At 38.8% G+C, this 102,976-nt stretch overlaps 3 protein-coding genes across 4 annotated transcripts; 2 read left to right on the forward strand and 1 right to left on the reverse strand.

Annotated features, from left to right (window-relative positions):
- The first annotated feature begins 9,669 nt into the window (after nt 1-9,669).
- PPM1J (protein phosphatase, Mg2+/Mn2+ dependent 1J) lies at nt 9,670-35,077 on the forward strand. The gene is made up of 10 exons (XM_034414292.3): nt 9,670-10,286; nt 17,670-17,793; nt 18,669-18,989; nt 21,492-21,604; nt 24,687-24,771; nt 27,290-27,408; nt 28,122-28,185; nt 29,138-29,245; nt 31,573-31,724; nt 33,188-35,077. Exons 1-10 carry the CDS (start codon nt 9,913-9,915, stop codon nt 33,333-33,335), a joined length of 1,608 nt encoding a protein of 535 aa, XP_034270183.2. The 5' UTR covers nt 9,670-9,912; the 3' UTR covers nt 33,336-35,077.
- Nucleotides 35,078-38,813: 3,736 nt separating this feature from the next.
- RHOC (ras homolog family member C) lies at nt 38,814-60,562 on the forward strand. Of its 2 annotated transcripts, none has more exons than XM_034414294.3 (5): nt 38,814-39,213; nt 52,679-52,836; nt 55,548-55,668; nt 57,719-57,849; nt 59,764-60,562. In XM_034414294.3, exons 2-5 carry the CDS (start codon nt 52,681-52,683, stop codon nt 59,935-59,937), a joined length of 582 nt encoding a protein of 193 aa, XP_034270185.1. In that variant the 5' UTR covers nt 38,814-39,213; nt 52,679-52,680; the 3' UTR covers nt 59,938-60,562. The 2 variants fall into 2 exon arrangements, with proteins under 2 accessions (XP_034270185.1, XP_034270186.1); XM_034414295.3 differs by having other exon boundaries at nt 38,914-39,218.
- A 1,353-nt stretch (nt 60,563-61,915) lies between these two features.
- Nucleotides 61,916-95,124, reverse strand: MOV10 (Mov10 RNA helicase). The gene is made up of 22 exons (XM_034414293.3): nt 94,756-95,124; nt 89,378-89,474; nt 88,181-88,311; nt 85,781-86,007; nt 85,213-85,456; nt 82,803-82,937; nt 80,073-80,235; nt 78,371-78,525; nt 77,183-77,359; nt 74,777-74,924; nt 74,399-74,560; nt 74,123-74,226; nt 72,670-72,767; nt 71,328-71,447; nt 70,333-70,435; nt 68,643-68,760; nt 68,347-68,541; nt 67,649-67,714; nt 66,623-66,748; nt 64,655-64,743; nt 63,612-63,727; nt 61,916-62,500 (listed from the first exon to the last, which is right to left on the reverse strand). Exons 1-22 carry the CDS (start codon nt 94,887-94,889, stop codon nt 62,436-62,438), a joined length of 2,973 nt encoding a protein of 990 aa, XP_034270184.1. The 5' UTR covers nt 94,890-95,124; the 3' UTR covers nt 61,916-62,435.
- Nucleotides 95,125-102,976: the final 7,852 nt, after the last annotated feature.

The following is a 102,976-nucleotide window of genomic DNA, read 5'->3' on the forward strand; positions in this document are numbered from 1 at the left end:
GGTCAAAAGTGCGAGGACCTGTCAGAAATCACTTTTTTCAGCCCTCTGGGTAGTCCTTCTGTGCTCATGGACTACTCAGAGGGCTGAAAAAGTTATTTTTGACTGGTCCTCGCACTTTTGACCAGTCCTCGAACTTACGACTGTCCTCACATTTTACGTTTTTGCCCTATCTTGTCACCATGGTGAAGAGAAGCAGTTGTGAAATGAGTGACACGGTTGTTAAGAATGCTACAATGGGCATGATGACCAGTCATAAGTGTGAAGACCGGTCAAAAGTGCGAGGACCTGTCAGAAATCACTTTTTTCAGCCCTCTGGGTAGTCCTTCTGTGCTCATGGACTACTCAGAGGGCTGAAAAAGTTATTTTTGACTGGTCCTCGCACTTTTGACCAGTCCTCGAATTTACGACTGTCCTCACATTTTACGTTTTTTGCCCTATCTTATCATCATGGTGAAGAGAAACAGTTGTGAAATAAGTGATATGGTTGTTAGGAATGCTGCACGGGCATAAATGTGAGGATGGTCAAAAGTGCGAGGATCTGTCAGAAATGACTTTTTTCAGCCCTCTGAGTAGTCCCTATACACATAAACATGGCCACCTGGTCACATGACCAGCTAGCCACACCCACCCAGTCACATGACCTCCAAGCCGTGCCCACAAAATAAGCCATGCCCACAGAACCGATAGTAAAAAATTTTAGAGCCCACCCCTGGTTGGGGGTCACCACAACATGAGGAACTGTATTAATGGGTCACGGCATTAGGAAGGTTGAGAACCACTGCTTTAATGGGAAACCTCAGCAGTGAAAGAAAACCAAAAAAGGAAGTTCCAGCAGTTAGTTCCAGTACTACTGAATGGCAGATCAAATCCTCTTTGCATATTAAATTCTGCAATATTTCTGGTCTTTCTGTCTTCTTTTTTAAGAGAGAAAAGCCCAAATGCTACAGCCCCATAATAATTTTGGTTGACCTTTTCCGCATCTTTTTGACCTCAGGTGTGTTGTGGTCCGCTGGCAGCCTGTGGACCTGGCAGCGAAGTCAGACAGTGAGGAGGCTGGGGAAGGCTTGGACAAGGGTTCTGTGTCAGAGGCAGAGATGGGGCCAGGACCATCTGAGAGTTATGCGCTGACTCCGAAGCCTCCAGAGTCTGACATCAGCGAGGCAGAGGAACAGGGGGAACCTGTTCCCAGTGCGCACATACACAGAGCTACCAGAAGGCAAGAACAGTTAAGACAAAAGGGGCAACTCAGGAGTAAGGCTTGGAGATGATTGACTCCTCCCATAAGACATAATGGTGAAGCAAAGGGACATGAACCTTTGCAGGAAGCAACTTTGTTCGTTCTGGTCGGTTTAAATTCTGAAGTTCCGTTTTGACTCTGTGCTCCATGTGGCCTTGCAAAGCTAATTGCCAATTAGGTCTTTGGCAGTGTGTCAATGGAGATAAAGGTAAGTGCTTATCAGCCTTATCCCGAAGGACTGTGGCAGAGTTCTGTTGGACTCTTTACAAACTGTTTGTGACTCATTACGGGCTGTGAATGAACATAATTCATAGCCATTGAAATAAAAAGAGGGTTTTGGGGACTAATCGTGTGCTTTTTATTGTCTCAGGAAGCCTAGGTCAGAACAAGGTGTACAAAACCTTTCAAGAATGCTCTCACTATGGTATTACTATATAGACAATTTTATTTTTAGTATCTTGCCTAAAGATTCCAAGCATGGAATCCATCTGGCTGCAAAACATACCACCAACCTTCTCCTATTACCCTGACTAACCATCTTCCTTTGGACATTTTGCAGATTTTCAAGCCAAGAAAGGTGTCGGTTCAGCTCATTCCGTTCTGGGAAAGTACAGCAAGGACGTACACAGTGCAAAATGCTGAAGGGTCAGAGCTTCCTGGGAAACAAAATGTATATCATCTTCCTTGTCTGCATTGCCAATGAACTGTCTTAATATGATCTATACAACCTTTGTATTCTGGATTGATTGAACAATACATTGGCCAGAGTGACTAAAGGGCAATAACTCAGATTGGTTGGCAAGGTTGAGAAAGAAAATGACATTCTTGTTATTATATTTTCTCTCCATTCCTTATTGTGATAAAATATTGTTTTATTGTGATCAAAATGAAGATATCATTATAAATGAGTACTTTTATTTATTTACTACAATAATTTTGAACTGACCTTATTCATTTATTATATCTTTGAACTGACTTTCAGAATAAACATCCTTCCCAAGTGGCTTAGGCACAAAGTAAATAATTGCATACATTTTTTGGAAAAAGTTTTTAGGTTCCATCCCCTAGGAATCTGGTGTAACAGCTCTGAGTAGGAGGGGAGGGTCCATCTGATTAGGCTTCATGTAAGGTCTACCTTGGCCTGACTGTCTCCCTTTCTCAAGAGCGTTTGCAGGGCATGTCAGAAATGTCAAGAGAGTGGCCAAGATGGTGTGATCGAAGTTCCCCATATGTTTTATGTGCAGTGACTTTTGGACTAAACCCAGTAGTCACCCCTGCCCCCTCCTGAGATTCGTACTTTAGGCCAGGTGGCCAATAATCTGCTCTGGAGGAGGTCAGAAGTGAGAAAGGAAAGATTCCACTTGAGATGGCTTCTGTAATTCCTTCCTTCCTTCCTTTCCTTCCCTTCCCTTCTGTCACCCTACCCACCCACCCACCCACCCACAATGACAGAATATTGCTTCAGATAGCAGATAGAGGGAGATAGCAGCAGGACAATGGAGGGAAAGCAGGAAAATGAGCCATGAAAACAAGAACGGTTCTGACTATGCATGGATTCTGATGCTGAAATGTTGCAGATAGGGCTGTTGGTTTTTCACGCAAGTCTTTATTTGGGGGGGGCTCTCGCATGCCATACATCTTCCCCTCCTCCCTTTTAGACATCTGATTGGTTGAAGAAAAAATAGTTGCTATTATTCTAAGGTTTTGTACATAGTCTAGGACAGCGTTTTTCATTATTTGCAGCTTGAAGATGTGTGGACTTCAACTCCCAGAATCCATGCTGGCTGAATTTAAAGTTGCCAAGGTTGAAAACCGCTGGAGTAGGAGGTGCAATGTTTTATCCCTTATTTTTGGCAGAAACTGTACTTTGAAGTGTTCCAAGGAAACATGCAGGAAATAAGGAAGTGTATATACAAACATGGGTGGATAGGTGTAGGTATCTCTGTGTGTGTTCTATAGAGTTAAGAGGGGGTTTTCCTTTCTCCCCTCCCTCATCATTCTACATTCATACATTTTCACATTCTGTCTCCCATCCTCACTCTAACTATTAGAAAGATTCATGTGATGGGTACCTTTCTCTATCTTCTCTCTCAGAGCTGGGTCTGTGCTAAGACCTGACATCAGCACGAAATGCACACACAGGCTTAGCTTTTTGAAAGCTGCAGTAGGAACAGCCTGATCTCTTGTATTAAGCCTCCTTAGTTGCCCAGGATAGAATTTTCCAAAATTGGTAGGAATTCTCATGTCAGTTAACTGAATTGCTAAGGAAATCCTCATGTTAGCTAACTGACAAGCTAAGGAAATTAAAGGGATTTGCCATTGCTGCTCTTACCAGCTGGCCAAGGACCCTTCTTTCTCCCAAGGCCCAAATGTCCTGTGAGGAAGATCAGCAGAACCAACTGTTTGGGGACTGGGCCATCTGGCCTCACTAGAGTAGGTCCTTTTCTGCGCAGTTGGACATTCCTGAATAGCCTTTTCCTCTTTCCAGCTTTTGAGTCTAAAGACAGAGATTGTTCCGTTATAAAGCATTCTGACAGACTTTCTGGCCAAAGAAAAACTCAACATTATTGTATGTAAACATGTTATTCCATGTGCTCTGACAATAATACTTACATTTTCTCTCTTCCTCCTTCTAAGGACCACATTTTATCCTTACAGTATTCTATTATAGAATTGTATTATCACTATTGCTATCTTTTCTTTTGTAAAATGGTATGCCCGGACAATACACTGTATTCAAAATACTTACTGTATATATAATTTTTTTAAAAAGTGACTTAAAAAGCAAGTTTTCTATTGAATAAATGTTAAGTATTTTTTTTTAGATCAAAGTATTTATTGAACAATGACGGTTTCAATTTTGAGCTGATTTATTAGTATTAAAATCTCTATTGCGTAATTGTTTTATATATGCATGGCGCTCCCATGTAACACCGCTCCTGCGCGAGCTGCACTGGCTCCCAGTGGTCTTCCGGGTGCGCTTCAAGGTGCTGGTTATCACCTTTAAAGCACTCCATGGCATCGGGCCTAGCTATCTTCGAGACCGCCTGCTGCTACCAACGACCTCCCATCGTCCCGTGCGCTCCCACAGAGAGGGCCTCCTCAGGGTGCCATCAGCCAATCAATGCAGGCTGGTGACCCCCAGGGGGAGGGCCTTCTCTGTGGAGGCACCTACCCTCTGGAATCAGTTGCCCCCAGAGATAAGGAGAATCCAAGACCTTAGCGCCTTCCGCCGTGCCCTTAAAACCCACTTTTTCCAGCAAGCCGGGCTGGCTTAAGAAGAAATTTTAAATGTTTTAATTGGTTTGTATTTTTAATTTTGGGCCAAATTTATATATATATTAATTGTTTTTAATATTTGTATTTCATGTTTTTTAATTCTGGCTGTACACCGCCCTGAGTCCTCAGGGAGAAGGGCGGTATATAAATTTTAAATAAATAAATAAATAAATAAATAAATAAATAAATAAATAAATAAATAAATAAATAAATAAATAAATAAATAAATATGCACATATAAAGTGTATGGGGGTGTTGATAAAGAAAAAATAAGCAAAAATAATTTAACAAAAAATTACAATTGCCTCTTTTAATGTAGTGCATTTCAAATATGAACAATTTCCATAATTTTCCAGCAGTCAGTAAGCCTATTAGCCTGATTATCAATTCTGTGAGTTGCTGTGGAGGAAGCGTCAGGAAGCCACAAGAAGGTAAGTCCTAAACAACCCAAGAAGATTGAGTTTATTTATTGGCCATCAAATTAATAATCTCCATTATAAGCCCATCCTCCTCCTGTTTTCATGGAGCAGGGCCGTCTGCAGCGCATGGTTGAAGAAGTCAAAAGAAGGTTCTATAATGATGTAGTCAAGCCTTTGCACTGTTGTGGCCAGCACTTTAAGTATTTTAACTATACTCTGCAGTTGCCCTTGACATGGAATTATTTGTATGAATAAAACCCTACAATTAAAAAAAAAAGTTTGATTTGCATACTGCTTCATTCCCACCCCTTCTTAGGCTTCTCTGCTCTTTCATGCAGCAAGAAGTTCCCACTGCGTGGGGTGTCCCTCAGGCAGGCAGTGGCCTTTGCTTGGCATCCATGCTCCTTTTGAACTGGGAACCTCCTTGTGCCCCTGAGCAAAAACTCGTTTGGCTCGTTTCTCGAGCCCAGCTGCCTTCATCTGTGAAACCCTTATGGCCTTACTCTTTCAGATCCCATCTCTGTGGCTATGAATCATTCCCTCCATCTGATGTTCAGGCTCTAAGTACTGCTCTTGCTTACTCCAGCTAAAATGTACCACACACAGAGAGGATAGAAAGATGTCAGCAGATCTGGAAGAAGTTCATGGTTGCAAAACTACAAGGGGCAAAAAAAGGCAGGGAAGGACTCCTTGGCACCAGAAACTGGTAACACGTGGAAGAGGCAGCAACAAAATGAAATAGCTAGAATCTTGACCGTCAGTATTTCACCCAGCAACTTTCTTTGTAGGTCCTTTCTATGCATGTTATACTTAATTCTTTCTCCTCTATCTCCTTGATACGTCTGCTCTAAAAAAAAACCCACAACCCACAGGAATTGCAGCTTACTTGGACTCTTCTTTATTCAGTTGAGTGTTCTGTGTCAATGAGTCAACTGAATGGGAAGATACCTTAGAGATCATCTAGTCCAACCTTCTGTGCAGTGCAGAATCCACTAAAGTGTTTCTGACTAATGATTATCCAGCCTCTGGTCTTTTCCACTTGTTAAGATGCAATATTATTCGGCCATCCTTGAGTTAGCACAAAACCAGACCCGCATAATTCTTCTCCCCATTAAGAATCTTTTCCCTCTCTCTCTCTCTGATTCTGTTGTGAACTTAGTCCTCCTAATTTGTGGCTATGAAGGTAATTCTGTGCAAGACGATGGGTTGTCTGCACTGTCTTTGCTGCAACTTCTTTCGGCATGACACCAGCCAGCAGGAAAAACATTCATGGCAAAAATGGGAGGGAGCCAACTTCAGAACTTCTCTGTACTTCCCTAAGTGGCTTCCTGCCCTTCTCACCCACCCCATCATCTAAGTTAAAAAACAGAAAAATCTCAATTTAGCAAGCATCCACTTAATGACTGCTTGTTATGTTGAGGATTTAATAGATTTCAAAGGCAACGGAACAACTTTATACTCACTCCTCAACTGCAAAATGACAAATTCATTGTTTCCAAAGTCTGTCTGGATAAATGATGTTATTTGCATGAATTTGTGACCTTTCCATAATGCAGTAAGTACAGTTGATATAAACAGCAATTTACATTATGCAAATGATGCAAACCGATGAAGTAAAAACTTCAATTATGACACTGCATAAATTATATAAAATATGGAAATTACATACATTTAAATTTAACCAACATTTGAATTTGACAATTCAACATTTGAATCAAGGTTTTTTCCCCCTGCCATTTGAAATAAAGAAGCATCTGGAAAGATACCAAGACAGAAAATGGCCCCAGAGGGAGAAGAGACAGATGCTGCCATGATTATGCAATTAGCTAGGCCCTGAAGTGAAACTGAATAGATACTTGACCTGGAAGAGAAAGGAAATGATTGGAACTAAGAAATAGAAACTAAGCCTATTTCAACATCCCTTGCTGTTTTCCAGACAATAACAAGAAGGAAAAGTAGGGTTTCTGCATCTCAAGATAGAGAGACACTTAAAGTAGATTAACCCAAATATATTCCTACTGTTTCCTCAGGTGAAATCGGGGAATTCTTATCTCCCTTTTTCTATTACGCTGGAAGACTAGAGAAGCTGAGATTGAAAAAAGAGAGGTAACAGGCACAAAGACACTTAGGAAAGTAATCGTTTATTGGCAGAAATAAGGCTGCAGTTAAGCCTGGCTTGTGACCAGAGAATAAGGAAAATACTTACACCTCCCAGCACCCCCATTACACACCTTGGATCACACAAAGTACTTATCCTCTGATTTTGTCTCTTGCATAAAGGTGGCAAAACACAGCAGATTATACACACTGTGAAGCTACTGTTGGGTCATATTGGGATAAGAGGAGAAATAATGCATCTTTATCAGTACAGAAGTTTAAACGTCTCTCACTCTTGGGCTAGGGATAAAATGTGGGAAACGTTGTAGGGCCAAAAAGGGGACTGATACTTTTAGGAATGGTTCTGTTAAGGTTACAAGCTAACAGGCAGGACTCCCTTGCCACTTTGGACTGTTGAGCACTTGTTTGGGTAAATAGTGTTGAACAAGATTTCCTGTTGAAGAAGCCTCTATAAAAATTGGTTGAGATCACTTAAACATACCTCTGAGCCTAATCCTTAAGTTTCCCAAGGACTCCTTCCTGATGCATGCAAGAAACGTTGGTGATTATCCTTGGTCTCAGAGAGACAACCCAGCTAACAAAGAAAAAGCCCATCTCCCAGCAAAGAACCATTCACATAAAAGCTAAAATTCAGATCCCTCGTACATGAATCCCCAGTACAGGTAATCAGTAACAGTAACAGAGTTGGAAGGGACCTTGGAGGTCATCTAGTCCAACCCCCTGGTCACGCAGGAGACCTATACTAGGGATTCGAACTGCCAAACTGCCGACCTTTCTGATCGACAAGCTCAGTGTCTTAGCCACTGAGCCACCTAATCAGGATATACTTGACCTACAACCATTTGTTCAGTGACCGAAGTCACAATGGCACTGAGAAAAATGACTTATGCCTGTTTTTCAGCAGCATCCACATGCTCATATGATTAAAATTCAGATCTTGACAACTGGCCCATATTTATGACAATTACATATCCTGGGCTCATGTGATCATCTTTTGTGACTTTCTTACAAGCAAAGTCAATGGGGAAGCCAGATTCACTTTACAACCATGTTATGAACTTAACAACTACAGTGTTCCACTTAACAACTATGGCAAGAAAGATTATAAAATGGGGCCAAATTTGCTTAACAATTGTCTTGCTTAGCAACAAAAATTTGGGGATCAATTGTGATTGTAAGTCGAGAATTACCTGTAGAAACCAAATATAAAACTATAGTGGAGTAATGTATTTAGGTCTGGAGCAGGCAATATGGTTGTTAAGAGCACTTGGTCGGCTGCCAAGCTTCCTGTCCACATTGATTTTGTTTGAATATAAAAATCATTGATATGGCAGGCTGCGAAATAAATACTAGCATCAGGCATCGTTTTTATGGGCAAAAGTGCCTATGAATTGAAGATCTATCAGGGGAGTTGAGATGTACATGGAATTCTGGCTATGAAATACTAAAACATTTGGGAAATGGGAACATTTGTTTGAGGATCTGGCTTGATATCTAAACACAGTACATGACAACGTCCATAAAACACGCTAAACTGAAAAGCTGGGTCCACATGGCCTGAATTCTTAACGTACATACATCTTCCCAGGATCGTGCAGCTCTTTAGGCAAATTGTTTACCTACTGTTTCTTTCACCACAGGATACAAATAGGTCTCTGAAAAGAGCACACAATAAATCTGGGGCATGTCCCAATTTTCTGAAATCCGAATGCCACTTGTTTGGGGGTTGAACATATCAGTAAGCCTTGATTAAATATTGCTCTTAATTGGTCCCTAACCTGCTTGGTAACTTAAGATTTGTATATGAAGACCAGATTTACAAAGTAAAAGCCTGAGGTCAGGTGATGGTAGTAAGTAGTGGTGGGGAATAGCCCCAAGTACATGATTAAGCTCTCCCCCACCACCCCTTTAAGCTTTTTAACTGTTTTTTTTTCTTACCTGAAGATGGAACAGTAAAAGCATTAAGATAACAGAAACATATTTGGAAAACAATGGGAGATTAAGAATGACAGTTTATTTCTAAAACTGCATAACTTTCTAAGGTGAACAAGGTGTGTTACAAAGCCAGAGCTGTAGGTACAATATGGTGAAAATCCTAAAGTGCAGGTGCTTCTGAGGATCCATGTTTTTCACCCTCAAGACACTTTAAGCTGTGTGGATTTTAACTCTCAGAAATCCTCAGCTAGCTTAAAGTGGCTGAGGTTGAGAACACTGGCTTAGAGCCCTAAGTACCTTAAATCCCAGTATATTTGGTATGGAGGGATGATCACAAAGCCTTCCAGTATATAGCTGAATTTAGCTGGCATCAAATAATTAAGCGAGATCAGACTGGCTGCTCCTAGGATGGGAGACCACCAAGAAATCAAGAGTTGTCAACTGGGAAGTAAACCAAGTAAATCATTGCCGCGCTTGTCAAGAACGATAGTGGGCTTGTCCGTAAAGACACGGGGAAGAAGATTGGAAGACAACCTGACCACAAGGCCTACGGGAAGCTTTCGAGGCACTCCTCGGCAACGGCAGGCGGGCACTCCCACCCCCGAGGCATAACACAGCGACTCCCCAAGGAAAGGAGCGCCTCTGCGGTCCCTACAGCCCTTCGGGAAGGGCTGTAGGGAAGAGAAACCTCCGGGGAGGTCGGGAGGAGGTTCCGAAGCCGCCTAAGGCTCGCGGTGCGTCGAAGAGGAGAGGACGCGGTTGGGAGGAGGCTCTCGGAGGTTCCCTGACGCGCCTGAGTTCAGCCTGAGCCCAGGAGGAGGAGAGGGAGGAGAAGGCGGGAGCAGAGCCCGCCAGCGCGCCTCCCTCTCTGGCCGCCTCGAGCCCGCGGCGCCCGGCGGCGGCTGCAGCAGCAAGAGTGGCAGCATGTTGGGCAGAGTTCGCTCGGCGATGGCGCAACTAGTCGGGGGTCTGGGAGGCGGAGGAAGCCCCCGCAGCCCGCAGCACGCCTCGCCCGCCGCCAGCGCCTCAGCCGCGTCGTCCCCGCCTGTTCTGTCCGAGGCTGCCGGGCCCAGCATTAGCAGCGCCGCCGCCGCCACTACCACTACCTCCTCCTCCTCCTCCTCAGCTACCACCACGAGCAGCTCCTGTCGTGAGGCGTCCCGCGGCAGCTTCTCGAGACCGGCTTTTCTGCAGCTCACGCCAGAGGAGCTCCTGCTGGCCGACGACCACACGGGCAGAGCCGTCCAGAGTCCCCGCGAGAGTCGCCGTCGCTTGCCCTGGAGCACCGGCTACGCCGAGTAGGCGAGAAAGAGCGGCCGGTGGAGGCGGCGGAGGGAGGGTCGGTGGGAGGGAGCCCTTTAGCGGGGGGGGGTAGTGGCGAAGAGTGGGGGGGAAGGAAGGACCCTTTCTTTCCAGAATGGAGGCGCAGGGGTGGGGGGCTTTGGGCCGGATGAATCTGCAAGGACTATCTTGAAAGCATGTGACCAAAAAAAAAAAAAACACGGTGCCTCCGAGCATGCACAGAGTGCACTTAACAGTTAGCAGCGAGACCGTCCCTTATGTTTTTTTCCAATTAGAGATAAGGAAATATGGGGTGGGGACGGGGAAAATAATCGAGCAGTCACGACCTGCTCCAGTTTGCCCGTTTCTGTCTGGGCGGCAGTCGTAGTCCTGTTAATCCGAAGACATTTATTTCCCCCCGCGTGACGCCCGAACTGAATGACCGAACCCTAGTCTAGGGGGATTCGGCGGAGGTTTTTAATTTTATCACCGACATCGAGGGAGAATTAAGCCTGTGTCTTCCCCTCTTACTTTAAAGAGAGAAGATTTCGCTTCCCTCTTGAAATAGGGCTGGGAAGAGGAAAGTAGCTGTGTGCGTGACGCGCTCGTTTTCCAGCCGCTGCTTCGGCCCCGTTGGGTCCCGATTCATTCACGCGGACCACTCCGGAGCTGCTACGAGATTTCGCTTTTAAACGGCTACTAAATCGTTGGTCTCCGAGGGCAAAGGCGGGTGTTAAACCGCGCCGTTAGGTGGATGAGCTCCTAAGGGTAGCCAGCCAATCGGATCTCCCCAAGCCTTCGCTCACCTTACGCAGCCTGAAGATGATGCGTGGGAATTTATATGGGAAAATAAGATGGAGAGTCCAAATCGTTGGTTTCTTTCCACTGCTCATTAAAGAAGAAGCGGCAGTTACTACACCTACGTGCTGTCTCTGTTGCATAATATATACATGTTAAGTTAGCCGTGTGTTGCCCAAATTTCAGGTTCGTTGGCAATACATGTATGCATAGCCATCAAGGAAGGATTGTACAATATACTGAGGAAAATGTAGTTGTGCTTGAAAATATTCCAACATGGCCAGTGAGCCTCTATCCACATTTGCTAGGAAGAAAGCTGGTGCTGTCAGATCTAGGCTGCAAAAACTCCAGACAGTCATTAGATACAGAAAATGCTAACAGGCTAGTTAGTATTTATCTGATAATGACACTTACAGAGTTAATGACCTTTACACCCTTAGAATATTCTTGCAGTTTTTAATCATTATCTTAGGTGGAAAATTAATATTGTAGACTACCCCAGAGCTTCAGCTATTGGGTGTTTTTCTTTTTTTAAAAAAAATCCTCTTAGACCCAAAAGTTGGGTTAAAATAACCCAGCTTTTACATTTTTCCTATAAAGCAGTGAGACAGCCAAAATGTAAACTTGGATTGCTTGAGTAGATGAGTGAGACCAACACAGCTGAGTTTTCTGAGAGTAACTGGTTTACAGTAACAGAGTTGGAAGGGACCTTGGAGGTCATCTAGTCCAACCCCCTGCTCATGCAGGAGACCTGTACTAGGGATTCGAACCACCAAACTGCCAACCTTTCTGATCAACAAGCTCATTGTCTTAGCCACTGAGCCATCTAGTCATAATTTCTTGTTTATGGATTGTTACGTTCTTTGAACCCACCAAAACTCAAATTGATTCTGTTGAGATATAAATGCAATAAATAAATAAACTTGGTTAATTGGGTTTAGTTGCATGCAAACAATGGCTTAGTGTGTTATGTATACTGTACATAGCTAAGGTTTTCTTTTACACTGTATTCTTATTTCAGAATACTCATGGAATATGTTAAGAGAAAAAAATATTTTCTTGCAACACTTCCCTATCTCTGTCCTCCTTACGTCAATGTATGTGAACAAAATTTAAGCACCCCCTAGGCCAGGGGTGTCAAGCCCGCGATGTCACATTGTCATGTGACGTATCGTGATTTTTTCCCCCTTTGCTAAAACACAGGTAGGCGTGGCCAGGGCGTGATGCATCCAGCCTGTGGGCTGCGAGTTTGACACCCCTGCCCTGCAATATTGTTGAATTAAAAAAAATAAACAGAGAAGGCATTTGCCTTCATTGTCACCTCCATCACAAATGTCTGCAGGATATGGTAAAAAAAAAAAGGCATATTGGCAACCATGACACGCAAAAATGGTGGAGTTTCCATCGTCCAGTTGCTGCCACCACTTTAACTTTTTTGCCCATGCCCTCTGGACACCCCTAACTTTCAATGTGGCCTTCCATCTGTTCTGGTGGTTCCTAGGCCTTGCAGTTGGGAGCTAAGCTACAAACATGCAGAGGATCCAAAAATAGCAAATTACTTTTTTAAAAATAGACATTAGAGGCAATTTGCATGCCTTGTGTGGGTGTCTGAAAATTTAATGTTTTATTGTGAGAAATAGTCCTATTTTTTATCAGCTAGTTTGTGGGCAAATGCTTCTTTTCTTGGCAGGGAAATTTGAGAAACTGTTATCTGGCTGGTAAAGATGCAAAAGTCTTGCCAGGAAAATGGTGAACATGTGCACTTTAATCAAGACTGCAAAATTCATATTGTGTTCTGTTAGAAATACTGAAATGGCCATAAACAAATGTTTTACTTTTTTTCATCTTTCTCCATTCATTTTACTTGCAAATGATAATTGGCATTTTATTTGCAGTTGATTTAATATCTCATTTTTCTTACGGATTCATGCTGTGTGCCCTGACTTTAGCTTGCCTGTGTTTAACAGGATAGGCTGTCTTAGTTTTAAAAAGGTTACTACCGGTAGGACTCAGCCCTAGATAATAATATCAGTTCTAAATATAATTTCCTTGACCTAGGTCCTAGGAGAATATCCTCTTATCTGTTTTTTCTGCTACTCCTGCAAGTTTTTTTTTGGTTAGCAGGTTGTCTCATTTCTTGTTTTTAACAGACTAATGAATAACAATAAACTGAAGTCTCTTTCTTTTTGAAGAATTTATTAATATAAACTGGGGCTATTGCTAAAATTGTAGAAGTTTTTTTACACAGTTTAATGCAGTAATTTATATAGAAAAAAAACCCGAGTCATTGGCCAGATTCATGCAACAAGGCATAGTATGTTTTGTTGAATTTTGGCAAAGAATGCTGCATAGAAGATGTTCAGGACCTGTTCCCATAACATGGAATACTGTAATGGGTTTAAGCAAAGCTGGCTGGGGAATTCTGGGAGTTGAAATCCACCAGGCTTAACTTTTCCAAAGTTGGAGACCCCTGCTTTAAAGTACAAAAGCAGATCCTGATTGAATCTTAGAAAAAGCTTTCTATGGGTAAGAATAATTGGATGGTGAAAACATGTGCCTAGAGAGATGATGGACTCTCCTTGGATATGTCTGGATTCCTGTAGTGAGCAGGCAGTTGGGCTAGATGAACTAGATCAGTATTTCTCAATTCAGCAACTTTAAAACTGGGGAATTCTGGGAGTTGAAGTACCTATATCTTAAATTTGTTGAAATTGAGAAACATTGACCTAAATCAGGTGTGTCAAACTTGCGATGACATGTTGTCATCATGTGACATATCACAATTTTTCCCCCTTCACTAAAAACTTGGGTGGAGATGGCCAGTGTGTGACACATCTGGCCCGCAGGCTGCAAGTTTGACACCCCTGACTTAAATGGTCATTTCCAACTCTGTAAGTCTTTGATTCCCAATCCAGTCACTGAGTTAAAAAGAATGTCTAGTTCTTCTTTTAGTGCCACCTCTTCTGGAGACTATCAATGCTATTTGTAGCTTCAGTTTTACCATCTGAAACAAGGATATATTTACTTGGCCAACTCACATGCAGAAATATTTCAACCAGGATATGGGTCGTCATGCAGTGCAGTACTACATTTCCTTTTCAGCTTTCCTTGCAGAATTCATTGAGCTGATATTTCTCGTTACTATCATCTGATCTCAGTAGAACATTTTCTTTTCTTGCTGGTATTCACACTTTCTCTATCTTTGCCTATGCTTTGGAGGATTGCCTGCTTCATTTGGTTGCACGGTAATTCTATAATCTTTAAATCCACATTTCAAAGGCTTCTCTTATCCTGTTTGTGATTTGGCTCCTACAAAAGTACTGGCAAAACATAACAGCATACAATCTGCCAACAAAGTTCCAATCTTAAATCCTGACAGCAAGCTAGTTACTTATTTTTCAACAAGCTACTCTCACCTGTTCAGCCTTGCTCTTTATTTCCATGCTATGATCCCATCTGTCACTCAAAAGACAGCCTAGGTATTTATAATATCTCACCCTCTCAAGTTGTTTTACTTGTATGGCAGCTTGTTGAGGGATCTTCTTCTTACTGATGACAATTATTTTTGTTTTGTTCCGTTTTGAATATAGTCTGTAAGATTTACTTGATGGAGTAAACTCTGTAAACCTTGTTCTCTATTTACTAAATAGAAAAATAATCTGAATAAAGCATGCTTAATAGTGGGCTATTAAAGTTTACATCTTCTTACCATTCTTCTAAATATTAATTGGAAATAGCTTCTGAATGCACATTGAAGTCCAAAGATGGCAATGCACACCCTTGTTGCATTCCACACAATCGTTGAAATTATTTTGTTTTTCCTTCTACCTTAACAGGTGCCATTTGCTTCCAATATAAATTCATCATAATGCATTCAGCTCAGTTATCCAATATACCTATTACCATGCTTCCCTTGATCAAATGCATTTTCATAATCAATCAATAATCAATACAGTTCCATAAATATCCACATTAATATTTCAACTACCTTCTGTGTATTAAAAAGACATTCCTGAATCCAAAGCACACCTATGCTTTCTATATTGCCAATATGTCCTGGTATTGCAATTTGAAATTAGACTAAACTCTGCTTCCAGGTGAATGTGTTTAAGTTTGACGATTACCACTAAATAGCAAAAATGACTAGTTGTAAATCTGCAGGATTAGGCATTTTAAGTATGGTCATTTAAAGACAAAACTAGTGGCATTTAAGAGAAAAGTTGGACTGTGAACAAGTTTAGGATAAGTCTCCACAGATTTGCAGTGGGAAAACATCATAATACAGTATCTATTGATCCCATCTTGTCCCAAGCAACTTTGCAATTGTTTCTCAACTGCTGAAATATATCTATCTATCTATCTTTCCTTCCTTCCTTCCTTCCTTTTCTTTCTTAATATAAAAATACACATGCAGAACTTTAGATCAGAAAGGGTATAAATTTCTTGCTGCAACAAAATGGGAAAAACTAGTAATAAAACTGAACATGGATTCAACATGAACCAAGAGCCTTGGTACTACAGTGGTTTAAAGCACCCTGTTATTAACACAGCTGCCTGCAATTTACTGCTGGTTCGAATCTCTCCAAGGCTCAAGGTTGACTCAGCCTTCCATCCTTTCTAAGGTAGGTTAAATGAGGACCCAGTTTGTGGGGGCAATAAGCTGACTTTGTATAAATATACAAAAGTATGAAGGCTATTGCTTAACGCACTGTAAGCCGCCCTGAGTCTCTGGAGAAGGGCGGCATATAAATCAAATTTAAAAAAAAACAAAAAACATTGTGATATTCTTTTGTTGTTGTTAGTTGCGAAGTTTGGACAACGTTCCTCCAGGCCTACTGCTTCAGTGACTCCATCCAGCCACCTCATTCTCTGTTGTCCCATTCTTCTTTTGCCCTCAATCTTTCCCAGCATTAGGCTCTTCTTCAGTGAGTCCTTCCTTCTCATTAGGTGGCCAAAGTATTTGAGTTTCATCTTCAGGATCTACCCTTCTAAAGAGCAGTCAGGGTTGATCTCCTCTAGGACTGACTGGTTTGATCACCTTGCAGTCCAAGGGACTCGCAGGAGTCTTCTCCAGCACCATAGTTCAAAGGCCTCAATTCTTTGGCACTCAGCCTTTTTTATGGTCCAACTTTCACAGCCATACATTGCAACTGGAAAAACCATTGCCTTGACTATACAGTACAAAATTGTCTCCCGTGCTGTTTACTTTACATATATGTATGTGAAAGAGAGAAAGACAACCTGAAGAGGGTTACTTTTGCCTTTTAATTACTGCAGATCAAAGCTGTCATGGAGTTTTGATACAGTTGCAGTAACTGGTATGTTACAGGTCAAAAGGAATGTGTGCGTGACATATGCATTTGTCTAAATGTATATGTAGAGTAGGGATGTGGGGAGGGCTCAAAAAAAAAATCAAGGTAATGATTCTTACCATGTAAAGTCTCACCTCCTTTTAATATGCCTGACAGATATAAAAGGAATGGGGCTTTGTACAATTGTAGCTGATGCCCCCTGCAACTGACTGTAACTTGTAATAGTTACATTTTACCTTCTTAGTTTCTTAATGCTTTTAAAAAATTCTTTGGAAGCATATTGAAGGTTTTCCTATCATCCCGTGGGGGTAGGGAGGAGTGAGGAAGTGCTTGTTTGGAAACTCCTGAGTTCTATACAACTGCCTCTGCAATACCATATACTATTTGTGCCTTGCAAACTGTACTGTTGCAAATTCCTACCCGGACAATGTTTCCTGTTTTATGTTTCTACAACTTCCTGCTGCCAAGCTGTGTTTTGCAATGATGTGAAGTTGCAAAGCTGAAGAAAAACAAAGATAAAAGAAACTAATGCGGGCGGAAAGTTTCAATTCATTTTGTCTGGCAGTTTTATGCTAGGAGATTTGCTGGCTCTGAGGTCCTCTATCAAGTTCTTTCATCAGAAATAATGGTTGCCTCTAAGGGCTTGAACAAAGCTTGAAACCAGGAGTCCTGCTTAGGTAACAAAGAAGGCAGTGTGAGGTTAATAAGCTTGATGAAATAGTTTTAGAGCATCATTTCTGATGGTCCTATGTTGGTCAATCAGGTACCAGAAACTATTCATTGACTAGAGGTAAAATGAACCCGTTCCTATCACCCATCTCCTCCCACTTATGACTGTAACCTTGTTGCTGGTATCCTTACGATTTATATTGACTGTTTCCTAATATGATTTGATTGCTTATTTGTACCCTATGGCTATCATTAAGTGTTGTACCTTATGATTCTTGATGAATGTATCTTTTCTTTTATGTATACTGAGAGCATATGCACCAAGACAAATTCCTTGTGTGTCCAATCACACTTCGCCAATAAAATTCTATTCTATTCTTCTGGTAGCTCAACAGGGCCAGTTTTTAGGTTGAAAAAAACCAAACAGACATTACAGCTATGCCAGGTCCTTTCTCAGATTGCTTCTGTTTTCTAAAAACAGCAGCAATGGAATCATTTGTCCCCATTTGTGGTCACTCTTTGTGCAGGATGAATCTGAGATAGAGGGAAGTTGGCCAATCAAATCAAACTCATATCCTTAAATCCACACTATGATGGTCTGTTTCTCTCTTTCCTGAACAGAGTGATAAATGCTGGCAAGAGCCAGCATAATGAGGATCAAGCTTGTTGTGAAGCCGTCTTTGTGGAAAAAAGAGACAGCCTAAGAAATAACCCAGGCCCCAAGGGAATCTCTGGAGAGTCAGAAGTGAGTGGTGAGCAACTGGAGCAACTGTGGAGCTTCTTCCACAGCTGGGTCTCAACCCGTAATGTAGTTTATTTAATTTTGGTTTACTGTGTAGCATGAACCCAATTGTTGTGATTTATAACTGATAGTTTTTGGCTTTGCAGTTAGAATGTAGTTCACCGACCCAGATTGGATCCTGCAGAATGTAGTTTATTATGGATTATCCAATAAATCAGGATTAAACAAGCCAAATCATTATGGCTTCATAAAGATTTTACCCAGCTAATAGTTTCAACCATAGTTAAACTATCCTTTACCACGTTATGTGAACTTATTCTGTCTTAGGAATTGGACTGTTTGATTCCCAATTGCTGGTTAATAGTAATGGTCACACAAAATAGTTGTTGCTTCACAGGTCTCACCTGAACTGGCAATAATTGTTTACTTGATAAAGGGGAGTTGTGAAGCAGTGGATTCCACAAACTTTCCCATTCACCATAGTCACAGGAATTATTACAGCTGGCATTTAAAATACCAGCTTTTTAAAAGCTCTTTAAAGCAGACATGCCTGTGGTCTCTGTAGACACAGGGTGAATAAGATACCTACTGCATTGCTCAGGAGCAAAAATTTCATCACCTTGCTACTTCATCACCTTTTCTGCCCTTTCTTCTCTCTTTGCAGTAAAATAAAGACCAGGAATTAGGACATCCTTGAACTGGTGGCAGTTTGGTTAAATTGATCGCTGGCTGAGAAGGTGCTGAATGTTGCTTCAGTCACAAACTGCAAAGCTTGCAGAATTTCACCATAGTGCTGCTTCATCAGTTTTACTTTTTTAAACTTGAGTTTCCTTTCTTTTGGCATTACTTCAGGATAATTCTTTCCAACCTCTCTGCAGGGCAGCAAAGGTCTGTACTTTTACTACTGGGGCTTGTTTGACGGACATGCTGGAAGTGGAGCTGCAATTATGGCATCCAAACTGCTTCATTTTCATATTCGTGACCAACTCCGAGACTTGGTGGATATCTTACAAGATTCCTCTCCTCCTCCAATTTGCCTGCATAAGGGACCCAGGACAGTTCTCACAGAACCAAACAAAGCTCCTCTGGCAGAAGACGCAGAGGTCCCAAACAATGCCTTGCCACGCTTCCACATGGAAAAGGTGGTTTCCCATGAAAGTTTAGTAGTGGGAGCCATTGAAAATGCATTCAAGCAAATGGTAAGTAAACAGAACCAAAATGGGCTGAGAATAGAACAGAATAACAGAGGTGGAAGGGACCTTGTAGGTCAGCTAGTCCACCCCCCCACCCAAGCAGGAGACCCTACACCATTTCTAGTACAGTAGTACAGAATTACCATGGGCTCCATCACGAGTCCAAAAGCTCGGAAGACTAAACCTCTGGTCGTTTAAACCCAGATTGGATCCTGGTACAGAATTACAAACAATTTCCTGGCTTGGCACAGACTTTCGAATACATGTAAACTGCTACTAGGCATGTGGTAATCTTAGTCTGAGGTAGCACTTCCTTGTAATTGATGCCTGATTCTATATCAGAAGTGGAGTGAAATGGATATGTTGCATTCAGGGATAAGAGAGCCAGGGTAAACAAACAAACAAAATCTGCTTGACCTTGCAAGCAGGCCTTGGGTATGTTATTTATGATGCAGTCTATCTCATAGATTTAAACAGGTGAAGGATACTCTAGATCTAATCCTCGGAATCAAATAAACTCAATTAAACTATTAACAGTTTTATATTAACACACACATAGCCCCCATAGCCACTGACATGGCATGTAAGTTGGAGATCAGGGATGCGTTCCAATCCTGCCTGGCTGTCTTCCACCCAGAATATGCATTCACTTCCTTTTGCAGTTAAGATGCTGACATGGTGACCCATGACTATTTTTGGCTGAATAGGTATTTGCTTACCTAGTTACAGATCCTGAGCAGAGCCTGTTCTGTTTTTCTGTAGCTCAGCTTGAGACCTTGTCTTTGATGCTGCTCAGGGGAATAAAACACACAGATAAAGACACATTGTCAACATATAGCATTCATATACTGTACCCATTTAGTTGTCATGGCTTCCCCGAAGAATCATGTAAACTATAATTTAGTACAGGTACTGAAAATGTTGTTGGTGATTCCCCATCTCGTCATAAAATTATATAGAGATATTTACCAGAGTAGGGTTTTTTTCTTTGTTTGTTTCCTCAGATACTTGAACTGTGCTTGCTAAGTAGCTTTCTTTTGATTAGTATGGTCTCCCTTCTTTCATGTATCACAGACCAGGTTAACTGGTAAGTCCTAACAGACAAAAGATTAAGTTAGCAATTAACTTAGACCTTTGACAAACAGACAGGGATAGTCACAGATTAACCACCATTCTAAAGGCACGAACCTGAAAAATACATTACAAATGATGGCAAAACATAGCCACCCATAATATGGGGTATTCCCTTTTTTAAAAAAAAAGTCATTGTACCTCTGTATGGATGGGGGTGGTGGGAAAGGAATATTGGAAATGTTGCTGCATGAACAGTTCTTATTTATAACTGTTTTTGCATATCATTTTATTTCCTGGAGGATTAATGGCTACTTAATTGCTCACTATACTACCCATTTGCCCAATTTTGGAAATAATATAATGCCATAATTGAAACTGTTTAATAAGCACAAAGCAGGGCTACTGAGTGTAATTAAGGACCTTTTTTATTTTTTTATTTATTTATTTCATCAAGCATGTAATAGGCAACAGATATAAGCATAAAGATAATTATGAATACATGAAATGGATACGTATAAAAAGGAACATTAGGACAGGGACGGTAGGCAAGCTGGAGTGCTTATGCACGCCCCTTACAGACCTCTTAGGAATGGGGTGAGGTCAACAGTAGACAATCTAAAGTTAAAGTTTTGGAGGTTTGGGGAAGAAACCACAGAGTCAGGTAGTGCATTCCAGGCATTAATAGTTGTTACTGAAGTCGTATTTTCTGCAATCAAGTTTAGCGCAGTTTACCACAAGTGTGTATCTATTGTGTGCTCGCGTATTGTTGTGGTTGAAGCTGAAGTAGTCATTGACAGATAGGACATTGTAGCAGATAATTTTATGTGCTACACTTAGGTCTGACTGAAGACGGTGAAGTTCTAAATTGTCTAATCCCAAAATTTGAAGTCTGGTGGCATAAGGTACTCTGTTGCAATCAGAGGAGTGGAGGATTCTTCTTGTGAAATATCTCTGGACTCGTTCGATTGTATTAATGTCCGATATGCAGTGTGGGTTCCAGATAAATGAGCTGTATTTGCTAATTGGTCTAGCAAAAGTTTTGTATGTCCTGGTTTGCAGTTCAATTTTACCTCTGCTCTAGCAAAGAGTGACCTTATTTGGGGTAAATGATTCAACATAAATCAAATCCTGGTATACCATAATGCAAATATAGCCTTTGTTTCAATGTCATTTCTCTATTTAAGATAGACTTTTGATGTATGAAACAAGAATTTGTCAATGCATAAAGTTGTAATTCTACAATTTGAAGGTAATGTCTGAATGACTATCTTGTTTCTGCAACTGTTGTTTAGATATCTATTTCTTTAGGACATTTCTACTTTATTAATACAGGAAGGTGAGGAAGATCTGTGATCACATTTAGTACGGTTCTGCCTTTATTTCTGATATGACAGATCATGTTTCACCTGTACTTTTGTTTTTCTGTCTTTTCAGGACAATCAAATTGAGCAAGAACGGGTAACCAGGCAGGCAACAGGAGGCTGCTGTGCCTTGACTGTGGTTTATCTTCTGGGGAAGTTTTATGTGGCCAACGCTGGTGATAGTAGGTAAGTGGGCTGGAGAATGTTTTGGTTCCCTGCGAAATTAGAACTGTCCAAAACATGTATTCGTTGGGGAAAAAATGACATTTCTTTACTGCCTGGTAGAATTTAATCAGAGTCCTTCTGCTCAAGGTCAATTATTTTTATAATTTGTAAAAAAAATTAACAACAGTTGAAATATTTGTCTTTCTTCTGTTCATTCACCATCCACACCAGTCCTTAAGAGAGTTAAGGATTAATGACAGGTATAATGAGAGCCAGTTTGGGGTAGTAGTTAAGACATCAGGCTAGAAACCAAGAAACTGAGTTCTCATCTTGCCTTAGACATGAAGCCAGCTTGGTGACTTTGGGCCAGTCCCTTCCTCTCAGCCTTAGGAAGGAGGCAAGGACTAATCCAAGAAGATATAGACAGATGTATGATGCTGTGTTCCTAGTGATGCTGTCTAGGATCAGAAGTTCAAATTTTGCTTTCAGGAAATAGTCTGACACTATGTGATGTTGCTATAATGCTATAAAAATAAACAGAACTAAGTCTGATCAATATGTGGATAAAAAACCATTAGGAATCCAATAGCTGCCTTGAATATTGTATCAAAAAAGTGAACTATGGATATAATAAATTAATAAAACTTGTGCTGGATAGAGGCAGTCATTGTCAATAGTAAAAAAAAAAGTTAGAGTTTCTCATAATCAAGGACTGTACTTATTGTCAACCAAAGAGTCAACTGACATGTTCAAAAAATAGTGTGTTGGTATCAGTCATGGAGCTCGCTTAAGATCTGAGTATGACACAGTTGTGTATCCCAAGTGAATTAGAGAGCAATTAATTTTAACTTATATTTTGTGATCTGAATATTAAGGTCGAAAAAATAAATATTGATAAATATAAATATGCTCTTGCAACATATCCTGAGGTAGAATTTAAATGCTGCAAGAGGGAAATTCGGTTTTGAATTGTGATTATTCATTTGGAGTTCCAAATTATATTAAAACTTATGCTTAGTTCCTTTCTAATAACCTGAGATAGGGGAGTCATGCCATTTCTCTTTCTATTGTTGAGACCCCTTTAAAAGTATGGGTGATTAAAGAGTAATAATTAAAGTTATTTTAGTCTTTATTGTAGATACTGCCTTGATTCAGTGCCTATTGTTTTAATTGTTTTTAGTGATTCAATCCTAAATCTAGGGTATCACCATGTTTAGGTACTCATCAAATAATTTAAGTTAAATAACTTTTACTGATTTAAAATGTTTAGAACTTGTCAGTAAAATAAATTTTATTGAATTATTAAAATGAAGCATTAATGCTAATTAGATTAAGGATTCTGGAATACTTTTGGAATTAATTAATAGATGCTCTGTTTCCTCATTGAGTCTTCTATTCTGCATCCAAATTCTTGGCTAGTCTGCTTTGGGATTCTGAATTGGAAATAACAATACCTTCTTCTGTGTGCCAAAATGATAACCTCCAGGTGTATTGTATGCATTACTATCTGAGGATGATGGGTGTTACAAGTAAAGTATCATTTGGTGTAGTGGATAACAAGATAGAGAAAAATACACTGGTATTATTTCTCATTGTGGTCTTTGAAATGAGGAGAGCTTGTATTAATAGGAAGCAGTACACATACTTTTGACAAGTTATTTTTTCAAGATTTCAGTGAGATCAACTTTTTTATCAAGTCAGAATAACCAAGTAGATCTTGTTTTAATTTTTGAATAAAATTGGGCTCTTAAAGGTCATAATCAAATATGGAAATATTTGGTAGTTTAAGATGAAGACTTCCAGCCCAAGAATCACAGTAAAATTCTGTAAAGGTATTGTGTAAAGCCATAATTATGGGTTTACTTGTTTTTGCTTAGTCATTATGTCTTGAAAGATAATTGCAGTTTGTAAAGAATGATTTTAGCTGAGCACAGGATTTAGCAATCGTTTTAGGTGCCACATTCCATATGTAATGTTGCCAAAAGATGAAAATAAATCCCCTGTGTGTGTGTGTGCGTGTGCTTGTGTGTGTGTGTATGAATAATCCATATTTTACATTATATTATGATCAGAATATCCAAGCACTTGGGTTTGGATCAGGTGACCCATTATTCTGGCCGTACTTTTCTTCTCACGATCCCCCTCCATCCTTTCAGCACCATTTTTGAACCCTAGTTTCTTAGACTGATTTTTCTCCTTTGCTTCCTTATCTGTCTGAACAAGGAACACCTTTTCTCTCAGAGCAGGTAACTAACATTGCTTAGTAATTTGGCTTAACTGCTACTGTAGAATATAAGGACATCTAAATATGTCTTTATGGCTGCTCCTTTTCATTATGCTGTGTCAGTGTTCTTTCTCTGGATGTTCTTGAGTCACACCTAGGATTTGGCATTAACCCAATAGGAATGTTAAGGGAAAAGGCTACCTAGCATTTCTTTGACCTTTTTAGTTTCTAAGCTATCGTATTATACCAATATGAGCCAGAGTCTATGTTATTAGATATATCTTCATGCTACGTGGGGAGAATAGTCTTTAATAACTATGTCTGAAGGTCCAATCCACCCACTTCCCCTTTTCCTTGCACAAGTGCACAACTACTGGAATGATATCTATATATCTCCACTTATTCATGAGCCTCATTGAAAGGACTTCAGCAAATCTTTCAACTTGCTTATACAGTAGAGTAATTTGGGGCATACAATAATAAATATTTTAATTATTTTGGGTCTTTAGGATATGGCAGGGAAACTTTTAAAATCTAGAAATAAAATAGAGTGAAGCCCTAGCAAACAATTTCATCCAGAAAAGGGGAAGGAAGGAAACTTTCATCAATAGATTTCTGGGCTTTCAGGTATAACATAACATTATCCCTCTTCCATCAACAAAAAACAGACAAGGAAACCTTAGAGCATCTGGAAATGTAGATCCCTGGCCATTATTTGCCCAGATTCCATATCCTTCCCAGAGGTTCTCTCTCTGTATGGCAATGATGGTGCTTACCTAACCCTGCCTCTCTTTGCCCTCTTGTGTATCTGCTGCTTGCACTTCCTCTGCCATCTCTCTCTCTTTCTCTCTAATGTCATCATTGCATGTTTCATTGCAGGGCCATTGTCATCCGTAATGGGGAAATCATTCCAATGTCCAGGGAGTTTACTCCAGAGACAGAGAGGCAAAGGCTACAGTTTTTAGTAAGGAAGAACTTTCTTTCTATCTGATATATATTTAATCTATCACACCGACAACAACAACCTTGCCAGGTATATCCTTGAGAAACCAATTCTGTACAAACAGGATCATCAGAGTTCATAGTGGTTAACTGAAATAAGGTTTGCAAGGCAAACTTACATTGAAAAACCAATAAATGCAAAACTCTTTTCTTTTGTTAATACATTTATGTTTTATGCAACGTTATCTAGCATGGCTGATCATCTTTGAAGCTTAGGGAATTTTCAGTTTCCATTTGGAATATGATGGTGGATTTATTGTAAATAGTAAAGAAAGACTCTGTACTATAAATTTGTGTCTAGTATTTATTTCCTTATTGAGCAGATGTTTAAAGACCACAGCTATGCATGCTGTTACAACCTTATAACATATAAGGGTTGTAATGTATAAGGTATTACAGGGGTGTCAAACAAGCAGCCTGTTGTATGACTTTGGGCCACTCTCTCAGCCCTAGGAAGGAGGCAGTTGTAAACCACTTCCAAAATGTTGCCTGACTTGTCCAGGCAGTCAAAGGGACTTAAATTTGGAAATCATATAATTCCAAATTTCCCCTTTGGCCAGAGAGCCTGGTGGAGTGAGTTCTTGCCTTTGTAGGGATAGTGATCTCCAAATTGCTTTAAACTCTGTTCAGTAAAAATAATGACATACTTCGCTTGTCTACATATAATTCATAAATACATTTAACGATGTAGAAAAGGAAAGCCCCAGATTTCAAGATTCAAGAACAATCTAGGGTTCCTCAAATATCTGTTCCCTCTACCTTGTCTACTGCAAACCTGTTCTCACTTTTAATAGCAGTGAAAAATGGAATGATGATGCATTGCATTTTAAAATCTTGTGACTATATTTTCAAGAGAAAAACAGCTTGGGGCTAGTCTGAAAGTGAGAAGTGATAGAGGGCAGAGGTATTAATTGTAAGAGAAGCAGCCCTGTCTTAGATATACACACACATTTCCTTTTCTCTCTAAGGAGCAGTTTTTAGGTTTTTTAAAAAGCTTGTCTGAATATAACAGGAATGGCCTTGTAGTTCAGTGAGATGGATTCATTCATGCAGAACATTATACATGTACTTCCTGGGATGAAAGATAATTTACAGTCAGACAAAAATCTATGAAGCGTGAACAGCCTTAAGGTGTTGCTGGCTCATGTTTTGAGCCTTCAATTCTATCTCTTTGGCAAAACACCAGACTGACTCTTATCTGCTGTTCTATTCAAATGGCTTCCAAGAGCCTTGGAAAAGAGAAAATAGTTTTGAGTAAGAGATCCCCTTCAGCTGACTGTGCAAAGATACTGAGCAGCAGGGAGCCCATCTTGCATTGTGCCCCAGGCTGAAGCAGTCCACTTACTGCCAAAATCCTTTTATAGCTTAAATCGTTTTGTTGTGCCAGGCTGACAGTCTATATTGCCTTATCAATGCCATCCAAGTTCTTGAAAAAGCAAAGCCTGTTGTAATTTTCAGTAAGGGTGTTTTTTGTAGCAGAAAACAAAAACCACATAGGTTCTGCCCTGCATTTCTTTTCCCCATGACTCACTCCTCAATTGCTACTCTTCTTAGAGTGTATAGGAAACATTTTTTAAAATATGGCGTAGCTCTCCCTTTGCATTTTTTTGGCCAGACTCATCAGGAGAGGTGGGGTAAAATTTGCCTCCTTAAAGGTTGTGTGTTTAGGATCCAATTGAGCCAATGTTTCTTAATCTTTCTCTTTTTTTGGCTCTGGGTTCCAGTCTTGCCTGACTATTGGATTTAATTACTTCTTTTAGGTTTTCCATTGCTAGCCTGGTAAATAATTGCCTTTTTGGTGATATTGACAGGAAAGGATGGAACCAGCTCTGAAGAGTAAGACCAACCTAGGAGATATCTAGAGCAAGAACAACTTCAAACCTATCTGAAATGCAAGAGTCTCCTTCATATAGGTAGCCAGTAGGTAGGAAGATGCCCATGTACAGATGCCCATGATAGAGACATTCCCATAATTGGAATTTGTATTAAAATGACAGTTGTCTGAGCAGAGAACAGAATCTGGACTACAGAACTGAAATCTTGTTGCTTTCTATGCCAAATATTTGTGTATCCCACTGTTTCTTATAAAATGAGTCTTATTAGTTTCAGCTTCTGTTTCTACTTTAGTCTGGATGTGGCCTGATGTCCCATTTGAGCATGAGACAGCTTCAATGCTTTAGCTTGTATTTAGCTGAAGAATGAATGCTTTGATCTTCCATTTTCATCTAGACATGGACATTATGTAGTAGTTCAGTACAAAGAGAAAAAAGATTGGGACCTTAAGTAAATTTTAACATCTCAGTATAAGACAGTTGAATTGGTCCCAGCTTTTACGATATGCTTGTTCCCTTCTGGGATTCTATTATTGAGTGCTGCTTTTATGAGGACTCTGTGGAATATGGAGCCAGCTTGGATTTCTGTAATTTTGATGGAAAAGATCCAAATATTCTCTCGACTGAGTTTTTTCTTTTCTCTCATAGGGTTATTTGAGGCCTGAATTACTGGGAAATGAGTTTACTTTCTTTGAGTTTCCCCGAAGAATCCAACAGAAGGAAGTGGGAAAGAAGATGTTATATAGGGACCAAAATATGAACGGCTGGTAATTCTCTTTTCATTTGAAATAAAACATGCAGATTCTCAATGTCAGTCACAAAAATAAGATAATTTGTTTCCATCATCCTTAGCCATTCAGATGTTCCAACCCACCCCTCTTGCAGTCCTTGATTTACAACCATAATTGAGCCTGGAATTATGACTCATAAATCATGACAGTCATTAAGCAGGTCACCATGTGATCATGCCTGATTTACAGCATTTTTTGCAGCAGCTGTTAATTGAGTGCTGCTGTCATTAAGTGAATGTTGCAGTCTTTAAACAAATCCATAATACCCAACAGGCAGTTTTTGCTGTAAGTAAATGCCAGTAACTAGCAAAAGCCACCAAAAAATCATGGTCATGTGGCCATGCACTCTGCAAAAGGTTTTCATGTGCCCAAAATAAAATTGTGACCATGGGGGGGCATTATGTGTGACTGCTAGAACTTTGATTGTAAGTGTAGCTCTGGGAAGACCGTCATAACTTTGAACAGTTGTTAAGCAAGGACTACCAGTATGTGTTTACATGGGCACATATTAGAGAAATTGCATAAATGAAATACTGCTGATCTCAACTTTTTTTCTAGCTATGAGTAGAAGAGATTCACCAGGACATTTTCTCCTTCAGCAATTGGTAGTTTAATAAATCTTAACATATCTAAGGTGATGGTAACCTTCGGCATGGCCTTATTTGGTATATGTTTCCTTTTCTAACTAGGGCATATAAAAGGATAGAAGAAGATGACCTGAAGTTTCCACTTATATATGGAGAGGGTAAAAAAGTAAGAGCTAAAACCAATATGGGAGTTTGTACAATGGAGAGCTATTTATTTTCAGTGAATAGAGACAACATTAAGATTAAACAAGCATGAGTCGGAGGGAGGTTTGGTTGAGGGATAATAGAATTGGAGCCAGGTTATGCAAATTTTTATCACGTAAATTAATGCCAGTTTTATGATACAGTTTTAGAGTCAACAGGTTTTTTTTTAATGGGCTTAATGTTTTGATACTAAATACCCTGTTTTCCTGAAAATAAGAACTAACTTGAAAATAAGCCCTAGCATGATTTTTCAGGATGCTTGTAATATAAACCCTACGGCAAAAATAACCCCCAATTAAGATTGTCAGCCAGATGGACACATTTAGTACCATATTCCCCCGAAAATAAGACCTAACTGGAAAATAACCCCTAATGTGTCTTTTGGAACAAAAATTAATATAAGACCCGATCTTATTTTCAGGAAAACACAGGTAAATGCATCTAGCATTTGGATTGTTCGCACTTTTTTATTAAAGAAAGAAAACAAAGGAAAATGAGCAACTTAAAAAAATAAAAATATGAAGAAAAATAAAAGTATGCATGTGAATACATATACAGTTTTGTCTTTAAGTAGTTAATATGAAACATTAAATATTCATTTCTAATATTGCTTTTCGAAATGACTTTTATACAGCTGAAAGTAGTTGCTTAAGAAAAACATTCTTAATAAAGTAAATATATGGTGACAAGAATTTGAAAATATTTCTTTTCCTATTGAGTTTCTTAATGCTTTTTGATGCTTTGATTTTTTTAGATAGAGCAACTTTTCAGACTTTTAAGTACTACTAATTCAGTGAAAGATATCTAGTCTTCCAATGTTTTGCACTAACAAAACTTGTTTCTAACAATATGGAATTGAATAAATGTCTTCGTATTGCATCAAGTGTCTATCGGCTACTTGTTCTTCTAATTAGGCTCGAATGATGGCAACCATTGGGGTAACTCGAGGTTTAGGAGACCATGATCTCAAAGTTTACAACTCCAACATCCACATTAAGCCTTTCTTATCTTGCATTCCAGAGGTGAGCACAACAAAACTAATGTTCTGGTCCTTGAGATATACAGGTAGTCCTCAATGTAAAACTGTTCATTTAGTGACAGTTTGAAGTTACAATGGCACTGAAAAAAAGAACTTATGACCATTTTTCAGACTTATGACCACTGTAGGATTTTCATGGTTACATGTTCAAAATTCAGATGCTTCGCAATTTACTCATATTTATGACAGGTGCAGTGTCCTGAGGCAATGTGTTCATCTTTTTATGACTTTCTGACAAGCCAAGTCAATGGGGAAGCCAGATTCACTTAACAACCATGTTACGAACTTAACAACTGCAGTGATCACTTAACAACTGTGGCAAGAAAGATTGTGAAATGGAGCAAAACTTACTTAACAAATGTTTTGCTTAGCAACAGAAATCATGGGCTCAATTGTGGTTGTAAGTTACAAAGTATCTGTATTTACATTGCATATATCTATCTACCGTATTTTTTGCACTATAAGACGCACCAGACCATATATCGCACATTAGCTTTAGAGGATGAAAACAAAAAAAAAAAAATCTACCTCTGTCTCATAGCATCTATCCGGTATTAATCTGGCTAGCGTCCTTGCAGCAAACAGCCTGGTCAGCTTCAGCACAAATCACAGCCCCAGCACATGGCTCATCAGGGCTCCGCTCCATTGCGCCCACCACTGGTCAACTGAGCTGAGCTGCTGCCACCGCTGGGGAACGCTGGAGCCTTCGCTGCCGAGCAGCTGATTGGCGGTTGGATCGGCCTCCTGGAATACTGCCAATCAACTGTTCTAGGTGGTATGGACCATCGCTATTAGCCACCTATTGGCAGTGGTGATCGGTGGCGATCCGCACCACCTAGAACAGCTGATCAGTGGTATTCCGGGAGGCCGATCCAACTGCCAATCAGCTGCTCAGCAGTGAAGCCTCCAGCGTTCCCCAACAGCAGCGAACTGCGGCAGCAGTGACAGGCGGCGGTGGTGACAGGAAAAGTGTGTCTTATAGTGCAAAAAATACTCCGTGTGTGTGTGTGTGTGTAGTTGTAGGTGGGCATGATTTGAAAACTATGGAACTCCACTAATGCAACTCTTCACACAAATATCACTTTCCACATTTGCATATTTCAGCCCCCAGACCTTCTCAAATACTGAGGGATAAAAAATTTGAAGCCTTAATGAGGAAGAAATTTAAATGCTCCATAAATAGATAATCTGATTGAAAACTTTGGTTGTCACTAAGTCTGGTGATACCATGACATGCTCTCTGTAGACTACGGTGTGATGGACAGATTTAAAAAGGTTGCCCCCTCCCCCGGCCTTAATGATAAGCTGTCCCTTTATTTGTTTTAAGGGTGGTATATTGGAATATTTGTGTTTTCTTTTTGTTACAAGGTACATTTCTTAGTTGTAAATTCAGGATTTCTTTTAATGGAAAGCAGTATAGAAATGTTGAAAATAAATATAGTGGTACCTCGGTACTCAACTGCTTTGAAACTCATTGAATTTGGTATCCGATGCATTTTAATGAGAAAATTTTGTCCTGTTACTCGTTTGTTTGGTACTTGACATGCAAGCTAGAATTTGTTGGTGTCAGTTGCCTTATGACTCACAACCCTTTCCAGCCAAAATAAAGGGTCACATGTGTGTCATATGGTACCTCTTCTCCTGAGCACATCCCCTTACAATCTTAGCTTCTGTGGTCATTTTGTATATTTTTGCACTGTTTTTCTCATCAGTACAGGTAAAGTGAAATTTTTATTTAATTTAATTTAAGTATTTATTAATTTTTAGATTTATTTCTCATGTACAGTAATAATATACAACCCTATCTTTTTACATATTGCCTTAAAAATGCACATTTTCTTTGGTTTGGAAACACATTAAATGTATTTACACTATTCCTTATGGAAAAATTTGTCATCATATTTGGTGTTCATCGCACCTCCTGGAATCAATTAACAGTGAGTACTGAGGTACCACTGTAAATACTTTTATAGGATATACATGACCTCTGGAAAGCCCTGGACATTTCCTTTTGGAGAAATTTACGAGAATCAATGTGTTCTATTAAGAATCTTCAAACAAAGATATATTTAAAATGTCTTTTTTCCCATTTTTATTAATTAGCCAATAAGACTGGACAAATCTGTTCCATTCTCTCCAATATTTACAAGAGCTTTCTGCCCATTCATGTTTTTGGCAAATTCAAACCTCTGGGAATTCCTGCCATTTTTAATCAGCAGATTTGTAATGAGAGTGATCCCTTAGATATCTTTTTTTTTTTGCAATGCAAATTCATAGCAACAAAATTGTATCTTTGTGTTTTATCCGCAGGTGCACATTTATGATCTCACACAGTATGAGCACTGCCCTGATGATGTGCTGGTGCTGGGCACTGATGGCCTCTGGGATGTCACTAGTGATCAAGAGGTGGCCACTGTGGTCATTGATGTATTGATGGGCTTTGAACCCAATGATCCTTGCAGGTGAATAGAGCTGAATTTCTTTTCTTTCAAGCGTTGGGGATGATACTATTCACTGGGTAGAATGGCCCTTTCTGAAACACTTAACTGTCAGTATTAGTTTGTACTTTTTGTTTTGCTTACTTGCCATGTTGAATTAAGTTTATGTAACTTGGACAAAATTACATTTTGTATATAAATGAAGCACTAACGGAAAGCTGGGAGGGAGAGAGGGCTTCTAAAGTCTGCAACATTCAACAGAGGAGAGAAGATGTTCCCTTTATACAAGTAGTCCTTGATTTATGATCAGCCACTTAGCAACAGTTTGAAGTTATGATGTACCCCACAAAAGCTACTTACAACCTGATTTTAAAGTTACAGTGGCCACACATGTACACACACACACACGCACACACACGGCAGTCATGTGGCTGTATTTAGGGTGTTTGGCAACTGGCTCACTTTTACACTCATTCATACACTCCATGCTCACATGACCACAATTTTCAATATTTTTTTGATGGTTTCTAGCATTTACTTCCAATTTCTGTTAAAAGATATCATTAGATAAAATGGATTCACTTAACAACCACATCATTCAATTAAAACTGCCACTCAAAAAATGTAAAATTGAGTCCAGGCATGTGGCAACCTGCTTAATGTCTACAATGACTTATGACTGTAATTCCAGGCTTAATTACATTAATAAATTAAGGATTACTTGTATTCAAAATTATACTTAGTTCTATTTTCAAGGTTAGTCACATGCTTGCTTAGGACCTCATGATATAATTGCACCTGTTTGGAAATGCATTTCTGAGATGAAAAATAGGCAGATTTTTCTCCCAGTCTTCCATTCATGATGGCAACATTTCCATCTGGACATTTATTTCCAGTTTTTCATATATAAACAGACTAATAAATGAGTAGTTCTTTTTCAAATATGGAACAGGAATATAGAATGGAAACACTTCTATTTATTTTTTTAATTATTTATTTCCTTATAAGCCTTTGGTTCTTTTTGTAAAAATACAGAGGCAATTCATTACAGAGGCAATTCACCGGTTGCTTTCAATAGCTCACATTTCTGCCAAGCCTATGCTATTCCTGGGGTTCCTTCTATTGTCACCTTGCCATGTCCTTTGCGGAAATGAATGAAGTACTGGTATTTTGTTTCATGATATTATAGAGATTTGGATTCGGGTGTCCCTGAATGAAGCCCAAATAGTTCAATCCATTTTACTGAAGAGTTTCTGACTATTTCGGTTACTTCTAACAGCTTTCTGGTTGAATCTACTTACCAGCATATATTAAAATTGCAAGAGGATAACTTTAAGCCATTCTTTTTTTCCCCTCCCTCTTCACAATCAAGTAATTAAAATAATGAGGTAGTTACAGTGCACCTATGAATACTTACTTCACAATAATATGTTAGATTTCTTGCTATTTTCATGTGAATAGTAATTATGGGCTTTATTCTCTTCCAGATATACCATGGCAGCCCAGGAATTGGTAATGAGATCCAGAGGAGTTCTGAAGGACCGTGGCTGGAGGCTGGCCAATGACAAACTGGGCTCTGGAGATGATATATCTGTTTTTGTTATCCCCCTGGGTGGTCCAGGAAACTATTCCTGAAGCCTGAGCCTCCGGGATAGAGAGTTCTTGATTCAAAACTATTAAAAAATGTAACTTAACTGAAGATTGTAGATTCCCTTGCTGTTGAAATATTTTGTTCCTCAAGTCTTCGGAAATGGATTAGAAAACCCAATCATAAAGACTGCAATTTGCATCCAGTTTTCTTCTTTTTCAAGCAAGCGAGAGACATGACACATAGCCAAAATCAAATCCTTTCATGAATTACTCCCATAAGGTCTTGAAGTGCTGTGGAAATCCTTAATTCTCAGGGCTGCGTGGACTCGGGGGTGTGATGCCAGAGAAAGAAAACTGACTGGGTTCCACTGGCATGGAAATGGTTTTCATACTGATTGTTAGTCCTGAAGTATCCTTGATCCGTTACAGTACTGAATCATTTGTAAATATTTCCTTTTTGTTTTCCCCGTGATTATAAAGGGACAACTCAAGATGCCAAGGGCCACCTCATTCTGATTCACAGTGGCAACTGTGCCTACTTGTCTAGAAAATACTGTCTTATTTGGCAATTAATCATATGTGAATTGCTAAAAAATAATCTCAAGTAAGCATTGTTGACTGGTTGCTAGTTATTTCTCGGATTTCTCCCGGGCAGGATGTGAAATTTTCCCCTCAGAAATTTGGATTTCAGGCTGAATACTACGTAAGCACTCATTTTAAAAGTATCACTTATGTGGGGATTTTTCTGCATCATATTAAATACTGTACATCGTTTAACAAAATTTGCTAATTTTATAGGAGTACCTCCTCTGAATGGCACAACTGATTTCTACTATAGAAAATATTGTTGAAGAAAATCTTATCTTGTATTGCTTCCTCCACAAAGTGGTGGAACATCTGGTGATCTAAGTCAACAACTGAGCCTTAAATAACAATATAGAGAAATCTTCTGCAGGTTAGGGGATTGCAAATAAGTATCTAAGGGCAACTACATCTATAGAAGTTAACATTATAGAAGAGATTTTATTTCTAGTCAACTGTGCCCTTTTATGAAAGATTCAAAAATTTCTGCATGAAAGCTCTACCTCTACAGCCCAGAGCCCCGAGTTCTTGGCTTAATGAATAAAACATATTCTGTACTGATTTAAAACTGTCTGGCAATGGTAGCTACAGTTTATAACCTGGTAACTATTTCTGTTCAAGGGACCTAGCAACTCACCATCTGCAATTTACTATATAGTTGTGAGCAGTTGAGTGATAAGACATAACAAAGGGGGGATTGAAGACTATCATATTTATTAAAAATGTTCATGGATCACCTCTAATTCATGACAGGTATATGCAATGACAAACTTGTGCACCTTTAGAAAATTCCTTTTTCCATTTACTGCAAAATAATAATAATAATAATAATAATAATAATAATAACAACAACAACAACAACAACAACAACAACAAGAACAACAACATGGCTATCTCTCCAGAAATGAGTGTTTTTTTCCTCTCCCTCTCTTTTCCTTAGCCTTTATCTTATTTCTTAAAAAAAATAAGTTATAGGCATTAAAGAAAATATTTCCACTTATTTATATTCTATGTTCTAAATATTTCATTTAGGCCATAATTTCTTCCATTTTTGCTAGGGAATAAAGTCCACAGAGTTATTTGGGTCTTCTAAGTAAACATTGACACTTCCCCATTATGTAAAGGCTGAACTTGAAAGCTTTGATTTATTTGTTAACAATGTGCGGTTTTAATGTCTGATGATAGATTAAAAGATAAGACTGAAAGGCTGTGAGTATTCATTGGCATAAAGTAAAAACTAGTCAAGAAATAATCTTACTCGAAAGCACTTCAGTATTGATTTCTCTTTTTCTTTTGACCTGCTGTGACTTTATGGTGATTGATGTGTATCATGTCACTTGTGAAAGATGAAATAAAGTGAATGCACCTCTTGGGAACCACAGGGACATAATCAGAAGATTAGATCATCTAGATTCCTCTTAAATACTTTGACTGAGTCATAGTTATGGCATAGTGAAGGCTACATCCAAATATACCCACACTGATAAGTGACTTCAAGTGTTAATTCTAAGACCATGTCAGAATTCACACTGGGAAGTCAAAGCTGTGCTTGCTGGCTGTATCCACAGCAGGAGTGAAATCCAGCAGGTTCTGACAGGTTCTGGAGAACTGGTAGCGGAAATTTTGAGTAGTTCGGAGAACCGGCAAATACCACCTCTGGCTGGTCCCAGAGTGGGGTGGGAATGGAGATTTTGCAATATCCTTCCCCCTGGAGTGGAGAGGGAATTGTGATTTTGCAGTATCCTACCCCTGCCATGCCCACCAAGCCACGCCCATGCCAAGCCACGCCCACAGAACCGGTAGTAAAAAAATTGGGATTTCACCACTGATCCACAGAGTACTGAGTCTATTGCAAGGGAGAATTTACATGCATTCAAGCAAATGTAAGGGAAGCTTTTATCACCTGCAAGTGAATAAAAAGTTCAATTCCAGCTCAGATTTGGCACTCAGTGGCTCAGTTTCACATGATCTGGTAATTTGTCGTTAATCCGTACTCTGTTTACCCGATTTGTGGGCTGCCATAGCAGTCTGGAACATAAACTGACCAGATGGACCATTTCATACCACATACTAGATAAAATGTGATTTTAGTTTTTAGTTCAGTGTGGGTCTCAAATTACACTGGGTGAATATACCTTCAAAAGTTGTAGCCCTCCTCCTCAACAATTTAAACCTCCCTAACTATTCTTTCGAACACATAATGATAGTTTGTATGTCACGTTAAAAAAACCCCAATTATTATATTATTATGATTAGGACAGAATTAGGAATACTGTAAGGACCACTTTACAATGAAAATAAAAGTTAAGTGAAAACCTGATTTAAAAGCAAAATATTTCACAATGTTTACAAGACTGCACTGAACAAATACAATGAGAGTTGGGTGACTACTCCTTGAATGAACAATCATGGGTTTGTTGTGAGTTGCCTGAAGAGTGTCTTTTCACTATATGCCTTGAAAGTGAGTCACAACTTCAGTGAATCCCAATTATACGAAGATGTAAAATATCTTAATCTTACACCTCAGCCTACTAGCAGTTACGGTTACTAAATATTAAGATTATAAAAAATTCATGCTCACTATCTTAAACATTTATATCTCCTCCTCTGCTTTTACTGAATTTCATTTTTTTATCTAGAAATTCCATTTAAAAAGATGAATACTCTTAGTTCACAAGAACAATCTTGTTATTTATAGCTGGGGAAAAAAAAAAAACTCTGGAAATTGGGAATGGCCAATAGAGGGCAGCAGTAGTACTTGGTTACATTGCTTTTGGCCTGTACAGGCTTCCCAAGATTAATTCTGTGAATTCTCTGGCACTTCAGCTTTGATAAGAAAGTTCTCCAGTTTATATGAAATTCTGCTACTCCCTCTTCAGAGCCATGTAGAAAGTTAGCACCCACCCCTCTCCTAGAAAAATGGAATATTCTAGGAAATATTAAAAAGGCAGAATATTGTATTTCCCTGGATGAGAAAAGGAGAAATGTGTTTTTAAAGACAAAGCAGCTGCCTGCTGCTCCTTGCCCCCCCCCCCCAGCTCCAGGGTAATGGGATTAAGACATGGCCCTCAGGACATGATAGGATTAGCCCTCTACCCATTTAACAGCAGCGCTCACTGCATTGTGAAATCACCTAGGAACATTACATCAGCCCACAGTTCAACCGGACTTATCTCAGACAAACTCTTAGGATTTGCACTACAGCAATTTGCCCCTACAGCAACCAATGGGATACCTGCCATTGCACAGGAACAGGAAGCTCTAAGGCTGGGCCCAAGACAGGATATATACATATACACACAGTATATGTATATACTGCTCAAAAAAATAAAGGGAACACAAGCAGAAGACATCCGAGATCTGAATGAATGAAATAGCCTTATTAAATACTTTGTTCGTTACATACAGTAGTTTTGTGTTCCCTTTAGTTGTTTGAGCAGTGTATAAACTACTGTATGTAACGAACAAAGTATTTAATAAGGCTATTTCATTCATTCAGATCTCGGATGTCTTCTGCTTGTGTTCCCTTTGTTTTTTTGAGCAGTATATTTATCTTCCATGTCATCAGCTACACAGGACTTAAAACCCATGTGGTCCTTTAATGTGTTCACCATTAAAACCATCCTTCCAAGCAGTCTCCATGTTTCCAGTGTCTTTCTTCCCACTTGGAACTGAACTCAGATAGACATTTCTTCCAACAGCCAGGGATTACTATAAAACTATTTTACAATTGCTGCATAACATTCTTCCAGCCTGTACAAGTTAGGAGTACTGTACTTTTTCTGTACAGGAAAAATTAATAAGGAAGAAAAGTGATTAATATAGGCTAATGAATCACAAACTAGCTAACTACTTATTTGCTGTTGTATTATATTAATGAAGTTAGTGGTTCAGTGTATTATACCACTCCAGAAAATGTGGTTAATAGACTACAGCTTTGTCAAGCAGAGCTTATTACTAGGCCACCTGTCACCATTGGGTTATTGTTTCAGTGATATTTCCTTCCATGATTCCTCAGTGCCTTCAAAAGTGACAGAGCTTGTAATGCCTTCATTGAAAAAGTTGATACCTTCAGAGAGGTATCTGCCTGGAAAACATCCCATGTTGAACTGTATAGCAGTCAAAGATTATCACAGGAAAGCTTTATGACACTGCATTTTATGTCATAAACTGCTTTAATATTTATGTCATAAAATGTTTTACAAAATTTGCAAATTTCAGTGGCACGAGAATCAAGGTTCCCAAATTTTGGACACGTTCTTTTAAATTAGCTCACTTGAGGTAACTTGTTCAAGATGTTTTGCCCTGTGCTGTACCCTTTTAAAGTTAGACTATAGCAGGGCTGTCAAAATGGCGGCCCATGGGCTGGATGCGTCACGGGCAGGCCACGCCCACCCCAGCTCCACAAAGGGGGAAAACGTCGCAAAACATATGACAGCAACATGACATGGTAAATTTGACACCCATGGACTACAGGAATCAGAATGTTCATAATATACAAGTAATCCTCAACTTACAACAGTTCATTTAGTGACCATTCAAAATTTCAACGGCACTAAAAAAAGTGACTTATGATCATTTTTCAATTATGACCACAGCATCCTGATGATCATGTGATCAAAATTCAGATGCTTGGCAACTGGTTCACATTTATGACCGTTGCTGTTTCCCGAGGTCATGTGATCCCTTTTGCGACCTTCTGCCAAACAAAGTCAACGGGAAAGCCAGATTCACTTAACAACCAGGTTACTAACTTATCAACTGCAGTGATTCACTGAACAGCTGTGGCCAGAAAGGTCGTAAAATGGGGCAAAACTCACTAAACAAATGTCTCCCTTAACCACAGTAATTTGGGGCTCAATTGTGGTTGTAAATCGAGGACTACCTGTATAGATAGATTAAAAACACTTGTAAGAAAAGTTCGGGGGCGCTTTTGTCTTCATCAAACTTCCCGGGTAACCGCGGCACGGCCACTCCCTCCTATCCAATGGGAACAAGTTGGAAGTAAGTACTTAAGAGGGAAAGCTTCCAGGCGGCTTTTGTCGGCGTGCGGGTATTATTCAGAGGTGCCTGGAAACGCCACTCAGCCTATGCTCAGCCCAAGGAGTTCCCCGCCTGGGATACGTCGCTGCCTTGGAGAAGCATGACACAAGCCGAGTCCGGCGACACGTCCCACGCCCCTTTCGCCCCCGAGCCTGACCCGAGCCTAGCTCCTCCTCCCAGGCGGGGCAGGAGGCGGCCGGAGCGGCTCTGACAATCCCAAGAAGTCAGCCTACTTCTGTGCTTCTCTTCCCCGAACCGAAGAGGCGAGGACCCGGAGCTGCCGGAGCCAGACTTCGTGGTAAGGTAGGGGCCCGCCCTGGGAAAGAGTAGAGCCCGGTAGATGCGGCTAAGGGCTGGAGCAGCTAGGAGCGCCCCTCGAGTAACTTGGCTTGTTGGCTAGGAAGGAGATGGAGGAGGAGGAGGTGGTGGCTTTGCGCCGAGGATTGCCTGGGCGCACCCGAGAGATTGGGCAGGGCCATCGTGGCTGTCCTGAGAAACGGGGTGGTTTCTCAGGAATAGGGGACGGTGTCAGAAGCCTCCCGATGACTTTCAAACTCCTCTTATGTAGTTGCTCTGGACTGCAGCAAAACTTGCCGAAATTCGCGCGGAATCGAACCACTATTGTTGCGTTAGCTTTTGCTGGGCTGCGTTCTCGCCCACGCGAGGAGATCGAAGAGTCTGCCTTAAAGACCTGGCAGAGAGAGAGAGAGAAAGAGACCCCCGCCCGGGTGACTAAGGATGGACTGCGTTTAAAGGCGCACCCTACCAAGTATTTAACCGTGTGGTAACTGGACAAAGAGCAAGAACTCTGTACTCCTCCGTTTCTGCTTTTGGAACAATGTATAGAACCGGTGTTTCCTAATGTCTGGTTATTTCAGGTATAATGCATAGCTCTTGGGTGTAGGCATCAAGTGAGATTGGAGGTTGTAAAAGAAAATTGTGTACAGTATAGAGCTAATGTTGGGAGATGTTTGTTAGTTAGTTCCCTGATTCAGGATGAAGAGGTGGCAGGAGCAATAAAAAAGAAGTTGTGTTTTTTCTGGGTGGGTAACAAGTATAGTTTGGAGTAGAGACTAACACACTGGAATTCTTAATCCCACCTTTGACATGAAATCAGCTGTGTGACCTTGAGCCAATTGCGCGCACACACTCCATCCTAGGAAAAAGGCAATGGCAAACCACTTCTGAAAAACCTTGCCAAGAAACTTTTCCAGGCAGCTGCCAAGAGTCAAAACATGACATGAAGGCACCCCCCCCCCAAAAGGAAGTGGTGGGACCCTTTTGCATTTAAAGATGATAAGATGGAGTGAATCTAATTGCATCTTTCCCAAAATACTGCTATTTTTTTTAATACCTCTTAGCCTTAGATGTTTTATACAAACTACACTACAATGTACAAGTCTGTTGGGAGAACGTTTGACATATTTAATTCAATTCAGAAAATACTCATATCTTTCTTACATTTCCTTCTGGCTTCCAGATGAAATTTGGAACAAGATGGGATGTGGGAGAGGGGTGGGAACTGAACCGGTTGGTAGGCTGTTTGTTGTTTTTTGGGGAGAGGAGCTGGTAAGTTACAAAGTACTGACTCATATCACCTCTTATATGTGACTTCTGAGAGAAACAAGCTGCTAAAGACTGGTGTAGTAGTAAAGACATCAGATTAAAAACTGGGAGGCTGTGATTTTTAGTTCCACCTTTGACACAAGCTGGGTGACCTTGGGCCAGTCAGTCTCATCCTAAGGAAGCAAGCAGTGGCAAACCAAACCTTGCCAAGAATACTGTGAGAGAAGTTCAGGGTGTCACCAGGAGTCAACACTGACTTGAAGGCACACAGGCACACCAGCACACCCAGGACCTTAAGGGCTTTAATTTGATTCTCTCAAAGGTGATGGTTGGCAGACTACAGTTGTTGCAGATTAAGCCGTAATGAAGCTTACTTGGTTTTGGGTGAATATCTTGTATAATCTTGCCATTTTTTTAAAATTTGATTTATATGCCGCCCTTCTCCGGAGACTCAGGGCGGCTTACAGTTCATACTTTTGTATATTTTATACAAAGTCAGCTTATTGCCCCCACAAACTGGGTCCTCAATTTACCTACCTTAGAAAGGATGGAAGGCTGAGTCAACCTTGAGCCTGGTGAGATTCGAACTTACTTTAATTGCAGACAGCTGGTGTTAAATTACAGTGCTTTAGTCTGCAGAGCTATCCAGGCCATTGTTTGTATATCTTGGTTTAGGACTTTTTATCATATGTATGTCCTACCACTGCAATTTATTTAAAGAATAGTTTAATTAGAACGAACTACTGCTTGGTATTATACCTCAGGCTTTGCTAAGAGATGTCTCTCCTTGACCTCTGAAAAGCTATTCCTATCCAAAGAGGCAGGAGATACAGGTATCTGTGAGCAACATGCTTGAAGGCATTTCCTTCATTGTCTAATTGGTACCTGTAGTCAGCTGAAGCCTAGTTGTTTTTAAAATTATATATATTGCCTTTCAGTTATATTCCAAGGCTGAAGTACAAATACTTTGGTCACCAAATGAGAAGAGAGGACTCATTGGAAAGATGTTGGAGAAGAGGTTGTCAGAGAATGAGATGGTTGTCATTGACATAGTGTCAATGACACTGTGCATGAGTTTGAGCAAATTCTGGAAGATAGTGGAGAACGGAGTGGAGAGAAGCTGGCATGCTATGGGATCGCGAAGAGTTGAACACAACTTAGCGACTAAACAATGTTCTAAGGACCATCCTCCATTTCACCAATTCAGATAATGGTAGGGTCTATTTCTAAGGAAGCAGAAAGAAGGATATGCATGGTAGCTGCACGTGATTGGCCTCTGCTCACTGAGGATGACTATACAATGGACATCCTCTTCTGTCCATGACGATTTGAAAGCCTAGGCCCGTGATGGCGAACCTATGGCACGGGTGCCACAGGTGGCATGTGGAGCCATATCGGTGGGCACGTGAGCTCAGCACTGGCACGCATGCGTGCGCCAGCCAGCTGATTTTTGGGCCTTCTGGGCCCACCAGAAGTCAGGAAACACACTGTTTCTGGCCTCCAGAGGGCTTCTGGGGGGGTGGGGAAGGCCGTTTTTGCCCTCCCCAGGCTCCTAGAAAGGCTCTGGTGCAAAAAACGGGCCCACTGTGCCATCATGTGCCAAAAACGGGGGGAGCATGGGGGGGCGCATAGAATTATGGATGTGGGCACACGTGTGTGTGACCCCACCACGCTTCCCCCGCTTTTGGCACGCGATGGCAAAAAGGTTAGCCATCACTGGCCTAGGCTTTAAATTTTTGGAAAATCCCTCCATGGATTTTGTTCCATAAGAGTAGGTAAGAATAGTATGAGGGCAGAGTAGCATGCTTATTCCTCCTTCTTTGTAAACTCAACCTGGGTGGGAAATATTCAGAGACGACTTTAGTTTATATCCACTTCTAATAACATGTTGAAATTGTTCTTTTCATCTTTTAATCTCTGGTTTCTCCTGCTTTGGACAAGAATGGGGATGTGATAAATCTTTGGGGAGGTGTTGCAAAAATATGCTGCCTCGGAGTAAGAAGAATGTGGATCTCTGACAGAAGTACTTCGTGTGGCAAGATAGTTACTCTTTCCAGCTATTCCTTGAAAAGGGATTCTTGAAAATCTATTCATAGCACTATCCACTGCTAGGGATAGTGACTTTCTGAGACATTTCTGTAAAGAAATTGTTTGTGCTTGTTTAGGTCAATTTCATCTAGTGGCAATCCTGGGGGGGAGGAGGAGGAGGAGGAGGGCTGGGGAGGAGGAGGCTGTGCTAATCACTTAGGAACAAGGAAGCATTCCAAAACCATGACTGCATTTTTTCTTTCTCTCTGGGCCTGGAATCAAGTTGCCAAGTCTTTTCAGTGCAGGCCAGGCCCCCTAAATTGTGATCAAGCATTTTTGTTTTTTTTTAAAAGGGCATTCACTTTGTTATACCGGTTCATTAAGATATTTGTGACTGGCAGATGTTTTTTTTCTATTGGCGAATGTCAGCATATCTATTGGTTAATAGATAAAAAAGGCAGCCTTACAAACTAGGGTAAAGGTTTTTTTTTTTAAGAAATGCTATTAAATAGGCTGTTGGTGGAAGAATATTTTCTATTAAGCTTTTATCCCGCTTTTAACAGACACATGACATTGGGAGGTTTCCGTGTTTCCGAGTTCCACATGAGACAGTGACAAGTATTTCAATAGTTTAAGAATGGCATTTTAACATTAGGTAAAATGTGCTTGTTAGAGAAAGCTTCAATATTTGTCTTGCTTTTTTTAAAAAAAATCTATTAGCACTAGTAATAACATTTAGAGTTATATAACACACGCCATAGGACTTTACAATGCTCTGGGTGGTTTACAATGACGAAGCATTATTTCCATATTGGCCCCAACAATCTGGATCTTCATTTTACCGATCTCGGAAGGATGGAAGGCAGAATCAACCTTGAGCCCTATCAGGATCAAACTCCAGGCTGTGGGCAGAGTTTGCCTGCAATACTACATTCTAACCCCTGCTCCACAGGACTCTTTCTCTTAAGTAGGAAGTCCAAATCACTTTTAGGGCTTAAATATATATGTTAATTTGATGTTTATATATCTTTAAATGGAATCAAATGTGGTTAGAAATAACAATACAAGTGCTTTTGTTGTGGTGATCATGATTCAATTGTTGCTTATTTGAATTTTATGGGCTTTAATAACATCCTTAAAACTGAAGTATATATAAAAATATCAGTCCTCCAAAACCACTGTTTTTGTCACACCTTACAGAGTATTATTTCCTAATCTTTTTTCTAGCTGGTTCAACAAGATGTGCTTACCACTGGTAACAACTGTATAATCACAGTCTGAGTTAAAAACTCAGATTTCATTGACATTAAAATACTTTGACAAAATTTAGTGTTCTATTCAAAGATTTCTTCAAAATTGAAACATTTTCCCTTAAATAAGTTCATTGCAGAACTGCAGTTCTGACATTCAGATCTACTTATGTGAAAGCAATTTGTAACATTTTGTTTTGCCGAAAGAAATAAATACTATCCCTGAAAAAGAAAATGATCCAACAGTATTTCTCAACCTTAGCAACTATAAAATGTGTGGACTTCAACTCCCAGAATTCCCCAGCCAGCAATCCACAGATCTTAAAGTTGCTAAGGTTGAAATAACTGAGTATAAAATCTGTGGAGTAAAAAGCTTATATGCCAACATTTTTATGACTTGGCTGTTATTCACTTAGCTCTGAAAGCTAAACATCTAAAAGAGATGTGTAAGTCATCTCACAGAGTTGTCCTTTGTTTTCTTATGACATTTAACAGCCTGCCGTTCTGGTCAGTACAATGAGGCAAACACAGAGAAAGCAGGATCCTGTCACCCTTTTCCATGTGCAAAAGCCAAATGTACCATATCTCTTGCCTCATTTAAAGATAGCAGGCTGGCTTGACCAGTACAGGGAAATTCAGGAGGTATCTTGAGTTGTGTCCTCATCATTTTGCCTATATATTGTTTCTTATTCTTTACAATCTGGCATGGCTGCCTTGGCCAATTTTGATGCTTATCTCAATCTTCATCTTGGATATGTGCAATGTTTCAGGGCTACTTTGATCCATCACAGTAGCATGAAACTGTTGTCATGGGTTCAAATTTTGGTCTACTGCTGCTTCCTGTCTGTTTACCCCTGTCATGATTGGTCTTCTCCCAGTTACATGCTGAAGAATGCTAGTGTTTACAAAGTGCACTTGGGTATATATTATTTTCCTTTACAGTTAGTTGAAGCCTGATTGTGATACAGTAAATCCTATAGCATCTTTAGGGTAGTAGAGTTATTCCTGTCTTATTCAATTTGAGCCCTGTCCCCCAAACAAACTGAAAGTTTTCAGACACAAATATATATTTTGAGGAGGCACAGCAACTTCACCTAGTCATATAAATGAGGTCAGTAGATGCCAGTTTTTTCTGCTTGCAAAAAGGACACAATTTGCAAAAGAACCAACTGCAGCACTGAAGGAGGCAGGGAACTCTATTTTGTTCAGGGCTGAGAAGTCAACATAGTAAAAAAAAAAAAAAAAGAGCAGCAGAATAGGCATAACATGAACTGGAACTGTGTTCTCTTTTCTCAAGAGGCAAAGTCTAAACAGGCCCCTTTGGAGGATTTGCGATGACATAATGCTGTAAGAGCAATCCCTGATGCTGACCCTGATCTCCAATCAAATATTGATATTGAATGACACATTTTTAATCTGATGGGACCAGATCAACTTGGGAGTTCTCATCAACACCCTTTATGACATACCAGTTTCAAGGAGGGTAATGGTACCTCCCACATGTCCAAAGGGCAGATTGCAGATTTTTTATTTGTTTTTTAAATGTTAACTATCTTGAGTGCTTAACTGAATGGCAACATGGAATATGATTAAAAATATAAGAGACAGGTCCTAGTTAATCCCAAATTATTTTTTGATGGAGCCAAGTTTAATATCTATTCTTCTGTGATTTGACAGGGTTTTTCTCAGTGTCACCTGGATTTCTTACATATTTTGTTTTTAAATGAACATGTTCTGCAGACTGAAAAAAATTGAAAATCCCCGCACTATAACATCTTTGCTTGAAGTTTCTGTTTCCAGTTACATGTGTATTGATCTCTAATGACATCTGATCTGGGTAATGTTGTGATTTTAGCAAAGTAAGCGACAAAACAAGTAAAGCACAGTTAATTGCAAAATGGCAGAACTATTCCAGAGTATACAAAAGATAAGTCTCTGTTGGCCAAGTTGAATGATTCAGCCTAAATCAGAAGGAAATAATACTTAAGCAGACAGTTCAACTTCTCTGTAGTAAGCCTCCCTTTCATCTTCTTTTTGGTCACCTTTATATGAATTATCAAATTTGTAGTCATTAAAGATTTTGTTGCTATTATACAAGAATTAGTTTTCTAAAATCCCTCAAACTTTAATACAGGAACATTCATACAACATTTTAGCAGATTTGTTAACGGTAGAGATTAGTACAAATCTCACTGAAAACAGAAAATGTGTTTTTGTGATTTTTTCTAAATTTGGTCCTACAGAGTTTTGCTTTGATTCATAGGCTAGATCACAGGGTTGGGTTCAACTCCACCATCTATTTACTGAATCTAAAAAAGAAAGAAAGAGGCTTTTGGATGGTTTTCTCTGGGTCTGATTTGCAAAGATGTCATCTTTGCAAATCAGACAATTACATGTCATCTTGTCATCTTCTTTACTTCCAGTCTCTGAGCAGGCATGTCTCCATTTCTGGATCTGGGTGCTGCTTCAAAAAATATGCTTTTCATCTTGTGCTTTATGCATAATCCTATTTGTGATTTTTCTCCTCCTCTTTCTTAAATGTCATATTAGAGGAGTGCAGAATATAAAGAGAACTAATGGATAGAAGATAACATTTCATTCCCAGTGATTAGTGGTCTTGATCAAGATTGTACTGCCCCTAGAAAAGATAGATGTGGCAGCTGGTCATTGTAGTCACCAAATCATATAGTTTAATGTCAGTGATGGGGCAGAGCAGAATATATTTCTATTATGGTATTTCTAGTATGTCATCAAAACACCTGTTTCATTTCTTCCTTCAACATATTTTGGTTCTGAGACTGCCTTGGAAGTTTTGTAAAGCTTCCCCCACCCAAAGATTTAATATTACCTTGTCACTCCCTAATCCATGCATGTATAGAAAAGTTCTGGATGACTCAGTTTGCCTCTTTTTTGTGAACATTGGTTGGTTCAGTTTACTAATTCAATAAAGTCAGTAAGTAGCTATTAACTATTCTGCATGAATGCCTCAGAGGAATTGTGCTCCTCTAAGTTATTGAATGATTGCTTACAAACCTTTGAATTAAGAGAGGCTCTGGACTGAGAATATTACCGTTTATTATAAATGAAAAAAACATGGCTGTTTGGGGTATATTAGAAATTTGATTATTGTGAGAATGTAATTAATGTTATCTAATAATTAATTTGATTACCCTTTTTTGTGACCTCGAAGCTTCCCTAACCATGGCAGCCAGAACTCAGTGACATAATGTCCAACCATTTTCAGTTGAAAGAACAAATGAGAAGTGTAGCTTAAGACCTAAAACACACATAGTCTTCAAAATAAATTTGAGGTTAGTATTTATTTGACTTGGTTTTTTGGTATTATCTTTTTATGACTTTTAATCTCCTATATTAAGATCCTCTGGATAATGTGTTGGCTAAAAATACTTAAATTAAGTAAATCAGGTTCATAAAAGGTTCCCATCACCTCCCACTATTGCAGCTCTTAGTCTGCCATAAGCTATTAGAACCTGTTGCTGGCTACAAAAAGATTGCCTACCTCTGTTGTACAACATGGGTGTCAAACTTGTGGCATCACGTTGCCATCATGTGACGTATCGCAACGTTTTCCCCCTTCGCAGAGTTGGGGTGGGTGTGGCCACCTTGTACAACATGTATGCATTATACAACATGTAAATATCAGCCAAAGGAATTAGTGAGGGAGAGCAACAGTTTCTCTCCCAATAGTTATAATGGTTAGTTTTTTCTGAAATTTTAACGAGGAAAAAGGGGCAAGTTATTCACCAAAAATCCTGTTAAATTAAATGCCCAAGTAATCATGATGTGAAGACTTACAACCCACCCTCTTCAAAACTTTTTCATTGGCTAACAGGGAGATACTATCCATAGTAGAATTACACATCATTTACCTACTTAAATCTTCTCCTCTGAAGCCATTGTTAGCTGTAAAGAAGGAAGAAAAGGCCTAATATGAGAGGAGAAAAAAATGTGTGTGCATAATTTAAATCTGGGAGGAAACCAGATAAAAATTAAATCTCCTCTTCTGTTGCCCACATCATTTTTAATGGATCAGTGATACAAACGTAATTGAATAAAACTGTTCTATTGGAAAATAGAAAATAAACTGGTATATTATTTATAAACCATTTAGGGAGATGAGCTGTGTAAAAATTCGATAAATAAGGGTGTGTGGATGGATGGATGGATGGATGGATGGATGGATGGATGGATGGATGGATGGATAGACGGACGGACAGACACAGTAGGTAGAGCACACAGAAGGCTAAATGTCTGAACTACATAGGTCAGTTGGTGTGCCTTGAGAGTCAAATAATTGGGGAATTTACGCAAAGTTGCATTCAACCCACAATCCCTTTTTTCTTCCATCTTGATTTTCAGACTGACTTTCAAAGGTCAAATGCTCTTACATTACCCTAGGATCTGCATTCATAAAATACCAACTTCATTCTTTTCTTAAAGTGATTATCTTATCTATCCAGCACTACAACATTACTCCTGAGGTATTAAATGCATGTTTAGGAAAGAGAAATAATGCAAGGATATTCTTTAAAAAATAAATAACGAGGAACAGTTTCCAAATACCAAGTCATGACATAAATCTATTTGGAGTTCAGAATGGCAGGGAAACAAAAATCTGAAATCACTATTTCATACCAGATTAAAACAGATGGAGCTTCCTTTAATAAAGCTGTGGGCAGATCTTCAGATGTTAACTGTGAACTGAATTATGTCATAAAGGCAGGGCTTCCTAGCCCAGAATCCTTAAAATATGATCAATTTCATTTCTAATTAGTCTAGCCAGCATGGCCAAGCCAGACAGGACTGACTTAAGGGAGCTGGCCTGATATATCTGAAGCCCCGTTGCCATTGTCTCTGAGAACTGGTGGCTTCTCAATATGGATATATAGTATTTTGCTTTTTTGGAATCTAGCCATTGGGAGTAGTTCTCTCTTCTGTTTAACAGTTTCAAGGTTCAACATAGTGCTGCAATTAAAGCATGAGATTACATGACGTAGGCTGGTGGTAATATCTTAGACAGGCTTTAAAAATGATCCTATATCTATTTTTCACCTACCTTAATAAAATGTTTGACTGGACATGATTACCAGTACTATTATACAGGTACGCACCATAAGTAATTTTTTCAAGGTAGTTTTTCATGATTCTCATACCTTACAAAGCCTAGCTGTAAATTGATAGACGCAGAAAGTTAAAGGCTGTTCTGCATAACTGTATCAAAAGCATGTTTCTATGATATTGAGATATATGAGTAAAATTTTCTTAAAACCTCTAATGCTGAGTGAAGTTGTGAAGACAGCCAAAAAATGAAAATTGATAGAAATGTCTAGATACCTGTGCACAGCAGCTATTTATAATGCTTCAGATATTTTTTTTTTAATAAGTCTTTTAAAAATGATCCCCTCAAATGTTCTAACCACAGCTGATTGTAAAACTATTCCCTTCTAGGAGCAAAATTAGGTGATTCCTTGAGAGCAAAATATAAATGAGCACATTTGCATAATTTGGAATATCCCAGTTTATGACAATTGTTTCTAGGTCTAATTTCAGTAGAAAAGGTAGTCCTCTATTTATGACTACAATAGGAACTGGAAAATTCATCATTAAGCGGTGAGGTCAATAGTGAGACATCATCTCATTTACTATGAGACATCGTAACTTCAAACAGTTGCTAAACAAATGGCTGTAAGTTGAGGATTTCCTGTATATGATTCATCTTAATACTTACTTTTGGGGTTCACTTAAGGGGAACTGATCGCTTTAATTAAGGCTACCATATCTGGGCTGCAAAAATAAATTACTAGATGGCAGCAAAACATTGATGCCCTTCCTCAGATACTGAAGAAAAGCTTGGTAGAACACCAAGCTTCTCTTAAAGCTCCCCTACTCATGTTCTCCAAGCAAGTCCTTACAAGTTACAAGATAATAGTATAGCAATAGCAATTAGACTTATATACCACTCCATAGTGCTTTACAGCAGGGCTCCCCAACTCTGGCCCATTCAGAACCGGGACACACCAGCAGTGGATGAGTGCGTGTGTAAAGAATAAATTGTTCAGCAACCAAAGGGAAGGCTTCCTCCTCTCCCATCCTACATGTGGATTTGGTGTGTACCATGATCTGTCTGAGTCTGGTTCATGTTTTCATGCATGATTACATTTATGTGGCTCAGCATTCTCCCTGCTATAATTCCTTATTGCTAATACCTTACCACCATACCTCTTCAGGAATAGGGACAGCTGATAGCTGTCAGCTTACACCATATTTCTTTTCTCTATCCCTAAATAGGGAGTCACTTCTCCAGAGTTCTGGTACCTATTGGCATCACAATTTTCACTAGATTATTCAACACTAATTTATGAATTTATTGGTAGGGGGATAGCAAGGAGAAACTAGGAATTGTGAGACAAATACATTGCTCTTAAGATTTAAGGGAAAAGGCTATTTTGAAAGGGTTGAAGGAGAAATAGCATGGAAATCTGGATAGGATGCTATATTATAAAGCTTAGAGTATCCAAAATATTCTAAAGACTAGGGTGAGATTAACTTTTCTAAAAAGCCATTCTGCTTTCACAGTCGAGCTACCTTAGGTCTTTGGTGATCATAGTCTTCATATAATAAGTGATAGAAAAATCACAGCCAAATGAAATCATGTAAATCTTTAATAAAAGTGACTAATATTATCAGCCCAAATCAATCAAGTGTGGATGAAGCGTCTTCATTGAAGGGTATGGACCATAATCTATCAGGTTAGTCCAGTGCAGTCTGGTATATAGATGTTTTCCAACTTCCCAGACTAGAATTGAGAGCTGGTCCTAAGACATCCAGCTGGCTTTCATGCCCAACTGAAATTTATAACTGGATCTATAATCTGGATCCTTCTGCTCCTAATACAGCAAATTAGCCTCTACACCACAGCAGTCCTTATTAATGTTATATGTTCTTTGATTTGTGCTTTATTGAAAAAAATATAAGAATCTTCTTTTTAAAAATTGTTGAACTTCTGAGTGTGCAGGCACCCACACCCACATTCTCTTTTTTTTAATCTCTGCCCAAAAATCACATTGTACCAGAAGATTCAGTTGCATATAAGGAGGGGTAGATCATCCACAGGCCAAATGTGGTTCCTGAAGTGGGCAGGACTAAAATGTCCAGCCTATATTTTGTGGAGGGGAGCAGGAAATGAAATTTAACAGGCAAAATGGACTATTTAAGGATCTCACTGGGTGACACTCTTATGTCGCAGGCTATTCCCATCATGGCCCTTGGAAAATGGTTTTAGAAATATGTCTTGCAAGTGGCCCATACTGCTGCATAACAAGAACCATAATTATTTTTCGATGACTGATTTGCACAGCAGCACCAGAACATGGGGATGGGATTTTTTTTTTTTAATTGTAGATAGTTATTTTACCTTAGGTCTAAAATAAAACCTTTTAAGTGTATTAAAAGTCTGCCTTAAATTTTTATTCTGGAAAAAAATATGTCTCCTGGCATGTGGAATACAGAAAAAATGATGGTTTAGAGTAAAGTCCCTAAAAGATTATATTGCAGTTTTTATTTCTCTGGATTTTTTCTCAAGTACAAATGCTTATTCATGATCGTCTTGCATCACTGTATTCCAGGTTCACTTCAAAGTTGCTAAAATAAACTGCTGGAGTGAAAGCAGTGTAAAGCTTGGATGTTGTAAGGCTTCTGTGGTTTTGTAGCTGATTCATAACATCTGTTTTAAAATGGAGCCCAATTACGTTCTTCAAGTTGTCCATGAGAAGGAAACTAAGCAAGAAGGTTTACAGAAATCATTATCAGGCTAAAGCACTGAGATATGATAATATGTTTAGGATATTTTTAAAACAAATCTCCTAGATTTATCCTAATTCTCAGCCAAATTTTCATCACTGTAAGACATACAACTGAATTTCTAATAAATTTTTTTTACAGAGGATTCCCAATAACCTCTAATAGTTGCGAGAATATATATTTGTGACTAGATAGATTCCAAGAAGAATGTAACACATAGTAAATTAACGTATTGTATTTCATATTGTCTTTTAAAAATATACCATAAATATTACTGTGGAATTTCTGAAATAGTTAGAAATGAAATAGTGGGTGAACATCTTTTTTGTTTCTCTCTCTCTCTCTTCTGTTGCTATTATTGCTGTGTCTTTATTTTCAGAATTACCAAACTGTTACTCTTCAGTTGAGCATACCTCTCATCGTTCTTAATGGCATCAATTTAGGGAAAACCTGTCTTAGGTTCCCTCATTATCCAAGGTGGTGGCATCTTAATCAAGTTGGTACCACCGTTGAATAGGGTGAATAGAATATTTGATGAATCTTTTGTCCTGCCAATGAAGCAGATGGTAGCATATGGCAAGAGGTAGAGACGATTTTCTAGCAGATTCCCTAGCTGCAATGTTGGGTCCCTCAGGACACCATGTTGTACATATGCACACCATATAGCACATTGCTGATTTCTTTCGAGATATACCAAGGCCCAAAAATTCTCACAGCAGGATATATTGGCAAGGAAACATTGTATTATTTTAGTACATTACTGGGTAGCGTGTGTAATATTTTGAATCTTCCAATCAGCGTATAGATATAAAACCATATCTATACGCTGATTGGAAGATTCAAAATATTACACACGCTACTAGAAGTATGGCTTCCATTCCTTTGTTTTAAATATTCAATTTCTGATTACATACTTGCTCCATAAGTCAATCCAAAGAAAGAACTTACACTTCTTTATTCAGGCTTGTCCTATCTGGTCCAGAATATATTTTGTTCACATGGAAGAGGAGTATGTTGTAGTATTACACTTATTTGTTGTAATATTCCAATATCCTAATGAACTAAACCTCAGACCTAGTTTTCTTTTTGTCTCTACAGCCATGGCAGCCATCAGGAAGAAGCTGGTGATTGTGGGAGATGGTGCTTGTGGGAAGACATGCCTATTGATTGTTTTTAGCAAGGACCAATTCCCAGAAGTCTATGTACCAACAGTCTTTGAAAACTACATTGCTGATATTGAAGTAGATGGGAAACAGGTAACTCATCATCTTTAATACTGTAGTAGAAACAGCTTCTAAGTCAGTGGTTCTCAACCTTCCTAATACCGCGACCCATTAATACAGTTCCTCATGTTGTGGTGACCCCCAACCAGGGGTGGGTTCTAAATTTTTTTACTATTGGTTCTGTGGGTGTGGCTTATTTTGTGGGCGTGGCTAGCTGGTCATGTGACCGGATGGCCATGGCTATGTGTATAGGGACTACTCAGAGGGCTGAAAAAAGTCATTTGTGATAGATCCTCGCACTTTTGACTGTTCCTCACACTTATGACCATCCTCACATTTATGCCCGTGCAGCATTCTTAACAACCATGTCACTCATTTCACAACTGCTTCTCTTCACCATGGTGATAAGATAGGACAAAAAATGTAAAATGTGAGGACAGTCGTAAATTTGAGGACTGGTCAAAAGTGCGAGGACCAGTCAAAAATAACTTTTTCAGCCCTCTGAGTAGTCCATGTGCACAAAAGGACTACCCAGAGGGCTGAAAAAAGTGATTTCTGACAGGTCCTCGCACTCTTGACCGGTCTTCGCACTTATGACTGGTCATCATGCCCATTGTACCATTCTTAACAACCGTATCACTCATTTCACAACTGCTTCTCTTCACCATGGTGACAAGATAGGGCAAAAACCTAAAATGTGAGGACAGTCGTAAGTTCGAGGACTGGTCAAAAGTGCGAGGACCAGTCAAAAATAACTTTTTCAGCCTTCTGAGTAGTAATTAACCTATGTTGAAGCTGAAAGGGGCTGTTTTTTTCTATTTTTGCAGGCACCGGTCTTCTCATTTGTTTTCTTTTAACACTGATCAGCTGTAGGGCGACCCTTTGAAGCCCCGCGGCAAGAATTTAAACGGTTTGTTTCCCTCTAGCCATCAGCTGGGACTCAGCAATAGATTGGGAGTGGGCGGGGTAAGCGACCAGTGACCGGCGACCAGCGATCCAACAGAAGCAGAGGGTGAGGGTGAGTGAAGACATGGGGGGGGGCGAGAGAGGGCTTTCGCGACCCCTGTGAAATGGCCATTTGACCCCCAAAGGGGTCACGACCCCCAGGTTGAGAACCGCTGTTCTAAGTAATATCTGTTTTCCTCTCTTAATGCCACTAGTTCAGGGGTTGGAAATCTTAAACACTCAAAGAGCGTTTGGACCCATTTCCCAAAGAAAAGAAAACACCGGGAGCCACAAAACCCTTCCTGTGCCTGACTATTTCCTGAGCAGCCACAAAACTAACATATGTAGTTGAATTAAACGTTCTGTTTTCTTCTGAAACTTAACTTTTCTTGGATTTATCCATGGTTGGCCTACCAGGGTCAAAAAGCTCAATAAATCGCATGCCAATGGGTGTCGCACATTGGCGGTTGTGACGCATATTTTGAGCGACAGGGAGCCGCAGCAGAGGGATGAAAGAGCCACATGCGGCTCCAGAGCCGCCGGTTGCTGACCCCCGCACTAGTTAATATTGTCATAGGGTTTTCCCCCCCCCTGTGCATCCAGTAGTATCTGATACTGATTCCCCTTAGAAATGTCAATGTCTGGTTGGTCAACCACCAATAATCAGGACTAAAATGTTTAAAACAATGTGGTGGAAGCTGTTTTTCAAACATTAGGCTCTATATTTGTAGATTAAATTACATGTATAACTCCTACGCAATAATTACGCTGAAATGATAATTCTGCATCAAAGAAGCCTACATTCCTTCTTTCTAGTTAAATATCGATCAACTTCTTTATGACCTTTATGTCCATGGGATTTTAACATCATGAATAGTACTGTCTTCTCTCTAGTTGCATATGTGCCTCAGGCTCCTTTACCACCAACCTCTGACACCAACAAAGACTTTCGGGGGAATTTGCTAACCTAATTGTAAACTGCTCAATGTCGTTTAGATAATGAGATGAGTTGTATATAAATTTGATTCAAAGATAACTTCCAGGATTCATTTGAAATATAATTAAACAGATAAGATAGACTAAGTAACTGTCCCAGATCCATGCCCTCATGCTCTGTTTATTTTGCTGAGTAGTTTTGAGCAATGTTTGCCTAGTTTCATAATTCACCAGCTGATGAAGGCCAATTTGATGAATATGTATTTGTTTTAAGGACTAGAGTTCAAAGAAGTAAATTAGGAGGGGTTTGATCTTCCGTCTCTACGCAACACTCCCCTTTTATGTAAAGAGTCAACCCCCCTCATCCTTATATTATAGATAAATATATAAACATTTAAAATGTACATAACTGTCCTATACTTCTGGTATGGTTGTGAGTCCAGTTGCCATCTTTCAGACGATTTCATATATCACATTTGCTCATCAAATTAGTATAAAAACTTTGAATTTCTGAAAAGTGGAAACTTCAATAAAACTCTTCTGGTGCTTCTTATAACATTCTGCCCTGAAGAGAAGTTCTTGTATTTATTTTTGATGGTGTTTATGAACTTGGTGTTGAATGCCCTTGAGAATGATGAAGAAAAACGGTTCTGCATAATGGCCATTGTTAAGTACAGGGTTTAATATCTTTAATTGCTTAATACTGGTAGATATTTTGCCAGGCTGCTTAAAATTGCCAAGGGGCAAAGTAATAAATGAGGAAAGCAAAACAGTCAGATTTTTTCCCTCTTCGGTATCTGTATTTAACCACAGAGTCACAATTATGTTGATTAAGGGACTGGATTTTTTTTCCCCATTTATAGGTGGAGCTGGCCCTCTGGGATACAGCTGGGCAAGAGGATTATGATAGGCTGCGGCCTCTCTCTTATCCTGATACAGATGTTATCCTCATGTGCTTCTCCATTGATAGTCCAGATAGTTTAGGTAAGGCTATAAAATAACAGTTGAAATTATAGGTCAGGAATGGTCAACATATTGTATGTCTTCCCATGAATTGGGAAAATTATAGGTCAGGAATGGTCAACATATTGTATGTCTTCCCCTATCTGAAGTAGTTACCATGCCATCTGAAACTGCTGCTTTGATCAATAAAGCAGGAGTCAAACAATTCTCTGCTGGACAGCCTTACTGCATAGTCAACAATATTGTACTTAGTGTCACAGTCAACAACATTATATGAAATAGTATAGGTTCTCCTGCCATTCTATTTCTATTTCTATTTCTATTTCTATTTCTATTTCTATTTCTATTTCTATTTCTATTTCTATTCTATTCTATTCTATTCTATTCTATTCTATTCTATTCTATTCTATTCTATTCCATTCCATTCCATTCCATTCCATTCCATTCCATTCCATTCCATTCCATTCCATTCCATTCCATTCCATTCCATTCCATTCCATTCCATTCTGTAATGTTTTTCAAATGTCCGAGTATTCTTCAAAGCCAAAATGGTGTCCTGGAAATAGTATTGTGTGTAGTATGTAATTGATGTCACTGAGTTGTAAAGGTAAATAAGGAAAGATTGTAAACATGTATTGCTTTGGAAAGTGCTAAAAAGTTATGATAAACTTCTATTGGAAGTGATGAAGCTTTGCAGAGTTCTTGCTAAGCGTATGAAGTTCAATAATCTCTTCTGAAATTTGGATGGGAAGAGTATTAATGCTTTTGACTTTGGGGTTGAAAAAAAGACTGTGGGGCAACCAATATTGGACAAATAGATCACTGAACGTATCAACAGAGTTTTTGCAAACAGCCAGGCTCAAATTATCCTACTTTAGACACATTGTGCAAAACCTAACTCTCTGGAAAAAGTTCTAATACTGGGAAGGAAAAAGGATGAGCAACCAGCAAGATGGATAGACTGAGATTTAATGGCAATGAGTACATTCAGAAAGACCAGGTTAGAGACAGATCTTCATGGAGAAGATCTATGTGATCACTAAGGGTGGACATCAAGACAACTTGTTGGCACATAGGTCAGTCAGGTGATCCATCAATTCATTTCCCATCACTGGTTGCTGCTTGTGGAATAGGCCTGCTTTTTCAGGTGAATGAGTTCATCACTTTAGAAAAAACACGTCAACTATTCTGTTCTGAAATCATATCAGATTTTTCTCAGACATATTTGGTTACTTTTATAATATTTCTTATCACAGAAATAACAAACAAAATCTTAACTCTAATTGTTTTTCAATCTTTGTGAGTGTCACAAGAATACCTTAACATGACAAAAAGCTGAATTTTAGGGGCAAATTTTAAGACTGCTGTAATAGCCTACACACATGGATACTGTCTAAGAGAATGCAGACTGGCAGAGGTTCAGGACGTCTCTTCAAAGTCTGTTCTAGACAAAGGAATCCTTTAGGGATCGAATCTATTTTGCTGGATGGAGAATGAATAGCTTCCTCCATTCAAGATTAGCCATTTTGGATGGTTACTTGGATATGTTTTCATTATGACACCATTAATAGTTTTTCAGTATATAAGGACAGAAAGGACTCAACAGTTGCCTTCAGGAGAAAGATGAGGGGAAATGAATGTTGGCAGTATTGCAGAGAGAGAAAATTCAAGGATGAAGGGATATGTACTTTTTTTCTGCACAGAAAGCCTTTGTGACATTTTAAGATTTTCTGTAGCTCTATGTATTTCATCTCTCTATGTTACTACAATTTCTGACTGTGGTTCTGGGGTTTAGATGGGAAACTTCCAACACACTTCTCAGTCACTTCTTCCCCTGTCTTTTACTGGTCTAAAGAGTACAAAGTTCCCTTACATCTGTAGTGGGGTGAGGTGGATGAAGCAGACTGACACTTGTTTACCAGCCAAGATTCTGGAAACAAGACTCTTATTGTATTCAGTCTCACCAAAATGGATCTTTTCCCTTATATTGATGTGGGGATTACACTTATGAATCTGTTCTACTGGGGATTTGCTCAGTGAGCGGGTTCTACCATCTCTTTGCTTCTTCCAGAGAACATACCAGAAAAATGGACACCTGAAGTGAAACATTTTTGCCCAAATGTGCCCATCATCCTTGTAGGAAACAAGAAGGATTTGCGGAATGATGAACACACACGCAGGGAGTTGGCAAAGATGAAACAGGTGACCAAATTAATGTTACCTCATCAATTCCACCCTCATTTGGGATTATGGCTGATTAAAGAAGCTGTTGATTTTGCATTTCCAATTCTAAACAGTTGAGCTTCCTTTGAAGAATGAAATTGAGTACAAATTGATGCTCCTCTTTAACCACCCCAGCGAAGTTTTTAATTTAGTTCTGTTTGCTTTCTCAGGACACTTAGGCAAGAAGCTGAATCTTTTAAAAAAAAAAGAGCTTGAAAATTGAATTAAGAAATATTTCTTTATTATTTGTACATCTCTGAATTACATTTTATAGTTTGCTTTAATTGGTTGCTTTTGATCATAACAACCCAATTAGCATGAAAAAACAGGATATAAATTAATAAATCCACAAGCTTTTCCAGTAGTCTCTTTACCTTTTTTCAACTCTAGCATTTTTTTCTCCAACAAGCATGGATGAGAAATTATTCTGGAAGCACTGGCAACTACTATTCCTATTCTACTCTGGGTGCAAAACATGCTATTAACTCAGTTTATATTTCCAAAGCGGCTTGGACTTGGCTCATGATGATCCGGTTATTTTTCAGCAATGTCTTTAGAAAGGGAATCAAAGGAAATTTGTCTTCTATATATGCCCAAATCCTCCCCACAGCGTCACAAAGACATTAATGTCAAGTGTACTTTTTTATTTGATGAGTGTTCCCTTCACCCCAATAGCCTGCGGCAGGTAAGAACCCAATTTAGTCCTGCACTAAGGATTTATGCCAGTGTTTCCTACACATCAGTGTTACATATTGGGCCTTTGTCAGAATGATGGCCTCAATCCCAAAGTTGCACAGCCCTATACCCGTTTTTTAAAAAATCAGCAGATGTCTCAGGGCTGTCTTGGGTTTACGCTTCTTCTGTCATACAAGCAAGGTGCACAATGATACTCTGAAAATATAAATTATTAAGTTATGTAATGTGTATGCTTCAGGTTGCATCTACAAAGGAGGGACACCTGGCAGGGTTCAGGATGGGACCCCTTTCTGTTATTGTGCCTGCCCTTTAGAACATCATCCCTCTAGAGATCCTATTGGCTCCAACTCTGTTGGCTTTTTGTAATGTCTTAAAGGCTTGATTTTATCATTGGGTCTGGAAGTCAGAAAGTGGGGCTGAGCCTATCTATACATTGGTTATGTTAATTGTGACTGATGAATCAATTTTTACTTCTGCTGCTGTTCAGTGGCTAGTTTCCTTGCTTTTATTTTTATAAAAGCAATATGGACAGTCATATTAAATTGAAATAAATAGATTACAGCTTGCCAAAAGTTTTTAACAACTTGCTGTGGTCATCAGAAATGCTTTCTGCTATATTGTCTGAGGCTAAGCAAAACAAACAATTAAGAGGAAGTACCATATTTTTCAGAATATAAGACGCACCTTAGTTTTTGGGAAGGAAAATAAGAAAAAAGCTGATTGGCAGGTGGATCTGCCTACTGGAATACCCCCAATCAGCTATTCCCAGAGGTGAATTTTAGCAACAAGTTCCTTGGTTGGGAGCTCTGTGCCTTGCTTTTTTTTTTTTTTTTTTTTTGCTTTTTTTCCTGCCTTTGAAACTTCTGAAATTCTGTTTCAGAAAAAACTTTCTTTTCTTGCATCTGAAAGCCTCTGAAACAGAGCTTCAGAAAAAACGCCTCTGAAGCTGTTTGGGGGCTTCTTTTCTGAAGCTTCGTTTCTGATGCTTTTTTCAGCCTCTGAAACCTCCGTTTGAGAAGCTGGGTGGGGCTACATTCAGAGTATAAAATGCACCCAGATTTTCACCGTCTTTTGTGGGGGGGAAAGCTGCGTCTTATACTCCAAAAAATAAGTACTGGAATTACCTTGGATTTTTCTATTATTATATCAGGCAGTGCTAAATAATAATCAAACTGTTTTGTCATCATTTTTACGAAGGAGCCTGTGAAGCCGGAAGATGGCAGAGACATGGCAAACAGAATCAATGCTTTTGGCTACCTTGAATGCTCCGCCAAGACAAAGGACGGAGTGCGGGAAGTGTTTGAAATGGCTACCCGGGCTGCCCTGCAAGTCAGAAAGAACAAAAGGCGCAAAGGTTGCCCGCTCTTGTAGAGAGTGTGTTGGCAAAAGTTGTGACTGTGCTGTCTGAAGGATGCACCTTTTCCACGGATTGCATGGAAGCAAGCATGGCGTCTCGATAGATGGAAGAGTACAAATTTAATGATAGTTGGCTAACTTCAGCCTCCATTCTTCTGCACAGAAAAGGCCACCCAGGGTACTCCACAGCAGTGGACTGTAGGTCTTTCCTTGGGCAGCGTGTCTATACCATAATTTTGTATGCTTGGGAAGTCAAGAGAAATCATTTGAATCCTTTTTGTAATGATTTGGGTATAGGGCTGACAGTTTATATGACTTAATTCTATACTTCTTGCTCTTTTATACTAATTCTATAATTTGGTGCTTGTATGGATTTTCACAGATTTATGTTTTCACAAATAACAGAAGGTAGACATTTGGAAATCTGCAACATATGAAGCTGGACTACAAGCTAATGTATTTGCCAGTCTCCCTCCATAACCTGAAAGGCAAGAGGCTATCAGAAGGTTCATACGAATGTCTGGGAGGAATCGGCCTCTATTGTGATTAGTGTTCTCTATTGCACTTCTGTCTGAGGGACATAGCCTTGTGTTTTGACAATACTATATTCTCAGTTCCTTATTAAATTAATTTGATTTTATGTGATTTGCCTTTTTTCTTTGTCCTTGAAGTCCTGCCAGCTGGATTAAGGTTGGGCAGAGTTGGCTTTCCCATCTGCTATAGAATAGCAAGTGGTGAAAAGGAAGGTCATTGTCGCTGTAAATACTGAGAAGAATAACCTTTGAATAACGTGTTTTGACTTTCAAGAAATGCACTGAAGGGACTAGATAGTGTTTTCATCTGGTGATCATCTGAACTGTATTTTTCACTAAGGTTAGATAAATGTGCATTTCCTTTTTTTGCTTTGGGGGGGGATTTTTAAACACCACAAAACAACAGAAAGAAAAATGTAATTGAAAGTGAACCTGAACAGAATGAAACATTCAGCATAAAGTTTACGGCTGGACATTCCATCTGGACCTTTTTAAACATAGATTCTAGGTTTTTTTCCCCAAAGTGGAATGAAGAAAATGAAGATGGAGTGTTCGTATTTCATTGAGTAAATGTAATGTCAATTTTAATAATCACTCCAAAAACCTCAGAAATTCCATGAGAATGAAATGCATCTGACCAGCCAATGGCTATAGCAACAGATTGGTGTGTCAAAAAGATATGCTTTTCTTAGGAACTGGTGTGTTTTAAACACCACAGCATCTGCCCAAGTAGTGGATATATTATGATGTCTTTGTAAGCACAGCTGCACCAGGAACAGAGTAAGACACCAGCATTCTTCATCTTCTGTTTACCTCATAAGATGGCAAAGAGCCAAACATTACTGTTGCAGTTGGCGCATGGTGCCAGCTGCTCCCTAATCATGCAGATCTCTGAGGATCTACTGAATAACCATCACCAGTGGTACAATGCACAGGACCATCTTTTAAACATACAGGAATATCAAATGACCTAATGTAATGGAGGATATTCTTGTTCCTTTGAGACAATATGACTGCAGACGATTAGTGCTTTTCTATTGACTAATCTAGGGGTAAAAATTATGTGCTTCTGAACTAAACCAAGTCTTGTGCTTAAATAATTCTCTACCTAGTGCTGTTCCCAAGGCTGAAAAAAAGTCGCATCACTGTATAACATAAGAATGAAAGAAATTGAGTCAGAAGTCAAGGCATCTTTCCAATGAAAAGTAAATTCCATCACTATCTAAGACGGGGGATCTCCAGACATGGCCTCCCAGAATTCTACTGGCTGAGGAATTCTGGGAGTTGAAGTCCGCAAGTCTTAAAAGTTGCCAAATTTGGAGACCCCCCCCTAAGAAGTCAGAAAGATTTATTTCTCAATCCCATCCAGAACCACATGGGGGGAGGTTAATCTAAATTCTTCACATCTGTGTAATGCCAGGCAGGGGGAGGAAACAGAAAATGTTATAACTGATACAGAATCATGATGCATATAATTAAATTTTAATGTTATAAATTTAATAAATTTCGTACAAAAACTGATTAGATAAAATCTTAAGTCTTGAAACTAACAAGGTTTTGGTAATTTTCTCCTTTCCCTCATCCTATCCTCTCCCCAAAAATCTTCATAATCTCTACTAATCTCTACAATATCTCTTGATACCGAAATGTAATCACTGTTTGAAATATCAAAAATATTTCAATTACTATTCCTCAGACCTACCCTACATGTGACCATATGCACTTGTTCTCAGCATTACAAATGTGCAGGCACTCATGAAAGAATACACGATTAATTTGGTCACGATTGGTAACCGCACATGAATTTCTACTTCATTATTAATTTTTTTAAGCAGAGTTTTGAGAACCCTGATATTTACTCCTGAGAAATAGCAGGTATGAAGATCAAATAAAATTTGGCTACTTGTCTGGTCCATCAATCCTGCAGAAATGTTCAAGAAGGCAGTGTTCACCAGGATCACATTTAAGACAGCACTAGTTTCAATGTTCATATCTCCATTGTGGCTCCACTTGCTGCTGGATGTAACTGTCTTGTAAGCCGTTATCTGCAGAGAAGATAACTAGGTGAAGAGGCAAGTAGGCAAATAGAAAGGAGAAGGAAATCTATTTGCTATCCCTGCATTAACCAAGCAGCCTTTCTGAACATTTAAAGGGGTACGCTTAACTCTTCTTCTCCAAGATGCATAAAGCTTCAGTGTAGAAAAGTTAAAGACTGCAAGTGAATTGGATTTTGGCTGGAAATCAATTTTCAGTCTATGTAATGCTTATAAAAAAACATCATCCCTTAAACCAGGGGTCTCCAACCATGGCAACTTTAAGACTTGTGGACTTCAACTCCCAGAGTTCCTCAGCCAGCTTTGCTGGGAACTCTGGGAGTTGAAGCCCACAAGTCAAGTTGCTAAGGTTGGAAACTCCTGCCTTAAACAATGACACTCCAATTCCCCATCCCTCTAAAACACTTGAGGCAAGTCACGAGAGTTTCCTCTTCCTGCCTGCTGAACATGGAATGCTGAGACCCAACGAAATCTAATCAAGTCACGCCAAACTATGAGTCATCAATGCTATCACCAGCCAACAGGGAAGTTGAAAAATCATCATTTAGCCAGTGTTCTGGCTTCCGAGCAAAGATAACTCTAGGGCTAACAAAAATATTCCCTCCCCTACACCACACAGTACGGGCACAACTGCCAACTCTAATCTCTAATTGGTCCCCATCCTCCCATTTTGCAAGCCAAAAAGTTGGTATGACGTTTCCAGAGTTCATTCTTCCTGAGATTAAAACCACAAAAATTCTTGCTTCAGGCATACTGGACACCTCAAAGGAGACTGATTATAATTATTGTACAATTGAGTAGCAACTGAGGAATTAGAACATTGACTTGTGATCTAATATTGTTGCAATCTGGCCTGTATTTAAGAGGACTGTTAAATGCTTATTTCATGGGCAGAATATTTCCTAATTCTTGCTTTTGGCTTCCTTCAATTTAAGGTTGTAAGGCTTAGCCCCATTTTTTCTTAATTTGTGAGCTGACTCTCCCTTCTCATCCCCCAAGTCCACTGCTCTGAAAATGAAAGAATTAAATTGGCTCTCTTCCAAACATTCAAAGAATGACTAACAATTAAAGGTTGCTTTCAACACTGCAGCCATTTCCTTACCTGCTGGCTGATCATTTATGTTGAGAGAAGATAGCTCTGCTGTTAGCAACTCATCCTCTACTCTACTGTGTTTATATCCTTTCCAAGCTTTGTTGACTCTGCAGTATTCAAGAAACCTGTGAACATAGTTGAATTATTAATGCAATTAAAGCAGATCAGAATTTGGAATGGGAAAACAGGATACGTTTGGAAATAAACAACTCACACTCTTGCGAACCACTTACAGAAGTGGCAGTCCCAAAGGTGCCCCCTCAGGAGGCAACTGGACTTTCCTGTTTTTTCTTTGAAGAATCTTTAAAAACAGGAAAGTCCAGTTGCCTCCTGAGGGGGACACCTTTGGGAAGGCCATGGCCTGGATGGCTGAGAGTCTCTGGAGACTTTTGGCTACACAATTTGGGATGAACACCCTTTCAACAGTGTGGGAGTAGGAATGGATTTCGCAGGGGGAGGGGAATTGCAGACTACAGGAACCAGGATAAACCTCCAAGTGCTTCAATGACCCTCTAAAAGGATGCAAATGACCAGCTGTCTGCAAGGAATATAAATCCTTCCATTCCCCACTATCCTGTCAGAGCTGAAGAAGCTTCTTGGATGAGAATCAAAATGTCTTCCAAGAAAAAATAAAGTCCAGGTGCCTCCTGAAAAAGCACCTTTGAGACAACCATGACCTGGATAACAGAATCTCTTCAGATTTACAGAAATGGCAGGGTCACTGAGGCAGTCACAAATCAATTAATGAGATTCCAAATTGCAAATAAGCCTCTCAATACAGGCTTTATGAGACTTCTCAAGCTGAAGACTGTAGGAATAGATAATACTGGGCTATGTAGCACCTTCATGTCAGAGAAGTATAAAATCTAGAATAAAGATCGATTCCTTCTTTTCATGTAGAACCAGATACTGTAACTTAGCCATGCTTTACCTGGAAATGTCAAAAGAATATCTAGTGCTGCTTATTCAGTTGTATCTCTGATTCACAGCAGAAGGAAAAATAATTTTACTAGCTGGGCAAAGACATTAGGATTAAGGAAGCCAACACTTACTCATTCCAGTATGGATCCTTGCTTAGTGTAATTGGGTTGCCTACAATGATCAAGAGTGCCTTAGCTCTTGTAAGGGACACATTCAGGCGCTGAAAATGAAAAGGAGGAGTGATAAAAAAAGAGAAAAAGTTAACAACTTAGATCACTGGTAAAGAATTCTACATACTCCCGACATTCAAGTATGAGATACAGATTTCATAATTGACACTTAAAGATGATAAAAAGCTTCCTTAACTTCCATCTCCTAACTGAATCTTCTGGATATTCTAAGAAATAGCCTTTATCTAACATAAAACTACTACAAACAGGGATTTCATTCCCAAATTGGTGGTTTGCTTTTTCTTGGTTCAGTGGTTAAGAAACTGAACTAAGAATGGAGAAAACAGAGTTTTAGTCCCACTTTTGGCACAAAGCAAACAGGGTGACTATACGCCAGTTTAACGACTGTTCAGCAACCAAATAGTGAAGTTACAGTAGTGCTGAACAAAGGGACTTATGTCCTAGTCACCATGCCTGGAATGTCTTGTCCCGTTACAGAGCTGAACAGTGCATATAAACTGATCCACCTACCTTTGTGTTTTCCTGCAGCTGCTGACTGGCACACCTAGCCAATGTGAGATATGTTTTTCCTACAGAGGACACTTCATGCCATTCTGCAAGTAAGGGCCATTTATGTCATTCAGCGTGCAGAATTTGGGGAAAAAGCCTTCTGAACTATCATGACAATGGTGCCCACTTGTAGAATGGTGCAAGGCGGCCTCTTTAGGAAGGGTGCCTGTTAGCAGCCACAGAAAAACACAAAGGTGTAACTGAAACAATTTACATGCACTGCTGGGTCTGGTGACCAGTCAAGGCACGCCAGGCATGGTGAGGTGTGGGGAAGGCCTGGGCCTCCCTATCTGCAGCAGGTTTCCACACACTGGTGAGCTCTGTAATCAACCAAGTTCTCCCAGATTTGGTATGATGGGGGAGGAGGCCATGGCATCCAGAGTTACAGTAGGAACCCACATGCCATGGGCCCTAGCTAGCTGAGGCCTTCCAGATCATGGCAGGTTTCTGTGCACAAGTGGGCCCTACAGCTTGTGCGAGGCCACCCTCACCCCTTAATGATCACAACCGGGAGAGTCAAAATTGTGATTGTTGAGTGAAGCAGTCAAGTGATATCTCACTTAATGACTGCTTTGCTCAATTACCAAAGATTCTGGTCCCAATTATGTTTGTAATTTGAAGTCTGTCCGCACTTCTAAAATGGTTGCTAAGAAAATTGCAGGGATTTACCCATATAGTTGCTGTGAATCAAGACAAAGAGAATAAAAAGTAGTCTTGAATTTAACTAAGGATCACCACCTGGTGGTACAGAAGAGTTAAGAAACTACTTACTTTGCAGAGCTTCAGGCTATATTAGCTTTTGTTCCAAAATGCTTTGATAAGATAAATCAAACTTTGCTCGTACCATAAAGGTGTTTAAAGAAAGTTGTAAAAATGTCAAGTGATGAAATTCCTGTGTAAAGGACACACAGTCCTGCTCTAAAAGAGCAATTAGATTTACAGTAGTCTTAGCAGTCTTATATAACTGGTTTTGGGGCATCAGAACAGAGTAGATCATGTTAATAATCCTTTCTGGGAATTCTTCCTATATTTCTAGGACAAACCAGGGCTACAGAAATATGATACGGAGATATGTACAGTATATACTAACCCATGGTTTATTTATCCAAGGTTTCTTAAATAACAGAAATGACTTGATTCACACAATGCTAAGTTATAAACAATAAATTTACTAGACAAGTTTGGGCATGTGCAAAACAGAAAATAAATTATATTTTGTTATAGCTTCTCTATCTAATGGCCCCCAAAAAGGAAGAGTCATTTGGGAGGATATGTTTCTGGGGTGTTTTGGTCCCATAAAAAAGCCAATCAGCCCCGGATGTGCTGAAGATTATAGCATGTCACAGATCGGTGTGATACCTTGGGATTATTGAGGAAACCAAGATTGAACTCTTCATCTATTCCGAAGTAATTGCTGCTGCTGCGTACTGTTGAAACGAGCACCACACGCCGCTCCTGACCCTGGAATTCCTCCACAGAGCCCACCTGAGGTGCAGAAACATAAAATAATTCTAGCTAGGATTTACGAGATATGGAAGTCCAGAGTGATAGATGGGCTTAGCAGGGGGCTTTTCCTTTTCATTACATCTGGGTTTCCCAAACTGTGAAGCATACAAGTAGCCTTTGTTGAATGACATGTCACTCAATGGTACTGAATGAGAGGGACTTACAATCAGTTCTAGATGTTCTAGCCATCAGGGCATCCCAACTTGCAGTCATAGGATCACAACTGGAGCACCTGGCAACTAGCTTGCAATTAGGATGTTACAGCATCCTGCAATTAGGTGACCACCATTTGTGATCTTCATTGCCAGCTGCCAACAAGCGAAGTCATACAGAAACTGGCAAGAGGTTGCAAATGGCAATCACCGGATGATGGGATGCTGTGACTGTGTGGGATTTGCTTAATGGCAGCAACTGGGATTGCCACAACTGCCATTGTTAAATTAGCACAGTCACCTAGCATCAGTCTAAAGAACAGTGTCACTTAGCGACTGAATTCCCAGTCCCAATTATCACAGTTAAGCGAGGACTACCCGTGAGGAAGTGCAGACAGGGAAGATGTGGAGAACCTTTTAGTACATTGTTACAATTAAATCCACCTTTCCCAAAGTTCCGCTGTATTTTCATTGTTCATGCGTGTTCACCCTGGTTTCTGAATGTTTAGCACGAGTATGTACCTTAAAATTACAGTAAAGGCTGGTATGATTGCTAGAGCTTAGTAACTGAAGGATTTTTTTTTTCAAAAGACATAAATCCAACTGAAGGTGTGCATGCTTTGGCATTGCAGCATATGAGATCCTACCTGGTCATACAAACGTACTGTAGGTTTGAGCTATAGGACAGAACAGTAAATAATCGAGGCTCCCTTGGTGCAGATCTCACCTTTAGATCCTTGATCCCCATCAGGGACTTTAATTCTATATTTATGGCCTTTCTTATCTTCTCTACCTAAGCAGAAAGAGAAATTAGTGTATCAGAAGTCCTTAGTTTGATTATTGGTCCTCAGCAGAGATGAAATCTTTGTAAAGCTGATTTTTTTTTTATTTAATACACACTGCAGAGGTGGAAGACTTGGCTTTTTTCCTTTATCTTAAGTATATACATGTTTATGCTTTCTTTTTCAGTGTCACAGTATATGCTGGGAACAAAGGAAGTATAAAAGAATTATTTTAACTTCCAGTCCATAAACATCTAAGCATTTTCCTGCAATGGTGAAATATTTAAAACTAGAGTGCGTTTTAATATCAAAAGTACAAAAATATCTAATGCATATTGTTATACGGCACTATATATTCAAAGCATACATATGGAGAACGCAAGGCATAATGTAGGATAGTTGCAAATTGTCAAAACAAATCCCATGTCTGGAATAACTCTCTGATGCATTTTTGATGTCACTGCTGTAAACTGTGGTTCATCGATGTTACAGATTGCATCCTCTTGAAAATTACAGGCATGGAAACAGTTGAGAAAACTTCTGGTTACATCAGACAGAGGACATTTTGACCACGTGAAGAAACTGTGGGTTTACCACTACTGAAAGAAAAGTGTCTAGTTTAGTCAGCTGAGGAAGGTCTCACCTGCTTTCTGTATGGGGAGATGACACCAATCTCTTTGGGAGGAATTTTGGTTTGTCCATTTTTGCCCTGATTTTCCAGAAGAAGTTTCTTGAGATAATCCATCAACACACTGATCTCAGCAGTATTAAAAAATGAAGGGCTCCTCTCTTCTTGCTGGTCTTCCCCACAGACCCCATGAAATATGATAGGAAATTTCTGGAAAAAAAAAAAGTAGGAAAAAAACCTACCTAAGTATTTCACAATACATGTATATGATTATGCATATGTGATCCTACTCAATGTATAAAGCTCCTCACCGACTTGGGCAGTTCACTCCAATTGCAGAAGGAATGAGTAATTAGGTGATCACCACATTCCATGAGTTTTTCATCATAGAATTTTTTATTGGGGAATTCGAGGATGGCTTTATGAGACCTGGAATTGAAGAGTGACGTTTTAGCATCTAAGCAAACTTGAATAGCTTACAAGAAAGAGAATGATGTTTTCTTATCTCCTAGCACAAGTTAGAACCTGAAAGCCCTAGTTGCCTGTTTTTGTGCTACTTCAGACTTTTTAGACTCCCTTGGTCAAGTCTATCAGAGATAACCCCCATCTACAAAACTCGAAAAGCAGCCCTTTCTTCATAAGCGTATCTGTGGAGAAGATTGAGCAAAGAACATGATGGAAGTTTGTACATGGAATGCACAGTGGCTTTCCATACGTATTATAAATAGAATAACAGAGTTGGAAGGGACCTTGCAAGTTTTCAAGTCCAACCCCCTGCTTAGGCAGGAAACCCTATACCACGTTTCCCCGAAAATAAGACCCTGTCTTATATTTTTTTGGACCCTGAAATAAGCGCTTGGCCTTATTGCCATGCGCTCAAAAACCCGATTGAGCTTATTATCAGGGGATGTCTTATTTTGGGGGAAACAGGGTACCATTTCAGACAGATAGTTATCCAATCTCCTCTTAAAAACTTCCAGGGCTGGAGCATCCACAACTTCTGGAGGAAAGTTGTTCCACTGATTAATTGTTCTGTCAGGAAATAATCTCAGAAATGTTCTGCGATTATGTTCTAAAAAGCTGCACTCTTTCTAAGGCACTTATATGTCCGCCTAGCTGAGTTTAGACACATAAATAAATCAATTGAAGTCGAACCTATTCCATTTTCACAATGTGCTGATCTTATTTACCTTTTTATAGCTGAACTCAAGTCTGGTTAATTTCTGATTTGATATCACAGTACTATGTGAACTGAATCCAGGTAATTCAGTAACTAAGTTAGGAATACAGGGTAAATCAAGTTCTGTGATTTAGGGTGAACAGAGAATTTTATAAAAGCTACATGATATTGGTCACCCCGGCACTTATATTATTTATTTGTTCAACTTGTATTCCACCTTTTTCCGAAAGAGAAAGGTAGTCCTTCATTTACAATCATTTGTTTAACGTCATTCAATATTACGACACTGAAAGAAGTTACTTATGACAGTCCTCACACTTAGAACCATTGCAGCATACCCACAATCACATAATCAAAATCTGGGAACTTGGCAACTGGCACAATGGTTGTAGATTCCCGGAGTCATGGGATCATCCCAGCCAGCTACCAACAAGCAAAATCAATGAGATAAGCAAGATTCATTTAATGACCATATAATTCACTTAACAACTGCAGTGAATCACTTCACTGCACATGGCAAAAGATATCATAAAATCGGGGGTAACTCACTTAACAAGCCCCTTGCTTAGCAACAGAAATTCTGGTCCTATATATATATAGGCAGTTTTTCAGTGTGTCATTTGCACCATCTTCTCTTTACATGCAGTTTTTCCTTTAAAAAGAAACTCTCAGACCATAGGGTGCAATTATTATTGTAAACTATCACTGGATAAATTTCCAAAGTAGAAATCCCAATGTCATTCATCCAATGTCACAGAGGAATTTGTAGCAAAGCAAAACCTACTTTTGATTTTGACAGGAAATTAGAGCATGGAATGTACCTGTAATTGCGCAGCAGCATAGTGACAAATTGTGGGTTGTATTTCTCATTTGTCTTTTGGTATAATGTATTGTGGTGCATCAGCCGCTCCAGCAAAGAAAGTCCTACAAAAGCAAAAATGCCTCATAAGTGTTGAAAAATTGGGACAGTTTGTCCCTCCACAATTTCCCTTTCTTAGAGCAGTACAACAATCCAGTCTAGGGGAAAATCCTATAGGCTAGTTACTTCTAGAAACAAGATGACTACCTCTCTAATCAATGTAGAATAGTCCTATTATTTCATCCAAAGTAACCAACATCTAACATACATTCCTGGAGCATTTTGTGGATATATTTGAAACAATCTTAAACTACATAGGTAGAATTTCTTAAGAAGACTTCACCACTGCTTGTATCCTTTGCAATGAAACAACCACTTCAGGGACATCATTAATTAAATCTAAAGACAAACTGAAATGGGATTCACGGAAGATAGTAGAATTCCCTATTATATATAAGCTGGGTTGACAAAATCAGAAATGAGTAGGTGATAAGCTGCCTGGGAAAGCCAAGGCAAATCATCAAAACCATAAAAAAGCGAAAGTTAGAATATTTTCGAAATGTGATGTGACATCCGGAAAAATATGGCATACTTCATTTAATCTTCCAGGGAAAGATTGAAAGCAAATGAGGCCCAGGCAGAAGAAGAACATCATGGCTTCAAAATCTAAGGGACTGGTTTGAACAAAACTCAGCAGCACTTTTTTGTGAGGCTGTTGATAAAAATAGGATCGCCAACATGATCGCCAACATCCAATGACAGATATGCACAAGAAGAAATAGTAGTGTTCCCCCAGAGCTATTTTTGAAACAGACTTTACCAGTACTATGGTTATACAATGGCAATGTGAGAGTTCAATGGCTTTACATTTCTTTACATTTTTTTCTTTACCCTTAAATAGCTATTTTGCACCATATAAACTGCTAGTACATTAAAATATGACTTCCTTTTACTTGCCCAAGCCATGTTTAACTGCCAGAGGAGATCTCAAAATTGGTCCCAGTTGCTTGGGATCTCCTGCCAAAACCAGCTGACCTCCATTAACGTTTGTCTTTGGGTCCATCATGGCAAGAATACCTGAAAGAGAGATGGAGATCTATTTGCTTTGTTAACGTTTTCTTCTGATTTCCCCCCCAAAGTTTGCTAGGTTGCTTACTTAAATATAAAAACCACATGGAATAAGATAAAGCAACATTAAAAATGAGAAAACATGTATTAAATATTAGCATTTATAAAAAAGCTAAAAAGAGGAAATAAAAAAACAAAACAAACAAATAGCTTTTTACCATACAGCAGAAATATCTACAATAAGAACTCCTAGGGTTTATTTTTTAAAATTTATTTGCTGCCCATCTTGGTGTGGGGCTACTAGGCAGCTTACAATGGCAGAATACAAAATTATAAAAATATAAATATAACAATAGGAAAACAAAGAAACTATAAAAATAATAATGAAAGTACAACAATATGAATTAAAAAATGAACTGAGCTGGAACAGGATGCATGGGCAGGGAAAGAGTGGGGTTTGTTATTAGTCTGATAGCTACCTCCACTCTGGTACTCCAGTGGCTCGCCAGGCCAAGTGATAGAGCCAGGCCTTTAGGTTCTTACAGAAGGACAGGGGGCTTGGGGGCAGACCTTGCTCCAGGGGGCAGAATGTTCCAAAGGGATGGTGCTACAGCAGAGAAGGTTCTTCTCCTAGATCCCACCAATAGAGTTCTTTGACTGATGGGATGGGTTCTTTGACTGATCCTCCTCTGTCAGCACAATTGAGAAAGGCCTGTCCTAGCAGCCCATTTCACAAAGTTTCCCTTTGTGGATTGTTTAACAATAGGCAAAGATTTGCCTATTTCCCGATCACAGCTAAAAAGTATTAAAACCTAGAACTGATCAGCTCCACAACTGCTACTTTGTTAGTTGTTAGTAAGGAGCTAACATAATATGCTAAATACTACTGGAAGGTTTTATATAAACACACAACTGCCATTCAAAACATTCTGTATCTTCAACAGCAGAACATTAACATATCTAGAAATGGACTTCCTCAACCTTCCCCAGGACTCCGTCTCCCCAAAACACAGATTACTGGAAATTCTGGAACCACACTACCAATACTTCTGGCAAATGTCAGACTGGGGAAGTGTAAGTTAGTTGACAAGAACCACAGCAAAGATATATGGCAATATTCTCATTGCCTGGAAGATGATGTATCATTTCTATTCTGTCCTACTGAAAATGAACATACTAATCTTGTGAAGAAGACAAAGGGATCAAAAGCTACAGAAAAGTCATTCCTCACCTGAAATGGCAATCAGGCTCTCTGGTTCCACAGCATGGCCACTCTCATCAATAAAGACATGAGAAAAATGCCCCGGAGGGAAATCAGCTGAAGCCAATCTAATTAGAAGAGATACACAAAATCTTTGAACACATGCAGAAATATTCAGCTTTCCAGGAAAAGCACTATTACCCTAGGTCCTTTCTTGTGTGAAAATGGCCTTTTTCCCAAAGTCTTATGAAAACTCTCTGCATGAAAATAAAATCTCTAAAACTCCTTATTTATCCTTTAAACTAATTTTGGCATCCTTTACCAAGAGACTTGGAGGAAATATTCATTTCTTTCCCACCTCCCATGTGGGCAAGAATTCAGAGAACTGTGATCCTTGTTCCTCTTGCAGCAACCGCACTGAGTCTAATATTATTACCGCACGGTAGTCTAATATTACTTATTTCATTAAATTTATATACTGCATCTCTTCCAGGAAGGTTTGTGAGATTTTCTTGATTGCAATACTCCTCCAAGAATTTTTCTCCACAAACAGAACCCTTTCTCAACCCCAGCAACTTTTAAGATGTGTGGACTTCAACTCCCAGAACTCCATGGTCAGCATGCTGACTGGGGAACTCTGGGAATTGAAACTTATACAATTTAAAGTAGTTGAAATGGAGAAACATTATTCTAGATAATTTTAAGCTAAGAGACAATGATTCAAAGTCACCCCTAGTGAAATTCCTGATGTGAATAAACTTGAACTTGTGTTTATTTAGGACGAGTTTAGCATCTTAATCATTACCACCCAAGATCCTATAGTACAGTTAAGCAAAAATTTTGATTTAGCCTGTTTTCAGCCTGTCATACCCTTGAAACTTATTATTGATATCAGAATGGCTAATGTTTTACTTTTTGCCTAACATTACAGTAAGCAAACCAAGAATAGATCCATTACCTCTGTTCATGCCCTTTCCTGGAATTGGGGATACTAACAAAACACTCTTGAATATCTGTCTTTGGATCTGTCACATAGCAACCAAGAAAATGTTTGGTATTTCAACAGATATTCTTAACTATATGAAATAGTGCCTTAAAAACAGTTTTTCTCCAGAGTTGGTGAACTATAATTCATAGTATACTTGTTGGGAGGTGATGGGCTCTGTGAATATTAACCCATGCTAATCACTTAATTCTTGTGTTTATTTCAGAGATCAGTTGATCATTTCTATAAAAATATGTGCTGAGAACAGGTGGCTATAAAAAGTTAATTTTCTCCCTTCTTAGCTAGTTATATTTTTTATCTCCTGAAATTGAATGAATTTTTTGAAAATAAATAAATTTCATTTTCTAATGATAGAGTAAAATTTCAAAATTGAATTTTTATAAATGATTAACTTCTTCCAAATCACTATGCCTCTCCATAATAATTTCATAATCTGTTTCCCACCCATCTTCAGTAGTTATTTTACATGTGGCCTACCTTCCTGCTGTCACCAGTGTGGTGATAATGACCTGGTAGCTTTGCAGTTTTTCCTTTCCTGGAAATATAGGGCAATTCTGTGCCTTATTCCAGTTACACACAGGCTAGAAACAAAAGCAGGCATTAAATAATACCCAAGAATGGAGATCTATTCTTTTTAAATTTCTCAATTCAAAAGTTTAGATGGTAGACATATGAGAATGCTACCAGCAGTTAGCCTGGAAGATCTTAGTCAGAACAGACTGCTTAGCTTGGAGAGAGAAAACTAAAATATACCTTGATATCCTCGGGGATTGTATGGTAATCCCTACTGCTAGCATTCATCCTGTAGATGTTCCTATTATTCACATGTTTCATGAGGTGTTGGCAGAGAAGGTCTGAGGCACTGTTGGAAGGAGCACAAGCAAGCACATGGGCACCCTCAATGCATCGCAGGACCTGAGAAGAGCACAAATAAGAGGTTTTTAATTGGAAAAAAAAATACTTCAAGCCTTGCAGGAAGCTACTTAAGGATGGTGCAAAATAGAACTGGGTCTCCATAAGATTCTTGGTTTAGGAATATATTCATCAAGGTTGTAAGCAAGATTTCTTGGCTCCTCCCCAGTCCATTTCACACTTTCATTATAATTAGATCTGTGACAAAAGTATATTCACCTGCTTAATGGCCTCCACCATAGTGACTGTCTTGCCAGTACCGGGAGGCCCAAATATAAGATATGGAGCTGGTCTGGAAGTCCCTGCCACCACTTGACGGACAGCTTCCTTCTGCTCCGCATTGTTGTTCAGATTAGGATTATATAGGCTGGAGGGTTCAGGCAGAGAAAAGAAAGAAAATGTAACAAAGCCCAGGCCAAAGAGCAAAATGACACCAGATTAATCTTATTTACAGGTAGGCCTCTATCCGCTATGGTAATTGGGATGTAATTTCCATCACTAAGCAATGTGGTTGCAAAGTGCAATGTTATGTGACTTGCATTGCTTGGTGGTGGCTGATTCATCACTGCAGTTAAGCGAGAATCAAGGGTCATTTTGCAAGGACCTCCTCAAAACTTCCTCCCAGCTTTGACCAAGCAAAATCATTGGGAAAGCCAGCAGCAAGTTATCAGGCCCAGGCAGCTTGCAAGGAGCCAGGCTGGGCAGCAGGTAAATGGCTGCTGCTGTGCAATCTTAGCCAGCCAAGCCAGAAATGGCTGCTGCCAGGGGAGAAGTGTAAACAAGCTGTCTTGAGCTCTACCACCTCCACTTGCCCACTATCCTCCTCCTCCCATTGCTGACAAGGCATGCTCAGCCTGACCCTTCTGGAAGTAGCTGTTAGCTACCCAAGGCTTTTGTCCTGAGGCCATGCCCAGCCTTCTCGTGAGGCTTCAGAAGACCCTCGTGCAACTTTGAGAAAGCTAAGTGTGAACTAAGGGAGAAGGTCTCATGTGGCAGCTGCCAAATGAAGAGCTGGAGCCGGGTTGGCTATGCCTTGTCAGCAGATGGAGGAAGCTGGCGAAGGTCAGATGGGTGCAGCAGGGGTGGTGGAGTGCGCGGCCAAAATGGCAGGAAGGAGATAGGAAGGAATAATTTAAGTTCTCCTGCAATCATAAATGCAGGCCAGCTGCCAAATGCCTGAATTTTCGTCACATGGCCATGGGGAGACTACAACAACCATAGAACAAGCATAAGTACCATTCATTCAGTGCAGTTGTAACAGCTGTTGACTAAAAGGCTGTTAAGTAAGTAATTGTATTGCAAGTCAGTATCTATTTTTTACAATTATGAAGTTTCACTTATTACATGAGAAATGGTGCAAAAGGGGGCAAAAAATCCTGCTTTTATATTAAACCCAATGGGATCTGAACTAGTAGTAAGTGACAAAGTATATCAACTTTACAACCTAAGAGTATCTTAGGTTGTATTTTAGGAGCAGATAAGACTAACCTAAGAGTATCTTAGACTATAAAGGCACGGAAAATACTGACCAATATATTACTGCTGTGTAAAAGGTAGATTCCATATTGACAAAGAAACAGAAAACAAACAACATCACAATGTATTTGCAGAAATTTATGAAGTAATCACCGCTGAAACTCCATGTACAATATAGCAGTCCAGTAACCACACTTCAAAAAATGTTATGGAAGAGAAAAAGACACCTATCCCTTGCCCTGGTTTTGTTAAGGTGAAACAATTTCCCTAAAATCGCTGTTTTGTTTTGGACAAAAGCCAGAAGTTACTGGAGCCAGGAGGGAAGAGAACTATACAGAGTGGATAAAAATCAATGATTTTTTTAAAAAAAAATCAAAAAAATCAGATTTTTTTTATTTAAATCGGATTTTTTTTATTTTTATCGAATTTATTTTAATAAAAAAATTTTGGGGTAAAAATCTATCGTAAGATAGTTTTCTATTTAAGATACATAAATAATTTAGTTTATTCAGCATGAAATGGAGCTTAGTTATGTAGCATGAGGCTGTATATTCTGCAACACTGGGACTATCGGTGAGTCAACAGTGGTTCAAAGAAGTAGCAGAGATGACAGTTGCTCTTTAAAAATTATGATTTAAATCGAGTTGATTTAAATCAAGCCTTTTTACTAGTGATTTAAATCATGATTTAAATTGTGATTTAAATCAACTCGATTTAAATCAAATCCACCCTGGAACTATATAAGCTCATAAAATTATGAGTGAGGTAGGAAAAGCAAATCCTCCCTCATTCAAAATATTAGAATCCAGAGTTATCCAATGAAGCCGATATTTAGAATGGATAAAAGTAAATATTCTGCTTGTTACATTATTCAGCTAAAAACATTGCTTCTATAAGTTTCATGATGTAACACAAGTTCTAAAAGGAATTTCACAAGGCTATCAAAGAGAACACCAGTGGTGTGACAACTATTTGTAATTCGTGAACCATCTGCTATGGAACATAAGTGAAAGCTTTTTCTCAGTTTACCACAGAATTTGGCTCATTGTGGCAAGAGAAAGCTGGACTATTTGACCAGTTCATTCAGCAGTGTTCTCCTGTTCCCCTTGCCTATTGGCATTCTCTCCCTCCTTTCTTGTTCCTACTCACCAGAGTTCCTGACTAGTAGACAGGAGAGATTTCTTGTAAGAGAAGCATGGGAAGAGCATATGGGACAGTTGCATCTTCTGGGCAAGAGTAACAGCCCGATGCTGAAGGCGTAAGGGCAGACGATTGAAAGTAAATTCCACATCAAACTTCATGTTATCGACAAATTTATTTAGTAATCTAGGAAAAGAAAAGGAGGCTGATGGATGATTGAAGAACATGACATTGCTAGCCTAAGGCTAAACATGCAATACTCAATCTGCACCATCATTTCAAGTAGGAGTACTTGAGTACTCCTACTCAACTAGGAGTAGCTTGGTTTTTTCCCCTGGTCTTATTCCAACCTCATGGCCACCTTTCCTAAATTTGGAGCCTCATGATTTTCTTCTACATGATCACACTTGTTCGTTTTTCCTTAGTCTTGCCCATCTTTCAAAATAATCTTGACCTAACATAACTTGCTTCATAGCTGTGCTTCTCAAACTGCTGAGCTCTCTATTCCACAGATAAGTACCGTGTTTCCCCGAAAATAAGACGGTCTGATATTTTTTTGAACCCCGAAATAAGCACTTGGCCTTATTTTCAGGGAGGTCTTATTATTTTGGGGTGCGTGGACCAAAATGGGGTTCCTCTTGCCGTCTTACCTGATTTCCAGCTCTGCATTTAAATATTTTCGGGGAGGGCTTACTTTGGGGGAGGTTTATTTTAGCACATGCACTCAAAAACCCGATTGGGCTTACTATTGGGGAATGTCTTATTTTCGGGGAAACAGGGTACTTTATACAAGATTCGGTAATCTCTTGTTATAGCCTTCCCGCAGTTTGCTACCAGAAAGAATTCTGGTTGGAATTCTGAAATTTAAGTTTCAACACAGAGAATACCAAGTTAAACAAGGCTGAACTTTCCCATACACTTGATTATCAATAATATTAAATTGTCAAGCAACTAAACTGTACAGCAGACATTAAGTTTAAGGCAATGAACATCCCCATAATCTAACATTGTCAATTTCTGAATATTTTTAATTTAATATGCACAATTTAAATCATACTCTATTAAATTATACCTATTAAATACTATTCCTACCTAAACCTTACATAACTATCCATGCTGGATTAGGAGCCAATTATCTCAATCTTGTTCTCATAAAAAAAAAAAAATCTAACCGTAGGCTGAAACTGAAGTACTCACTTTTCAGAAAACCCCAGCTTTACTTTATCCAACTCCACAGCATGGACATAACCTTTATAGAAGGTAACTGCGTATTTTGGTTGTCCGTCAGCCAAGCTAACAAACAGATGGTCACCTCTCAACACGGAAGGCCGGTTCTCTGCCACACCAGGCACCTAGAACAAAAAATCAGACCAATCTGAAGCACAGACTTTTTAATTCTCATGCCGAGTAACAAACCTCTGGAATAGCGAATTGAATGTCTTGTTACAGACAATCAATTGCTTCTGCTGGAGCAAATGAATTTAAGTCGTATAATATTTGCTATTTGCATAGCAAATGTGCAACTGAGACATTTGAGTGGGCTGGGGCAGGGAATCTTCCTAAACTCTTTCATCATAATTCATTCACAATTTTGAATTTAGAAGTTAAAACATATTAAGAGTGACAGTTTAAATATGGCTAGTGTTTTCCTTTTATTGATATTTTTTAAACTTTTTTGCTGCCATTTTTTTTTCTCCTAGAGTTTCAACATTCTCTTCCCTCTCTCATTCTCTTTCAGCATGCATTTTACTTTTACTTCTCCTTATTCTCATCTACATGACCTAAAGTTAATTTTCAACAGCTGGTGAGTATAAATAATACTGTATGTGCAATCTGATTTGCTACAATGACATTAGTTATATGTACAATTGTACAGCTAAAGCTATCTGTACAATTTAGTATCCAACTGTTATGCTTCATCCAGACTAATTCACCCTTAATGCTTGCAGCCAATTTCAAAGATCTAGCTTGTATAACATACTTTAAGCACACATACTAAAAAAGCCCTCAATTCTGAAGAAATACAACTACTGAACTAAAAACAACTCTAAGACTCAAGGCCTAGTCTTAAATTTCTTTTGCCTTTATGCTGCAATGGCACATCACTGGTTTGGTTTCTTAGAGCAAGAAGCTGATGAATGGGTGCACTGTTATTGTAATAGAGCAGTTTGGGCTCAGGTCCTTTGCTTTATACCTTGATCACTCTAGATCTCAATTTTCCATGAAGTTTGCTTTTGAGTTCCAATTGAAGAATATTTTTATTCAAATGAAATGCTTTAACTTGTATGTACAGAACTTTGCAGGGATGAAAAGGTGAATCTAAATTGTTGAAAAGTACTAACAGTGGCATGTGAAGGAGACAAAGGGGAGATGGTGGGCATGCCAAGATTCAGGATACATACAAATAAGTAGGAAATGTATGCAGGAGTGTTCATGCAGAGGGAGGGAGGGAGGGGGGAAGAGAATGAGAGACAGAGAGAGAAAGAAAGAATATAAAAGCACATATTTAGGAGACATTACCTGCATTTTCTTTAGTAAAATAAACTTTGACATATTTTATATGCAGTTTTGCTATTTCATGGAAATTAACCTTTGAGATAGTAATTTTGAGAGGCTATTTCAAACAAGCAACTTTGATTTTTATTTTGTGGGAGATTGAGCTTGTATTTTTCTCTATTTTTTATTGTTTTTTGATGTTCCTAATTTTTTCCCCTTAAAACTGACCCATGGTTTTATAAATATAATCCACTGCCCCTGCACCACTCTCCCATTCCTACCATCTGCAAATCAGGAGCAACTAAGAATGGCAAGGGAAAGGGCTGAGGCTTAGCAGCTATGTTCTAACTATTGCATTCACAGAATAGGGTTTCTTTCAGGCTCTAGACTATAAGTTACTCACCTTCAGAACAAGGAGTCTCTTATTGACTTTGTCTCTAAACATGCTAACATTCTGCATATCATATCGATGGATGTCCACCTCCATTTGGATCTCTTCCAAGTGAAGAAGCAGACAAAACTTCTCAGAATAATTATCAAATTGCAAGGGGGCTTCCAGACTGCTCCTGTTTGGAAGTATATGGTATGGTAGTATTCTATCAAATTTAATCTGCTCCCCCCTCAGGCATCACCTTTCTTTCCATCAGAGATGAGAGAGTTTTATTATAATATTTGGTAGGAAGGGAGAGACAAAACCACAACATATTCCTGCTTTAAAATATCCCCTATTTTATTTGGATGACCCTGATTACATTGCTCCTCCTTTCTGCATTTGAATTCTTCCTTTCCATGCAGACAGAGCTATCTGAACTTCCTAATATTTGAAGAAAGCTAAAAAAAACTGGCACTAGGCCAAGACAAACCAATGCTGCTGTTTAAAAAGAGTTGGTAGCTAGCCCAGTTTAATGTGATTTGTTAATATTGGCCGAAGTACAATATATTATCTTGTTTTAGATTTATTTATTAAATTTGTGCCCAATATGACTCCCAATATTTCTGGGCAATTGGCAAGTAAAACATCAAAAACACAATGAAAAAGAATAAAAGGTGACACAAATTGGGCAATAACAAAAGTGGGCCCACATTACCCAACAGCTTCTTGGTATTCCAAGAGATGATAAAAGGCCTGTTGGTCAAAAAGGGTCAAGTCTGAACATACACAACTATATCTCAGGCTGCTCAGCTACTAGTTTCAATGTTCTTAATCTCTTGTTGAGCAATGCTGATCCCTTTAACCATCTCAACATTTGAAATATCTAAAACACCCAGGTAAAGGTAAAGGTTCCCCTCGCACATAAATTCAGTTTCAAAGCCGAAGACCCAGCGCTGTCTGAAGACATCTCCGTGGTCATGTGGCCGGCATGACTAAACACCAAAGGCGCACAGAAGGCTGTTACCTTCCCACCAAAGGTTGTTCCTATTTTTCCACTTGCATTTTTTATGTGCTTTCGAACTGCTAGGTTGGGAGAAGCTGGGAGAAGTAACGGGAGCTCACCCCGTTATGCGGCACTAGGGATTCGAACTTGAACTGCCGACCTTTCGATCGACAAGCTTCGCATCTTAGCCACTGAGCCATCATGTTACAAATGTTAATATTTGTATACAGAGGTGTATACAAATATTAACAACAATAAAATCAAAATGAAGTGATGTCCATTGTAAGGACTTGTTTTTACAAGGCAGGATATAAATACACAGGTGGTTGTTTTGGGTTTTTTTTTGATAAGCAATCTTCCTTGCCCATGTTTGGAATTTCAAAGCAAGCTATAGGTGCTTCACCAAATGGCTGTTCAGACTCTGCAAAACATCCTGAGATTGAACTGTGAACCCAATCGGAATTCAGAACAGCCGCTGTTCTGACCTTACTGGGAGTAAGCTTTGAATTTGAAACAGAGTTCAAAACAGGAGCACTGTGAATTTTAAACACTTCCAGGGAAAATAGAAACAGTGATGAAATTGTTTGATTTGTTTCCAAAATTCTACACATTGCCGTATTTTTATTGTTTCCCATGAAAAGAAGGGAGGCATCCTTATCCACAAAATAGCTGCTGTGATTAATGTACCCAAAGGTGAATGGATCTGTTTGTTCCTTTCCACTCTACCTTCCCCCTCTCATCCCAGCTTATTTTCATTTAAAAAAAAACAACTGAAGGACCTGTTGCCAAGGACAGCATCATTTGCAGCCCTTCTCATTTTTACTTTCTAAAAATATCTTGATTTGCAGCATGCTGACTTTTTCATTTCCATAAGAGATGGAAGGCACTTCGGAGGTAATATAGTCCAAGCCCCTGCTTTCTGCTAAAGCATTTCAAGCTTTATTTCAAGCTGGTGGTTATCCAGTCTCTGTTTGAAGCTCTCTGGCATTTTTATCAGCTGCATCACACTGACGGGTTACATTTAATTTGTCATATACTACAGTACCCATATTCCTTTCACAGTTGCTATTATAAAGCCAGACTGCTCCCACTCTTTAATTTTTTTTTTATCACCAGAAGCAGGAATTTAAATTGCTCTCTGGTAAATTTTACTTTGTCCGTTTCAACCCAATATTCAGGCCTAGCTATCATTTTTTCCTTTTAAAAGTCTATGAAGATTTTTCCTCTTTTTTTTTTCCGTTTCATTGTCACTCCACATTGTTACTCACAAGTGCCATATTAGCTATCTCAAGGCTGGTCTAAACCAGGAAATGTAAGAAAAAATATTTAAGAATAAATATTTATGAAGTCGCACATTAATTCCGACACTAGTCTTTCCTTACAAATCCTATTATCTGCAGCCAAAATAGGCGGCGGGGGTAATGATATATCACGATGAATCTTGAGGGCATTAATCAGGAAGACAAAAATACTTTTTTATATACCTCTGGGAGCTCAAGTCAACAAATATAAACATTTTCCCTTATTGTACTATCAAAACATGAACAATCATGTGAAAAACAAGGCAACTGGGCTAAACTCACCATGAGTTCATGGTCAAGCAAGGTTTTTGTCTAGGATTTGCTAATTGTAATTACATACTTTAATTATTACATCAATATGTTGTAGTAACATGATGGGTATATCTCTCTTCCTTAGGACAAAGAAGTGAGTGGAAAGTGAAGAGAATGAAAATTTCTTGCTTAGTAGAAACTTACTCTAGATGTTCAATCTTGTCACTGGTGCCATCATTAGGAGCATTGCCTTCATTCAAGCATACAATCAAGTCCTTCAGATCGCTTGGGTATTTGTACTGATTTAAAGGTTTCTGCTCCAATTCTCTGCACAAAGTGCTGAAAACACAAGACAAGCACAAAGTTGCATGTTAATCAGAGATGTTCATAACAAGGAAAACAATTTTCAATTTTTACACCATGTCTTAAACTGTGTCACTAAATTTTGATGACAAAATATGAAAAAACACAGATATTTTATCCTTTTTTCATCTTTAAACCGCTTCCCCAAATAGGGGGAAAATCTTTGTGCCCTCTGCTGAGTTTGCCATTCTTCCATGTCTTTGGGCATTGGAGATAAAACATTTAAAAATTAAAAGTGGTTTCCCCTTCAAACATTGTTCATCCTTATCTAAAAATTCAATAAAGGCCAACCCAGATAACCAGAATATACCATTAGAAGGAAAATGTGAGAAATAGTCAAATCACTACTTCAGATATTAGTTCCATCAATAGCTAATATTAATTTGCACATACAATGATTTACATATAAGAATTACCATAATACAAATATGGGAAAAGTTTGGTCTCTCTAAGTGTCAAGAAATTATTATAATTGTAACCTTGCTGTTTTAATTTATCTAATTTTGATTAACTATATAAATTAGTATAATTAAATAGTTTACATTGCATGCAATTAATCTGGGCTGCAAGATAGGACTAAAAAAACAATCAACACAGAACTTTTGGGGGAAAAAATATTTAGTATTTTTTCATACATTCCAGAATATTTTCCTCCTCTTATGTTGGTACACATTAGCTATCCTTAGCCAGTTCCTGTAAAGCTGGAATATCAAAAACCAATTTCAAGTAAGGCTTCGGAGAATGAAAATGAAAAAGATTAAAACTCTCAAGGTTCCATAAATATAACAAACAGTAATTAATAGTTTTGGCTGAAACCCATCTAGCTCCAGTCTTTATGAGGGGGTTTTGGGGTCCAGTCTTTTTCTCAAAGTTTATTTAGCACCTATACAGTACTAAATGATGTAGAAAACTAAAATAGTATGGCTAGTCCTACTATAAAGCCCCACATGGCTTAGGCCCAGGATACTTGTCAGACCATCTGCAGCCAGCAACGGCTTCCCATCGCCCGATGCGTTCTCACAGGGAGGGCCTTCTCCGGGTGCCGTCCGCTAGATAATGTCGGCTGGCGGCCCCCAGGGGTAGAGTTTTCTCTGTGGGCGCGCCCACTCTTCGGAATCAACTCCCCCTGGGGCTTCGGTTGGCTCCTGACCTTCGTACCTTCTGCCGCGAATTAAAAACATGGCTGTTCACATCGCCCAGCCTGGACTGAGGGTTTTTTTGATTATTTTAATGGGTTTTAATATATGTTTAAATTATATATTTATACATTTTTTTAAAAAAATTTGATTTATATGCCGCCCTTCTCCGAAGACTCAGGGCGGCTTACAATGTGCTCAGCAATAGCCTTCATCCTTTTGTATATTTATACAAAGTCAGCTTATTGCCCCCACAAACTGGGTCCTCATTTCACCTACCTTAGAAAGGATGGAAGGCTGAGTCAACTTTGAGCCTTGGCGAGATTCGAACCCTGCAGTAATTGCAGGCAGCTGGTCTTAATAACCAGCTTAATAACAGGGTGCCTTAAACCCCTGTACTACCAAGGCTCATTTATGTATTTTATACATGTATTTTATACATGTATTTATACATTTATGTATTTTATGTATGCATATTTATGTATTTTATGTTTTATTGGGTTTGTTTTTATTTGTTGTGAGCCGCCCTGAGTCCTATGGAGATAGGGCAGCATACAAATTATATTAATTAATTAATTAATTAATTAATTAATTAATTAAATAAATAAATAAATAAATAAATAGTCTTGGTATGGCTAATGAAGCCGTGGTGGCACAGTGGATAGATGCAGTATTGTAGGTTAACTCTGCCCACTGCCAGGAGTTCAATCCTGAAGGGGCTCATGCTGAGTCAGTGTTCTATTCTTCCGAGGTTGGTAAAATGAGGACCCAGATTGTTGGGGATAATATGCTGACACTGTAAACTGCTCAGAGAGAGCTGTAAAGCACTATGAGTCGGTATAGAAGTCTAAGTGCTATTGCTATTTCTAATCCATGTAGCCAACTGCATCAATTGAAAATGACACACAGGACAAAAAAGAAAAAAGAAAATCCCATAATAAAGGATTGCAAAATAGATCAGCAAAACATAGTTATATGGCAATAGGGGGGAAAAGGCAGTGGCTAAGGACAGAATTCAGAAAAAGGAGTTGGAGGAAAAATATGATACCGAGACAATATGTCCAGGAAAAAAAGAGGAAGAGTAAAGGGAGAAAATTAGCAGAATCCTCACGTACTCGTTTGGTGGTGGAAAGCCATCTTCTATAGATCTGAACTGTGGTTTGTGCAGTTTGGCTTGATAAGGCTGATAAGGTTCTGAGGGACCAAGTTGTTTTGCTAATTCGGTATTGGCAACAGCCTGCACAAAACGTCCAATGTGGAATTCCCCAGTCTGTTCACTGGTGAAATCAAACTGCATGGTAACATGGAAGAAGCCATAGTCCGGTACCTCACAAGTGATTGGGATTTCTAGGACTGACCCTAAAGACAAGGAAACTTCTTTACATTTACAAAACAGCAAGGAAGAAGACTCTCTTCTGCATTAATTTTCTAACACTAGATTTGAAATTAAGAATATGGAATTTGCAGAATATACAATGCATATTCTCTAAAGTTACCAACAAATCCTTTTATATTTATTTAGTTAACTAGTTTACTAGAAAGAAGCATCTTTATCTTTATTGTATCTTCCCATACTTACATTATATCCCAGAATAAAAAAGCTTTTAGTTTTGGTGAAAATAAGAAATTACTTAAGAGTTGGTGTGGGTCACATATTGTAAAACAAATTTATAAATATATTACCTGGTGGCAGTTTCACAGGCAAAGTTTCTTCAGGAACTACAAAAGTGAATTCACAACGTTTCGTCAGTCTGTACCTTTCCAGCATAATTTCATTTGTTCCATAGTTCTTCACCTCAATTTTAATAGTCATACGCTGCTTCGGAGAAACGTCGAATCGGATTTTACCATTTGGTTTAACATGCTCTGAAATAATTTTCACACCGTTCTTATCGGATACAAATTTTGATCTGGAATAAAGAAACTGAGGAATCAGACTTCCCACAATTTCTAATACCACATGCACCCATTCAGGATTCTGTTTAATTGCTCCATAGTAATGGTTTTACATTTTCAGAAGATATGAGTAATACTAAAATAGCAACTATAGAACAGAAAATAGAATATTAAGAAAATTAAATCTCAAGATTTTTTTTAAAATAAAAACTTAACTGTCATCATCTTCAAGATGGCATGGTATTGGCAAGATGACGGCAATAAGACCTGTTATATAACAAACTGAGAACAGGAAATGGGGAAAGCTATAATTTAAGGCAACATATAAACATGTGACTTAGAAAGAAAAAATGGACTGGATAAAAGTGGGTCCTCCCATAAGGATGGAAGAACCCTGAATGCATATTCAAGCAAGTATATTCAGTAGGTTTCTGAGTTTCACTTGGTTACATAAGCAGGAAACACAGCTCATAATAGATAAGAAATTACAAAAATACTTGTTCACATATCCTGTGGCAAGACACTTGTGGTTTTCATGATGATTTTAAAAGGACTTCATGAGTCTGGAGGCTTGCTAAGACCTGTCTCTTATTTTGTCATTTCAACATAAGAATTTATCTAAGAATCTTTGTTTGTGCCAAGCCAAATCTAACCTAACAAGAGAAAAGCTACTTTAGAGTCTTATCAAAACTAGATAAAAGTTAATACAGGTAGATAACATATACCGGTAGATATACTCAGGCTGAAATATCAATATATAAATGATGAATTTCAAATCTGAAATAAAATATTATGTACCTTATCCTTTAGCATTCTACCCTTTTTTGACAAATTACATTTGAATTAATATAAGATATCAGAAGGTTGAGTTAGTGGATGTGCTCTTTCAGGTGTGTTGAATTACAGATATTAGTGATTCTCTCTAATAATGCTAGTAAGCTTTGCTTGGATTTAACACAATGGTTCATTAATCCACAAAACACGGTTGTCCAAGTCAATGAAAGACTAAATCTTTCCCAACTTGATGCTTCCAATGTTTTGCAAATCTTTTCCCACAATCTAGCTGGCAAGGGATTCCAGGAGTTAAATTACAATAAATTTGGAGGGCATTGTGATACGGAAGGTCAGCATAGAGGCTGGGATCAGAATATTTTTGCCAATAACGTAAGAGGAGCTTGTTCGTGTAGACTTTAAGGGGTAGGGGGAAAAAAACCCAGTAAGCCTTATCACAGCCCTTAATACAAACGATTCACAAGCCTTTCCAAATCTGTTATTTTGATCTTATGCCACTCTCATGGCTGCACTTTGTAATCTACAAAGTGGAGATGAGACTTGGTGAGGTGGATCATGCTCCTCACTTGTAGTTATGATTTTTTAAATAGCCACCAGTATTCACATATGAGTTTGCTTTTGGTTTTCAAAAGCCACACAAAACAGACTGAATCTGCTTTTCTGTACTAAACTGCATTTCCCCCTATAAAACATCTAGTAGTATAAGATGGGGTGGACCAGAATAGTTGATGACTCATTGTGAACAATTTCCATCATTCTTTTAGACAAAATTAGACAAAAATCTTTTAGACAATAGTAAATATTATCATGATGTTGTGATTTTTAGGAACAAATTGGGGAGAAAAGTGGGAGACCTGCCTATGATTATATGAAGATGGGGTACATTTGCATAAATGTCTTATCTAGTATAGGTTCCAAGAAAGGATTCTTCAGAGATGCAAAATCCATGCATGTAATGCACAAAGATCATGATGATCAACCAACCTCTCCAACTAAAAATAGAGGTTTTTAAAATATATGGAAGATACATACATGAATGTATGTTCCTCCCAAAGCAGAGGTGCAGTGAGGCTCAAAAACCTAGTTTGGACATTTAATGAGCAGCAGGATTTAGGATGCATTCAGCATCTTGGCCTTTAAAAATGAAAAGAGAAAAATCCAGACAAAATCAAATTCTGCTTTTTTCTTGGCCTAAGAGAGGTTTTTTTCACTTGCATTTACAAGAGTTGGAACACTTTTTTTTCCTAAATGAAGCTTAGAATTCACAATTTTTGAAAATAATGCTAAGGCTCAAACTTTTCATTTACAACATAGGAGCAAACATTCTGAGAATACATGGAACATTAAGTCCCCTTGAACTTTTACAATTACATCATCCAACTTTGTATTACATACCTACGCTTAACTCGTGCTCCAGGGGGGAGTGGATTATTGAATGTGTTTTCATTTGGGGTAGAATGGTCTTCAGCTCCAGTATCAGCTTTTGGTTTCCAATATTGATCAATAAGCTTTAGTTTCTTCTTCCCCTATAGAGAAGCAAAAAAAAAAAAAACGTAGAAAAAAAGGCTTCCAACAAAGTATTGGAAAAATTTTCACAGAAACCTGTTCACCCTTATTCTTATTCACCACTTATTCTGAAACAAATAACATGTCAAATTCAAAGGGAAATTTACAAAGTGAATTTCACCACCTAGAAATATTTTCAGTAAAATCTGATTCTAAATTAGTCAAGAATTTGAAAAGTTTTGCTATGCTTTCTTATTTAAAAACAAATAAATCAGTTCAAAAACTGCAGACACAGGGCTAGTTCAGGCTCTATTCCATGAAACTGTAAAGTCCTATATTATTCTTTCTTCCTATTTTGTCCAAGATGAACCCCACCATGTTAACCTTATCCCTTGATCCTAGCACTTTTTTTTGATACCTCAGAATCCTATTTCAGTAGTACTGAGATGAATACTACAGGTATTCCTCAAATTGTGATGACATTTGGGATTGGAATTGTAAAATTGTAAGTGATGTGATCATAAAGTGTGCTGTCACATGAACATGTTGCTTAGTGGCAATAATTATGATTGCCATTGTTAAGTGAGGATCATGCAAGTTGTTAAATGGGGACTGTGAGTGACTGTGACTTCTGATTTCCTGTCAGTTTCCCCAATGATTTTGTTTATGGAAAGCTGTTAGGGAATGTCAGAAATTGTGATCACATGACCATGGCTCCCTGTGTTATTGTAATCTTGAGCTGAGGATCTGGATCACAATCATGTAACCATGAGGATGTTACAATAGCAAGAATTACAAGGATGGTCATAAGTCCCTCTCATTCAGTGCTGTTGCAAGTTTGAACAGTCGCTGAAGGCGTGATTGTAACTTGAGTACTATTATAATGACCAGTTAAAATTTGTATTAGTTACCGGTATAAATAATTCACAAGAAGACTACAAATCAACAAGCCAGTTTTATTTATTGACGACCTTACATCTAAAGAGTCTCATTTTAATACCTTGGAGTCCATAAGGAGTCATTAAGCCAAATTGTTCAAAATCAACTATCAAAGAATGAAGTAGAAAGTCAAGTGCACCCTCTTACCTGAAAAAATCGCACATGATCCCCATGGATGAAAGCACGGTTTGACATCACCAGCACATAGAGCACATTGGAGAAGTTGGGTCTTTTTATATTATCTCTGCCAGACAATAGAATATAACTTTTATTCAACTACTAAATAAATATATTGATTACACACGCATATTAAAAAAATCTGTTCTCACACTTTTGGTGCTCTGTGTACTTCTCAATCTCCTTTACTGCTGAGAGGAAGATCAGAAATCATTTCTTAACCTAAACAGTCCACAACACTTAAGATACATAACAGAAATATAACTGAACAAACAGGCAATTCTATTTGTTTGCTCTTGCCAAATAATATACCAATCAATCACAGAACAAAGTATCAGAATAATAAATGAGAGATGAAGGACACTTAGAATATAAAGCTGTATTTCCTCCAGGGCTAGCACACTGCCTATGAATAAAATAAATTTAAGAGGCTCAAAGACTCAGTGGATCCTGAAAGCTAAATCTACTGTGATTTAGGAAAGGAACAGCACTGCATGGGAGGAAATAAGTTCAAACTCAACATAGGTCTTTTCTAATTTATCATGTGTAATATGTGTGCATGTGTATTTTCTTGGCTACATACAAATAAATTTAAAGGACATATACATGCACTTCATACATAAATGAAGTTTAATCTTAGACTCATAACAAATCTACTGAATTACTACATGGATTAATTACACATAAATATGCCAGTTACTTGAACTATTCAATATATTATGTGACATAGCAAGTACTAACTGGTACAAAAAGTTAATCCTGATTTACATAAAGAATATGGATCAATATGAAGAATATTGTTTGCTAAACATTGCTTTGGATGGATGCAACATGGATGCAAAGCCTTCCCCAATTTTTTGTAAATTCAAAATTTGGAAAGACAAATTTAAAAGTAAATGGAAACAGAAAAACTCTAAAATTCTAAAAATTTTAGAAATTTAATTAAGTAATACTGAGTCACCTATTAAGGAAGATGGGCAGCATAGAATTGTAATAAATAAATAATAGTAATTGCTATTAATGTTATACTACATTTAGCATCACAATTCAATGGCAATCTTTTAGAGGGATTTAGCCATTGATACTAGAGCCTTAGCCAACCTTGATATTGCTTGATACATATCAGTACTGTAATAGGAAATCTATGTAAATTCAACCAGAATGCTTGTGGTTGAATTCTACCAACAAGTATTTTCTATTTAATTGTGAGGGCTATTTCATTGACATATTGTAATCTGTCATTGTCTTTGTGATATCAAATACTTCACACTCGTAAGTATAAAATCCAAGTATCAGAGGTAGTAGTTTAGGAACAGGTGGCCAAGGTTCGAAGTGTAGCTAGTAATAACAAGAATACATTGCTGTGATAAATATTTCAAAGGAGCGTGTATACCTGCACAAGCACACACTGTTTTTGAGCAGATCAGTTCTAGCTCTTGGATTTCTAGCTCCCTTTTTTCAGAGGGGTTTCGTTATTCTTGGAAATCTCAGGATTTTTCAAAATTACAGTAAGTTTCAAACCATTCTTTCTGCCATGGCACAAGTAAAAAGCTGTTTTCTGGATTAACAGCATTGAGGAAGGGCAAGCACATTTTTCCCCTTAGGAAGAAAAATACTCCTTCCAAATGTGGCTCCAATAAGAATCTCCCGTCTTAATTTTTTAAAAACAACCACCCAGGTATGATTTTTATAGATGCATTTAACATGAGACAGAAACCTGAACTACTAAATTACAAAACCCAAAGTAATAGCTTTACAATTCGAGTTTCCTTTTGCTGTATCTCAGATTTAACTGTAGTTTAAATTTCACAGTTCTAACATTTTATTTGACCTATTATAAAAAAAAACACATATTCCATTACAATTTCATTTGCTACATAAATTTCCATAGTAGTCAAAAATATTTAAACTGATAAAGTTCAATGTAGAAAACTTGATACTCTCCCCATTTCAGTATCATAAACCTAGCTTTCCAATCTTAGAAGTGCATAAGTTTCTTATGTAAATACATAAGTTTCACTTTCTATTCTCCTGCAGTGGATTTTATACTGCAAATGACTCATTGGCTGTACTGTATTTGTTCCATATTTCAATGTTTCTATTTACTAACCTCTGTTTGTACAATTTACAGAGAAGTGAGTTACTAGATCTGTTATCTCATGTCTTGACATTGCAAACATAATAAATTTAAAGTTGTGTTCATGATTATCAAGCTGTTTGTAACAAAATGTTTAAGATTTTAAAACCTTTTTTTTTGAAAAAGAAATACCCATGATGTTACTATTAATGAACCCAGTAAATATGTTAATGGCTGTGAATTAATTTAAGAGAAACTCTGATTGAATTGCTGTTTTAGGGTGTAAGAGATTGTTCTGTGGTTAAGACTATTTATCACTAGACATAAACAAATGGGAAATTAGAGACATCCTTGCTGGCCTATCAAAGAAACAGATTCTTAGCCCATCATACAACAGCCTGGAGAAAACAAATGCAAAAGCTTCAAGAATAGAGGACTAGAGTATGGTATTCCAATATCAATTTTCAAGATTTTAAACTCTGACCATTAATTCCTGATTTTCATTAATGAAAGACCATATGAATTCCTTGATTATGGTCTGCAGTTAAGGAACTTGATTACACAATCCATTTTGTTCAGTAGTATATATATATTTTGATAGCCTAACTCTAGACCAGTGATGGTGAACCTTTTCGGCACCGAGTGCCCAAACTGCAATGCGCGTGCACACATGTGCATGTGCCGGAAACCCGAAGACCAGCTGGCCGGCGAGTGCATACCTGCTTTTTAGGCATTTTAGGCTGTTTTTTGGCCACTTTCAGGCCGGTTTTGGGGCATTTTCCAGCCATTTTCGGCCCAAAAAACAGCATGAGAATGGCCCCCAAACGGCTCAGAAAACAGCCTGTTTTTTGGCCAACACAGGCTGTTTTCCAGTGCTCCAGCGCCCGCAAAGACCAGCTGGCTGGCGTGCATGTGCGCGCCAGAAATCAGAAGAGCAGATGGCGATGACACACATGCCCACAGAGAGGGCTCTGCGTGCCACCACGCATAGGTTCGCCATCACAGTCCTAGATCATTTAGGCAAAAATTATCAAGAAAAAAGTTAACAAATATAAATCTTGGAAGAGATTTGGGGCATGCCTCTGTGTTTGTGCCTGGGCATTCAATAAGTCTTGACTTGTGTCTGCTTGGACTAGACCCAGTAGTTTTTCTGGTGAGAGTTTTGGAAATAGTTTGTTATTGAGAAACTGAAGGATTAACCAAGATACAAAACATTAAAGGCATACCATGGAATGAGGGATTTTACCTCTGCAATGCAATCACAAGCAGCCTACAGGAAACCTACAACTTAGTCTTCTGATCAGTATATCAACTACTACAGCAAACAAGTTCCTACTTCCATTAGTGGAGTAAATCAACAAAATGGAGACTGCACCCTCCTCCTCCATTTCCCATTTGTTTGGATGTGACTAGGATCAAACCCTATTTCAAATTTGCTTAATTTCTTCAGGCCCAAATTATACCTTCCTCCATGTCCCATACAAAGCCCTCTACAAACTTATCTAAACCAAAGAACAGAAGCCTCACCAGTCACAGGTGGACAAAACAAGGAAATTGCAAGCTAAAAAACCCCCAATCCTCAATACTTCATCAGCTGCTGACTTCAGCCTTCAACTTCCTGAATAATGATCTTCAGCTCTGCTATCCTCTCTTCAAAGGCTGATTTTGCCTAACAATGTAACTCACCCACTTATACAAACAAGGATCTAGGCTAGCTTCCCCAAACTGGCCAACCAATCAGATCACCAGGATGTCGGACCTTGTATCCCTCGAGGAAAGTTGGATGTGTTAGTGAGACTTCTGGCATTCCAGGAATCTTATTCTTATCTTGTTCTTTTAAAAACGCCTTTAGGACTTAAATCTGAATGCTGGAACAGTATAGTAGAGGAACATTTGAGGCCAGTTTGGGTTAATATATCTAGTTGAAAGATTTTCACCTCTCTACCAATACTGAAAACTTTGGGGGGGAAATGCACAGCAAATTGCAAAGCTGAGCAGAAATCCAAGTTATGCAGATGAGATAAGTGGAAAGTTGGGGACTAGCCTGAGAACAGCAGTATAATGGCAGAATCTCTTCCTGTTACTGGTTCTCAAAAAAATTTCTCTACTTTCCAGAACAGCAGGAAAACAGCTTTTTCAAGGGTGTTAAAATAATTGCTCTTGGAAAACTATTTGCAGTTTGTCAAGTCAACTAATTTTCCAAATCAGATTGATTGCCATTGTTTTTACTCTGCTTCACTCTTTGTGGAGGGATATCTTTGAACTGGTTTGATGAAGGCGCATGGATTTCTTTTCTTACAATTGAAATTGGAATGGGAAAATAAATAAGATTGAAAGCAGTCTTTTAATTAGAGCCCCCCATCAAACAGACAAGTTGAAAGAGCACCAAGGCCTCCACAGTGCCTGCTCATAAGTTACTTAAGATATGAAAATTACATGTGGTTTATTCACTGTTACAAAGATGAAAATAGGCAGATGGTCTCCACTCAACCTCAGAACATACATAACCAGAAGAGACACATCTCAAACTAGGTCTAATTCTTTGGGAATAAGTTCTAAGAGAATTGTCCATAGAATCCCATACTTTGTCTTTTTGTAACATCAAACCCATCTACTTTAACGGAAGTTAGTTAACGATAAATGAGGCTTCTTGGATTTGGGATTGTTTAAAAAGAAACTAAAAAGACAAGACAAGATGGCTGAAAGTATAAGTCATCCTGGAGAGATATACTAGCTAAGGCTACCCAAAGCGGCTTATCCAATGGCTAGTTCCAATGGCAACTTTCGAAATCCAGTTTATTCGTTTTAAACAACCTATCAAACAGAGTTAGGCTTCGCAGTCTGAATTGTCATTCAGATCTTCTGCAAGGCCAACCTTTCTTTAACTCTCCGTATTCTTTCCTCCCGAAATCATCATTACTTCGCTTAAGGCTTCCTGCCTACCAAGAATGTTTTAGCATTTAATATTGAATGGAAAGCTGTGAGTTCCTCATCTACAGCAATCGAAGACTTCCGCCCCTTCTCGCCTCATTTCGAGATGGCGCCGAGAGCCCACCTGATGCAGCGCCGGAATTAAGCGGCGCCAAAAAGAGAGAGAGAGAGAGAGCCGGCGCCCCGCGAAGTTCATGCCTTCGAGCTGTTTCGGTTACTGTTAAGGAGAAATCGGTTTAAACTCCCCTTCCAGAGGAAAACGGGACCCACTCCTACGAAAAAGCTAGTGGCCACATCACAGTGCTCTGCAGACCCGTTTGTAAAGCGTTTAATCACCTACCGATATCGGAACTCCTGATTGTACAGAGCCTTCAAGGCAACCTTGCTGTTCAAGTTCTGGTTGCCAGAATCCGCCAGGAACTGTAAAAACTGCTCTCCAATGTCCCTCGTCTCCCTATAGGATAATTTGGGCATGGCGATCCGTTTCGCGGGAGCTGCTTCGCTTTCCTTCGCTTGCTCCTAAGTAGCGGCGGCGGCGGCGGTGCCTGCAATTTTGGCACCACTTCCTCTCGCCTGGGGAAGTAAGTGCCGATCCTCAGCTCCTCCTCTTGGAAGCTAAAACTTGAAAGAGGAAGAAACGAAACTGAAATCACACCGGTCCCTCTGCCAATCCCAGCGTTTTCTCAGGTGGCTCCGCTCCGTTGCCCCAGGAAACAAGATACGAAAGCTGGGAAAGGACATTTTATCATCTGTTTTTGTGCTCGTTTGAAGTTTCCGAAAATGAAGTACTTTTCGGTAAATAGGAAAAGTTATAAAGGTCGCACATAAAATGAAGCCTCATCATTATCGCGGACGCTTCCAGAATTATTTCGTTAGGCAAATAGAAGCCTGGGTCAATTGTTTTTATGATCTTTTTATCACACCGAGGAGGAGTGGATTAGGAATGTCCCCTTAGAGGCATCGAAATGATTATTTAACTAATTAATTTGTATCCTACTGTAGGAAGTTAGCACCCACCCCTCTCCTAGAAAAATGAAATATTCTAGGAAATATTTAAAAGGCAGAATATTATGTTTTCCCTAAAGGAGAACTATGATTTTAAAGACATAAATTCAGAGCCTCAGCTCTCTGCCCCCTAGCAGATATTTTGGTGCCAATCTATCTACAAGACAAAGGCTGGGACAGTTTATCTACAAAACAAAAGACATGGCCCTCAGGACATGATAGGATTAGCCCTCACTCACGATCCAAACCAGGACTAAGCCATAATACCATAGGAATTGCCCAAAGCACCTTCATTATATCATCACCCAGCAAAATTCAACCAGGCCTGGGACTCAAGTCAACCTACAGTTACGCCTGCATGGCCCCATGGGAGTCTGACAACCAATCAGAATACATTTCTTACACCCGAAACTCCAAGGCGGGGCCCAAGAGAGGGTATAAATCTCTCTCCCTCTCTCACCCATGTGCTCTTTTTGCCCAGGACTTCAAACCATGTGATCCTGTCCACCATTAAACCACCTTTCCAAGCAGTCTCCATGTTTCCAGTGTCTTTCTTCCCACTTGGAACTGAACCCAGATGGACTTTTTTTCCAACACGGCATTTGTTATTGTACATACCCTCCTCTTCCTCTCCCCACAACAGCCACCCTGCAATGCGAGTGAGGCTGAGAGTGACTTGCCCAAGGTCACCCAGCTGGCTTTCATGGCTAAGGTGGCACTAGATTTAGTGCATCTCCGATCAGGAGAAACTGGTCTTTATTGCATTACTTACCAATGTATAAGCCCAATATGCATCATTGCAATACATAATTATCTATTGCACAAAATGCACTTTGCAGATTAAATATGGTTTCTCATATACATTCAGTTATACATATGATGGGCTGCTACAACAAGATAACTTTTTAAAGGATTTCAAGAGCTAAAGGTCCTATCCAATGCCTTTCTAATTTTGATCCCTAAACTGAGCTTTTACATTTGTTTAGCTACTTATGCATATCCTTCCTTTGATTAAGATGATTTTGCTTTCATGTCCTCCTGGACTAGCAGCTGCCCTATAATTTGCATAATGAAAGTTTAGGTATAATTTGGGTTATATGATTTGGATAATGAAACATCTGCAAGAAAACAACCAACCTCAGAGAGCGCCAAGGACCCTCAAACAAATATACATAAAGTGCCTTATCAGCACTTCTCTGCAACCAAATGACCTTCCATTGTGAACCAGACATTCCATAAAACTGATATGATTAACTACGGCATTTGCTTTTGCTACTAAATCTACAACATTCTGTTTTAAAGTGAGATCAGTCTTGTGTTGCATCTTTCTAGGTCCACAATAAGTCAATCAGTGTTCAGCCTTTGCACTTTTAATTTAGCAGTTTTCAGGCAATATTTCTGCTAATGCCTGGGTGGCTCCATTGTCATTATGAAAAAATCCATAATATTACTATCTATTCCTTCTTACATGAGAGTTTGTAGCCACAAATGATTAACTTTGGATGTATGGGAGATAAACTGATTTCAAGCAAACTTTTAAATTTTTGTTGCTAGCAGGGATCTAGCTAATGGTAACAAAGGCCAAGTACTTTGGTTTTCATTGCTTCTTAATAGGATCGGAATACCAAAAATGTTTTAAGTATTGGAGTATCCTATTAAGTACTGGTTTGAGAGAGAGATATCAGCAGCACATAGGTGAAACCCTCCCAGACTACATCTTCTTTTAGTCCTTGGGAGTTCTCAGGTTATGAACCTACTGTCTCTGAGGGACCACAATCTATTAGATATAATCATAGAACACAGGACAACAAAGATTTTGCTTCCTGAACTCTTTGAGGGTATATCTTAGATATTTAGCTGTTGATAACAAAAATAATTTGTAATTTAACCCATTACCTACTTTTTATAGAAATCTTGTTTTTGCAGTCTCTCCTTGTGTATGTGTGTGTGTGTGTGTGTGTATTAAGTTTACTAAATTTTCCTTGATTTGTGTAGCTCATGCACATCTAGGCCTGAACTTGGGGCATATTGCCTAATGTTTGTGGAATTGGTACAGTTTGGGAATCCCTAGGCTGGATGGGTGTTGCCTAGAAAGGCTGTAAAAGCAGTTTACATGCACAAATGCAACTGATTTCAGATAACAGATTTACAGAGTTGGAAGGGACCTTATAGGTCATCAAGTCCAACCCCCCACTCAAGCAGGAGATCCTACACCATTTCTGACAAATGGCAGTCCAATATTTTCTTGAAAGTCTCAAGTGATGAACCTCCCACAATTTCCGAGGAAAGCTGTTCCATTGGTTGATTATTCTCACTGTCAGAAAGTTCCTCCTCATTTCTAGGGTTGAATCTCTCCTTGGTCAGTTTCCATCCATTATTCCTTGTCTGGCCTTCAGGTGCTTTGGAAAACAGCTTGACCCCCTCCTCTCTGTGGCAGCCCCTCAAATATTGGAATACTGCTATCATGTTTCCCCTGGTCCTTCTCTTCACTAGACTAGCCATGCCCAGTTCATGTAACCATTCTTCATATGTTTTAATCTCCAGTCCCCTAATCATCCTGGTTGTCTCCTCTGCACTTTTTCTAGAGTCTCAACATCTTTTTTTATAGTGTGGTGACCAAAACTGGATGCAGTACTCTAGGTGTGGTCTTACTATGGCTTAATAGAGTGGTGTTAGTACCTCACTTGATCTTGATTGTATCCCTCTGTTAATGCAATTTAGGATTGCATTGGCTTTTTTAGCTGCCGCTGCACACTGCTGGTTCATATTTAGCTGATTGTCCACTAAGACTCCAAGATCCCTCTCATAGTGACTGCTATTAAGCCTGGTTTCCCCCCATTTATATGTGTGCTTTTGGTTTTTCTTACCTAAGTGTAAGACTTTATTTTTCTCTACGCTGAATTTCATTTTGTTAGATAGGGCCCAGTGTTCAAGTCTGTCAAGATCCATCTGGATCTTGAGCCTATCTTCTAGGGTGTTAGCTATTCCTGCCAGTTTAGTATCATCTGCAAATCTGGTGAGTTCCCCTTCTTTCCCTTATCTAAGTCGTTTATGAAGATATTGAAGAGTACTGGGCCTAAGACAGGACCTTGTGGCACCCCACTGCTTACTTCTCTCCATGTAGACTTATACTCATTAAGGACTACTTGTTGAGTACGGTTTGTCAGCCAGTTGCAAATCCATCTGGTAGTGAAGCTATTTATTCCACTTTTTTCTAGCTTACGAAGAAGTAAATTGTGGTCTATTTCATTGGTATCAGTTTCCATGCATTTTGATGTGACTGTTTTAAGGCATAGAATTGTCCATACATGTAATTTATATGACAAGCAACCCAATAGACTTGATGTTGGACCATTGATGATAGCAGAAATGTCTTGCTAATGTCAGAACAACCTTGAAACATTCTGCTACATTTGTGATGAGTACACTCTTAAGCTTCAAAGATGCCACACAGCTGGACTTGTTAAGAAAGTTTACAAACTGTACTTTGATTGTAAGATTGGTGATGAAGAGAAGGCCTGGGCTTCTCACATTTGTTGTGCAAGATGTGCTATTGGCATTGGACCTTGGCTCAAGAAACTCGGAAATCAATACCATTTTCTGTCTCAATGATATGGCAAGAACACAATGATCACATCATGTGACTAGTATTGCTGGTTTCTCTCCTAAAAATAAGACACCAATTAAATACCCAATCTGTCTTCAGCCATGAGACTAGTGATTCCAGCCAGACATGGACAGTGGCAATGATCTGGATTTTGAACTATGTATGTCTGATAAGCCTTATCTCATAACAGACAGAATTAAATGATCTGATCAGGGAATAGGTTTATCAAAATCAAAAGAAGGATGGTGTTTGCTGTCACTAGGTATGAACATTTCTGTCTTTCAAAGCCAAGATGATTTAACAAGTTTCTTTGCATAGATTGACAACCTTGTTTCCTGGGCTGGCTGACATTGATGGTTTATTCACAACTTTGGCTTGTGAGCATGGCCCACTGGAATAGTGTCTCTTTATTGATTCATCAATGTTAAGCCTCAAGGCTATCTTGTTTTACAACAGCAATATACACTGTTAAGTACCTGTTGGCTATGCTGCACACATGAAAGAAACACACAAAAACATGGAACTGTTGTTGAAGCACATCCAGTGCACCAATGACAACTAGAATATCAAAAGTACCCTGTTTTCCCGAAAATAAGACATCCCCTGATAATAAGCCCAATTGGGCTTTTGAGCGCATGCGCTAAAATAAGCCTCCACCTGAAAATAAGCCCTCCCTGAAAATATTTAAATGCAGAGCTGGAAATCAGGTAAGATGGCAAGAGGAGCCTCATGTTGCTCCATGTGCCCCAAAATAATAAGACCTCCCCAAAAATAAGGCCAAGTACTTATTTTGGGATTCAAAAAAATATAAGACAGGGCCTTATTTTTGGAGAAACACGGTAGTGCAAAAGGACTAGCCATGCAAGAGAGTCACATTACATTAAAAAGAAATGGCCACTCTAAAATAATTTGTTTCAGGACAGAAAAATGTGGCACATGAACCATTTGTTGACCTGACAAAGATATTTTTACCTCCACTTCACATCATATTACGGTTGATAAAAAAAAAAATTGTGAAAGCGATGAACGAGAAAGGTGAAGGAATTTGTTATTTGCAGTGTTTTTTAATAGCAATCGGTAAGCTCAGATTTAGACTCAATCCTGTGTTCATTGCTACAATCCAAATTAATCTCCATAATGCCATATCTCTCTGACTTGCTGTGTTATGTTCTCTATATAAAACCGCATGTGAATACATATTGATAGTTTTTGTCTTATGTAAAAGAATGTATTACCATATTTTCCCGAAAATAAGACCCTGTCTTATTTTTTTTTGAACCCTGAAATAAGCGCTTGGCCTTATTTTTGGGAAGGTCTTATTATTTGGGGTCTTGTGGAGCAAGACGGGGTTCCTCTTGACATCTTACCTGATTTCCAGCTCTCTATCCCTAACCCTAACCAGAGGAAATGGTGGGGATTGGCTGTGCATGTTTTTAAATATTTTTGGGGAGGGCTTATTATTTTTGGGGAGGGCTTATTTTTGGGGGGGGGGCTTATTTTAGTACATGTGCTCAAAAGCCCAAATGGGCTTATTATTCAGGGAGGTCTTACTTTTGGGGAAACAGGGAAAATGTGCATCTTTTTCTCCAAAATTTCTTTAATATCTTTTAAAATTGGAAATCAACTGAGATGTGAATGTACCATAATTACATTAAATAATTTAAATTGATGTTCTCAGTATTTCATTCTTTTTTTTTCCTCTGACCATGCCCACTTTCAAAATCTTGTATGTAAACTCTGCATGTTTGGAAACACAACCCTAGATTTTCTATATTCTTTTCTTCTTTCTGCTTCAAAACTTTTTAAAGAAAGAAATGCATGTTTTCTCTTTTCTCCCAAATCTCCATTGTGATGAAAGCATTTAGAAAACAAAACCACAATACTCTTGGCAGGAAGTGCTTAAATAAAACCATTGTGCTAAAATTCTCTTCTAATGAGAAGATAAATTTTAGCTGATCCATGACACTGCATATTTCTTCTTTATGATAAAATCAGGTTTAAATCAAGTATTAGATGGTAATTCTGCACCTTTCCTATGGAATGCCTCCATATTCTAACATATCAGGAGTTGATATGTGATAATATGTTGAAGAAACTGCATTCTGGGCATATTCAGACAGGTTTACTGATTGACATTTTTTTGAACAAAGAGGACACAATGTTTATTTGTTTGTTTGTTTGTTTTAAACTGGGCATTGCCTTATTCCAACTGACTCTGGATGGTTAGCAAGATGGGATATGGGAACAATATAGAAATCAAAACAAAACTAACAGTGATGTGTCCAACAAGAGGCCTCATCTGTATCACCCCAAAGCCTGGAAGAACAATCAGTTCTCCAATGCTTTACAGAAGGCCAACAAGATGGAAGGCACATGTATTTCAGTGCAGATCTCACTCCAAACTGTAGGTGCTGTGATAGAAGATATGCTTACTGGGACATAACAGATGACACTGTTTAATCAAAGGGACTTGTAGCCTCCCGGCTGTCTTTGCACATATGGCCAGGAAGAAACCATGGAAGATAGGCGTTCCTCAAATAATCTGACCTCAAATCATGTAGGGCATTATAGGTAATAATCATCATCTTGAATTGCATTTAGAAGCAGACTAGCAAACAGAAAAGGTCGTTTATTTATTTTGGGTGATTATATTTATTTTTAGGAGATACTTTAGAATGTATGCTTTTATTTGTTTAAACTTGTTTGCATTTAGTTCCACCTTAGTCTGTGAACTAAAGCTTTGCATTTCAATTACGTGCATTTCAAAAACTCCATCTGATCTATTTTTTGGTGGAATGGGTAGTGTTATGGATCAACTACTTGGAATAAACTATATTTCACATGACAATGCTAATGCCATTATTCCAGCTTTTTAGACATGAAGAGTAACAAGAAGCAATAGCTTCATTCATTCATTCAATTTGTATGCCGCCCCTCTCTGAAGACTCAGGGCAGCTCACAATGCATTTAAAATCATTATAAAAAACATTTAAAAATTAAAAATATTAAAAACATTACAAAAGAATCACTGATAAATTTATAGTAGTGAGATTTCAGAAGCAGAAACCACAAGTTTATCAAACTCTATTTTATGGTTTACTTTAATAGCAATAGACTATAATCTGATGTATTCCTTATATACAGCATGTTGAATTATAGTACTTGACTTTATTTACATGGTATATTTTTGTACAGTTTTATATTTCTTTGTTTTTAGGTATCATGGAATTATGTTAATTCAACTACCTGATACTGTAAATAAAATAAAGGCTAAAAAGGGACAAAAAGAAAAAATGTATTTTTCCCTTCCATGTTTTTGAGATGCAATTGTGTGTCATGTATAATAAACACTGTGCATAGTACAACAGAGTAGTTTTGACATAAAGTTTGCAGAAATTTCCTCAAAAACTACATCCAGTAATAATTTGGCTTCTTAAGACATAGTTTAGATGGCTAAGCCTTCACCACCACCCCTCCCGTCCTGAGTCATTCAGCTTGTGTGCATTCTGGAAGCAAAACAAATAGTTGGTGGATAAAAGAGCCTTCTGCAAATCTGTAGCCAATCATGCAAGTTATTTTGTATATGCTTTAGCCTTGAACTTTTGGAACGGTGTTCAGAATATTTTCTCAAAATATCCAATGCTTTAATGACAAAATGCAGCTGTCTGCTATCACCCTGAGCTTGTAGATATACAGAGTGTTTTTTAGTTGATAAAATAAACTGGGAAAAGAGATAATGTGTTTTCAGAAACTTAAGAGGCCTCATTAGCTTCTTTATGGCCTTTAGACATATTCATAGGAAGACTATACCTACTGAGATAGGTGATAATAACAGCATCTTCCAGGTTTACTTCAATTTTCTCTAGGGTCCCTGGGATTGTTACACTTTTAGGCTTTAAAGGAAGGAGGTGCACATTGGAAGGAACAGCAGCAATTTCTCAACCTGCAG

This window comes from Pantherophis guttatus, chromosome 3 (genome assembly GCF_059756535.1).
Source record: "Pantherophis guttatus breed Tessera chromosome 3, ASM5975653v1, whole genome shotgun sequence".
Lineage (NCBI taxonomy): Eukaryota > Metazoa > Chordata > Lepidosauria > Squamata > Colubridae > Pantherophis > Pantherophis guttatus.

Excerpts from the sequence above, each read along its gene's own strand:
- RHOC (XM_034414294.3), top strand. The coding sequence starts at position 52,681 with ATGGCAGCCATCAGGAAGAAGCTGGTGATTGTGGGAGATGGTGCTTGT. Across the intron at positions 55,669-57,718 it reads TGATAGTCCAGATAGTTTAG|AGAACATACCAGAAAAATGG; the intron begins GTAAGGCTATAA and ends TGCTTCTTCCAG. Across the intron at positions 57,850-59,763 it reads AGTTGGCAAAGATGAAACAG|GAGCCTGTGAAGCCGGAAGA; the intron begins GTGACCAAATTA and ends ATTTTTACGAAG.
- PPM1J (XM_034414292.3), top strand. The coding sequence starts at position 9,913 with ATGTTGGGCAGAGTTCGCTCGGCGATGGCGCAACTAGTCGGGGGTCTG. Across the intron at positions 24,772-27,289 it reads GGCAAAGGCTACAGTTTTTA|GGTTATTTGAGGCCTGAATT; the intron begins GTAAGGAAGAAC and ends TTTCTCTCATAG. Across the intron at positions 31,725-33,187 it reads GAACCCAATGATCCTTGCAG|ATATACCATGGCAGCCCAGG; the intron begins GTGAATAGAGCT and ends ATTCTCTTCCAG.
- MOV10 (XM_034414293.3), bottom strand. The coding sequence starts at position 94,889 with ATGCCCAAATTATCCTATAGGGAGACGAGGGACATTGGAGAGCAGTTT. Across the intron at positions 78,526-80,072 it reads AGAGACTCCTTGTTCTGAAG|GTGCCTGGTGTGGCAGAGAA; the intron begins GTGAGTAACTTA and ends TTTTTGTTCTAG. Across the intron at positions 63,728-64,654 it reads AAGGATCCATACTGGAATGA|GTTTCTTGAATACTGCAGAG; the intron begins GTAAGTGTTGGC and ends CTATGTTCACAG.